Source organism: Pan paniscus, chromosome 5, assembly GCF_029289425.2.
Source record: "Pan paniscus chromosome 5, NHGRI_mPanPan1-v2.0_pri, whole genome shotgun sequence".
NCBI lineage: Eukaryota > Metazoa > Chordata > Mammalia > Primates > Hominidae > Pan > Pan paniscus.
In genome coordinates, this window is record NC_073254.2 from 41,834,954 (window position 1) to 41,947,231 (window position 112,278).

The 112,278-nt window shown below is 43.0% G+C and overlaps 1 protein-coding gene, 13 non-coding genes and 2 pseudogenes across 14 annotated transcripts; 11 read left to right on the plus strand and 5 right to left on the minus strand.

The window, feature by feature from the left end:
• Nucleotides 1-16,566: 16,566 nt before the first annotated feature.
• Nucleotides 16,567-16,639, minus strand: TRNAV-CAC (transfer RNA valine (anticodon CAC)). The gene has a single exon. It is a non-coding gene; the product is annotated as a tRNA-Val (tRNA).
• A 2,008-nt stretch (nt 16,640-18,647) lies between these two features.
• On the plus strand, nt 18,648-22,705 carry LOC100980830 (large ribosomal subunit protein uL16-like; annotated as a pseudogene).
• Nucleotides 20,306-20,387, plus strand: TRNAS-CGA (transfer RNA serine (anticodon CGA)). Its single transcript has one exon. It is a non-coding gene; the product is annotated as a tRNA-Ser (tRNA).
• Nucleotides 22,706-24,304: 1,599 nt separating the features above from the next.
• Nucleotides 24,305-24,377, minus strand: TRNAR-ACG (transfer RNA arginine (anticodon ACG)). The gene has a single exon. It is a non-coding gene; the product is annotated as a tRNA-Arg (tRNA).
• A 1,261-nt stretch (nt 24,378-25,638) lies between these two features.
• On the plus strand, nt 25,639-25,711 carry TRNAR-ACG (transfer RNA arginine (anticodon ACG)). Its single transcript has one exon. It is a non-coding gene; the product is annotated as a tRNA-Arg (tRNA).
• A 15,309-nt stretch (nt 25,712-41,020) lies between these two features.
• On the minus strand, nt 41,021-41,104 carry TRNAL-UAA (transfer RNA leucine (anticodon UAA)). Its single transcript has one exon. It is a non-coding gene; the product is annotated as a tRNA-Leu (tRNA).
• A 4,549-nt stretch (nt 41,105-45,653) lies between these two features.
• On the plus strand, nt 45,654-45,726 carry TRNAV-AAC (transfer RNA valine (anticodon AAC)). Its single transcript has one exon. It is a non-coding gene; the product is annotated as a tRNA-Val (tRNA).
• Nucleotides 45,727-47,706: 1,980 nt separating this feature from the next.
• TRNAI-AAU (transfer RNA isoleucine (anticodon AAU)) lies at nt 47,707-47,780 on the minus strand. The gene has a single exon. It is a non-coding gene; the product is annotated as a tRNA-Ile (tRNA).
• A 10,138-nt stretch (nt 47,781-57,918) lies between these two features.
• On the plus strand, nt 57,919-66,628 carry PRSS16 (serine protease 16). Its single transcript, XM_003810935.4, has 12 exons — nt 57,919-57,988; nt 58,063-58,229; nt 59,028-59,127; nt 59,283-59,412; nt 60,866-60,989; nt 61,225-61,302; nt 61,400-61,447; nt 61,933-62,223; nt 62,991-63,132; nt 64,872-65,051; nt 65,165-65,310; nt 65,426-66,628. The coding sequence occupies exons 1-12, from the start codon at nt 57,919-57,921 to the stop codon at nt 65,492-65,494; spliced, it is 1,545 nt and encodes a 514-aa protein (XP_003810983.1). The 3' UTR covers nt 65,495-66,628.
• Nucleotides 66,629-75,113: 8,485 nt separating this feature from the next.
• LOC100993320 (cell division cycle-associated protein 7-like) lies at nt 75,114-80,423 on the plus strand (annotated as a pseudogene).
• A 3,842-nt stretch (nt 80,424-84,265) lies between these two features.
• TRNAI-AAU (transfer RNA isoleucine (anticodon AAU)) lies at nt 84,266-84,339 on the plus strand. Its single transcript has one exon. It is a non-coding gene; the product is annotated as a tRNA-Ile (tRNA).
• A 1,172-nt stretch (nt 84,340-85,511) lies between these two features.
• On the minus strand, nt 85,512-85,585 carry TRNAI-AAU (transfer RNA isoleucine (anticodon AAU)). Its single transcript has one exon. It is a non-coding gene; the product is annotated as a tRNA-Ile (tRNA).
• A 15,375-nt stretch (nt 85,586-100,960) lies between these two features.
• On the plus strand, nt 100,961-101,033 carry TRNAV-UAC (transfer RNA valine (anticodon UAC)). The gene has a single exon. It is a non-coding gene; the product is annotated as a tRNA-Val (tRNA).
• A 3,208-nt stretch (nt 101,034-104,241) lies between these two features.
• On the plus strand, nt 104,242-104,315 carry TRNAS-ACU (transfer RNA serine (anticodon ACU)). The gene has a single exon. It is a non-coding gene; the product is annotated as a tRNA-Ser (tRNA).
• Nucleotides 104,316-105,857: 1,542 nt separating this feature from the next.
• TRNAQ-CUG (transfer RNA glutamine (anticodon CUG)) lies at nt 105,858-105,929 on the plus strand. Its single transcript has one exon. It is a non-coding gene; the product is annotated as a tRNA-Gln (tRNA).
• Nucleotides 105,930-108,420: 2,491 nt separating this feature from the next.
• Nucleotides 108,421-108,502, plus strand: TRNAS-GCU (transfer RNA serine (anticodon GCU)). The gene has a single exon. It is a non-coding gene; the product is annotated as a tRNA-Ser (tRNA).
• Nucleotides 108,503-112,278: the final 3,776 nt, after the last annotated feature.

Here is a 112,278-nt window from a genome sequence, read left to right on the forward strand (position 1 = left end):
AGCCTCAAAAGGTTCAAATTTAAAAAGATTATTTAAAAACCTTAAATGATTTTCAAAAATTGTTAGGAGATATTAATTGGATTCGGCCCACCTTAGGAATTCCTACTTATGCTATGTCTAATCTCTTCTCAATATTGAGGGGAGATTCCAACTTACACAGTAACAGAGAACTAACACCGAGGCCATAAAAGAGTTAAAAGTAATTGAAGAAAAAAATTCAACAAGCCCAGGTCAGTAAGATTGACTCAGACTTGCCTTTACAATTCATTGTGTTCCCTACTTCACACTCCCCAATGGGGGTTATTGTTCAAAATAATGATTTAGTTTAATGGTCTTTTTTTTTGCCACATAATACCATAAAAACACTCACAGTATATTTAGATCAGATGGCAATTCTAATTGGACAGGCTCGTCACGAATTGTTAAACTTTGTGGCACTGAGCCCAATAAGATTATAATTCCAATAAATAAAAATCAGGTAAAACAGGCATTTATTAACTCAGTTACATGGCAAGTTAATTTAAGAGAATTTGTTGAATGTATTGATAATCATTATCCTAAAAATAAAATTTTCCAGTTCTTAAAATTAACTACATGGGTTCTTCCAAAAATTCCTTGTGATGCTCCCTTGGAAGGAGCTGTGACTGTTTTTACTGGTGGGTCTAGTAAACATAAAAAAGCGACAGTCTGGTGGAGACCACATAATCCAATCACTCGATCTGAATTTACTAACATTCAAAAAGCTAAGTTTATTCTGTTTAATTATTAAAGAACTTTTACAGCCTTAAGTTCGCTCTGGAGCCCAGTCTGTGTGTTCTTTTTCTTCAACTTCAGCAATTGCTAAACCAAGGTACACATCCTATTTTTATTACACACATTCGAGCCCACAGCTCTCTGCCTGGCCCATTGGCTTACGGCAATAATCAAGCAGACCTTCAGGTTATGACATCACTGCTTGACCAAGTCACCCAATCACATCAATTTTCCCACCAAAATTGAAAAACTTATCTAAATAATTTCAACTTACACAGAGGCTGGCTAAGCAAATTATCCTACAATGCCCAGATTACCAGCTCACAAGCACGTCCCCTCCTTCAACAGGTGTTAACCCTAGAGGATTAGAATCTAATCCATTTTGGCAAACAGATGTTAAACACATCCCTAAATTTTGGAAACTAAGATATGTACATATATCCATTGTTACCAACATTCATCTAATTATTACACATTAAAAAAATAAAAGAAAAAAGTAAAGAAAAAAGACTAAAAGAGACAAAAATCAAAACAAGATGCAAAAAAAAAAAAAAAAAAGACTGTGAAAAAAACGAAGTAGAGGCCGGGAGCGGTGGCTCACGCCTGTAATCCCAGCACTCTGGGAGGCCGAGGCGGGTGGATCACGAGGTCAGGAGATCGAGACCACGGTGAAACCCCGTCTCTACTAAAAGTACAAAAAATTAGCCGGGCGCGGTGGCGGGCGCCTGTAGTCCCAGCTACTCAGGAGGCTGAGGCAGGGGAATGGCGTGAACCCGGGAGGCAGAGCTTGCAGTGAGCCGAGATCGCGCCACTGCACTCCAGCCTGGGCAACACAGCGAGACTCCATCTCAAAAAAAAAAAAAAGTAGAAAAAGGGAAAAAAAATTGGCTGGGCGCGGCGGCTCATGCCTGTAATACCAGCACTTTGGGAGCCCAAGGCGGGCAGATCATGAGGTCAGAAGATCGAGATCATCCTGGCTAACATGGTGAAACCCCCGTCTCTACCAAAAATACAAAAAATTAGCCAGGCATGGTGGCAGGCGCCTGTAGTCCCATCTACTTGGGAGGCTGAGCCAGGAGAATGGCGTGAACCCACGACGCAGAGGTTGCAGTGAGCCGAGATCGTGCCACTGCACTCCAGACTGGGCGACAGAGCGAGACTCCATCTCAAAACAAACAAAAAAAAATTAAGAAAGTTATAAAAATGTACCTTTAGTAAAAAAAAAGTTATAAAACAAAAATTTAAGACATGTTAAAAATTGTCTGTGAAAGTCGTGAAAAATGTTATTAAAAAATTTATGCAAAAAAGGTTGTATAATTTTTGTTTCAAAGGTCTAAGCAGGCCGGGCGCAGTGGCTGACGCCTGTAATCCCAGCACTTTGGGAGGCCGAGGCAGGCGGATCACGAGGTCATGAGATCGAGACCATCCCGGCTAACACGGTGAAACCCCGTCTCTATTAAAATACAAAAAAAAATTAGCCAGACGTGGTGGCGGGCGCCTGCAGTCCCAGTTACTAGGGAGGCTGAGGCAGGAGAATGGCGTGAACCCGGGAGGCGGAGCTTGCAGTGAGCCGAGATCGCGCCACTGCACTCCAGCCTGGGCGACAGAGTGAGACTCCATCTCAAAAAAAAAAAAAATTAAAAAATAAAAATAAAGGTCTAAGCAAGTTTTAAAATGATAATTGTAAAAAATTATGTGTGTAAACACATTTGCTAAAGTTAAAAAGGTATCATCCACTTTTTCTATAGACTAAACATTAAAATAAAACACAAGTTTTTCTGTTTTTTTATTTTTATTTTTTTTTGAGACAGAGTAGCTGGGACTACAGGCGCCCGCCACCATGCCCAACTACATTTTTTTGTATTTTTAGTAGAGACGGGTTTCACCGTGTTAGCCAGGATGGTCTCGATCTCCTGACCTCGTGATCTGCCCGCCTCGGCCTCCCAAAGTGCTGGGATTACAGGTGTGAGCCACTGCGCCCAGCCCACGAGTTTTTCTTAAAACACTAACCTGCTCTTTAAAGATTGTAAAAAGTCTCTTAGCGCAGGCACCACCCCTAAAATTTCTAGTATCAGCCTAAAGACTATGTCCTCATCAAAGGATGAAAAGAAGAAAAAAAAATTCAAGCCAGCCTAAAAAAGACTCTACAGAAATTGCAGCCTCAACAATGTGACTTCCACAAACAACACAGGCCCCAGACATTATGCTGAAAAAACAGAAGACTAAGCCAAATAATTTATTCATTTTTAATTATCTCATTTTGCCTACTACCTATACCTGCTACACTCTATTAAGCTCATATCTTAAATCTGCCTTTCTTCTGCCCTGTTACTTTAAAAAACACCCCCTTCTCAGCTTCTAATAACATAACTGCTTGGCTAAAATAAATTAACATACCCCGAGTGGGGTTCCTCATTAATAACATATAGTGAACTAAGATGCCAAGTAACACTACAGGTCACTTTTTGACTGGAAAAAAATGTTGCTAATTATACTCAGGTTTGTCTTCTGTTATTTACTAATGCTAGGATGCAAAGCTGAAATAAGAGCAGTGAACTCCTCACCTGAAAAACCTGTGGCTACAACAGACCGAAATTATACCTATTGGGCAGATGTCCCATTTCCATCTTTAATTAGGCCTGTCACTTGGTTGGAACCCCCGGTTGAGGTTTATGTTAATGATAGTGTTTGGATACCTAAGCCTACAGATACTCATAGGCCCTCTCACACAAAAGAGAAAAAAATGTTAATAAATGTGTCCATAGGTTATTAGTTCCCCGCTCTTTGCCTAGGGCTGGCTGTCAGTTGCCTAAAAGGCTACTGACAACATTGGCTAGTTAAAATTCCAGGTCATAATCAAAGACCAGTATCCTATCATTTATTGTCTGGATAGAGCCTGGATCATTCACAGAGTTTGGTTCAATTGAAACAGTTTAAGCCCCCAAAAAAGAGGTGTCAACAACCTCCACAATGGTCAAAAGATTTAGAAATATTAATTTAAAAGAATTGCAATTATTTAAAATAATTCCTATGCAATCGTCGTTAGTTGGTCCCCTAAGGGGACCTTTACAGTTAATTGTACCAATCAAAATAATAGATGCAAAACAAAACTAAAACAAATTCTATACTGTCAAAGAAACGACACTACTTACACTAAAAATCGTGCTCATTTTCCCATAATTTGGACCAATTTTAGTATGGCTGGCCCACATCCAAAATGATTAATCCAGTAATAGGCCCTAAACATCCCAAATTATAAAAGTTAATAATGGCCCAATCTCATATTCAGGTTTAAAAAGAAAAATATTAACTTGATAGAGAAGGTAAGAGACTTCAATTTGTGTATCAGTTTTCTTCCAACCGAACGGTGCCCATTCAGAGTTGTGTCAAGCCTCCTTTTATGTTGATGATCAAAAATATTAATATTCAACCTACTTCTCAAACTATTATTTCTCAAAACTGTCACCTTTTCACCTGTATTGATTCCACATTTGGTGTGAAGCCATCTGTGTTGCTGATGAGGGCTATAGAAGAAGTTTGGTTACCGGTTTCCCTCAATAGACGTTAGGAAGCCTCTCCTTCCATTCATATTGTCACAAAAATGTTGAGGAGAGTTTACCAAAACAAAAAGATTTATTTTTACCCTTACAGCAGTAATTATGGGCCTTATTGCAGTCACAGCTACTGCTGCGGCTGGTGAAATTGCTTTACACTCCTCTGTTCAAACTACAAAATATATAAATAATTGACAAAAAAATTCCTCAAAATAGTGGAATTCTCAGACCTGGATAGACCAACAATTGACAAATCAAATAAATGATCTTAGACAGACTGTTATTTAGATGGAAGATCATATAATGAGCTTAGAGCATCGATTACAAATACAATGTGATTAAAATACTTCTAATTTCTACATAACTCCCTGTTCGTATAATACTACTAAATATCATTTAAAAAAAGTTAGACGTCATCTAGAAAAAAAGAAATAAAAGTTTAACATTAGATTGTAGGGTCCAGCCCTACAGGGCCTGTGGGTTTTTTCTTCGTGTGCGGAGATGAGAGATCGTAGAAAAATAAAGACACGAGACAAAGAGATAGAAGAAAAGACAGCTGGGCCCAGGGGACCACTACCCCCAACGAGCAGAGTGTGGAAGTGGCCCCAAACACAGCGAGAGAGAAATCCTCATTGGGTGCCAAATGTAGGGTCCAGTCCTACAGGGCCTGTGGGTTTTCTCTTCGTGTGCAGAGATGAGAGATAGTAGAAAAATAAAGACACGAGACAAAGAGATAGAAGAAAAGACAGCTGGGCCCAGGGGACCACTACCACTGATGCGCAGAGTCCATTAGTGGCCCCAAATGCCTGGACGCACTGCTATTTATTGTATACAAGACAAGGGGGCAGGGTAAGGAGTGTGAGTCATCTCAAATGATTGATAAGGTCAAGCAAGTCACGTGTCCATGTGACAGGGGGCCTTTCCCTTTGTGGTAGCCAAAGCAGAGAGGGAGGACAGCATACATCAGCATTTCTTCTATGCACTTATCAGAGATTGATCAAAGACTTTAATACTTTCACTAATTCTGCTACTGCTATCTTCTAAGAACTTAAAAGAAGGAGCCAGGTGTACAGGCAGAACATGAAAGTGGACAAGGAGTGTGACCTTTGAAGCACAGCACCCCAGGGAGACGGCTAAGCCTCCGGATGACTGTGGGCAGGCCTGGCTAATGTCAGGCCTCCAACAAGAGCTGGTGGAGCAGAGTGTTCTCTAACTCCCCCAAGGAAAGAGAGATTCCCTTTCCCAGTCTGCTAAGTAACAGGTGCCTTCCAAGGCACTAACACTACTGCTAGACCAAGGTCTGCTAAGTAACAGGTGCCTTCCCAGGCACTGGCACTACTGCTAGACCAAGGAGCCCTCAAGCGGCCCTTAACTGGGTGTGACAGAGGGCTCACACTCTCGTCTTCTGGTCACTTCTCACAATGTCCCTTCAGCTCCTAACTCTGTACGGCCTGGTTTTTCTTTGGTAATAATAATAATACAAAGATTAATACTAAAAACTAATGATTAATAATATCCATTATAATCACCTCTGTATTCTATTTCTAATACAACTTTTTCTTATCGTAATTATTTTCTTTATTATACTGGAAGAGGTTGTGCCTTCAGTCTCTTGCCTCAGCACCTGGGTGGCTTTCTGCCCACATTAGATATGGCCAAATTAAAAGACCAGGTTTTTAAAGCATCTCAGGCTCATTTAACTCTCCTGCCTGGGACTGACATTCTCACTGAAGCTACTGATGGACTTTCAGACATAAACCCTCTTAAATGGATTAAGACCATTAGAGGATCAACTATTGCAAATTTTGCTTTCATGTGTATCTGTTTATACTGTTTGCTTTTAGTCTACAAATACAGAAGACACCTCTAGAGAGAGACCAGACACCACGAACAAGCCTTAATAACAATGGTGGTTTTTAAAAAAAGTGGGGCATATTGGGAAAAAGGCTTGTGGGGTGCCTGCATAAGCTGGCCATAAAAATATGAGACAATAAGTTGTGGAAAGCCACAAGAGGCCTCTGAAGAGGAAAGCCTTCTTATCGCCATTATGTTCCCATGCTCTGAGTGCAACCTGCTCTCTTATCTATAAACACTGTGTTCAAGAAGAAAGACACTCCTTTGAAGCATTGGAATGTAGACAGACGTGCAGGCTCCTAGTTAAGCCCGCTCCCACTAGCTACACTCCGATAAGTTATAGATACGATGTTTGGGCACAAAGGAGATTCATTTAAACCGCTATTACTATAGATTATGCCTATAACACACTGCCTCCCTTTCACCGTTTCGCCCTAAACGTCTGCTTCTTAGATGTAAGTGATTGTACTCAATAAATAGTGTGGAGACTGGAGCTTGGTGCCTTTTGCAGCCTCCATTTTGCAATTGGCCCCCTGGCCCCCACTCTTTATACACTTTAAACCTGTCTCTTCTCATTCCTTCATCACCACAAAGACTTTAACTACCCTATGGGTGGTGTTGAGGCTGGTCCCCAACAAAGATCTCTCTCCACTTAGAACGCTTTGGAGGGGCTTCTCTCAGCTCTCCAGTCCTGGCACTTGGCAGCAGAAATACAAAGTGCCCTAGATTGATTTCTCTTAGTTTTGTGGCTGTGCTCACCAACTTCAAAAGACTTTGCACCTGAGGATGCCTCAGTGGATATTCCTCTCCACTTTCCAGCCTGCCCATTCACCTTCTTTTGGGATGCTCTCCTCTAGCAGAGACAACTGGCAGTGGTTTTTTGGCTACTTGGAATTCTGTGCTTGGGTCAAGTAGGCCCACAGGCAAATCTTAAAAATCTTTTGGAGTTTTGATGGCTTTTTCCCTCATTTAGTATTCAAGGGTTTCTCTTCCTCTGCTTGTCTGCCCATCTGCCAGGAACAAGGGCAGCTAGAAACCTCTTTTCTCATATGAAGACCTCTTTCTAGGTGGAATTTGATTAGATTCCTTTGTATCAATTCCCTGGTGGGTTCAGAAAATCTACTATTTTGTAGCTTATGCTCTTGCTTTAGTTATTAAATAGAGAGAAACAGACTCTTGCAATTTTCTACAACTTAACCAGAAATGGAATTCAGTGGGGTGTATTTTTAAATACATTTCCTGATTTCTGTGCCAAAATGCCTTTTGTCATGTCTTGAAACTATTTCCTTTAAGATACATAGCAACAGCCTAGCCACTCTCACTTAGAAAACTAACAGTTTGAGGGTCCACTTCATGCCAGGTGCTTTGCATGTTGTTTTAGGTAAACTTTAAATCACACCTCATTGATCCAATGGATATTGAGATAGCCATTATTGTTCTTATATTTAAGTTATGCAAAGTCACAAATAATGTCAACATGATGACACAAAAACATCAAGAAGTGAAATGGCTAACTACCTACAAGTGCATTCCTAAGCTTTACTTACACTTCTAGATGAATCCGCTGGTCACATGAAGAGTGACAGGATGTCACATAAGCGTTTGTTTACATTTCAGAAAGTTACCTTTAATAGTGTCCATTGATTACACAGATGTTTACTGAGAACGTGACATGATCCAGTCTAGTCTGTTTTTTTTTTTCTGGAGAGAGAGTCTCGCTCTGTCGCCCAGGGTGGAATGCAGTGGCACGATCTCAGCTAACTGCAACCTCCGCCTCCCAGGTTCAAGCAATTCTCCTGCCTTGGCCTCTGGAGTAGCTGGGACTACAGGCGCATGCCGCCACACCTACCTAATATTTTGTATTTTAGTAGAGATGGCATTTCACCGTGTTGTCCAGGCTGTTCTCGAACTCCTGAACTCAGGCAATCTGCCGGCCTCAGCCTCCCACAGTGGTAGGATTACAGGCGTGAGCTACCGCGCCCGGCTGATCCAGTCTATTCTTTACTGTGGTCATAATGGCCCCCAAACCACACGTGGTCTCTCCTCCACTCTTCCAGACCTCAAAATCCAGAGCACTCATGACTTCTTAGTAATTGCTTAAGTATCCAGATGGTCTTCTCCACCTAGGGAGTGTCTTTATTTTACCTTACGAAAGATCTTCTTGCCCGGGCGCTGTGGCTCATGACTGTAATCTCAGCACTTTGGGAGGCCACCACGGACAGATCACTTCAGGTCAGGAGTTCAAGACCAACCTGACCAACATGGTGAAACCCCTTCTCTTCTAAAAATACAAAAATTAGCCAGGTGTGATGTGCCACGCCTGTAGTTCCAGCTACTGGAGAGGCTGAGGTGGGAGAATTGCTCGAACCCAGAAGGCAGGTGGAGGCTGCAGTGAGCAGAGATCACACCACTTCACTCCAGCCTGGACAACAGATTGACACTCCGTCAAAAAAAAAAAAAAAAAAAAGACAGGTGCAGTGGCTTATGCCTGTAATCCCAACACTTTGGGAGGCCGAGGTGGGCAGATCACGAGGTCAGGAGATCAGGACCATCCTGGCTAGCATGGTGAAACCCCATCTCTACTAAAAATACAAAAAATTAAATGGGCGTGGTGGCATGCACCTGTAATCCCAGCTACTCAGGAGGCTGAGGTAAGAGAATTGCTTGAACCTGGGAGGTGGAGGTTGCAGTGAGCCAAGATCACACCACTGCACTCCAGCCTGGACGACAGAGCGAGACTCTGTCTCTGAAAAAAAAAGAAAAAAGAAAAGAAAAGTAATGTCTTGGCTGGGCACAGTGGCTCACACCTGTAATACCAGCACTTTGGGAGGCTGAGGCGGGTGGATCACCTGAGGTCAAGGGTTCCTGACCAGCATGTTGAAACCCCCTCTCTACTGAAAATACAAAAATTAGCTGGGCGTGGTGATGTGCACCTGTAATCCCAGATACTTGGGGGGCTGAGGCAGGAGAATCACTTGAACCCAGGAGGCAGAGGTTGCAGTGAGCCGAGATCACACCATTCCACTCCAGCCTGGGCAACAAGAGTGAAACTCCGTCTCAAAAAAAAAAAAAAAAAAAAGAAAAAGAAAAAGAAAAAAGAAACGTCTCATCATATGTTTTCCGCATTCTCTAGTTGGTTCATATGTTTTATTACTGTTGAGCTCTGAGAAGTGCTTTATACAGTATATTCTAGATACTAGTCTTTTACTGAATATGTTGTTTGCAAATATTTTCTCCTATCTGTAGCATGTCTTTTCTTACTATTATTAGACTCTCCAGCAGAGCAAAATGTTTTTTATTTTGATGGAATCTCATTTGTAAGTTTTTCTTTTTATGGGTCATGTTCTTCGTATCAAATCTAAGAACTCTGCCTAGCTCTAGATCCTGAAGATTTTCTCCCATGGTTTCTTCTCCTTTTTTTTTTTTTTTTTGTAAAATTTTTCTTGTATTACATTTTACATTTAAGTATGTGATGCATTTTTATGTATTATTTGTATAAAAAGATTTCAGTCAAGATTTATTTTATACTTATTTATTATTTATTATTTATTTATTTATTTGAGATGGAGTTTCACTCTTGTTGCCCAGGCTGGAGTGCAATGGCGTGATATTGGCTCACCACAACCTCTGCCTCCTGGGTTCAAGTGATTCTCCTGCTTCTGCCTCCTGAGTAACTGGGATTACAGGTGTACACCACCACACGCAGCTAAGTTTTTGTATTTTTAGTAGAGACCAGGTTTCTCCATGTTGGTCAGGCTGGTCTTGAACTCCCGACCTCAGGTGATCCGCCTGCCTCAGCCTCCCAAAGTGTTAGGATTACAGGCGTGAGCCACCACGCCCAGCAAGCTTTATTTTTGTTCCTATGTTTGTCCAATTGATACAATAAGTACAATGTTAGTGTGAACCCCAAAAATCTGAGACAGGTCTCAGTTAATTTAGAAAATTTATTTTGCCAACATTCAGGATGCACACCCATGTCACAGTCTCATGAAGTCCTGATGACATGTGCCCAAGGTAGTCAGAGTACAGTTTGGTTTTATCCATTTTAGGGAGACATGAGACATCAGTCAACATATGTAAGATGAACATTGGTTCGGTCTGGAAAGGTGGGACAACTCCAAGCTGGGGGAGAGGGCTTCCAGGTCATAGGTAGATAAGAGATAAATGGACCGGGCGCAGTGGCTCACGCCTGCAATCCCAGCAGTTTGGGAGGCCGAGGCGGGCAGATTACCTGAGGTCGGGAGTTCGAGACCAGCCTGGCCAACATGGAGAAACCCCGTCTCTACTGAAAATACAAAATTAACCGTGCGTGATGGCGCATGCCTGTAATCCCAACTACTCGGGAGGCTGAGGTAGGAGAATCGCTTGAACCTGGGAGGCAGAGGTTGCGATGAGCCGAGATCGCGCCATTGCACTCCAGCCTGGGCAACAAGAGTGAAATTCCGTCTCAAAAAAAAAAAAAAAAAAAAAAAAGAGATAAATGGTTGCATTTATTTGAGTTTCTAATTAGCCTCTCCAAAGGAAGCAATCAGATATGCATTTATCTCAGTGAGCAGAGGGGTGGCTTTGAATAGAATGGGAGGCAGGTTTTCCCTAAGCAGTTCCCTTTTCCCTTTAGCTTAGTGATTTTGGGAGCCCAAGATATTTTCCTTTCACATTTGCTATAGAGTTTTTATAAAGATGCTGTTTATCAAATTGAGGAAGTTCATGTATTCCTATATTTTTGAGAATTTTTCTTTTAATTAAGAATTGGTATTGAATTTTTCTCCTCCTCAATTAATATAATGATGTGATTTTCTTCCTTTGGTGTGACTATGGTACATTAATTACGTTGACTAATTTTCAAATGTTGAACAACCCTAGCATTCTTTTTTTTTTTTTTTTAGACGGAGTCTCGCTCTGTCATCCAGGCTAGAGTTCAAAGGCGAGATCTTTCCTCACTGCAACCTCAGCTTCCCAGGTTGAAGTGATTCTCGTACCTCAGCCTCCAGAGTAGCTGGAATTACAGGTACATGCCACCATGCCCGGCTAATGTTTTGCATTTTTAGTAGAAACAGGGTTTCCCAGCGTGGGCCAGGCTGGTCATAGAACTCTTGGCCTCAAGTTATACTCCTGCCTTGGCCTCCCAGACCTCTGAAAGTGCTGGGATTACAAGTGTGAGCAACAACGCCTGGCCATGAACCACCCCTGCATTCTACTTGGTGATTATCTTGGTTTGCTAGGGCTACCATAGATGGGTGGACTTAAACAATGGAAATGTATTTTCTCGCAGCTGAGCCTAGAAATCCAAGAGCAAGGTGTCAGCCGGTTTGATTCCTTTTGAGGTAGCTCTCCTTGACTTGCAGAAGGCTGCCTTCTCGTTGTGTCCTCCCATGATTAACCACTCAGTCTGTGTGTTGCCTGTGTCCTAATCTCTTTTTTTTTTTTTTTTTTTGGAGACTGAGTGTCGCTCTGTCGCCCAGGCTGGAGTGCAGTGGCGCAATCTCGGCTCACTGCAACCTCTGCCTCCCGCTCAGCCTCCTACCTCCTGTCTCAGCCTCTGGAGTAGCTGGGATTACAGGCGTGCGCTAATTTTGTCAGGCCTGGCTGAATCTTGTATTTTTTTTTTTAAAGTAGAGACAGGGTTTCGCCATTTTGGCCAGGCTGGTCTCGAACTACTGACCTCAGGTAGTCTGCCCGCCTCGGCCTTCCAAAGCGCTAGGATTACAGGCATGAGCCACTGCGCCCGGCCCCTAATCTCTTCTTATAAAGACACCAGTAATATTGTATTAGAGCTCATCCATATTCCCTCATTTTACTTTAATAACTTCTTTAAAGATCTTATCTCCACATATAGTCACATTCTAAGGAACTGGGAGTTAGGACTTCAGAATATACATTTTGGGAGAACACAATTCAGCCAGTAACAGTCATAGTGTATAATTCTTTTTCTCTATTACTGTATTCTATTTGATAATATTGTGTTAAAAATTGTTGTATCTGTGTTGATGAGATGTATTGGTCTGCAGTTTTCTTTTTTGTGCTGTCTTTGTCAGCCTTTATTTATTTATTTTTTTTTTTGAGACGGAGTCTCTCTCTGTCACTCAGGCTGGAGTGCAGTGGCGCGATCTTGGCTCACTGCAAGCTCCGCCTCCTGCGTTCACACCATTCTCCTACCTCAGCCTCCCAAGTAGCTGGGACTACAGGCGCCCACCACCAAGCCCGGCTGATTTTTTTGTATTTTTATTAGAGAAGGGGTTTCACCATGTTAGCCAGAATGGTCTCCATCTCCTGACCTCGTGACCGGCCGCCTCGGCCTCCCAAAGTGCTCGGATTACAGGCGTGACCCACCGCGCCTGGCCTATTTTTATTTTTTTGAGACAGAGTTTCGCTCGTGTTGCCCAGGCTGGAGTGCAATGGAAAGATCTCGGCTCGCTGCAACCTCCATTTCCTGGGTTCAAGCGATTCTCCTGCTCAGCCTCCCGAGGAGCTGGGATTAAAGGTGTCCGCCACCATGCCCAGCTAATTTTTGTATATTTAGCAGAGACGGGGTTTATCCATGTTGGCCAGGCTGGTCTCGAACTCCTAACCGCAGGTTATCAGCCCGCCTCGCCCTCCCAAAGTGCTGGCATTACAGGCGCGAGCCACCTAGCCTGGCCTTAAACAAGTTCTTATAAAAAGAGAGAGGAAAAGTCTCAGGATTCATACTCTTGGGATGTAAATAAATGTCTCCAGAGTGGAAGATAAGATAAGCATCTCCGTGTTTATAAGCCTTAAAATGTCTCCATGGTTCCAGGAGAGAGAAATTGTATTATCCTTCAAATGAGATAACACTTTTGAAATGTGAGAAGCAAATTGGTCTAGGGAAACCAGAACATTCACTAATGTGTCAATTTCCCTTGCCCAGAAAGCCAAACCATGCAGAACATGAAAATATTCACTTCCTGACAACACCTTTCAAAAAGAGAGATTTAAGGTAGTCTGATGTCTCATTCTATTTTCACTAATTCTTTAAATATGAAGACTTTTTCTTTTCTTCCTTTTTTTTTTTCCAGATAGGGTCTTATTCTGTCACCCAGGCTGGAGTGCAGTGGAGTGATCTTGGCTCACTGCAACCTCCATCTCCCAGGTTTAAGTGCTCTTTCCTCCTCAGCCTCCCAAGTAGCTGGGACTACAGGAGTGCTCCACCACACTCAGCTAATTTTTTGTAGAGATAGGGTTTCACCATGTGGCCCAGGCTGGTGTTAAACTCCTGAGCTCAAACGATCTGCCGGCCTCGACTTCCAAAGCATGCTGGGATTATAGGTGTAAGCCACCATGCTCAGCCTTGAGGACATATTTTCAAATGTATTTTACATTTTACATTTGCCCAGTTTTCCAATTTTTAGGCAAAACATTTATCAAACAAAAGATGGCATCTTAAGCAGTTTTTTCTTTCTTATTTTATTGGTCCTTAAGGCTGATTACTCCTTTTGTGAGCTATTTCTGAAGACAGTTATTTGTCAGAAGACTGTGGGGATTTTTCTCTTATACTTATTCATTTATACAATCCAGAAATTAGCAGGATCAAAACTAGTGGAAACACATAGACACTTACAGCTTTTTATTTTAAGGTCAAAGTACTTACAACATTTTAATTTTAATTTTAATTTTTTGAGATGGAGTCTCACTCTGTTGCCTAGGCTGGAGTGCAGTGTCATAATCTTAGCTCACTGCAACCTCCACCTCCCAGGTTCAAGCAATTCTTTTGCCTCAGCCTCCTGAGTAGCTGGGATTACAGGCATCTACCACCACATCCAGCTAATTTTTGTATTTTAAGTAGAGACGAGGTTTCATCATGCTGGCCAGCCAGGCTGATCTTGAACTCCTGACCTCAGGTGATCCTGACCTCAGCCTCCCAAATTGCTGGGATTACAGGCGTGAGCCACCGTGCCCGGCCTTAAAACATTTTTAATAAGCCCACAGAGTCATTTAGCAAAGGAAGCCCTCTCTTCCTTCACCCTGCAAAGTTAGTATACAGCTGCCAGAAAGAAAGACGGCTAAACTTCATCCTCTGCAAGCTATCTGTTTTTTAAACATTATCCTTATGGCCTAAGCAAGGGAGAAAAACAACATCTTTTCTCACCAAGTTCATGGTTGAGGCCTCTATAACAAAATACAGATTAAACAAGAGAAAAGCATACAAGTGTATTTAACATAAGTTTTGTGTGATATGAGAGATTAGAAATGAAGACCTAAAGAAACAGGGAAACATTTGTAGTTTTATGATAGGTTGACGAAGAGAAGATAGTTATGCAGAAGTATAATTGTACAAAGAGGGTGTGATGTAAGGATAATAAACTGGGGGAATTTAGCAAGGCTTACTTGTTCAGGTTCTTCTGTGTGTCCCTGTGTCTTCAGAGAAAAACATGTTCCTTTCCTCCAGTTATAGGAAGGGCACCTCTGGAATGAAGATCTCCTGACCTGCTTTAGGGGAGAAGGGCTACGGAAAAGTGAGAGTGACCTACTTGCTTCTGTGGTTTTGTCAAATGTCAAGATGTCATATCTCGGGGTAGCATGTTCTGAACCCCATCATCTGAATTATCTTATTTAGTTATTTACTTGGTGGTTGCAAGAAAGCTCCCCAAAACAGGAACTCTGTTTTATTCATAACTATATTTCCAGAGCTTTTTGCCACAAATTCCTATGTAGTGTTTGCATTTCTGATCATTTGCTTGAATTACCTCTACTATTGTTTATTCCAAAACTACTCCTTTGGCTTCTGTGATATCAGTTGTCCTGACTTTCTTTCTATTCCTCTGATACTTGTCATAGTCTTCTTCATAGGACCCTCTTCTCATAAAACTGCAGGATCGAAACTCTTTTTTTTTTTTTTTTGAGACAGCGTCTTGCTCTGTCACCCAGGCTAAAGAGTGTAGTGGTGCGATCTCGGCTCATTGCAACCTCTGCCCCTCAGGTTCATGCGATTCTCCTGCCTCAGCATCCTGAGTAGCTAGGATTACAGGCACGCACCATGACGCTTGGCTGATTTTTTGTATTTTTAGTAGAGACAGGGTTTCACCATGTTGGTCAGGCTGGTCTCCAACTCCTGGCCTCAGGTAATCCACCCACCTGGGCCTCCCAAAGTGCTGGGATTACAGGCGTGAGCCAAGGCACCCGGCTGAAACTCCTTTTAAACCACTTAGATTGGAATGCTGCTGTTGAAATTGAATTGGGTGATCTTTACTATCTCTTGAAGAGCTACTTTTAAAAAATAGTAACAGTTGTATTAATCAGGGTTCTCCAGAGAAACAGAACCAATAGGAGGTGTTTATATACAGAAAGATATTTATTTTAAGGCATAGGTTCACACAACTGTGGAGGTTGACAAAGATTATTTGTTTGGTCAAACTTTAGTCAGGCTCCTGAACTGTCTCCAGGGCCCATCTGTGTTCTTCCTTGTAAAACCAGTTTTAGCAAGAACCCTGATAAATCAGTTTAACAAGAATCCCCTACCCTTGATATCTGCTCCCCATCGATAGCTGATCAGGTTCCTCATCCTCCACCATCCCCCAGGTAAGGTCTGATGGCCCTGGCCTGTCTTCAGCAAGAATCCTGTTAGGTCTGTTCAGCCAGAATCCCCTTACCCCTGATGCATCCTCTTAGTAATTTTTCATCCACTGACCACCCACCTCCCCGATCCTTGGCTATAAATTCCCACTTGTCCATGCAGTATTCAGAGTTGAGCCTAATCTCTTCTCTACTGCAAGACTCCTTTGTAGACCCTATTACCTACCATGGTGGTCCTGAATAAAGTCTCTCTTACCATGATTTAATAAGTGTCCTTAACCGAAGAGCCTCAGATCGCAGCCCGCTGCCACCTGCGTCCTGGGCTAAGAGGCAGCATCAAGGATAAGGGGGATTCCGGCTAAACAGACTTAACAGGATTCTTGTTACCTGCCCGAGGTCCTTGTCAGTTCTTAAGGACAGGGGCTTTGCATTATCCTCCAGCACTCTCCCACCCACTGCAACATTCCCCTCTCACCATGCAGGTGGTAAGTAAATTTTGGTTGAAAATATTTATCCAGCAAGAGATAAATTGCCGGGCTAATGTCACTGCCGGACGCCCGGGTAGTCGCCACTTGGTTTAAAGGCGGAGCTGTTCTTGCATTTCAAAGAAATCCAGATTCCGAAAGTAAGTAACAACCATGCCCGTGGCCCGGTTCCTTTCTCTTACACTCTTCCAAGGACCCCTTTTAGACCTAGAGGAAACCCCGCAGAAGTGATAGGGAGAGGGGGAAAGCTCTTTTACAGTGACGAAACCACGTGGCTGCGAGAGCTTCTCAGGGAGAGCTCCTGTTTTCAAAGTCTGGCAAATTTATCAGTTTGATTTTTCTTAAACATTTATATTTTTATGGAGTAGAAAATCTACCAAACGAGTAAAGAATGTTTCCGCCCGGTTTCAAACCGGGGACCTTTCGCGTGTGAGGCGAACGTGATAACCACTCCACTACGGAAACAACTGTGGGAAAGGGTTACCCACATCCCCCCCGCCCCCATCCCCACCCCGCCGCTTAACTAAGAGGGCTTTGCCTGAAGGGCCTGGACTGCCTTATACGTCTGTTTAGAAAATGATCGTTGTGGTGCAGTTCTCTCCTTTTACTGTTTTCGAAAACAAAAGCAATTCATAACCAAGCTTCCCCAGGGCTCCGATTCCCGCACAAATTTCAAACATGGAAAGCTAGAACGGAATGCTAGAGAATTTTATTTCAAGACCTCCCTATGCTGTCTATGCACGTTTCTTTATCTGCAAAACCCGCCCCGATAGTCATATCTTGGTGACTTTTGGGAAAACCATGAAGGAGCGACCTGAGACCAGGAGATGATTGGAGGCCATCAGCACTTTCTGCCATAGCTGCTCTCATCATTTTGTTTGCAGTCAAATAACTAGAAGTAGTCATGGCTTCTGGGAAATATAGGGAAGCAGATGAAACATGCAAAGAACACCACCAACTCTGCTACAGAAAGCAAATGCAAAAAGATACAGTCTTTGCCCCCAAGGAAATCAGAGTCTAGTAATGTCTTCCTTATAAGATCATGATGATATATTTTTTCTATTGTCTTATTGCCCAAAGGTATAGCCATTGAAGACAAGAATCAAAACAAGATTATAGTTCATCTAACTTTTGAATCTTATGCTCTTTCTAGCACAATTGTACTGGACACATTATATTAAGGCAAAATATTTTAAGTCATCTTGGACTTGTAGCCTCTACAACTGTGAGAAAAGTAATTTTTGTTCAATCCACCCAGTCTGTGGTATCTTATGGCAGCTCAAGTTTACTAATACAGGTGTGTTTACTATAATGAGTACAAGCAGTAATCAGAATAGTCTGACTCAGAGATCTTTGACATTGATGACTATACTATATAACATCCCTAGAATTAAAATAAGTACGCAACTTATTAATATCTTACTTGATCTATATAAGCAGAAAAGTCTAGTAGATGGAAGTCTGACCTGAATCAGCAAAACAGAGAATCATGGCCTCCCAACCAATCCCCAGATATGAGCCAGCTTTGACTGAGGAGAAGGTAAGCTTCTCTTGAGAAAGAATACTCATAGCTTAGTACAAATTTATACTGTTATTCTTCCTCCCTTCTCTAAAGGGGCCTGTGTCCATTTACCAGAGTGACTGTGCTTTGGGAAAGGGGAAATAGGCAGACTTTTCAGGAATTACTAAACAAAGATCCTGAACTGACATTAATTCCTAGAGATACTAAGCATCACTATTGTCCACCTGGCAAATGAGGGACTCAGAGAGGTCAGACAATCAATGAAATTTTGCCTCTGTGCATTTCATAGGCACAGCAGATCCCTTAACCTACTCTATAGTTATTTTCCCAATTCCAAACAGAATATTTATATTGTTTCTTTGAGTGATAGAGTGCAGGCTATTATGGTATAAAAGGCCAAGGGGAAGCCACTGGAAATTCCTCTACCTATGAAAATTATAAACCAAAAGGAATATTGTACTCCTGGAGGGATTGCAGAAAGGATGGCACCATCAAGGACTTGAAAGATGCAGGGCTGGTGGTTCTTACCATATCTCTATTCAACTCATTATTCAACTGCGGAAGACAAACGGATTATGGAGAATGATGGTGAATTATTGAAAATTTGGTCAGGTAAATATTCCAATTGCATCTGCTATTCCAGATGTGGTTTCATTAATGGAAATATTAACACATCTCCTGGTACGTGCTATGCTGTTATTGATATGGTTAGTTCTTTTTTCTCTATACTTAATCATTAAGACCATCAGAAGCAGTGGCCTTTTAGCTGGCAAGGCCAGCAGTACACCTTATCTGCCCTACTGTTGCAGGACTTTTCCTTAGTTCAGCTAAAGATGGGGTTCTTTGTCCCCCAGCCATGAAAATTCAGGCTTGCAGACAATTTGGTGAGTAAGACAGGGTTTTATTGGGTGAAAAGGGAAAAAGGGGGAAACAGGGACTCTCGCAAGGCCAGAGTCCCTCCACTAGAGCGCTTCTACTTCCCGCCCAGCAGTTGGAATCCCAGGTTCCACATAGGAAGAGGAAGGGCCAGGATCCTCCCAGCTGCAAACATCATGAACTTCCTGAGGCTCCACCTCAGTAGGTAGGCTGGTTGGAATCCAGGGACCCCCTCCCACCTGGCTGTCTCACTACCTTGGGGATATATTGAGTCTCTAACCCTGTGTCACCAACTAGTCCACAGGGAGTTTTATCACCTTACCATTCCATAGAACATCATACTGGTCTCTTACATTAATTATATTTTTAGTGACAAGAAGGTAGCAACTACTCTATAACATTGGTAAGACATTTGTATGCCAGACGGTGGGAAATAAACCTCACAAAGAATCAGAGCCTTACTACCTCAGTGAAATTTCTAGGTGTCCAATTGTCTGAAACATTATGAGTTGCTGCATCTGATACCTTTTCTTATTAAGAAAGCGGTGGCCGGGCGCGGTGGTTCACGCCTCTAATCCCAGCACTTTGGGAGGTCGAGGCGGGCGGATCACGAGGTCAGGAGATCGAGACCATCCTGGCTAACACAGTGAAACCCCGTCACTAATAAAAAAAAAAATACAAAAAATTCGCCAGGCGTGGCGGGCCCCTGTAGTCCCAGCTACTCGGGAGGCTGAGCCAGGAGAATGGCGTGAACCCGGGAGGCGGAGCTTGCATTGAGCCGAGATCGTGCCACTGCACTCCAGCCTGGGCGACAGACTCCGTCTCAAAAAAAAGAAAGAAAGAAAGTGGTACAATACTGAGTAGAACATACTGAGTAGAACTCTTTGGATTTGGGAGGCAACATTTGGGCACGCTACACCAAACCATTTATCAAGTAACCTGAAAATATCCCAGTTTTGAGTGGGGGCCTAGAACAGGAAATGGTTCTGCAACAGGACCACGTTGCAGCTCAAGCGACTCTGCCACTGGGACCATAAGAACCAGAAGAGTTGATCTTTCTTCAAGTGTCAGAGAAGAGGGATGTTATCTGGAGGCTTTGGCAAATTTCTACAGGTGAATCACGGCACAGAACTTTAGAATTTCAGAGCAAAGTTATGCCATCCTCTGCGGGTAACTACTCTTCTTTAGACAAATAGCTTTTACCAGCTTTTTTTTTTTTTTAACCAGGTTCTTAGTACAGTCTGAATGCTTGACCACATACCACCACATTACCATATGGCCTCAGATGCAGATCTTGAACTGGATAGTGTGTGTTACCAAGCCATAAATTAAGACATGCACAGCAGCGTTCCATTATCAAATGGAAACGGGATGTATTAAATAAAGCTTGAGCAGCTCCTAAGGGCACAAGTAGGTTGCATGAGGAAGTGGCACAGCTGTTCATGGCATCTACTCTTGCTATATTGCCTTCTTTTTATTTGTGTGTGTGTGTGTGTGTACATCTACATCTATGGCCTCATAAGAGTTCTAAATGACCAGTTGACTGAAGAAGAAAAAACTCAAGAATGGTTTATAGATGTTCTGTACAATATGCAGGCACCACTTGAAAGTAAACAGCTGCAGCCCCACAGCCCCACATACAAATAAACAAGAGAGGCTAGCAGTGAGAATTACAGCATGCAGGGCCCTATGCGTATGTGTTTTTTGATGCATAAATAGCAACCATTTAGAGGGCTGTGATGGCCGAGTGGTTAAGGCGTTGGACTCGAAATCCAATGGGGTCTCCCCGCGCAGGTTCAAATCCTGCTCACAGCGCTTCTCGGTACCTCTCTCTCTCTTTTTTTTCTAAATCACAAATCGCTGTGACTCTCAGTCTTTCATCTTATTTCACATACAAACTGAGAAGAGGGCCGCGTCCTATCTCGAGCTCTGTGTTGGACCGCCCACCTTTACCCTAAGCACCCGGACCTGCCCCTCCCAGCTGAGCCTCAGTGAACCCCTGAGCCCCGGGCGGTGCTTCCATCAAAGATCTACCTACTCCTCAGAGTCCACAGGAAGCCTGGGGCTTCTTGGGCTTTCACAATAGCTGCTCACTTTGTTTTGAGATTGCTAAATGGGAAAGCAGCGACAGATCCTAATGGCAAAGAGGAAATTTTGCTTTAAAAATACAACTCCCCTCAGTCGGGCGCGGTGGCTCACGCCTGTAATCCCAGCACTTTGGGAGGCTGAGGCAGGAGAATTGCTTGAACCCGGGAGGTGAAGGTTGCGGTGAGCCGAGATCAGGCCATGCAGTCCAGCCTGGGCAACAGAGGGAGACTCCGTCTCAAAAAAATAAATAAAAAATAAAAATAAAAATACAACTCCCCAGGCCGGGCGCAGTGGCTCACACCTGTAATCCCAGCGCTTTCGGAGGCCAGGCGTGGTGGCGGGTGCCTGTAGTCCCAGCTACGCGGGAGGCTGAGGCAGAGAATTGCTTGAACCCGGGGGGCGGAGGTTGCAGTGAGCCGAGATCGCGCCACTGCACTCCAGCCTGGGGCTGGGTGACAGAAAGAGAAAAAAAATAAAATAAAAATAAAATAATAATTTTAAAAAACACCAAACAAACAACAACAACAAAAACTCCCTGTACTGATAATAGAAATGTAGATAAGCATCATTAAGTAGTTCTGTGGTATTAAAAACAAACCAGGCTGATGATAATTTAAAAGATCTAAGATCATAAATATCCATTAGTATGTGTGTGCCTGGCACTCTTAAAAAGAGTGAACAGGCTGGGCACGGTGGCTCACGCCTGTAATCCCAGCACTTTGGGAGGCCGAGGAGGGAGGATCACGAGGTCAGGAGATCGAGACCATCCTGGCTACCACGGTGAAACCCCGTCTCGACTAAAAATACAAGAAAAAAAAAAATTAGCTGGGCGTGGTGGCGGGCGCCTGTAGTCCCAGCTATTCGGGAGGCTGAGGCAGGAGAATGGCGTGAACCCGGGAGGCGGAGCTTGCAGTGAGCGGAGAGCGCGCCACTGCACTCCAGCCTGGGTGACAGATCGAGACTCCGTCTCCAAAAAAAAGAAAAAAAAAGTAAATAGAGCTCTTTCCCTTCGGCGTGCCACTGAAGATCCTGGTGTCACCATGGGCCGCCGCCGCGCCCGTTGTTACCGGTATTGTGAAAACAAGCCGTATCCAAAGTCTTGCTTCTGCTGAGGTGTCCCTGATGCCAAGATTCGCATCTTAGACCTGGGAAGCAAGCAAAAGTGGATGAGTTTCCTCTCTGTGGTCACATGGCGTCAGATGAATATGAGCAGCTCTCCTCTGAAGCCCTGGTGGCTGCCCAAATTTGTGCCAATAAGTACATAGTAAAAGGTTGTGGCAAAAATGGCTTTCATATCCGAGTGCGGCTGCACCCCTTCCACGTCATCTGCATCAACAGGATGTTGTCCTGTGCTGGGACCGACAGGCTCCAAACAGGTATGGGAGGTGCCTTTGGAAAGCCCGCAGGGCACTGTGGCCAGGATTCTCATTGGCCAAGTTATCATGTCCATTCGCACCAAGCTGCAGAACAAGGAGCATGTGATTGAGGCCCTTCGCAGGGTCAAGTTCAAGTTCCCTGGCCGCCAGAAAGTCCACATTTCAAAGAAGGGGGGCTTCACCAAGTTCGATGCAGATGAATTTGAAGACATGGTGGCTGAGAAGCAGCTCATCCCAGATGGCTGTGGGATCAAGTACATCCCCAATCGTGGCCCTCTGGACAAGGGAGGGCTTTGCACTCATGAGGGCTTCCACTGTGCTGCCTCCTCTTAATACTCGCCGTAAATCCTACTTGCTGTCCAAAAAAAAGCAAAAACAAAAAAACAAAACCAACAAAAAAAGCAGTGAATAGAAATGAGGAAATTGAGACAAAAGGCGGATACACAACTTAGCCAAGGCTACAAGGAAGGAGTAGGGATAAAGGCGCTGTGCACTGTGGCTGCAATGGGGCCCAAAACTACCGAGCTTCTCACTTTCAGAGGAGAGGACCACCCACCCCCGTTTGTAAATACTTTTGCATTTTCACGTGCCTATTTCGCCTACATTGAGTCCTTAAATAATATTTAGCCAATTTATCTAATGATGACTGTTATAATTTAACTTTATATTTATATTAACTCCAAGTTTCTAGGTTGCTAAATGAATTTTGTTGTTAAAATGTTTGCCATTTTTTTTCTTTTGAGACGGGCAGGGCGGGGGAGGGGGTGGGGAGCAGCGCCGTGTCTCGCTCTGTTGCCCAGGCTGTTCTCTAAATCTTGGGCTTAAGCGATCCTCCCGCCTAGGCCTCCCAAAGTGCTGGGATTACAGGTGTGAGCCACTGTGCCCAGCCAAAATGTTTACCTTTCTTGAATTATTACATCAATTTTACCTAATTTGGGGAAGGAAGATGTTTCTTTCTTTCTTTTTTCTTTTCTTTTCTTTTTTTTTTTTTTTTTGAGACGGAGTATCATTCTTGTTGCCCAGGCTGGAGTGCAATGGCGCGATCTAGGCTCACTGCAACCTCTGCCTCCCGGGGTCAAGCGATTCTCCCGCGTCAGCCTCCCGAGCTGGATTACAGGCATGTGCCACCACGCCCGGCTAATTTTTGTGTGTGTTTTTAGTAGAGATGGGGCTTCACCATGTTGGCCAGGCTGGTGTCGAACTCCTGACCTCAGGTGATCCACCCACCTCGGCCTCCTGGAGTGCTGGGATTACAGGCGTTAGCCATCGCACCCAGCCTGAGAGATGTTTCTTAAAATCTTTTCTGTTGCATAGAGTCTTATAATTACAGAGAAAATTACTTCCTCTGTAATGGTTTTGTGGTTATGGTTCTTTTGTTATGATTCTTTGGAGAATGAGATGGAAAACATATGATGTATACCCCAAGAATGTATTTTATTCCATTTTCTTTTTCATTATCTCAAAATTTTAAAGTATTTTGATCTCTACTGTTCCACACAAAGCATCAGTATCCAACATAAGTATATTAAAAAATGAAATTATTTAATGAATGAACAGATGAACAGACTGCATAAATTAATGAAGCTTTCACAAGTGCAATAGACACAAGGGGGCGGTGGCTCACGCTTCTAATCCCAGCACTTTGGGAGGCTGAGGTGGGCGGATCACCTGAGATCGGGAGTTCGAATCCAGCCTGACCAACATGGAGAAACTCTGTCTCTACTAAAAATACAAAATTAGACGGGCGTGGGTGGCGCATGCCTGTAATCCCAGCTACTCGGGAGGCTGAGTCAGGAGAATCGCTTGACCCCGGGAGACAAAGGTTGCGGTGAGCCGAGATTGCCCCATTGAACTCCAGCCTGGTCATCAAGAGCGAAACTCCATTTCAAAAAAAAAGAAAAAACGGAAAACACACAGGATGATATTTTTCTTTAAAAATTTAAAAAAAAAAAAAAAAAAAAAGGCCGGGAGCGGTGGTTCACGTCTGTAATCCAAGCACTTTGGGAGGCCGAGGCGCTCTGATCACCTTAGGTCAGGAGTTCGAGACCAGCCTGGCCGACATGGTGAAACCCCGTCTCTACTTAAAATACAAAAATTATCCGAGCGTGGTGGCAGGCGCCTGTATTACTAGCTACTCGGGAGGCTGAGGCAAGAGAATTGCTTGAACCCGGGAAGCGGAGGTTGCAGTGAGCCGAAATCGCGCCATTGCCCTCCAGCCTGGGGGACAAGAGCGAGAATTCGTGTGTGGGGGGGATAAAAGTAAGCCTCCGAGCCAGCCAGGAGTCGAACCTAGAATCTTCTGATCCGTAGTCAGACGCGTTATCCATTGCGCCACTGGCCCATCGCCGTGGGTGTCTCGATTATCTATTCTTCATTAGGATCACTAAGAAAATAGATGGTTTGCAATGCAACCAGTCGTACATTGAACAAGACTGTGGATTCTAGCAAAGCACGATTGTCTTTGTGGTCAATTTAAATAAGTTTCACTCACTTCAGATATTTATATTTATAAAGAAATTTTCTGCTTTGGAACATCATGTACATAATAGAGTTACTGTCGTTGACATTTGTTTCCTTGATGTGCCCGCTTCTTTCTTTTTTTCTTTTCTTTTCTTTATGAGACGGAGTCTCCTTCTGTCACCAAGGCTGGAGTGGAGTGGCGCGATCTCGGCTGACTGCAACCTCCGCCTCCCCGGCTCAAGCGATTCTCCTGCCTCAGCCTCTCGATGAGCTGGGATTACAGGCGGGCGCCACCACGCCAGGCTAATTTTTTGTGTTTTTAATAGAGACAGGGTTTCACCATGTTGGCCAGGCTGGTGTCGAACTCCTGACCTCAAGTGATCAACCTGCCTCTCAAAGTGCTGGGATTACAGGCGTAAACCACGGCGCCCGGCCTGGGAGATGTTTCTTAATGTCTTTTCTGTTGCATAAAGTATGAAATTATTTTCTCTGTAAGGATTCTTTGGTTATGTTTCTTTTGTTATGGTTCTTTGGAGAATGAAATGGAAAATATATGATGTATACCTCAAGAAAGTATTTTATTCCATTTTCTTTTTCATTATCTCAAAATTTTTAAAGTATTTGGATCTCTGATCACTGTTCCACACAAAGCATCAGTATCCAACACAAGTATGTTTTAAAAAATGAAATTATTTAATGAATGAGCAGATGCACCGACTGCATAAATTAATGAAGCTTTCACAAGTGCAATAGACACAAGGGGGCGGTGGCTCACGCTTGTAATCCCAGCACTTTGGGAGGCCGAGGCGGGCGGATCACCTGATGTCAGGAGCTGGAGACCAGCCTGGCCGACATGGTGAAACCCCGTCTCTACTAAAAATACAAAAATCAGCCGGGAGTGGTGGCGCGCGCCTGTAATCCCAGATACTCAAGAGGCTGGGGCAGGAGAATCGCTTGAACCCGAGAGGCGGAGGTTGCAGTGAGCCGAGATCGCGCCAGTGCACTCTAGACTGGGCGAGAGAGCAGGACTCTGTCTCATTAAAAAACAAAAACAAAAACAAAAACAAACAAAAAGCGGGTACATCAATGATAGATAATCGACAGACGCAGACTGACTGGCCAGTAGTCAAAAGCACAACCGAGGGCCAGTGGCGCAATGGATAACGCGTCTGACTACGGATCAGAAGATTCTAGGTTCGACTCCTGGCTGGCTCGGGTGTTTATTTTGGCTTTTTTTTTTTTTTTTTAAGAAAAATATCCTGTGTGTTTTCAAACTGATGACAGAAACCGGTTCTTAAAGTCCTTTGAAAGAAAATTCATCTGATCTGGCTCTTCACCTTGCACCGTACTGCTGCACATCACAATCCTGACCTTTAAGTCTGGTTTAAAGTTAAGTATCAAACTGAAATTTGAGACCTTAAGTCTCTTCGGAAATTGCTTTTTTTCTTTTTTTTTTGAGACGGAGTCTCGCTCTGTCGCCCAGGCTGGAGCGCACTGGCTGCATCTCGGCACACTGCAACCTCTGCCTCCCGGGTTCAAGCAATTCTCCTGCCTCAGCCTCCCAAATAGCTGGTACTACAGGCTGACGCCGCCAGGCCTGGCTAATTTTTTGTATTTTAGTAGAGACAGGGGTTTCACCGTGTTGCCCAGGCTGGTCGCAAACTCCAGATCTCAGGCAATTCACCCTCCTTGGCCTCCCCAAAGTGCTGGGATTACAGGCGTGAGCCACCGCGCCCGGCCTGGAAATTGCATTTTTTAAATCTCCCCTTTCTTTTTTTTTCCCAACTGATACTGAGAAATGGGTTGGTTCAAAGAGATCTCTGGAAAGACAACTCAAAAAATTCAAACATTCGACAACAAAAAGAAGTAAAGTTCTAGGCCGGGCATGGTGGCTCACGTCTGTAATCCCAGCACTTTGAGAGGCCGAGGAGGGCGGATCACCTGAGGTCAGGAGTTCGAGACCACCCTGGCCAACACAGCTCTACTAAGCATGGCTCTACTAAAAATACAAAAATTAGCCAGACATGGTAATGCGCGCCTGTAATCCCAGCTACTCGGAAAGTTGAGGCAGGGGAATCTCTTGAACCCGGGAGGTGGAGGTTGTAGTTAGCCGAGATGGCGCCACTGCACTCCAGCCTGGGCTGTAGAGCGAGACACTGTCTCAAAATAAATAAATAAAATAAAATAAAATAAAGTTACAATACGTGCTACAAAGTGAATGAACCTTGAAAATATTATGCTAAGGAAAAGAAGCCAAACACGAAAAGCTACATATTGTATGATTCAATTTATAGAAAATGTCTAGAATAGACAAATCTGTAAAGGTAGAAAGTGTTAATATTTGCCAGGGGCTGGAGAAAGAGGGGAATGAGTACGGAGTTTGTTTGGGATGATGAGAATGGTTTGAAATTAGATAATGGTGATAGTTGCACAAGTCTGTGAATACACTAAAAAGCAGTGAATTGTACACCTTCAAAAGTTGGATTTTATGTTATGTTAATTATATCTTAATTTTTTAAATCCAAATTAAAAAAACAATATTGACCTACCGACTTTTTTTCTTTTCTTTTGAGTCTGGATCTCCCTTTGTCGCCCAGGCTGGAGTGCAGTGGCTCCATCTCGGCTTACTGCAACGGCCGCCTCCAGGTGTAAGCCATTCTCGTGCCTCAGCCTCCGGAACAGCTGTGACTACAGGTGTCCGCCGCCACCCCTGGCTAATTTTTGTATTTTTAGGCGGGGCGTGGTGGCTCACGCCTGTAATGCCAGCACTTTGGGAGGCCGAGGCGGGCGGATCACTTGAGGTCAGGAGTTTGAGACCAGCCTGACCAACGTGGTGAAACCCTGTCTCTGTTAAAAATACAAAAATTAGCCAAGCGTGGTTGTGGGCGCCAGTAATCCCAGCTACCCGGGAGGCTGAGGCAGGAGAATCGCTTGAACCCGGGAGGCAGAGGTTGCAGGGAGCCAAGATCGCGCGACTGCACTCCAGCTCGGCCCACAAGAGCGAAACCCGCCAAAAACAAAACAAAAAAGTAGAAAGGAAGGAAGGAAATTTTGAGTAGAGACGGGGTTTCGCCATGTTGGTCAGGTTGGTCTCGAACTCCTGAACTGAAGTGATCCGCCCGCCTCAGCCTCCCAAAGTACAGGGGTTACAGGCCTGAGCTACCGCGACCGACCGACATTTTTCTTTTTTCTTTTTTTTTACTTTGTTTTTGTTTTTGTTTTTTTGGTTTTTTGTTTTTTTCAGACGGAGTGTTGCCCTGTTGCCCAGGCTGGACTGGAGTGCAGTAGCAGGATGTCAGCTCACTGCAGCCTCTGTCTCCTGAGTTCCAGCGATTCTCCTGCCTCAGCCTCCCGGGTAGCTGGGATTACAGCAGTATGCCACCGCGCTCGGCTTATCTCTTTTTTATTTATTTATTTATTTATTTATTTTTGGTATATTTAGTAGAGATGGGGTTTCGCCATTTTGGCCATGCTGGTCTCGAACTCCTGACCTCAGGTGATCCGTCCGCCTCGGCCTCCCAAAGTGCTGGGATTACAGGCGTGAGCCGCCGCCCGACCACTTTTTTTAGTATTTTAAATCAAGTATCTTTTTGTTTGTTTGTTTCTTCTGTGCCTATGCTTACCCAGACAGTTTCTTCATTTATTTTCCCCCGCCTTGGGCAGGCTTCCACTCTTCAGACCCTTTCCTGCACAACTTTGTCCCTGAGCATAGGTCCTGGACGTAAAAGAAGGGACATCGTCTGGAGAAATATTGAATCAAGAAAGGCGCGGCTGTGAAGAATAGAAATCAGTGTCTCCCTTAGGCTCTCAGTTCGGCGATCTTGGTAATGCCCTGTCCCATGCCTGCTAACGCGATTCAGCCTCGATATCCCCGTCCAGTCCCACGATCGCACCAAGAAGAGCTTGCGAGCCTTCCTGCTACATACTGACATTAAGAAACCAGACTTGAAAGGGATCCCAGACAAACGTTAAACATGCAACAAGAGGGAGAGGGTGTAAGGAAGAGACATCCTTGGGGCGGTGTCTGATAAAACAGATGGCTCTCCTTTCCAGGTGTTTCTGAATTTGATCTCCGACGCCTGGGGCATCGTGGAGGAACTTGCATAGGAAATCAAGGTGTCGCAGGAAAGAGAACACGCACAAGCAAAAGATACCTTAATTTGTAGTATACTCAATATTTATCGTACAGAAGTGTATCGACGATAGACAATGTGCGATGTGATGGGTGCTGGGAACTTAACGAACTCTCCACACGCCTAGACCTCATTGGATCCACTTTCTCTTGGGCTGTGAGCCGGTAAAAAAAAAAAAGGGGGTGGGTGTGGAGGACGGTCCAAAGGATTCGGAGCTCCGTAAAATGCTACTCAAACTTTATTTAGCGCGCTGGAGAATCCCTGAGAAGGAGTATTATACCCAGTTTTCCGGGACTTACCTCCAGTGATTCTATGTCGATTCTTTGATGAGGCCCATTAATTTTTAGCTGGGTGATGCCGACCAGACTGTAAGTAGCACTGTATTCGTGCGTTTTCTTTTATCGCCCACTTTTTGCAACTAACACCAACAGAGAACTTCCACGGTAGAAGGTGAAAAATTGAGCGTCTACCGGGAGTGGGACTCACAATCTTATGTTACTGGGCTTTAACCAACCGAGGTAATTCCCTTCTACTTTCAAGATTTTTATTTTTGCTTTCGTGTTTAATAAACGTGTAGATTTCGTCGCATTGTTTTGTTCTGTTCTGTGGCGGCTTTTTCATAGAAAGACAACACCAACCTGGGCATGGTGGCGTGACTCTGTAACTATACTCAGAAGGCTGAGGCGGGAGAATCGCTTAAGGCCTGCAACTGAAGGCCAACTTGGACAACAGAATGAGACCCTCGTCTCTAATAAAATACATAATTTTTTTGAAAAAGACAACATCTCCCCCTTAAACAAAACATTCTCTTCTGAAAATGCATTCTCTTAATCTCCTTTCTTTTACTGATACTGAGAAAAGGGTTGGCTGAAAGAGATCTCTGGAAAGACAACTCAAAAAAATCAAATAAAGAGTACTATTTGGCGGGGTGCGATGGCTCACGCCTGTAATGCCAGCACTTTGGGAGGCTGAGGCAGGTGGATCACCTGAGGTCAGGAGTTCGAGACCAGCCTGGCCAACATGGTGAAACCCCATCTCTACTAACAATACAATAATTAGCCTTGTGTAGTAGCAGCCACCTGTAATCCCAGCTACTTAGGAGGCTGAGGCAGGAGAATCACTTGAACCTGGGAGGCGGAGGTTGCAGTGAGCTGAGATCACCCCATTGCATTCCAGCCTGGGCCATAAGAGCGAAACTCCATCTCAAAAAAAAAAAAGTATTATTTATCTATAAAAAGAAATGAAATTCTAATACAAGCTATGACATGAATGAACATTGAAAATATTATACTAAGAAAAAGAAGCCTTTGACCTTTGATATGATAAGCACATTGGGACCCCATCCCACTCCACTGAAAAAACTACAGAGATTGTATTTGAAGATAAAATACTTTCTTTTCCCCTGAGTATTCTAGAGCAGCACTGTCCACAACAGCCACTCACACATATTTCAAAAACATAGTACAAAAACAGAAAGAAAGAAAAAAGAATTCTCATATTTTCTTGATAACATGTTTAAATGATAACATTTGGAGTTAAAATATATTAGAAGTAGCTGGGCACAGTGGTATGCTCTTGTAATCCCAGCTATTCCAGAGGCTGTGGAAAGGGGAATTTCCTGAACCTAGGAGTTTGAGACCATCGCGGGCAATACAGCGAGCCCCCTTCTCTTAAAAAAAATAAAATTAAATTAATTTCACTTGTTTAACTCTACTTTCTTAGTATTACTAGAGAACTTAAAATTACCCACTATATGATATTATATGTTAACTTTCACATCTTCTTGTGGTTATTGATGTGGTAACATCAGTAAAGTGCTATCAATTTACCAGGGGCACAGTCCCTTTGAGCAGACTCCAGACTCTATAATGCTGTCATATTGCATTTGTTTTTCATCAATAAATACATATTTTCTTCTCTTAAACCAATTTCTTTTTTTCTGTGTGTGTGTGGGGGAGGGGGGGGTGGGTGAGAGAGAGAGAGACGGAGTCTTGCTGTCGCCCAGGCACTCCATGGCAAAATCTCAGCTCACTGCAACCTCCGCCTCCCGGGTTCAAGAGGTTCTCCTGCCTCAGCCTCCCGAGTAGCTGGTATTACAGGCGCCCACCACCATTCCCAGCTAATGTTTGTGTTTTTTAGTAGAGATGGGGTTTCACCATGTTGATAAGGCTGGTCTCAAACTCCTGGCCTCAGGTGATCCACCCGCCTCAGCTTCCCAAATTGCTGGGATTACAGATGTGAGCCACCGTGCCCAGCCTCTCTTAAACCAATTTCTAGTGTGCAAAAATGGTAAACTCCTCATACTAAATTTCTTTTCCTGATTTTCTTTTTTCATTCAAGAGAGATCTATGGGTTGGCTAAAGAGCTTGCTTAGTAAACTGAAGATCCTGGATTTCAGTTTGGTAGGGCTTTCTATAGGCTTTGTAATTTTTACAAGTGTAGCTCTATCTTTGTTGCATACAGTTTAAGGAATTCGTTCTTGATGACATCTGTGTTATTCATTTGTTATATGCTGTGGAAAACTAAAAAGCCTGAGGACTAGTACATCAATTTAGTTTTTGAGGGTGGCAGGAAGTCTTTAAGGAAGAAAGGAGGAAAGACTGGATGGAATATGCTACATGATGGAAGCCGCATGAACAATCATTCCCTACATGGCATGACTAAAGCACTGTCAATTATTTATTGGGAACAAAAAAATTTTAGAATTTTCAGGTCTGGTGCGGTGGCTCATGCCTGTAATCCCAGCACTTTGGGAGGCCGAGGCTGGTGGATCACTTGAGGTCAGGAGTTCGTGACCAGCCTGGCCAACATGGTGAAACCTGTCTCTACTAAAAATACAAAAATTAGCCAGGCATGGTGGTGGGCACCTGTAATCCCAAGCTACTCAGGAGGCTGAGGCAGGAGAATCACTTGAACCCAGGAGGCAGAGGTTGCAGTGAGCCGAGATGGCAGCCCCTGCACTCCAGCCTGGGAGCAAGACTCTGTCTCAAAAAAAAAAAAAAAAAAAAAATTAGTGTTTTCATCTGATGACAATTTCCTTGTCCTATAGAATAAGATTACCAATGATTTCTTTTGCAATCATTGAATATTTTGTCTTTTATCTATGACTTTACCATTTGAGAACACGCAATAAGAACTCCAGTAGTTACTGGAAATCAATTTTGTATGATTTTCAATTACAAAATTTCAATTTTGTATGATCTCCACAAAAATTGTTTGTTGTTGTTGTTGTTGTTTTTTTTTTTTGAGACGGAGTTTCGCTCTTGTTCCCCAGCCTGGAGTGCAATGGCGCGATCTCAGCTCAACCAACCTCTGCCTCCCGGATTCAAAGTGATTCTCCTGTCTCAGCCTCCCAAGTAGCTGGGATTACAGGTGCCCACGACCATACCCAGTTAATTTTTTTTTTTCTGTTTTTAGTAGAGACGGGGTTTTGCCATGTTGGTCAGGCTAGTCTCGAATTCTTGTCCTCAGGTGATCCACCTGCCTCGGTCTCCCAAAGTGCTCGGATTACAGGTGTGAGCCACTGCACCCGCCTCCACTTTCTTTTCTCCACTTTCACGGAAGTCAATAGAATGGAGCTGGACACTGGAGAAGTTGAGAGGTCTGCAGGAGCTGCTGGAACCAGAAAGCAAAACTCTTTTCCTCCTGCAAAGTCTCTCCAGCACCCACAACTGACAAAATTCAGTGCCAGCAGGCACAAGAAAAAAAAATTAAAGGGCCCAGATCCCATTTCAAAAAGCAGTCTAAAAGGATGAATTGCAGGTTGAAACGTAAAAAAAGCAATCATGGGCACAGATGGCTCCATAATGAGCAAGATCGCAGAGCAGTGCCCCCAAACAGTATCTTCCAACTCATAACACACTGAAAACTGCTAAGTAGGTACCATCAATTATGCACTTTTAAATAGTGAGTGATCCATATATGTGCTGTTGTCTTTTTCTTCTGTTCTTTTTGGGTTTTTTGTTTTTTGTTTTTGAGAGACAGAGTCTTGCTCTGTCACCCAGGCAGGAGTGCAGTGGCAGGATCTCACCTCACTGCAACCTCCGCCTTTCTGATTCAAGCGATTATCCTGCCTCGACTTCCCAAGTAGCTGGAATTACAGGCACCCGCCACCATGGCCAGCTAATTTTTTATTTTTCTTAGCAGAGACGGGGTTTCACTATGTTTTAGCCAGGCTGGTCTTGAACTCCTGAGCTCAGGTGATCGACCTGCTTCGGCCTCCCAAAGTGCTGGGATTACGGGGCTGAACCACTGCACCCCGCTTGTTCTTTTGTGTGGTTTTTGTTTTTGTTGTTGTTGTTTGTTTGTTTGTTTTGAGACAGAGTTTTGCTCTCGCCGTCCAGGCTGGAGTGCAATGGCACAGTCTCGGCTCACTGCAACCGCCACATCCTGGGTTAAAGCAGTTCTCCTGCTTCAGGCTCCCAAGTAGCTGGGATTACAGGTGCCTGCCACCAGGCCTGGTTGATTTTTGTATTTTTAGTAGAGATGGGGTTTCACCGTGTTGGCCAGGCTGGTGTGGAACTCCTGACCTCAAATGATTCGCCTGCCCCGGCCTCCCAAAGTGCTGGGATTACAGGCATGAGCCACTGCGCCCAGCTTCTTCTGTTCTTTTCAACGCACTTTAGATATTTCTGGATGATTGGTTTATCCTTTCCTCCTCTAGTTCTCTTTTTTTCAGGCTAAGCCACATATATGTCCTTTAAAGTTGCCAATCTGACCTGAAACACCACATGTAGTTTTTGTATACTTTATCGTCAAACACATTTACTTCATATTTAAATTATTTCCTATTAACATAATTTTGATTTCCAAAACCTCTTTTTTGGTTTTTCGTTTTGTTTTGTTTTTGTGGGTTTTTTTTTTTTTTTTTTTTTTTTTTTTTTTTTTTTTTTTTTTTTTTTTTTTTGAGACAGAGTTTTGCTCTTGTTGTCCAGGCTGGAGTACAATGGCGCGATCTCGGCTCACCGCAACCTTCGCCTCCCGGATTTAAGTGATTCTCCTGCCTCGGCCTCCTGAGTAGCTGGGATTACAGGCATGTGCCACCGTGCCTGGCTAATTTTGTATTTTTAGTAGAGATGGGGTTTCTCTATGTTGGTCAGTTTGGTCTCAAACTCCTGACCTCAGGTGATCCGCCTACCTCAGCCTCCAAATCTGCTGGGATTACAGGCGTGAGCCACCGCGCCCGTGCTTTTTTTTTTTTTTTTTTTTTTTTGGTTTTATGAAAGCTTTTCTTCATTGGATCCTAGTCCTTGTTATTGGATACAGTATTGTTTCTCTCCCTTCTGAAGATATTAGTGAGATATGATATAATATGATATATGGTATAAAGTTTTTGCTGCAGTCTGTGTCCTTAAATTGTATTTTTAAAATCTCTTTTTATATCCTTCCTCCCTCCCTCCATCTCTCTCTCTCCCCCACCTCTCTCTCTGTACATATTTGGTGATCCTTGCACTATACACATTGTATTAGTTTGTTATCACTGCCATAACAAAGTACCACAGATTGTGTGATTTAAACAACAGACATTTATTTTCTTACATTTCTGGAGGCTAGAGGTCAGAAATTATGGTGTCAACAGGATTTGTTTGTTTGTTTATTTTATGCTTCTCTCCCTGGTTTGCAGATAGCCATCTCCTCCACGTCCTCACATCCTCTTCCTTCTGGGTGTGTCTGTGTCCTAATCTTTTCTTTCAAAGACATGTCATACTGCATTATGGTCAATTCTAAACACCTCATTCAAAGGCCCCATCTCCAAAGATAGTCACATTCTCAATTAGTATGTGTTAGGACTTCAAAATATGAATTTGGTAAAGAGGGGAGGACACATATTAATCTTTGACACATATATTTAAGAATAGGAGACTAAAATGCTGATTGAGGCTGGGCATGGTGGCTCAAGCCTGTAATCCCAACACTTGAGAGGCCAAGGTGGGTATATCACTTGAGGCCAGGAGTTTGAGACCAGCCTGGCCAACATGGAGAAATTCCACCCCTACTAAAAAAAAAAAAAAAAAAAAAAAAAAAAATAGCCGGTTGTGGTGTCACGTGCCTGTAATCCCAGCTACTCAGAAAGCTGAGGCAGGAGAATTGCTTGAACCCCGGGAGGTGGAGGTTGCAGTGAGCTGAGATCCTGCCACTGCACTCCAGCCTGGGCGACAGAGTGAGACTCTGTCTCAAAAAATAAAATAAAATAAAATAAAATGCTGATTGAGAAGACAATGTAGTCATATTGTTCCTATCATTCCCACTAAACACAGTTAAAAACCCTGGACATCATATGTAAAACAAACATAAGAAGACTTCGAAAAATGGAGAGAAGGCAAATTGGTGGGAGAACTTTCGACCTGAGGAAAGACACGTTGGTAAATTTCTTAATTTTTTTTTTTTAATTTCATGTATCCTGGACTGAGTGCTGGAGAAGCCAACAACCCATCAACACAGACAAAAAAGCCACAGGAAAAGCAAGCTTTCTCTAGCCAAATGACAAGAAAAAGAGCAGCGTAGCAAGACAAAACTTACAGACAATAATTCTCTATTCCAACAGCACACTACAGAAAACGCTGAACTCCAATATCCCTACTCCCTCATTCCCCACCTGAAAGGCCCAGTCGGGAGCCCAAACTCTCACCTTTGGCCAGCAGCTGAGGTGGTTTCAGAGAAGGCCAATTGTGGAACTGAGATCTTTAACCTCATTTGGTAATATCACTGCCCACCTTCACACTTGCTAACCCCAGCCTGATTGGAAGCTCAGAGCACTTGAGTGTGGTTCTTAAAGAGAAAAATAACTTTTGATTTATATGGCTGGGACACCATGGTTGGGAGAAACCTCCACTATCAGGAGACAGTAAGTAATCAGTAAGGATCAGTAAGAGGGTTGGGCAGATTTCCAGAAATCAACTTCCAGTCAACCCGGAGATCATAGTCCTAAAAATGAATTGGAGACAAAATAAGGTAAAGTTCCATTGCTTTGTAGGATGTTGTACACCTTTCAAATTTGTTAGTCTCCTCCAGGCTAGTGAACCTCCATATTACTCACTTAATAGAATCGTCTTCTAAATATCCTGCTATAAATTTCCTCCATATTCTGAAACAGAGCAAGGGGCTATATAACTCTAAATTTCCTCAAAATGGCATTAAAACGAGATCTATTTTCACTCTCCTATTCACTACATGTACACAAACCCCACCAATACCTGAAATTTTGGGGGCTGGCTTTCACAAGGTAAGTTATATTCTTTGGCTTTTCCCAATTCTGGCTTAAGGTGAAACTTTCCTTGTGTATCACACTAGTCCTTCTGTTATTTGGTTTTCAGAATTTTGCTACTGCTTTCTATTTTCCCATTATTGTCCTTTTGTACTTATGAATGGCTCTCTCTCCTTTTTTCTTTTTTCTTTCTTTCTTTCTTTTCTTCCTTCCTTCTCTTTCTTCTCTCTCTCTCTCTCTCTGAATTTTTGGCTAGAAAGATATCGGATGCCTGTCTTCAATACGCGATTATTGTAAACAGGTCTATTTCTAACTTACTATGATTTTTCATAATGCTTGATATTCAGAGGATTAACAAAATAATACAGTAGGCAATGAAAAGGATGCTATCCTTTATGCTCAGATTAAAATCCTAAAGGGACTCCAGCCTCCACCTAGAATATAGAAAGTTGGAAAGAATATTGCTCCTAATCTAACAATGAAAAAGTCCGCATAGGCCGGGGGCGGTGGATCACGCCCGTAATCCCAGCATTTTGGGAGGCTGAGGTGGGCGAATCACCTATTACCTGACGTCAAGAGTTTGAGACCAGCTTGACTAACATGGTGAAACCCTGTCTCTACTAAAAATACAACAACAACAAAAAAAACTAGCAGGGCATGGTGGCGCATGCCTGTAATCGCAGCTACTCGGGAGGCTGAGACAGGAGAATTGCTTCAACCCGGCAGGTGGAAGTTTCAGTGAGCCGAGATGGAGCCATTGCACTCCAGCTTGGGCGATAAGAGTGAAACTCCATCTCGAAAAAAAAAAAAAAAGAAAAGAAAAAAGAAAGAAAAAGTCCAGATAGTCTAGAGAAGCATAATTTTCCTTGAACCCACGAAAAAGTTAAGGTCTCAGAGCAACCACGTAGCCTGAAATCTATGGAAAAATAGGTGCTTCCAAGTAGAAATGAGAAATGAATACTGGCTCAACCATAGCAATAGGATGATGATGAGGACTCCATGCGAGAGGGTAAGAAAAATTCAGCAAAAATTCAATATTTTATGACTTGCTGAATTTAGTCTAAGTGTTCATGTCTAAGAAGGAAATTCTAGAACCCCTAGGATCAAGTACTCAAGAAGAGTTTTCACACTTTTGCAGGCTTTTCTTCACAATTCTCATAGTACTGCTGTCCTCCATGTTGCAGGAGAATTGTTTCCAGGACCCGCAAGAATACCAAAATCCACTGATGCTCAAGTCCCTTACATAAAATAACCTATGCACATCTTCCTGTATACTTTAAATCATCTCTAGATTATTTATAATACCGAATATAATGTAAATCCTATGTAAATTGTTGCTATACTGTATTTTTTTATTGTTGCATTGTTTTCATTTTTTTCAAATATTTTTGATCCTTGGTTGGTTGAGTCTACAGATGTAGAACCCGTGCTCATAAGAAATGATGGAGCAGGGCAAGAGATCAGAGAAAGCCCCTTTCAGTGGAACAGGACTGAGAGAATAGCCTGTCCCTAAAGAAAGAAAGCTTAAGCACTTAGGGAGTAGCAGCAAACATGGTTATATCCAGAGAGCAGAAAATTCACAGGAGCTGAAGAAAGTAAAAAAGAATGAAAATTTCTACTTCAAGGGAGTATTAGGTACAGAATATCAGAGAATGTCAACTTCTGGGAGCAGGCAGAATGACCTCAAAGACCCTGATCACAGAGTCTGCCTGTCTTAGTCTATTTTGGGTTGCTATAACAGAATACCTAAGCTTACGTAATTTATAAAGAAAAGAGTCTTATTTGGCTTATGATTCTGGTGGCGGGAAGGTTCAACCACATGATCATCTCAGCAGACATAGAAAAACATTCAATAACATTCAACACCCATTTATGATTTTTAAAAAATTAGTAAACTGGGAATAGAGAGGAGCTTCTTCAACTTGATAAAAAGCATCTGCAAAAAAAATGTAATATCATACTTAATGGTGAAAGACTGAATGACTTCTCAAGATAGGGAATGTCTGACAAGAATATCTGCTCTTACCACTCTTTTTTTTTTTTTTTTTTTTTTTTTTTTGAGACAGAGTCTCACTCTGTTGCCCAGGCTAGAGTGTAGTGGCACGATCTGGGCTTACTGCAAACTCCGCCTCCCGGGTTCACGCCATTCTCCTGCCTCAGCCTCCGGATTAGCTGGGACTACAGGCGCCCGCCACAACGCGCGGCTACCGGCTAATTTTTTTGTATTTTTAGTAGAGACGGGGTTTCTAGTAGAGACGGGGTTTCACTGTACTAGCCAGGATGGTCTAGATCTCCTGACCTCGTGATCCACCCGCCTCGGCCTCCCAAAGTGCTGGGATTACAGGCGTGAGCCACCGCGCCCGGCCTCTTACCACTCTTATTCAACATTGTTTTAGAAGTCCTATTTAATGTAATTACACAAGACAAATAAATAAAAACACACAGATTAGATTGTAAAGGAAGAAATAAAACTCTAGTCATAGGCAACATGATTGTCTATACAGAGAATGCAAAATAATCTAAAATAAAAAATAAATATAACCTAAAATAAATAAAAATAAATAAATATAACCTAAAAATAAAATATCTGAAATAGAATAATAAAAGAATATAGTAAGACTGTGAGATAAAAGGTAAATAAATAAAAATCTATTGTATTTCTATGTACAGAGGTACCTCCACTTACGGTGGGGCTACATTCCAACGAACCTATTTCAAGTTAAGAATATAAATCAAGGCCGGGCGCGGTGGCTCACGCCTGTAATCCCAGCACTGTAGGAGGCCGAGACGGGCGGATCACGAGGTCAGGAGATCGAGACCATCCTGGCTAACACGGTGAGACCCCCATCTCTACTAAAAATACAAAAGAATTAGCCGGGCATTGTGGCGGGCGCCTGTATTCCAGCTACTCCGGAGGCTGAGCCAGGAGAATGGCGTGAACCCGGGAGGCGGAGCTTGCAGTGAGCCGAGATCACACCGCTGCACTCTACCCCAGCCTGGACGACTGAGCGAGTCTCCGTCTCCAAAAAAAAAAAAAAGAATATAAGTCAAAAATGCATTTAGTACCTCCCCCCTAAAAAAACCCATCACAAAGTTTAGAAAATTTAAGGCAAACCATGGTAAGTCAGTTACTGTATTAGAAATGAACAATTAGGGCCCGGTGCCATGGCTCACGCTCACGCCTGTAATCCTGGCTAGATCACCTGAGATCAGGAGTTTGAGACCAGCCTGGCCAACATGGCAAAACCCCGTCTCTACCAAAAATGCAAAAAAATTAGCCAGGCGTGGTGGCAGGCGCCTGTAATCCCACCTACTCGGGAGGCTGAGGCAGGAGAATCGCTTGAACCCGGGAGGCGGAGGCTGCAGTGAGCTGAGATTGCGCCATTGCACTCCAGCCTGGGCAACAGAGCGAGACTCTGTCTCAAAAAAAAAAAAGTCTGATTATTGTAGTTTGCTCAGAAAATATAGGAGCTCTCAGAACTCAATAATAAGAAAACCAAACAATAACGAATATTTAAGCACACACTTTGCCAAAGATTATATATGGCCAACAGATAAACACATATACTTTATGAAAATATACTTTAATCTTTAGGGAAATGCAAATCAAAATCACAGTAAGATACTAATATATTTTTGCTAGAATGGCTAAAAAATTAAAAGATAATTTAAAACAAGCATTGGTGAGAATGAGGGGGAACATAAACTCTAATATATGGTTCCTGGGAATTTAAAACGGTATGAATTGTTGCTGGAAATTTAAGACAGTATGACTGCTTTGGAAAGCAAGTCAGCAGTTTCTCATGAAACTTGTAATACAAAAGTGATAAACACTACATGAAGGTCCAATATCACTGTGAAGAAGGACAGGAGAGAATTCTAAAAATAGCAGGGCTCAAACAACAATTGGTTGCAGTCATCGGATGCAAGGATAGTCTCTCACTAAGTATATACAGCAGTCGGATTACACATATTTTTCTTTTATAAAACTATAACCACACCGAGGATCATTTCCTTTCATTTTCCTGTCAAGATTGATTTAGGTTAGCCAATTATCTCCTGCTTGTTGAAATAAATTTAGAAGCACATTATTTACTTATTGATGCTTTCCTATAATGTCTTAGCTGAACATGTCTAGTCTGAAAGACTATTTGCATTCGACAATCTTGCTCGCATTTGGGATAATTTCTCCTACTTGAGTCTGATTTTTGTAAGGAATATTGAGAGCCTTAATAGTGGAGTTGGGCTTCTCTGAGTCCCGCTTTCTGGCAACAAAAAAAAGCAGTGCTTGTGGGATTCGCTTTTGCCTGCATCAGAGCCAAAGAGAACCTAAACGCAAAATATTTCACAATTTCCCTTCTTTTGGAACTGAATCGCCTGCAGAATTCAGGTCTCTTTAGGTAGAACATCCACTTAGGCTCTCCTCTTCCCACAATTCCTTTTTTTTGAGACAGTCTCACTCTGTCGCCCAGGCTGGAGTGCGGTGGTGCGATCTCAGTTCACTGCAACCTCCGCCTCCCTGGTTCCGGCGATTCTCATGTCTCAGCCTCCGGAGTAGCTGGGCTTACAGGCGTGCACCGCCACACTCCGCTGATTTTTTTTTTTTCTTTTCTTTTTTTGAGACGGAGTCTCGCTCTTGTCGCTCGGGCTGGAGTGCAATGGTGCGATCTCGGCTCACTGCAACCTCCACCTCCCGAGTTCAAGCGATTCTCCTGCCTCAGCCTCCCGAGTAGCTGGGATTACAGGCGCCCGTCACCACCCTTGGCTAATTTTTGTATTATTAGTAGAGACAGGGTTTCGTTATATTGGCCAGACTGGTCTTGAACTCCTGACCTCAAGTGATCCGCTCGCCTCAGCCTCCCAAAGTGCTAGGATTACAGGCTTGTCAATGTACTTGAATACATCCCACAGTGATAGGAATGTATTCAAGACTTGAATACACTGTGCTGTTAGGCCATAGGAATTGTGGGAAGAGGCGTCTCCTACTTAATACTGCTCACCGAAGCAATTTCGTTGAAGATTAAAAAAAAAAAGTAGTGTTGGGCAGAATATTGTTTAATAACCTTCGTTATTATCTGAAGCGTTTACACTCAAAGTGAGAGGGTTGTCATATTAGTTTTTATGTAAGCATACCTGGCTTCCAACTCTGCGGCAGAAATCGCAAACGTCAAAATACACACCAACGCTTACCGGGAGTGGGGCTCAGAACCCACGCGGACACCTGTCCATTGGATCTTAAGTCCAACGTCTTAACCACTCAGCCATCCCGGTGATAACAGCCAATTTTGTTGTCAACGTTTACTAGGCTAGAATTTGTAGTTTCTGGAAGATTATGAGTAATTTTATATCCGCGAAAACTAGGACCATGTTTAAAAGAGTGTACAAAGTTAATAAATCTTTCTAATATTGCTTGGAAATAAACAAATGAAAAGATATATTTCCAAAAGTATGACTTAATCACTAATTTGCGACAGGCATTATGCTAGGTGTTAGGGAAAGACGAACCATCCCTGATTCCTTGGACTTCCATTAAAATGAGGCGTGTTGAGGGAAATCCACGCCTGTCAATGCTGGGATCAGAGCTGAATCCTAAAGATTCAGCAACCTCCGCCTCCCGGGTTCAGGCGATTGCTGGGTGTAGGAAAGAACATGTCAGAGAAAAGAGTCTCCCATACATTGACATACAGAAGAGTTTTTAATTATTCTATTGTTGTGATTTTTTTAAACATGGACTATACAGTATAATCATCTGTGGATTTTGTAAAATATACTTATTTAGATAGTTTAAATTCCTACATATGACGGACAAAAAAATAATAGAAACATGTAGAAAAATAGCTTTATTATCTAGGGGACAGAATAACATTAAACAAACAAACAAAACTAAAAACACAAACAATAGGCCGAGCGTGGTGGCTCACGGCTGTAATGCCAGCACTTTGGGAGCCCGAGGAGGGCGGCTCACCTGAGGTCAGGAGTTCGAGGCCAGTCTGGTCAAGATGGCGAAACCCCGTATCTACTAAAAAATACAAAAATTAGCCGAGGGTGGTGGCATGCGCCTGTAACCCCAGCTACTCGGGAGGCTGAGGCAGGAGAATCGCTTGAACCTGTGAGGCGGAGGTTGCAGTGAGCCGAGATCGTGCCACTGCATTCCAGCCTGAGCAACAGAGCAAGACTCCGTCTCAAAAAAAAAAAAAAAAAAACACACACACACAAACAGTAAAGCAAAACACTGATATAGTCTGCTGCACCCAAATCAAAGAAAGCCACAATGGAACAGTAAATAGACAAATACAACCAAAGTAGAAGATACTTGAAATATTTACAAATGAAAATAACTTAATCTACATAATATAGTAAGAAGCCATTAAAATCAGCAAGATCAAACAGCAAGCTCAATAGAAAATGTGTAAAGAAGGTGGGCGCGGTGTCTCAAGCCTGTAATCCTAGCACTTCGGGAGACCGAAGCTGGCGGATCACCAGGTCAGGAGTTTGAGACCAGCCTGGCCAATACGGTGAAAACCCGTTTCCACTAAAAATACAAAAATTAGCAGGGCGTGGTGGCAGGCGCCTGTAGTCTCAGCTGCTAGGGAGGCTAAGGCAGCAGAATCGCTTGAACCCAGGAGGTAGAGGTTGCAGTGAGCCGAGATTGTGCCACTGCACTCCAGTCTCGGTGACAGAGCAGGACTCTGTCTCAAAAAAAAAAAAAAAGAAAAGAAAATATATAAAGAATAGGGACAGGGTCCTCATCAAACCCATGATAAGAAGAACCTGAAAAGATTAACATTTTAAATATTTAATATTACTATCAATATAAAATGCAAGATAAAATAAGTTATAACTCAACCTATATTGCATTGGAAGAATTAGAAAGCTTGATGTGTCCATTATTGCAGAAATGGGAATATGGAAGCCCTCATATCCTGCTGGTGGAAGTTTACATTAATGTAGCCATTTTGGAAAGCAGTCTAATACTTTTTACTCAAGTTGAGATTGACACACTCAATGACCTAGGTATTCGGCTCCTAGGTGTATATTCCCCCTCATGTCACAAAGATATATATTGTATCATATGTGGATGTTAATTGCCTCACTATTTTTCCTCTTCCAGAATCAGATTCAGCCTTGAAGCCAACATTGAACAGTAGATACGTGAAGTGTGGTAAACACATAATATTAAATATTATGCAACTATGAGATGTACTAGAGTATATGTAAATGTACCAATCTTTTTTTTTTTTTTTTGAGATGGAGTCTCACTCTGTCACCCAGGCTGGAATGCAATGGCATGATCTTGGCTCACTGCAACCTCCACCTCCCTGGTTCAAGGAATTCCCCCGCCTCAGTCTCCCGAGTAGCTGGGATTACAGGCACACGCCACCATGCCTGGCTAATTTTTTTTTGCATTTTTAGTAGAGATGGAGTTTCACCATGTTGGCCAGGCTGGTCTCGAGCTCCTGACCTTGTGATCTGCCTGCCTTGGCCTCCCAAAGTGCTGGGATTACAGGCCTGAGCCATAGCGCCTGGCCGCATGTACCAATCTTAAAAAGAAATTTTTTTTTAAAAGATACTTAACACAATAAGATTTTCCCTTCTATTAGCACTAATCATTCTGCTCTCTGGCATTCAAAATCTTGCTACTTGCTACTGCTCATCATTTTCTTATCTTTTTGTCCCTGTGTATTTATGTCTTTAAACACCCTTAATGCTTTGTGTAAGTGTAGTTTGGAATAAAGAGAAAGCAAAAGCTGTGCTTAATTTGCCATCATTATAATTAGGTCTATCTGTGACTTACTATGATTTTTTATCACCATGGAATCCTAAGGATTGGTAAAATAGTGTGTGGTGATATCCACTTGTGGTGATAGGGAACCATCATTTTATTGGGATCAAATACCAAAGAGTCTAGAAAATAAAATTTTACGTCAAATTTTCTTGTCTCTCATTTCACCACTTCAGTCTATTGAGGTTAAGCTGAAAGAACAAATATCACATCCAGGACAGAACCTCATTTGCAAGCTGCTTGCTATTTTTCTGACCACTTTCCCTAAGTTCTGACAAATGCTGGCTCAGTTACTACTATTCTGCCTTCCTTACCGCTCCAACTTTTCAGAATATAGAGCTAAAAGCCAGATCCACATGAGCTGCCCTAGAAAGACACAAATGCCTTTATATCCTGGGCATTTTCTATTCCTGGGGTTCTGGACTCAAGACCTTCTCAGGCCATCTGAATCCCTGGCCTACTCCTTGTTGGCTGAAGCTGGCAGCTTTCCACATTTTTCACAGCTTCCATGCTAGTCTCAGAAATCAGCTGTTAATTCGGTATTCTGAATGTTTGGCAATTGTAAGCACTTGGGCTTTGTGGAGGGCCCTTTATGGAAGCCAGAAAAAAATGAGGAAATGTTAGCCAGACCCCAGAACCCTGTAGTCTGCTGGAGCAGGCAACCAGATGATAACAATTGTAAAATAATTCAGTGGTCTCTCTATTATGAAATTTAAAAAGCAGCATAAATGGATCAGTCCTTGGTTTATTTTGGATCTCCTGCAGAGCAAAACCATGACCTTCTGCATATAACACACAGTGATAATCACTACACTAACACAAAATGTCATAGCTGAGGACAGGTACAAATGCTAGAAAAAAAATGGCTACAGTAAAATCCAAGGATAGTCTCACTACAAGATAAAGTAAGGAGAGTATTTCAAGTGCTAAACAATTTTATATGCATCTCAATTGGCACAAGTTTGAAAGACCCATCAATTACAATACACTGAAAAAAGGTAAGTTTAGATATCTAAAACTGAACTCTTGATTGTTACTTGTTCTCATTCATTCATTCACTAAAGGAATGTTAATTAATTCTCTACTAAAAGTCCTAAGCCAGAGACTATTAAGTAGCTGGGAATAAAGCAGTGGACACGACAGACAAAATATCCTTTTCCTCATGGAATTTATGTTTTAATTCCTATCAAATAGCTGTTGATGATCAAATATGCTATCTTTTGACGAAAATTTTTACCATAGTTAGCAGAACTCTTTATCACTTCTTTAGGATTTATAAAATCTAGCCTACTAGATGCTTTTCACTATGCTAAGGATGAGATAATTATGGATGAGGAAGCTTATCCTCATGTTCATATATATATATGTATATAAAACAGCAAAAAATAAGTAGTGTGAGAAGCATATATACATATGTGTAAATATACATATGTATTTATTACCAATTACCATGTATGATATATAGATATTTGCTCATTGGTAACTGATCCTAATGAATACGGTTGTTCTGTCTTGATTTTAAACTTCCCCTTACATACCCAAGCTATTTATTTCTTGTTATACGCCTTTGCATGAACACTGCGTCTGCCTTTTGTTTCAAACCTCAAGAAAGAGTCTCATTTAGGAGTAAGCGGGACTTTGAATGAATCTCACTGACAGGCTGCTAGCATGAAGAAAAAAATACTCGAGGTCACCAATATCCTGCTTAATTTTCAGTCATCGAGAAATGAACATTAGAGCGTCTTATGAGAGCAGAGAGCAGAGAACATACCAAAAAAAAAAAAAAAAAAATGAATTGAAATAAAATTTCCCGGGAGACTGCCTGATATTTCCCCGCCCTGTGCTTCTGAAGGAATTGAAGCTTCAGGAGAAGCATTTGCTTGATTTCGAGTTGTCGGGTTTTAAACTATGGATTCTAAGAATTAGAAAGTGTAGGGGAAAATATTATCCCTCTGCCAAAGATATACCCTGACGGAACGGATAAATTTAAAGTTCATTTTAACTAATTCAAAAGTGAAAAATACTCTCACTAAGTAAGTTTCCGTAGTGTAGTGGTTATCACGTTCGCCTAACACGCGAAAGGCCCCCGGTTCGAAACCGGGCGGAAACAGAGCTTAGTTTCGTTTTTTGGTTTTTTTTTTTTTTTTTTTTTTCTTCTCTTGAGAAGGAGTCTCACTCTGTCTCCAGGCTGGAGTGCAGTGGCGCGATCCCGGCTCACTGCAACCTCCCACTCCCTGGTTCAAGCGATTCTTCTGCCTCAACCTCCCTAGTAGCTGGGATTAGAGGTACGCACCACCACGCCCAGCTAATTTTTGTATTTTTAGTAGAGACGGAGTTTCACCATGTTGGCCAGGATAGTCTCGAGCTCCTGACCTCGTGATCCACCCGCCTCGGCCTCCCAAAGTGCCGGGATTACAGGCCTGAGCCAGCGCGCCCGGCCCATAGTTGTTTTGTGAAATTCTGAATCTGTTTATTTATATATATATGTGTGTGTGTGTGTGTGTGTGTGTATACACACACACTATATATATGTTTTATATATATATAAACGTTATATATATAAACATTAGTTATATGTATATAAACATTATATATATATAATTTTTTTTTGAGACGGAGTTTCGCTCTTGTTGCCCAGGCTGGAGAGCAATGGCACGATCTCGGCTCACTACAACCTCCACCTCCCGGGTTCAAGCGATTCTCCTGCCTCAGCCTCCCTAGTAGCTGGGATTACAGGCATGCGCCACCACGCCCGGCTATTTTGTATTTTTAGTAGAGGCGAGGTTTCTCCATGTTGGTCAGGCTGGTCTTGAACTCCGTACCTCGGGTGATCCGCCCACCTCGGCCTTCCAAAGTGCTGGGATTACAGGCGTGAGCCACCGCGTCCGGCCCAGAACTGGTTTTCAATCAGTTCAATCTTTCAGTAACAATCGCTTCTGTGAACACACTTTTGAAAACCAATCAGTGTCTGCTCCTGGCTTCCGAAAGTGAGCTGATCAGGGATGGACTCACTCCAATAAACATACCTATGAGTGCCGACCAAACAATGGCAGTCTCTGACAAGTAACGATGCTCCCATAGATTATATCAACCTAATGAAAAAAAGATCAGCCATCTGTTCTGTTTTCAGGGACTGTGTTTTACAATATAGCTCTCCCTTGAATGAGCTTTGATTTTGTCTTTTTAAAGAATTGAGCGGTGGTTTCGTCATCCTTTGAAAATGACCCTTTGTCAGATCTGAAATGTCTAAGTTTCGTTTCTTGCTGGGATTATTTTTACCATTTATTTTTCACATCTGTAATTCTGTGTATTCTATAAAATGATATAATCTTTACAACCACTTTGTTTTGCTGTAAATGTAGACCTTGGCAGGCTTTTGCTCCTTTATATATGTTTATCAGTCAGACTGGGCAAACAAAATCCCAATGTTTGAAAACACACTCTAATGGCGAGTCTTCAACAGTCACTCCACAAATATTTACCGAATGCCTACTCTGTCTTCAGAGCCATTCTGAGACCTGGTGATCTGGAAGAAAAAAGAAAAAAATTATGTCCTCAAAGACGAAAATTCTGATGAGAACAGACTGAGAATTTAATATGAAAAAAAGGAAAGCAAAATATGTATGCATTGTTTCCCATTGTGATTATCTTAATAAAAAATATCAATTTCAACAGTGTCCAAAGATAGCTCCAGGGGTGAGCAGACCATCAGGTAGAGGAAGCACGTGACAGGCACAAGCAGACTCCATAGGCTGGATCCTGAGAAAGGGACCAAAAAAACATGGAGTTCAGATGGACAGCGGGCATCAGACGCACATCCAACCCCAGTGCTACCCCCCTCTCTAACACCCTCATTTTCTTCACTAAAATTTCTGTCTTAGGGCGTCATGTCACTTGTTCCATAAGATTTTCTTTTTTCTTTCCCAAGCTCCTTTAGAGGAGTGCAAGACTGAAATGGGTAGGTGTGACTGCTGAAGAAGAAATGACATCATTGAATTCCGACTTTAAATTGAAGAGGCTGTTATTTCCGATGTATAGCTGGATGTGAAGTGACTGCGGCAAAATTGGAGACAGAAGGTAAGAACCCTTGTGGCCCGTACGGGGATCGAACCCGCGACCTTGGCGTTATTAGCACCACGCTCTAACCAACTGAGCTAACCGGCCACCTGAAAACAGTTGTTCTTTTAATTTTAAAAAAGCAAAATGTTTGTTGTTTTTGTGTTTCTTTAAAACTAAAGGAAATTCTTTTCCTCTCCTCAAAGGGATGTCTTTTAAAATAATTTTAATTGCGACTACGTAATATTGTTTCTTCAAACTTCTGTTGGTGTTTTGCATTTTCCCTTCCTGCACTCCCGCAGGGAAGAAGGAAAACAAAAACAAAAACAAGGACAAGGCCAGAAACTCTACCTCCAGCAGAAAGGAACTTCTCCTCTCCCGTGGGAAATGAGATTTTCTCAAACTCACTTATTCCGCCCGGAGAAAATACTACAGAGAACCATTCACGAGAGGGGCTTCCTTCCTTCTGACCTTGGGAAGGGTCCAGAGACCCGGGGGACGATCTGGAAGCAGAAGCTGGTCGTTCTGAGTTTTCCATCCAAATGGTTTGCTTATGAAATTGACTCACCACGCGGAATGGCTGGTGGATTTGGATCGCGGCATGAGGAATCCGCTCCATAATGGAAGGAAGAAAATCTCCGGCAGCTATGCCTCGCGGGTTCATAAGGACTGAAGAGTTACTCCTTCTCTCTGGCCCCCTCAAAACGCCTGGTGGTATGTCTGTTGCTCCACTACGCGTTATTATAATTAACTGCTTGTGTTACTCTTTGTGCTGTCTTGCTCTTCATTCCCCTGGTACCTCGGGTGCCCGCACAGCATGGTAGGCTGCTCAATAGTTTAATGAATGGGGAAAAGGTGTGCAGAGGTCATTTCTGCTGATTATCAAGACTTCAATTCTTCGAAGTGGAGCACGAGGATCCTCTAGGCGGCAGGCAAATGTCATCAGGTGTCTCAACGTCTTCCCCCCAAAAAACAATATTTTCAACAGAAATCAATTTACCTCCTCATTGGTGGTGGAATGGGAAGATGGTGGAGAAAGCTGTCCTTTAATAACAGCTCGGAGGTCTCCGTTCTCCAACAAAGGACTTTGTGCATACCTTTTCTCTCCCAGTTCCCGCCGCTATGGCTGTTGGAAGACTAAGGACTTCCACTCAGCCGGGCTTCGGCGCCTCTTCCTGTCCGGGCGCGGCTACGGTTCCTGGTACACATTCGCAGCGCCTCGGGCAGCCTAAGGGTTCTCAAGTTCAACAAGGTCAGCACCCAGTTCTTTTCAGACAGGGAACACACTGGCGATGCAAACAGGGTTGAGGTGGTTCAGGTATGCATGTGTTGAAACAGACAAGTCTGCGTCCTAGAGCCCTAGCAAAGATCCCGAACAGGCAGCCCTTTTTCCTGGACAATTTCCCAGGAATTAAGTCTGGCTCAGCTCTAGTTTGGTGTCCGGCTCTAGTTTGGTGCCCAGCAAATCAATTTCGAGAGGAAAGAGGAATTCAGACCATTTCTGGAGTGACAATGGTATCCACGAGCGAGTGCTCTAAATTTTCGGGCCACTTGGAGGTTTCTCGGATTTCTATTTTGAGGACAAAGATGATAACGCTAGCCTCCATGACCCTGCTGAATATCTAGGAAAACCCAAGAATTCGAGGGAGGCCGTGTTGTAATATCTGGTGTGAGTGGCCCTCTTTGGATTTGGAGGCTGTTTCCAATAGACACAAGATAAAAACTGAAGATTTAACAGAGCTTAGTCGTTAGCCAAGCTGGGCCCTTAGGCTTCAAAATATTGTTATCCACCGTCCTCCCCAATTTTTTAAAACTATGTCCCCCCATACACATTTTTGACAAATTAATATGTATCTTAAGATTAAGCAGATGTTTTTCTTTGTATTATAATTATTGACATTTTTAAAAATTGAAGTGTTGCATCATTCTTGAATACGTTGAAGATTATAAATTTTGAATAATGTAATAGTTTTATGCTTAAAATTATTTTAAGTTTTCCATAGCCTACTTACCTGCAACAACAACAAAAATATATATGTACATTATAATCAATTTGGGGGATGGCACAGGCTTTTTTTTTTTTTTTTTTTTAGACAGAGTCTCGCTCTGTCGTCCAGGCTGGAGTCCAATGACGCGATCTCAGCCCACTGCAACCTCTGCCTCCCGGGTTCAAGCGATTCTCCTGCCTCAGCCTCCTGAGTAGTTGGGATTACAGGTGCGCGCCACCATGCCCGACTAATTTTTGTATTTTTAATACAGACAGGGTTTCACTATGTTGGTCAGGCTGGTCTCGAACTCCTGACCTCGTGATCCACTCGCCTCAGCCTCCCAAAGTGCTGGGATTACAGGCGTGAGCCACTGCGCCTGGCCGGCTTTCATTTTTATGAGTTCCTCTGCATTGAATTATCATTAAAATTATTACTTATATACAATCAAACATAACAATAAGAATATTATGAATTTGGAAACTAATCAGTGAGTATAAAGGTGAAAGTAATTGGATATTTATCGAAATTACACGATTGGGCTTTTATAATTAGTTCGTGTAATTGTTGATAAATGTACACATTGCCATGATAAGTCATTTCAACATTAGTTTTATGCCCAATTTATAACTACTGAGAAAATGCATTTTAGTATACAAATAAATGAAAATAGATCAGATTTTGTTACACAAATGTCTCAGAATTATTTAACAGTAAGTTATTTGCCAAAAATCACATAGTAACCCACAATAAATAATTACATTTTACACTCTATGCTAGTTGAGAACTTGACTAGATTCTCCCTTAATTTGTTTAAACCAAATAATTGGAAACTTCCTGACTTGCTAAAGGATAGTTACTTAGCAATTAGAACAATTCAATTACCCGGGAAAGACTCTTCCCACCCAGGTCTTTCCAATCGTCCCTGTGTTGAAGCCCAGAGTGTTTTGCACTTTGAGCTAAAGAACCTTGGTCATATTGAGAAGAGTGAGAGAAACACGGGGTTTTTTTTGTTTGTTTGTTTGTTTTTGTTGTTGTTTGTTTTGTTTTTGAATATAAGAAAGGCCATTGAGAAAATGCACACCTTGATATCAGGAGTGTTCTCAGACAGATCAATTTTAGAAAAAAATCTATATGGTGCTTGATGATAGCGCAGTGGTGCCATCTCGGCTCACTGCATCTTCCGCCTCTCGGGTTCAAGCAATTCTCCTGCCTCAACCTCCTGAGTAGCTGGGATTACAGGCACGCCCTACCACGCCTGGCTAAATTTTTTTTTGTATTTTTTGTAGAGATGGGGTTTCACCATGTTCGTCAGGCTGATCTCGAACTCCTGGCCTTGTGATCCTCCCGCCTCGGCCTCCCAAAGTGCCGGGATTACAGGCGTGAGCCACCGTGCCCGGCCGGATCTTGCACTTTTTAAAATTAGGTCCTCTTGTGTTCCCAAGGGTAAAATTACCCTAATTTGATAACTGCTGCAGTAGACCACTGGACCTCATTCTCTGAAAAGATACCCACCATCTATCATGTCCCACTACTTTGTGGTACCCATACTCCTTAAGGACAGGTATTATTGAGTGTTTAAGTAATTTCAGCATGGTACTTGGTTAATAAGTAGCCAAGGCATATGAAAGTCACCCCGTTATTGCCTTTGGAAATCAGAATTGAAACATGTTTGAATTTGTGCCTCTGTAATCAGTGGAGAGAACGGGACAGATGTAACTAAACTCCGAGTAACACTAGAAGTGGAGAGAGCGGGACAGATGTAACTAAACTCTGAGTAACACTAGGAAATATATTAAGCATGCGCATTAACAGGGTAAAAGAAACCTGCTATATGAACTACATATATGTAGGATTTCGGTCAGGGTGGTGGGAGAAGTTATAAGAGAAAATTATAGGAAAAACGCAAACCTTCTTGGAACGCCAGGAGGTTTTGTAAAAGCTTTAGGAAAGGCTTATGGCTGAAGGCAGCCTGATCCTCTTACCTTGAGCTAATAGTATAAAGCAAATAACAAGGAGATGTAAAGAAACTGATCTAGATAAGTTAGTTTACTTAGGCCTCCAACCCTGGCCTTTAATCACCCGCAGTACTGCTCTCTCCAGGGAGGGTGACCATATTAATTAGCCACAAGTGTGTTGACTCAAAGCCTTTGCCATTAAATCTGTACTGAATAAATGCCCGCAGGGCCAGCTTGTCAGGGCCGGGCTGCGTAATCTTTAGAACACCCTCCTCTGTGTGTGCAAGCAGGATGCAACAACTCCTTCTGTGAACGCCCGGTCCCCTAGCCTGCTCTTTCTTTGGATATCTGTGTCTGAGTGCATTTTTTCATCCGATGTTCGGTCAGGGTCTGCGGGTCGGACCCGGAACATATACAGTGTTATGTGAAAAGGCTTTTCATGATATCCCAAATCATTTCGAATTTGTGAGAAAAAAACAAAAGTCTTACTTCTGAGCACCTTTGTGAGCGTCTGCCCTGCCATGAAAATAAGTTTCAGTTAGAAGCAAGAAAATGGAGCTCACTTCTAGCTAAACATTTTAAAAGAAAAAGGACAGTAATGCATGTCAGTTGATTTAGGACTATATATATATATATATATATATATATATATATATATATATATATATTTTGAGATGCAGTCTCACTCACTGGCAATCCAGTCGCCAGACTGGAGTGCAGTTGCATGATCTCGGCTCACTGCAACCTCCGCCTCCCGGGTTCAAGTAATTCTCCTGCCTCAGCCTCCCGAGTAGCTGGGACTACAGGCGCACACCACCACGCCCAGCTATTTTTTGTATTTTTAGTAGAGACGGGGTTTCACCATGTTGGCCAAGATGGTCTCGATCTCTTGACCTCGTGATCTACCCACCTCCGCCTTCCAAAGTGCTGGGATTAAAGGCACGAGCCACCACGCCTGGCGAGTCAACTATATTTTTAAAAAACCAGATTAATCAATAATGAAATTTTCACATATACAGCATAGACCTGAAACAAACATATGACTGACTCAGAACAGAAAGGCATTTAAAGACCTATTCTATCCTCACTGGGCATTCACTCCACGGCCCCAGTACGCTACCCGTCATTACCACCTGCACACCTGGACCTATCTCAACCTCACAGTCTCTCCCAGACAGAAGCTAACCTAGCAGAGACGTCATGAGAGTTCCAAGGTTCATTTTGGGGAGCCTTGATTCCTTTTCAGGTCACTTGTAGGCACTAGAAAGATGCAGACCAGAAACAGCGAGATAACCAGGAGTTTCTTGAATTCAAATTCCTTCCACTAGTGCCTGAGGTTCTGGAGAAGAAGGCAACAGCTTCATAGCAAAAGGGAGTGACTAAGAAAGTGGCCCCAAGGAGAGGGCAGGAGATCTCTGAAAAAAGTTAAACTCCCAAAGGAAAAGGCAAGGATGGAGGGAAGATATGGGAAATATCTTTTGGACAGTGTCACTTTAAACAGATGGGTCTCCTTTCTCTGTGTAGCGCCAGGAAGTCCAGACGCTTGAGACAGAGTGAAGGGCTGAGAGGAAATCAAGATCACGTGGAAACTCGCTCACACAAATCAAAAGATGCCCTTAGTTATCAGGTGGATTTCGCAAATTGTTTATAACGGTTGATTGAAGTTCATGAAAGCGCGCTGAATGGGGCGCGGGGGATTGAAATAAGTGAGCGCCCTAGTGTCCTGCCTGCGGATGATCATGAATCTGTTGGGCTGCGAATGGTTTAAAAAGGCAAAACAATCTAGGGGATGGATTTAAAGCTTCCTAGAGCATCATAATTTATCCCTTGTTTTACTGCTCAAATTGAGATGACTTCTGCTAAGAACAGTTCAGAGGAACAAAAACCATAGAGAAGTTACGGGTACTGGAAGCAAACCCACAATTTTTTGGGCGCTAGAACCACACTCAAGCCCAACTAAGCTACCAATCATTCCACTGACTTGTCTTTGCTTCGAAAACATTAACTTCATCAACATTCTTCTCGTAGATAATCTTAGACCGGAAAGAAGTCCCTTCCCACCTTCCACCGCTGCCTCAATAAAAAGAATAATCTATTTTCGATTAAAACAAACAAACTTGGTTTTAAATCTTACTCATGGAGTAGACAAAGGATGCAGACGTTTTCAAACCTGCAGCTTCTGACTGCGGAATCCACGGAAATTTCTGACCCTCCTGAAGGACATCATGTCTATGCTCACCAGGGGTCTGACCCACTGAACTTCAGGCAGCAGGCACCACTGCCCACAATAAAAAGATTCACTTTCATGCCTGAAGGGATAATCTGGCAGCCTCTGGTCCTCTCTATTCAATGATTTTTCCTGGCGTATTTCAGTTCTCACTTTTCCAGCGTGTTCATGTTCGAAATTAGAGACTTTCTACCTGTTTGGTTCAGGTTTCTGGAGTCTAAGAAATTACATGAACAAATGGTATAGCCACTTTGGAAAACAGTTCAGTTCAATTTCTTTAAAAGTTAAATTTGATTTTAATATATGCTCTGGTAATTCCACATCTAGGTATCTACCCAAGAGAAATGAAAATGTATCTCAACAAAAAGACTAGTACACAAATGTTCATAGTGGCATTAGCCATAATAGCAAAAAGAGGAAATAAACCAAATGCACATTAACCAATTAATAGATAGCTCAAACATAGTATATCCATAAAACAGAATATTATTCAGCCATAAAAGGAAATGAAATGCTGATACCTGCTATAACATGGATGAACCTCAAAAACATTATGCTAAGTGGAAGAAGCCAGACATAAAAAAGCATGTATTGTAGAATTCCTTTTATACGGAATGTTCAAAAAAGGAAAATAAATATATAGAGAAAATAGATTAATGGTTGTCTATGGCTAGGGATAGAAATGGGAATTCACTGCAAATAGGCATGAAGAGACTTTTTGGGGGTTACTGAAAATGTTCTAAAACTGGATTCTGCTAATAGTTAAACAAATCTGTAAATCTACTTAAAAAATTAAAATTTACACTTAAAAACAGGTGAGTATTATGGTATGTAAATTATACCTAACAAAAGTGATTTAAAAAAAAAAAAGAGTTCAAGAGTCTTCTACAGTGGCTGTTTCCTTTTACATTTCCAATGCTTGTATTGCCTATCTTTATCAGAGCCATTTTTGTCAGTATGAAGGATTATCTCATAGTTTTAATTTGCATTTTAGTGGCCGGGTGCAGTGGCTCACGCCTGTAATCGCAGCACTTTGGGAGGCCGAGGTGGGTGGATCTCTTGAGGTCAGGAGATCGAGACCAGCCTGGCCAACATGGTGAAACCCCATCTCTACTAAAAATACAAAATAGCCGGGCATGGTGGTGTGCACCTGTAATTCCAGCTGCTTGGGAGGCTGAGGCAGGAGAATCACTTGAACCCAGGAGGCAGAGGTTTTAGTGAGCCAAGATCATGCCACTGCATTCCAGCCTGGGCGACAGAGCAAGACTCTATCTCCAAAAATAAATAAATAAATAAATAATAATTGCATTTTAGTAACGACTAATGATGTTGAGCATCTTGTCATGTGCTTATTGGCCATTGGTGTATTTTCTTTGGAGAAATCCCTGTTCAAACCCTTTTTCCATTTCCAATTGTGCTATTTGTCTTATTATTGAGTTGGGATAAACATCCCTGTCTTTCCAGTCTAGCAATTAAAACAACTAAGTAAATTCGTATTTATCGAAAAATAAATTTAGAAATTTATTAATACATTTTTTAAAATATAGGTTCTTACTGTGTTGCCCAATATGGAGTGCAGTGGCTATTCACAGGCTCGATCACAGTGTACTGCAGCTTTGAACTCCCAGCCCTCTCGTCCCAGCCTCCCAAGTAGCTGAGAATACAGGCATGCACCACCACACCCAACTTTAAATTTACTTATGTATTAAGGTTTTAAAAGACCCTTACGGCAACATATCAGTCTTTTTTTTTTTTTTTTTTTTTTGAGATGGAGTCTAGCTCTGTTGCCCAGGCTAGAGTGCAGTGGCATGATCTCGGCTCACTGCAAGCTCCACCTCCCGGGTTCAAGCGATCCTCCTGCCTCAGCCTCCTGAGTAGCTGGGATTACAGGCGCCTCCCCACCATGCCCAGCTAATTTTTGTAATTGTACTAGAGACAGGGTTTCACCATGTTGGCCAGGCTGGTCTCGAACTCATGACCTTGTGATCCAGCTGCCTCGGCCTCCCAAAGTGCTGGGATTACGAGCGTGAGCAACTGCGCCCGGCCATATATCAATCTTTAAATAAAAGCCAAAGCCCTTTCTATGGCTTGCCAGCAGGGTTGAATCTCTGATTACTTCTCTCTTCTTATCTAATTCAAATGCCTTCATTGACTTTCCAGCCCACTAACTGTTGATGTTCCTTGGTGGTGCCAAGCAGGTTTGTGACTCAGAGTCTTTGCACCTGCTCTTTCTTGGGCCAGAAACCCTCTGACTCCAGATAACCTCATGCTCCCCCCAGCTCCTCATTCTTACCTCAAGTATTTTTTTCCCTGCCTTCCTCCCTCCCCACTCACTCCCTTGCCTCAACTCTTAGGTCACATTCTTAGGGAATTCTTTCCTGAGCAGAAAACTAATTCATTAATTAATCAATTTATCCATATAGCCTTTTGCTCATTGCATATTCATTGAGAACCTATCAAGTGCCTTGAAGTAGTTTGGGTGTTATGGGTACACCAGTGAACAAAACAGACAAAATTGCTTCCCACAATAAGCTTACTTCCTGGGGAATGGTTTGGGAGAGAAATGCAATAAAATGTCATCACTATCAGGGAGTGACAACAGAAGGATCAGGGGACAGGGTCTCAGGTGTTGTGCCATTTATAAGGGTGGTCAGGTAAAACCCATTTGGTAAGATAAAATATATGAATGGGGAACTAACTATAGGAAGTGATAAAATAAGACTTGCAGATATTTGGAGGAAAAGCATCCTAATGAGAGCAAAAATTCTAAGGAAGGAGTGAGTCTTGTGAAATATGAAATAGCCCAATGCAGTTGGAGCAGTGAACCCAGGAGGGGTAGGAGATGAAATCATGACAGTATATACAACAGGGGGCCAGGTCATACAGAGTTTTAAAAACTGTTTTCAAAACTTTAGATTTACTTTGAGTAAGATGGGGCATCAGGGAAGTGTTCTAAACCAGGGAGTGAATGATTGTGAATGATTGGGCTAATATTTAATTCTGTCTCTCTGTCTGCTGAGTGTAGAATAAATTATGAGGCAGAAACAGGGAGACCAGCTAAAAGCCTTCCATGATATCCGAAGTCAGAGATGATGGTGGCTTAGCAGTGGTAGCACTGAAGGTAGTGAGAAGTCATCAGATTCTGGATATATTTTTTAAATTTATGGGAATAATTTTTAAATGTACAATATTTCTCACAGTGATAAGTCCCATGAAAAAGAATTAGGAATAAAGTTTGAAAAGGAATAGAAGAGGGCCATAGGTTTGGCAATTTTTAAAAAGCTGACCATGGAAGACCTTTCTGAATGAATGACCTTTGAATAAAGATCCAATTGAAGTGAGGGAGCAAACCACGTGGGTATATGGGGAAATCACAATCCATAGGGTGGGAAAAACAAGAATAAGAACCCTAAGGCAGAAGCAAGCCTGGCATGTTCAAAGAACTGTAAGGAGTCTATGGACAGTGTGAGATTGTGGGTCAGAGAAGCTCGGGACAGTGAAGCAGAGCAGAAAGTGAGGGGGCTGGAAAATAGACAAGGTGAGATTGGGGGACAAAGAGATGAGTATGGAGAGAAAGACTGAAAAAGAGATGGGGGACTGAGAAAAAAGAGACGGAAAGACTGAGTGTGGGAACAACTGAGGGGTACTGAAGATATGCTGAGGGGCAGAAAGAAAAGACTGAGAATGAGTGGGCAACTGGGGTTCCAGAGGAGGTGCTGAGGTGGGGAGAGACAGAGGTTGAAGGACAATAAGGCATGCAAAGGAGGAATCTGAGATAAAGAGAAGGTAGACCGAAGAGCAGAGAGGAGGAGACTGAGACAGCGAGGGCTACTGAGAGCTGAGGGAAGAACAGACTGAGAGGCCCAGAGAGAAGAAACTGGGAGTTCCGATGCTGCATCAGCAGCCTCTGTGTACAGACTCTGGCGTCCCTGCCCCGCTTTAGCAGTTCCTACAGACGCTTGACCTGCCAGGAAAGGAAAGAAACCTGAGCCTCTGCTGAAAGGTGATGGATTTAAGGCCCGGCTGCTGAGGATAAGATAAAGATCCTCCTGGGGGAGAACAGAGTCCCAAACACCATGGCCGTCTGGCTTGCCCAGTGGCTGGGCCCTCTGCTCTTGGTTTCCCTCTGGGGACTCTCGGCTCCAGGTAAGAGGAGGCTGAGGGTCAAGCAGGGCATCCTAAGGGGGCCAGCCTGACTTCCTTCCCTCCATGTCCCACAGCCTCCCTTCTTAGGCGCCTGGGTGAGCACATTCAGCAGTTTCAGGAGAGCTCTGCCCAGGGCCTGGGCCTGAGCCTGGGGCCAGGTGCTGCAGCCCTCCCAAAAGTGGGGTGGCTGGAGCAACTGCTGGACCCCTTCAACGTGTCCGACAGACGATCCTTCCTACAGGTGAGGCCGGGAGACGGGGAGTCCACTGCCCATCCTGCCCTCTCCTCAGTCTCCCTCATCTCTTCCTCAGTCTGCACTTTTTTCTCTCTCCACACCTCAGTTCTCCCCATCCCTCTGCTTGAATCTCATGTTATGCTTGCTGTCAGTATCCCTTTTCCTGCCCTTTGTAGATTTGGCCTTACTCTCTCCTCTCCTCGGGGTCCCACTCGTTTTGTCCCTCAGATCTTGCCCTTCACCATTTCTTTCTCTCTGTCATTCACATTCACTGCTCCTCCCTACCCCCTTGTCCCTGTCCAGACTGGACACAAAACCTACCACCAGGTCTCAGTAGGTAGCAGAAATTTGAACCAGCTTTGGAATCAGACCTAGCTCACAACAGGCACTCAAAGATATCTATCGAAAGAAGGAACAAATTCGCCATTTTTCAGTGCTTCCTCTGTATTTAGTCTCCAAATATCATCCCACTTGGATCTTATTCCTAAATCCATCTGCATTTATTTCTTATTTTACAATTATTACCTCAAGAAATAGCAAGTTCCTTCAATGTGAGAGCCACTCCCTCAGTTCTGGGGATATAAGAGTGAAAAACCAGGTCAAAAATTTGCTTGTGTATATTTTGCATTCTAGATGAGGAGATGAACAGGGGAAAAGTGAGCAAGTAAATAAACAAGCTCATTTCAGACACTGTTAAGTACATAAGGAAAGATCCACTAGGAAGAGAGACTGGAACAAATGAGGAATTGAGAATAAGTCAGGACTCTCACAGTGCCATTTCTTCTTCCCCATCCCACCTCTCAGCGTTACTGGGTGAATGACCAACATTGGGTTGGCCAGGATGGACCCATATTCCTGCTTCTGGGGGGTGAGGGCAGCCTTGGGCCTGGCTCAGTGATGAGAGGTAAGAGGCAATGTTGGGGGAAAGGAGTTGGGATGCTGGTGGGGACCAGGAAGGGGAGCTGCATATTGCAATGCTGTGAGACCTGAGGAGTGCAAGGGCTTAAACTCAACTTGCATCTCACCCCCCACCACCCCCCACCCATACACTCTTCACAGGCCATCCCGCAGCCTTGGCCCCAGCCTGGGGCGCCCTGGTGATAAGCCTGGAACACAGATTTTATGGCCTGAGTATACCTGCTGGAGGCCTGGAAATGGCCCAGCTCCGCTTCTTGTCCAGCCGCCTTGCGTGAGTGGAGGAAGGGAAAGTGTTTATGATCAAAGGACAGGAATGTCTGTGCTTTGGCATGTCTGCATCTGTGTCTCTCTCCTCCACTGTCTGAAGTCAACCTCTGAGTCTCTGGTTCCCTCTGTTTTCTTCTGTCTTTCATAGGGTCTTGTTTTTTCTCTTTCCATTTCTGGGTCTCTGACTCTCCCTATCTGTCTTTCTCTTATCCTGTGTTCTTTCTATTTCTGTGTCTCTGTCTGAAGTAAGCCACTGTATCACTGTGCAGACCACCAGCATTCCTTACCTGGATTACGGCCACAGCATTCTCACCATTTTCCCTGCTCTGCCCTTGACTTCCGGGTGGAAATCAGAGTAATTCTGTTAGAGCATAAACCAGGTCATGATCCTCCCTGGCTTAAGTCCCTCAGACGTCTTCTGTATTGCTTCAGAAGTAAAGCAATTTTGACTGTATTTGACTTCAGAGTAAAGTCAAAGCTTTTACAGTCGCCATGGAGTCCAATGGGTTTTGGCCTCTAGTTAACTCTGACCTATACTCTCTCACTTTCACTGGGCTCCAGCTACATTGAAGTCCTCACTGTCCTCCAGACTTACACGCACATTCCTGCCTTGAGCCTTTGAACTCATCCCTCTGCATGGCGTGGCCTTCCCCTAGATGTTTTTATGCCTCTCACCCCAGCCTCCTTCAGTGCATCTCACTCCTATTAATGACCCCCACCATTTTTCCAACTTTACTTCACCTGCTTTTTGTTTCTTTCATCTGCTTTATTCTTACAGAACTTAGCTTTTTCTTTCCTCATTGGTATCTCTGTCTGTGTCTGTAACAGTCTGTTTGCCTGTCTCATTTTCTCCGTCTCTGTATCCACATCTGTGCCTCTTTGTCTCCATCTCTGTCTCTCTGCATCTTAATCTTTTCTACAAGCGAAACGGTTTTCTAACTGCAACAGGATGGTACCAACTGCAAGCCATTCAGAAAGGTTAGGGAAGAAAGAAAGCCCTTGGGAGGAGAAAGAGGATGTTAGACATATCCAAACTTCACTCTCCATTTCTCTTTGTGTCTGTTCGCTCTCCCAATACCTTGCAACTCATCAGGTTAGGACCCCTCCTTCTCCTCTTAGTAACCCTCCTTGAGTGCCCTCAACCCTTCCCTACATTTGTCAGGTTTTCATCTAAACTGACTTGGAAATTTTTCCTCTCTTACCTAAAACGAGAAGGGAAAGAGGGTGGTGGCTTTCTAGAAAGTGGACGAGGACAGGGTCTCCCTTGGCCTAGGCACACATGTTCTGGGAAGTGTATGTGGCTTGGAGAACACTTGGAAACACGTCATGAGAAAACGGCCCTGGTTTCTGGCCAGATTCACCCATTCATGTCTCTGGATCCGGGTTTCCCCCAGAATGGGGAAATCTTCAGGGATTCCCAGCGATGAGGACCGACCGAGTCCCCCCTTTGATCCTAGGCTGGCTGATGTGGTCTCTGCCCACCTGGCACTTTCCCGCCTCTTTAACATCTCCTCCTCCAGCCCCTGGATCTGCTTCGGAGGCTCCTATGCCGGCTCCTTGGCCGCCTGGGCCCGGCTGAAGGTCCTGCGACTCCTCCGGGTGGGCTGGGGGGAGGGAACTCGGACTCCAGGGCCCCAGTCTCAGATAATAGGAATACCCTCCCACCACGCCCCTACCTTCCTCCCGCCCCCAAAGAATTTTGCACAAGCTGTCCTCACAAGAGCCCAAGATTACACAGCGAGTAAGTGACACAGAGGCAGAAAGATATGCGATTCTAACCCCTCAGCCCGCAGGCTGACGGCGTCTCCTCCCTTAGTTCCCCCATCTCATTTTCGCGTCGGTCGCCTCCTCCGCCCCGGTGCGGGCCGTGCTGGATTTCTCCGAGTATAATGACGTAAGGATGGCGGGCAGCAGGTGCGGGACGGGGAGGGGTCCCAGCGGGCGGAGTCCCTTGACACTTCCGGATACCTTCCTCTGCGGTCCGCCCACAGGTGGTATCCCGAAGCCTAATGAGCACCGCGATCGGCGGGTCCCTGGAGGTAGGAGGTGGGGCCTAGTCCGAGGGGGACTGGGAGGGAAAAGAGGCCTCGGATGCCAGGGAAGAGGAGGCCAGAGAAGGGCGAAACCTGCAACGTGGCGGGGTCTAAGGAAGGTCGGAGCTCGGGGGAATACGCAGGTTTTGGAAGAAGGCGGGAGCTGACGAAGAGGCGGGGCACCGGGAAAAGAGGCGCTCCCCAGAGAGGGCGGGGTTTGGGCAGGGACAATCCTATCCGGAGGTGAGGCTCAAGGTGGGGCGGGGCCACAATGGAGGACGGGGCCTGCAGGGACGACCCGAGAAGGAGGGCTGCGAGGCAGGGGCTTGGGGGCGGGGGCCTGGGGGCGGGGGCCTGGGCCAAGAGCTAGGTCTGCACCCTCTGAGTCCCGCTAGGGGAAAGTGGGGAACCCAAGGAGGACGCAGGTCCTGGGTAGGGAAAGCCGAGGCCCAGCCTAAGTCTTGGCGGACATCGCCTCTTGCTTCCCACAGTGCCGGGCGGCGGTGTCCGTCGCCTTCGCTGAAGTGGAGCGGCGGCTGCGCTCGGGTGGGGCGGCTCAAGCAGCGTTGCAGACGGAGCTGAGCGCTTGCGGACCCCTGGGCCGCGCTGAAAACCAGGCGGAGCTGTTGGGGGCGCTGCAGGCACTGGTGGGAGGTGTAGTGCAGTATGATGGGCAGACGGGAGCGCCGCTAAGCGTGCGACAGCTCTGCGGACTTCTCCTCGGGGGCGGGGGCAACCGCAGCCACTCCACGCCCTACTGCGGGCTTCGTCGGGCGGTGCAGGTGAGCACTCCCTGGCACAGCTGGGAGGAGTTAGCGGACAAAGATTCCTGCCCCACTTCCGTTGTGTGATCTTGGGCAAGCGAGAACCTTCTCTGAAACTTCGTTTTCTCATCTGTAAAATGGGGATAACACTTCACAGGGCCGATGGGAAGATGAAATGAGGCGGGTCATGTAGAGCAATCAGCTGGGAGCCTGGCACACAGTGTGCGAATGTTAGAGACTGCGATTATTACCTATTTTGCCTATCTTGTCCTGTTCTCTTTTGGGGGGCCTGCAGGAGTGCCTGGCACATGGCAAATTCTCACTTAGTATTTTTAGAATGAATGAAAAAATGTTATCTCTGGGGATAGGGTTCTCCTAGGTACCTGGGACTGCAGCCTCTAAATCCACAACTGCAATCCAGCTGTCGCTTTTCCAGCACTGTCTGGACCAAGTGCTGTATAAAGTGCTTCACATATATTATTTCATTAAGTTCTCAAGAGATAGGCACTATTATTATCGCCACTTACAGAAAAGGAAACTGAAGTCTGAAAGATTATCACTTGCCCAAGCTCTCACAGGTAATAAGGTCTCAGTCTTCTAGTGCCTTGATCTCTAACTCACAAGGACCCAGGCATCCACCCCCTCTGACCACTGACTCCCAGGAGAACTCAGGAACTCACCCTTCTATTTCTGACTTTTGACCTCTGGGGACATAGGCCTCTGCACCCTGGCTTGCTGGGAAGAGAGGAGGAATTTATGTCTTATGTATGTACATTGTTCCCTAGATTGTCTTGCACAGCCTGGGCCAGAAGTGTTTAAGCTTTTCCCGAGCAGAGACAGTGGCACAGCTGAGGAGCACAGAACCTCAACTGTCTGGTGTGGGTGACCGGCAGTGGTTGTATCAGACATGTACCGAGTTCGGCTTCTGTAAGTGACTAGCCTAACCCTAACTTTGTCCCCTCAAACAACCTTTTTACTATGCCCAGAGAAGTCATCTTACAGGTGGTCTGGACTCATTTCGATCCAGCTCTCAGGCACTGTGTAACCTGCAGATGTTGGGCTGGAGAAGGTGGAAGCCATACTAGTGTGCACATGTGCTTGGCCCTCACATGCCTCCTCACGCACACACTGAGGTCTCCACTTGAGTGATCTTCCCTTCAGCCTGTTCTTTCTCTGTGTCCCCATTCCAGGGATGGCCCCCTTTCCCCATCCACCAGACTAGAAACTTGAGCCTTGTTTTAGTTGCTTCCTTCCCATTTTCTAGCTAGCCTGTCAATTACTGAGTCCTCCTCACTCTGCATGGACAACTCTGTAGTCCATCCCTTGTGCTTTCTATGCCTACCTCTGCTGTCCTGCTGGGAACCTCCATTCTTTCTTGCCTGGATCCCTTCCCAGCCGCTTCTCTGGTCTCATGGTTTTCACTTCCTCTGTACAATCCAACTTTTTCATAGCATCCACAGAGATCCTTGTAAATATAACCTTGTCCCTCCTGTACTCAAAACCACAGCTCCTCAAAGACCCCAGGGTAGTGTTGCCAGATACAATACAGGATGCCCAGTTAAATTTGAATTTCAGATATACAACAGATTTTTTTTAGTATAAGCATGTCCCAAATACTACATATGGTAAATTAAATGTTCAAATTCCAGCTCCATTTTCTACTCGTAATCTTGGGCAAACTTGGGCAAGTGACTTACTTCTCTATGCCTGTTTCCACATCTATAAAGTGGGAATACAAGCAGTATTTCTCTCATAGGGTTGTTTCAAGGACTAGAGGTAATATTTGTAGCATTCTAAGAATAATGCAGGTCTACAGTAAGTATTCCATAAACCTCTTGCTATTGTTATTATTATAAGGCTTTACATATTTTAACCCTCTTAATACATTAGTCTTCCTAACATCTTAGGAACTTTGTACATGCTGTTCACTTTGCTTGGATTATTCATCTTCAAGTCTCAATAGGGTGGCCTCCCTCAGGAAGCCATGATCCCTCAAGATAAGTCAGCCTTGCCACCTCCGACTTCGATAGCTCTGTGTTCTCCTTAGCATTTTACACAGCCTGTCATAATACATTTTTTATTGCCTGTCTTCCCCTCTGGACTGAGTCCTGTGACAGCAGAGCCTGGAGCTGTCTTGGTTGCCACCATGTGCCCAACATTGTACAACATTTATCTGAGCACCTGGTAGGTGGTCAACAAATAGGGAGGGAAGGGATGAATTAATCTGATGTTACAGAAGTTATCTTTACCCTGAAAGCACAGTGAGCTATGGGTTTTAAGCAGGGGAGACATAATACAATTTGAGCTCCGAGCATTCCAGACCTTTGCACGTGCTATTTCCTCTATTTACTATGCCTTCCTTCTCTATCTTTGTTTGGCTCAGTTCTACTAATCTCTCAAGGTCTTATCCTTTGCAGGATGCTTTCCGTGAGCCCATCATGTTTCCTCTGGGATCCCTGCCTTGTGGCCTTTTTCCATCACAGCCCTAATCACTGTGGGCTATCACTGTCAGGGGACTGTGTGAGTCTGTCTGCCAGGACTGTAAACTCCTCGAAGGGAGTATTAGAAATGTTCTGGTCATCACTGAGGAAAGCTTTGAAAATGATTATTGAAGGAGAGTGGTGGGCTGCCTGTATACCCACACTTACAGGTATCTCCCTACACAGATGTCACCTGTGAGAATCCCAGATGTCCTTTCTCCCAGCTCCCAGCACTGCCCTCCCAGCTAGACCTATGTGAGCAGGTGTTTGGGCTCTCAGCCTTGTCAGTAGCCCAGGCTGTGGCTCAGACGAACTCCTACTACGGTGGCCAGACCCCTGGGGCTAACAAAGTGCTGTTTGTTAATGGTGAGCATGCTATCAAAACCTGGCTGCTAAGCCTCCACCTAGCCCCAGCTCAACATAGCCTCATCCTCTCCCAGCACCCATCTACCTAGCCCCATCCTATCCTTTCTTTCCAGGGGACACAGACCCCTGGCATGTGCTAAGTGTAACACAGGCTTTAGGATCCTCAGAATCAACTCTTCTTATCCGCACTGGCTCCCACTGCTTGGACATGGCACCTGAGAGGCCCTCAGACTCCCCCAGCCTCCGCCTAGGGCGCCAGGTAAGAGAAAAAAGGCTCTGAATCATTTGCATTCTCATTTGAATAATCACTTGCATGTTCCCTTCTTCTGCTGGTGCTGAAATCTGACTTTCAAATTCTTCCCACCTCCCCACAGAACATCTTCCAGCAGCTACAGACCTGGCTCAAGCTGGCAAAGGAGAGCCAGATTAAGGGTGAAGTCTGAATCTCATACCCTTTCCACTCCCTGCATGGTCACCTCAGTCCTGGACATACTTGTTCACTGAACAAAAGAAAGCAGCTTGTTTTGAAAGAAGAAACTCCCAGGAATTGGAATTCAGCACCTGTTCCGCACGTAATTGGCATGTGTCTGCAAACATCCTTATTCCCAACTTAAAGTGCTTTATTGCAGAGAGTTATGGAAATATAAGTGGATGATTATTCTCATTGTAAATATTGGTATTTTGAATGTTAAATGTCAAACAAATGTGACTTATGCTGGTGCCCTCGCCCTGCTGATCAGATTCTGGTTCAAATTCTGCCACTCCAGCTCCTGGGTTAGGGGCTTTGCTGTAAGTTTCTTTTTCTGGACTTTAGATCCTGAACCTGTCCTTGCTTCTCAGTTTCTCTCACTGTACCCCTTTCCCTCAGTCTCTTCCTCTCTCTTTCCCCTGTCACTATTTGTCTTTCTAATCTCCTTCTGTTTCTCTGAATATCTTCATTTCTATCTCTGTGTTTCTGTCTGTTTCTCTGTTTATCTTTCTGTCCTTCAATCTGTTTTTGTTTCTGGCTCTCCGTCAGTGTCTTTGTCTCTCCTCTCTCTCTTGCTCTGCCCTGGCTATTTCCACTGCTCTATTTCTGACTCTCATTTTTGGTCTCTGTGTCTCCTAGTCACTTTCTTTCTCATTCTGTCTCTGTCTCTATTTCTGTCTCTCCTCTGCTGTGTCCTCAATCTCTCTGTCTCCCTGAGGCTCTATTTCTGTCTCTCCTCTGCTGTGTCCTCAATCTCTCTGTCTCCCTGAGGCTGTATTTCTGTCTCTGATGCTCTTCTTCTGTGTCTCTATTTCTCTTCCTGTCACTTAATCTTTTCCTTCTCTATCTCTCTTATTTAGCCTTCCTTCCACACCCTTCACTCACCATCTTTTCCCACAATCAAATATCACTCCCTGGTACTTCCAGCTTCCAACTCTAGGGATTCATGATTCTGGTGGAGATTCCTTCTTCCAGGGCCTGGGAGGATAGGGCTAATCCCAAGGGTGCCTGCTTAGGCTATGTTAGCTGTGACAAGAACCTGCCATAGATTTGCACTGTTCTTTCCTAAAGATCAATTATTTTCAGCAATAAATACTTCTCAGCTTTTTGTATGTCTTTGTATGCACAGAGATGGTAGTTTTAGAGTTTTATCCAGTTTCATATTTCCTTGTGGGTAAGAGGCAACCTCCTCATGCTGTCATACCAGAGTCAATCTCCACTACACATTAGTTCTGCCTGTTCTTGATCTTTATATAAATGGAAACTTGCAGTATGTATTATATGTTTTTGTGTCTAGAAGTTTGAAATCAAGGTGTCAGCAGAGCCATTCTCTTTCTCACAGCTCTAGGGGAGAATCCTTCCTTTCCTTCTAATCCTTCCTTGACCAAAAATGAGAGTCAAAAATAGAGCAGTGGAAATAGCCAGGGCAGAGCAAGAGAGAGAGGAGAGACAAAGACACTGACGGAGAGCCAGAAACGAAAACACAGATTGAAGGACAGAAAGATAAACAGAGAAACAGACAAAAACACAGAGATAGAAATGAAGATGTTGAGAGAAACAGAAGGAGATTAGAAAGACAAATAGAAAATGCTTCTGTGCTTCTTCTGGCTTCTGGTGTTCGCCAGCATTCCTGTGTTCCTTGGCCTGTAGATGCATTACTCCAGTCACATGGCCATTTTCCCTGTGTGCCTTCACATCACCTTCCTTCTGCATGTGCCTATCCATGTGTCCAAATTTCCGCTTTTATGAGGACACCAGTTATCTTGGGCTAGGCCCAGCCTGTTGATCTGATTTTAAGTTGGTTACCTCTGTGAATACCCTGATTCCAAATATGATCACAGATTGAGGTACTGGGGATAAGGAGTTCAATATATCTTTTTTGGGGAGAAGGTGGGACACAGTTCAACCCATACCACCACCAACAAGATAAGAAGTGAAGGCTATTTATTCAGAACTTGCTATACCAAGAGAATCCACCATCATCACTTGTGTTTGGCAGAGACTCACAACAGGCAGAGGAGTGGGAAAGCACTATAGTGGAAAAAAGAGAAGGTTCTAGGTATGCCTTAACTGGAAGCTGTGGCATGGGGAAGCTGTGGGCAGGCTAACTAGAAGAGGGGCATCATATGTGATTGGTTGGGAGTACATGTATGGCTTTCCCTCATTGGTCCTAAGTTGAAAGCAAGAACAAAAATTAAGGAATTGTGAGTTATTATATTTAGTAAGTGCTGGCCATTTGGAGCCAATCGGTACAGGGGTATTATTGCTTGTCTTCCTCTACTGTTTGCTACAGATAGCAGCTTGACTTCCTGGACTGGTTACTGTAATAGTAGGTTGGCTTTCTGGGCTGGTTACTGCAGGTTGTAGGTCAGAAGTCTACTTTTACTTTTAGTTTGGCCATTATCCATTTGTATATTCAATTCTCAACCTTTGTCTGTTGGATCTCATGTGGCTTGGGGATTGCTCTCTAAGTTCAGGGAGTTTACAAGTCTACTGTGCATTCAGCCAGAGACAGTAACCTTTCTGGTCTTTTCTGAGCAAGCCCACCCTTATGCATGTATTCAGTCTTCCAGACCGCCAGAGATGAGTGGGTGGTCTCGATGACTGTGCACATGCACAAGGGTAGGGTGCCCTTCAGCCATCCCTAGATGTCATTTTTAAATTTCTGGTTGATTTCTAAATTAAATATATTAACTTGCATGCTTCTGTTAGTATCCTTGAGCTGTCAGCTTTCCCTGATTACTCTTCACTGTGACCTCTATTTTCAGCATTGCCCTTAGGCCAGATTTTTCCATGTTCTACTCCAAATAAAGTCAACCCCTTCACGCAGGGGCCCCAAGCAGCCAGTCGTCAAGGTTTGCCATACCTACTAGGGCAGAACCTCTTTAACACAGAGTTGGAGCTTTAGGGAAGTGGGAATAGAAGCCACCAGTCCTTCCTGTCCTCAGGGCCTACTCTGGCCCTCTTGGAGTGGAACTGCCTTGCCAAGGAGTAGGAGTGGGGCTCACAGGAGCAATGAGAGTTACTGGTCCTCACAGACTACCCTTCATGTCTAGAGTGAGACTTCTACAACATGTTGGGAAGGGGAGAGATGGGTGCAACCCCTGGCTTAAGTGCCGCAGACTTCCATGGTCTCTACCAATACTCACTAAGTGATTTTCAATATTTTGTAGAAATTTGGTCAGTTTCCAGAGACTTTAAATGGAAATCTTACCTGTACCTGGGATAAGTGAGTTACCGTACTTGTAGAATGTGGGAAGTTACTTTTAAGAGAGAGTCTGGAGTATTTTTAAGTAAACAGCACAGTTAAAACAAGAAGATCTCGGCCGGGCATGGTAGCTCATGCCTGTAATCCCAGCACTTTGGGAGGCCAAGGTGGGTGGATCACCTGAGGTCAGGAGTTCAAGACCAGCCTGGCCAACATGGTGAAACCCCATCTCTACTACAGGTAGAAAATTAGCCAGGTGTAGTGCCCAGCGCTGTAATACCAGCTACTTGGGAGGCCGAGGCAGGAGAATTGCTTGAACTCGGGAGGTGGAGGTTGCAGTGAGCTGAGACCATGCCACTGCACTCCAGCCTGGGCGACAAGAGCAAAATTCCTTCTCAAAAAAAAAAAAAAATGCAAAACTAGACTCTTATAGCTTGCAGACGAGAACGATGAAATCTCAGATGATTGAGCATCTCACAGAAACAAAGGCAATAAAACTCATATTTAAACCTACTCATCTAAATTTATGTTCAAAGCTTTTATTTCACTACTAGGGCTGTAATGTGGCCTGGAACACATGGCATGTATGTGTGTGCATATGTGTGTGTGTTGGCCAAAGAGGTTGGAGGAAGTTTTTGATACAAGGTCAAGCACTCTCAAAAATTAAAATTCCTAACTAATGCTGTAGTTATGGGTCTTCTGCCAACCAAATTCAAGACTATCATTTTTCCTTAGGAAAACCTGCCTGGTGGTACATGCCTTTGTTAACATCAAATTCGTTAAAATTAAAATTACACACAAACACACACACACACACACACTCGCGTCCCTCCTGAATTAAACATTTTTCTGCAGCCACTGGGAATCAACTCCAACCATCCCCAGGAGCAGTTTTGTTTTTGTTTTTTGAGACGGAGTCTCACTCTATCACCCAGGCTGGAGTGCAGTAGTGGATCTTGGGTCACTGCAACCTCTGCCGCCTGGGTTCAAGCAATTCTGCCTCAGCCTCCCGAGTAACTGGGATTACAGGGGCCTGCCACCATGCCCAGGTAATTTTTGTATTTTTTAGTAGAGACGAGGTTTCACCTTGTTGGCCAGGCTGGTCTTGAACTCCTGGACCTCGTAATCCACCCACCTGGCCTCCCAAAGTGCTAGGATTACAGGCGTGAGCCACCGTGCCCGGCCCGGGGGCAGTTTTAAACATTATCTCCATAGCCAGAGTAAAAGGGCAGGCTGCTCTGCACCTGGCAGGGCCAAGGTGTCTCCTGCCTCCCTCCTCTGAATTTGCCCAACTTGAGCCTCAATGCCTACACCTTTTCCCAAATCTTGATGTTTCTCTTAAGGGAAATGCCCCTGACTCTGGATGCGCCCTGGCCTCGAGTTCCTCCTGGCATTGATTTGGGGGTCTTGGTCGTGCCCGGAGACGGGGAGAACTCAGAGTTCTGGAGACAGGCCGTCTCCACCTGCGGGATTACCTGAGGTCAGGAGTTCAGGACCAGCCTGGCCAACATGGTGAAACCCCGTCTCTACTAAAAAATACAAAAATTAGCTGGGTGTGGTGGCGGGCGCCTGTAATCCCAGCTACTCCGGAGACTGAGACAGGAGAATTGCTTGAACCCAGGAGGCGGAGGTTCAGTGAGCGAGGTCGCGCCATTGCACTCCAGCCTGGGCGACAAGAGCAAAATTCCGTCTCAATAAATAAATAAATAAATAAATACAAAAAACAAAAACAAAAATAAAACCCATCCGCCCAGGACCATTCAGGGTCGCGGTGACCGGAGAACCACCCCGAGTCCAGGCGGCGAGAGGCTGCAAATTCCCTGGTTCCGAGGCCTCAGGGAAGAGCCCACCTGCCGGGCAAGCGTCTCCAAGAGTGAAAAGGAATCCGCACCCCGCGCGAGGGAGCCGGGTCCTGTGAACTCTGCGGTGGCTTCGTGGTTGCTTCCCTGATCCATTCGCTGCAGTCTCAGAGTTGGAGCAGCTTGGCGTTTACTCCCGGGCCTTTCCCGGATGGGAGAAGGAAGCCTGCGCGGGAACTTGAATTTTTTCGAGTCAGAATCAGCAAGTTGTTGTTTGAGACCAAGTGAGCCACCGCACCCAGCCAAGAATCGGCTGTTTAAGAAAGACTAGGTTTCCACGTAAGAAGCAGGGTTCTCTGGGCCAAATGTTGACCTTTTCTCTTTTCTTTTTTCTATCTTCTTGATGAAGAGAATGCAATAGGAAGAATGTGAAGATTTTTAAAAATTGTTTTTGGTTGTTTCACGTTTGGGGATTTTTTTTCCCTGCAAGGAAAAAAAGAGTTAAAGAGAACAGAGAAAAAAATCATTTTGTTATCCTTTGCATATAGCGAAGGGGCCACAATTCTTGTCCCGCCGGCCGGTTAGCTCGGTTGCTTAGAGTGTTGTGTTAATTACTCTAAAGGTCGTGGGTTTGATCCTCTTACCGGCCACATGAGGAGAATTAGTTCTTTACCACTTTTGTTGATCACATCTCCTGTGAATTCTGCTTCCAGTTTCTCCGAAAGTAAGCTCTATATCGCCACTACTGAACTGGAAACACAGTCTTTCAAAAGAAGAAATGTGGGCGAGGGCGGTGGCTCACGCCCGTAATCCCAGCCCTTTGGGAGACCGAGGTGGGCGGATCACTTCAGTTCAGGAGTTCGAGACCAGCCTAGCTAACATGGTAAAATCCCCGTCTCTACTAGAAATACAAAAATTAGCCGGGCGTGGTTGCGAGCGCCTGTAATCCTAGCTACTCGGGAGGCTGAGACAGGAGAATCGCTTGAACCCGCGGTGGGGAGTGGGGGGGGGGGCGGCGCGCAGAGGTTGCAGAAAGCCAACATCGTGCCACTGCACTCCAGCCTAGCTGATAAGAGCGGAAAAAAAAAAAAAAAAAGAAGAGGTAACATGTGAGAGCTAAGATGGAGGCCTTCATTTTTGTTTTTAAGTAAAATTGAGTAAGGTAAGGCGTGTGTGCTAAGGGAAGGGGAACTAGCGTTAAACAATTTCCAGTTTTGTTTTAGACAAAACTTTTTGAAACATTGTTTCACATTAAACTTGTGAAAGACAAAAAAAAGATTCTATTTGCTGTGGCTGGTTAGCTCAACTGGTTAGAATTCGGTCATAGATTCCCGTTTGTCCCTGCCTAGGAACACTTTGTGGTCTCGCAAGTCCTCTCCAAGATTTAACAACGTCCCCAATAAATCTGTAGCATCCGATGGCTGTTCCCTCACAATTTAGGTATTTGCTTTTATTTCCATCTTCATACATAGAAAATTGGCCTATGTGAATTGTCTCCATCTGAGAAGAAATTGTAAAGCCATCTGCACTTCCAATCACTTCCACACTTGGGTTTTCACCGGATCACATGAAATAGGATTTTAAAATGACATATGTGAACAATTTTCATTAACATCAACACACTAGGAAAAAAAAAAAAAAGAAACCAAAAACTTCATTTTAAACTGAGACGACATGTAAAAGACATTATTTTGTAAACGTCTAATTAAAGTTTAATCTTGGGGTAAGAAATACGGTGGGCACAGTGGCTCACGCCTCTAATCCCAGCACTTTGGGAAGCCGAGACAAGTGGATCACTTGAGGTCAGGAGTTCGAGATCAGCCTGGCCAACATGGCGAAACCCCGCCTCTACTAAAGATATAAAAATTAGCTGGGTGTGGTGGCACACACCTGTAGTCCCAGCTACGCGGGAGGCTGGGGCACGAGAATCGCTTGAACCTGGGAGGCGGAGGTTGCAGTGAACCGAGATCACGACACTGCACTTCAGCCTGGGCGACAGAGCGAGATTCTGTCTCAAAAAGTAAAGAAAAGAAATATATTCACATTGCAAAGTTAAAAAGCATAAAAAGATACAGTAAAAAGTCTCTTCTTATATCTCATCCACCCAGAAATCATTTCCAATGTCCATAGGTAAACTCTGTGCATAGTTGCTTATGTATCCTTTCCAATATTTATACAAATTCTTGTTTTCTCTCTTGTTTTCTATTTATTTATTTATTTAGACAGAGTCTGGCTCTGTGGCCCAGACTGGTGTGCAGTGGCACCGTCTCGGCTCACTGCAACCTCTGCCTCCTAGGTTCAAGCGATTCTTGTGCCTCAGCCTCCCGAGTAGCTGGGACTACAGGTATCTGCCACCATGTCTAGCTAATTTTTTGTATTTTTAGTAGAGACAGGGTTTCACCATGTTGGCCAAGCTCGTCTTGAACTCCTGGCCTCAAGTGATCCACACACCTTGGCCTCCCAAAATGCTGGGATTACAGGCGTTGAGTTACTGTGACCGTCTCTTTTTATAAAAGAACACATCGTGTTGCAATTTGCCTTCATCACTTCACAATGTAACTTGGAATCACTATTTTATCAGTATTTAAAAATCTAGCTAATAACACTTTACAGTTGGCAAAATCAGAGCTCATTTTCAAAAGAGTTGGCATATTAAGCAGAAGTTGAACCTGAAATGTTCTGTTTGCATCATTGAAGGAGGGAATGCATACAAGAAGGAGACTTTGAGAAACTTGAAAGTCGGAGAGATGATGACAGCTATAGTTTTCTGCTACAAAGGAGGACAACGCATTTTCTGCCTAACAGCATAAAATAGTACATGAATATGTATTAATTTAGCAAATATTTACTGATTTCTCCACTCTTTAGAATGCAATAATTAGTTGTTATTCTATGTCTGGTAGTTGCTGATGAGATATTGTTATGTGGAAAAAACAGAATCCAAAACAGTTTTGCAAGATTATGATTTTTAGTTTAAAAAAAACTGTATTATGGGATGATTTATATATGATAACGTGTACAATTTGATGTTTTGGCATATTTATACATACATGTAACAACTACCACAATCAAAGTAGAGAACATTTCCATGATCCTAAAAAGTTCCCTTGTGGCCTGTGATAGTGAAACTTGTGAATATGTTATCTTTCACAGCAAAAGGAACTTTGCAGCTGTGATTAAATTAAGGATTATGAAATGAGGTGATTACCCTCAATTACCTGGATTGGGCATTGTAATCACAAGGATCCTTTTAAGAGGGATCATTGTCAGAGAAGGAGATGTGACAGTGGAAGCAAAAGTTGGAATGATGAGGCCAGGCGCGGTGGCTCACGCCTATAATCCCAGCACTTTGGGAGGCCGAGGTGGGCAGATTGCCTGAGCTCAGGAGTTTGAGACCAGCACCACCAACATGGTGAAACCTCATCTCTACTAAAAATACAAAAATTAGCCAGTAATCCTGACTAAATGCTCCTGTAATCCTCGCTACTCAGGAGGCTGAGGCAGGAGAATTGCTTGAACCCGGGAGGCGGAGGTCGCAATGAGCAGAGATCGTGCCACTGCACTCCAGCTTGGGCGACAGAGTGAGACTCCGTCTTAAAAAAAGAAAAAAAGTTGGAGTGCTGCAGGGCGATGAGCCAAGTAATGCCAGCAGCCTCTTCTAGCTGGCGAAGGCAAGGAAACAGATTCTTCTCTAGAGCTTACAGAAGGAAGATAGCCCTGCTGACTCACTCTAGACCCCTGACATCCAGAGCTGTGAGATAATAAATTTGTGTTGTTTTAAGCTATTAAGTTTGTGGTAATTTTTCACAGCAGTAATAGGAAACTAATGCATGCCCTTTCCCAGTCAGTCACACTCCGACCACACAATTTCCAGTCAACTATAGGCCCTTTCCATCATGATGGTTTTGCCTTTTCTGGAATTTAATCTAAATGGAATTATATGCTATGTACTCTAGTTCATGGTTTTTGCTCAGAACATTTTTGAGATTCATTCATGTTGTTGCACATATCAGTAATTTATTCCATTTATTAGCACTTTATTGGTAAAATGTATTCTATTTGTACAGACATGCCACAATTTGTTTTTCCATTCATGTGTGGGTGAACATTTTTATTATTTTCACATTCTAGCTATTATAAATAGGGCTGCTGTGCAAATTTGTGTAACAAGTCTTTGTGTAGACATATATAAGCCAGAGTTCTTCAGAAACAGAAAACCAATAGTGTGTGTGTGTGTGTGTGTGTGTGTGCATGTGTGTGTGTAGACAGTGATTTTAAGGAATGGACTTACATGATTGTAGAGTCTGGCCAGTTCAGATTCTGCACGGTATGCCAGCAGGCTGGAGACCCAGGAAAAAGTTAATGTGGCAGCTAAAACTCAAAGGCTGTCTGCTGGCAAAAGTCCCTCTTCCTAGGGAGAGAAGTTAGTCTTTTTTCTCTTAAGTATTTTTCAACTGGTAGGAAGCAATCTGCTTTACTCAAAGTGTACTGAATTAAATGTTAATCTCATCCAGAAGTACCTTCACATCAACGTCTAAACTAGTGTTCGATCAAATATCTGAATACTATGAGCTAGCCATGTTGACACGAAAAATTAACCATTGCATATGTTTTCACTTCTTTTCCAGGAAATACCTAGGAATGGAATTGCTGGTCATTTAGTAAGTGGGTGTTTAATTTTATAAGAAGCTACCAGTGTTTTCCAAAGTGGTGGTGCACTTTACATTCCAAAAAGCATTATATGAGAGTTCCAGTTGTACAACCTCCTCAGCATTTGTTGTTGTCAGACTTAATGTTTATGCAAAGATATCCTATGACATCTTTGCCTATTTCATAATCATGATTTTCTCCTATATTTCCTTCTCAGAGATTTATAAATTAGCACTTTTGTTTAGGCCTATGATCTATTTTCAGTTAATTTTTTTATGTATTCTAAAATAAGGATCAAAGTTAATTTTTTTCCATATGGGTATCTCCTTGTTTCTGCACCATTTTTGAAAAGACTATCCTTTCCTCATAAAGTACATAGGCACTTATGTTGAAAGTAAATTTATTATACATGTACATCTATTTTTGGAGTCCCTATTTTATTCCATTAATCTATATGACTTTCCTAATTATACTTTAATTTGCAGGCCAGTTAGGATGGCTATTATCAAAAAACAGAAAATAAATTGGTAAGGATTTATTGGTAAGGAACTTTGTGTATTGCTGGTGGAAATGAAAAGCAGAGCAGCCACTGTGGAAAACAGTAAGATTCCTCAAAATTTTCTTTTCTTTTTTTTTTTTTTTTTTTTTTTTTTTGACAGAGTCTTGCTCTGTCCCCCAGGCTGGAGTGCAAGGCGCGATCTCAGCTCACCGCAACCTCCGCCTCCTGAGTTGAAGCAATTCTCCTGCCTCAGCCTCCTGAGTAGCTGGGACTACAGGCGCACGCCGCCATACCTGGCTAATTTTTTTTGTATTTTAGTAGAGACCAGGTTTCACTGTGTTGCCCAGGCTGGTCGCAAACTCCTGAGCCCAGGCAATCTGTCCACCTTGGCCTCCCAAAGTGCTGGGATTACAGGCATGAGCCACTGCACCCTGCCAATCCTCAAACTATTAAATGTAGAATTACCATATATGATCCAGCAATTCAATTTTTGCATATATATCCAAAAGAAATTAAAACACGGGCTCAGATTCATAGCAGTGTTATTCACAATAGCCAAATATCCATCAACAGATTAATGGATAAACAAAATGTGGTATACACACAATGGAACATTATTCAGCCTTGAAAGGAAATTCTGGCTGGGCACAGTGGCTCATGCCTATAATCCCAGCATTGTGGGAGGCCCAGGTGGGTGGATCACCTGAGGTCAGGAGTTCAAGACCAGCCTCACCAACATGGTGAAACCCCGTCTCTACTAAAAATACAAAATTAGCGGGGTGTGGTGGCTCATGCCTGTAATCCCAGCCGGAGGCTGAAGCAGGAGAATCACTTGGACCCGGGAGGCGGAGGTTGCAGTGAGCCAAGATAACACCATTGCATTGCATTGCACTCCAGCCTGGGCAACAAGAGCAAAACTCAGTCTCAAGAAAAAAAAAAAAAGGAAATTCTGACACATGCTAAAACATGGATGAACCTTGAAGACATTATGCTAAGTGAAATAAACCAATCACAAAAAGATGAATATTTTATATTCTATTTATATAACGTACCAAAGTAGTACAATTTGTAGAGAGATAAAGTGGAATGGTGGTTTCCAGGGGACTAGAAAGAGGCAAGGATGTGGAGTTAGTGTTTAATAAGTACAGTTTCACTTGGAAAAGATGGAAAAGTTCTGGAGACAAATGGTGATAATGGTTGCACAACAATGTAAATGTACTTAATGCCACAGAACTGAGCACTTAAAAATGGCTAAGACGGTAAATTTTATGTTATGGTTGCTTACATAATAAAATAATTACACACCAGAGACCTATGACATATGTATTAGCCACATTTTTAAAAATGATAAAACTGTAACACCTTATTAGAGACTGACTCAGGTACCTACAGCAAGTAATAGGTGGAGTTGTCAGTAGCCTCTCAAACTCAGGTGTTTGATGGTTCCTGGCTAACACCCAAGGGTTACCTCTGCATTTATAACACATCATCACTTTAGTTATGGATAGAAAAATGCTTAAAGCTGTCTCCATATGTCTCTCATTTTCTACCCTCTCTTTTTGCACTGCACTTGGCCTGTGGTCTGGGTGTGAGGTCCACATTCCTTCTGAGAACTCATAGACCAGCACTCTGAGCTCTTCCAACCCCCTTCTCCTATATTTCAGCCTCCAGGCTCAAATCCTCATTTACTGATATTTATTTATTTATTTATTTATTTATTTATTTATTTATTTATTTTTGGAGACAGAGTCTTGCTCTATTCCCCAGGCTGGAGTGCAGTGGCCCAATCTCGGCTCACCGCAACCTCTGCCTCCTGGGTTCAAGCGATTCTCATACCTCAGCCCCCTGAGTAGCTGGGATTACAGGCGCCCACCACCACACCCGGCTATCTTTTGTATTTTTAGTAGGGACGGGGTTTCTCCATGTTGGCCAGTCTGGTCTCGAACTCCTGACCTCAAGGTGATCCGCCCGCATCGGCCTCCCAAAGTGCTGGGATTACAGGCATCAGCCACCGCACCCGGCCGCTGATCTTTCTTTAATCATTCTTTTAAAAATGATGGATATCTTAATGGTTTCCTTCTTTTCTTTTCTTTCCTCCTTTCTTTGGTTTTATTTTATTTTATTTTATTATTTTATATTTTGAGACAGGATCTCTGTCACCCAGGCTGAAATGGTTTCTTATAGGAAATAATCTTTGGAGCCTCTCTGAACCCACTCCACTACCATACAGAGATAATTTTATTAAGTTTGGATTATATCCTTTCAACCCTTATCTACATCTATGTGAAATTATCTACATATTTGTAATTATATTTTTGCATAAATAAAGCCCAATAGACATGATGTTATGTGTTCCTTAAACTTAATATGTCTTGGACACATTTCAAACACACTTATACCTAAAGGTCTGCCTTATCTTAGCTATTTGATTCTATAGCGTAGCATAATTTATTTAACTAGACCTCATTTGTTGGGCATTCAGGTGGTTCCTACTTTCTCTCTCTCATAAAGAAGTTTCACATCGCCTCCCGCTCCTCCTGTTGTGTGACCGCTACGCGCGCCGCTGCCGTGCTCTCCCGGCTCCAAGCGCAGACCAAGAGGTCCGCTGCCAGCAAGGCTGCTCTCCGCGTGCCGCAAAAGGATCTCAGAGTAAAGACGATCTTAAATTCGATATGTGAAGTTGATTTCCATGGAAACCTCGTCATCCTCTCCTGACAATTGTGACAGCTTTGCTTCTGATAATTTTGCAAACACGAGGCTTCAGTCAGTCCAGGAAGGCTGCGGGACCAGCAGCCAGTGCAGACCTCTGGACCTCTCAGGCAGGCGATGAAGTTTCCAGGGCGAAACACCAGGGGAGCAGCCAATAAAAAAGCAGAGTACCCCAAACCCTCAAGGAATTCTATGACTGGTTCCAATTCCGATTCAGAAGATGAAAGTGCCATGAATTTGTTTTGTTTTGTTTTGTTTTGTTTGAGGAAAGGGCTTGAAATATAAAGCAAAACAAAGCAATGCTTGTAAAACGCATGTCAGTATTAGAAGCTTCTCTGGTTTGTTCCCTGGAAGACATTCCCCGCCAGGCCCCAACTCACAATCAAGGAGACCCCAAGGTAAACATTCCTGGATGTTGCTTCAAGGAGACATTCTGAATGGAGAGAGCTCGGCCTCTTAGAAGTCAAGGTCAGGATCCTCGGGTCCCTTGGCGCTCTACCTACGGAAGAGAAGGAAGAAAAGACAGAGGCTAAGTACATGTTGGTGAGAAAGAGTAAGATTGTGGACGGCTACATGAACGAAGTTGAGATGCTCAGAAATCGTCCCTCTAGATCACCCATGATCCTTCCGCATGTAATTCGCCCACCGGAAGAAATTACAGAGGAAGGTTTGGAGAACATCTGCAGCAACTCTCAAGAGAAGATATATAACCGTTCGCTGGGTTCTATTTGTCATCAATGCCGCCAGAAAACTATTGTTATCAAACAAACTGCAGAAACCCAGACTGTTGGGGCTTTCAAGGCCTGTTTTGCGGCCCCGACCTTAGAAACCCTTGTGGTGAAGAGGTCAGGAATGCTCTGCTGGATGCGAACTGACATTGTCCGCCTTGTCGACGCCGTGCAACTGCAGTTTCCGCTCGCAGCGAGATAGACTGTGGGGAACTGGGGTCCTTGAATATTTAGCCAAATACAATGGCTTTGGGAATGTGCATGCTTACTTGAAAAGTCTGAAACAGGAATTTGAAATGCAAGCATAATATTGGAAAATTCACTGCCTGTCTTCCACTTCTCAAATCTCTCTTGCTGAAGTTTTCAATTTTGTCATTGCTTGAAACCTGAATTAAAAATCTTGGTGATCAGTCTGTTTTATAAGAAACTTCCATCAAGAAGCAAAACAAGAACAAAAACAAAAACAAAAAAAAACCTTCCATCAAGAATCTTGAAAATCAGCCTGTTTATAAGAAGCTCCAATCAAGATAAATCTCAGTAGAGACATGTGTTTCTGGAGCATCACTAAACGAATATTGCTGGCTATACTTTCCCCTCCTACAGTTTTCTCCTCTGCTCCCCACAACCTCCAATTCATAGTACCCCTTTCTGTTTCCAATGGTCCTCTCCCCCTGCTTAGTTTCTGAAGTCTTTTTAAATGACAATTTTATGAAAGCATATTTGATTTAGTTGCAGTTGAAATAGCCCTGCAGTCCACTCATGAAACCTAAGCACTTAAAAACACAGTAGTAGTATTAATTAACTATGTCTATTGAATTTCAGAGAACAGCCCTCTAACTTGTTTATGCAAAAACAATGGGTATGTGGGTTGGGAGCCATGGCTCATGCCTGTAATCCGGGCACTTGGGAGGCAGAGGCAGGCAGATCACCTCAGGTCAGGAGTTCAAGACCAGCCTGGCCAACATGGTGAAACCCAGGCTCTAATAAAAACATAAAAATTAGCTGGGCCTGGTGGTGGGTGACTGTAATCCCAGCTACTCAGGAGGCTGATGCAGGAGAAACGCTTGAAACTAGGAGGTGGTGTTTGCAGTGAGCAGAGATGGTGCCATTGCACTTCAGCCTGGGTGACAAGAGGGAAACTCCATCTCAAAAAGAAAGAAAAAACAAAAAACCAATGGATATGATTTAGTGTTTATACTAGTTGATATTTTTAACAGAATCGAGGCACAAAAGTCTTAAAACCATGTGGGAAACTTAGGTAATTGTTGCAGAGTGTAGCATATTACTTCAGATGCCTCTCATGAATATATTCCATGTATTGTGCTTATGATACAAGTTGTCACATATGAGTCCTAGTTGCTGCTAATTTCTTCTGCCTTAAAGTTAAGTGTAGCATCTCCCTTACAGAATCATGATCCAAAGGTTTGTGGGTAGTGTTATGCTTACAATATAGATATATATAGATATATATGTCTATCATATTTATAGCCTATGTATGACTATATATAAGACATATATCATATATGAGATATATATGATATATGATATATATCATATATGAGATATATATGATATATGATATATATCATATATGAGATATATATGATATATATCATATATGAGATATATATGATATATATCATATATGAGATATATATGATATATATCATATATGAGATATATATGATATATATCATATATGAGATATATATGATATATATCATATATGAGATATATATGATATATATCATATATGAGATATATATGATATATATCATATATGAGATATATATGATATATATCATATATGAGATATATATGATATATATCATATATGAGATATATATGATATATATCATATATAGCCTATGTAGACTATCATATATATAGTCTATATATGATAGACATATATGTCTATCATATATGTCATATAAAGTACTACCATTGTAATTTCCCAGGATATCTTTCGATGTCTTTCCTATACCATATAGGAAAGACATCCTGGGAAATTACAATGGTGAAACCTTAGGCGTAGGCTCATTGAATTCTTGGTATAAAACTTCATCATGGCCGGGCGCGGTGGCTCACGCCTTGTAATCCTAGCACTTTGGGAGGCCGAGGCGGGCGGATCACAAGGTCAGGAGATTGAGACCATCCTGGCTAACACGGTGAAACCCTGTCTCTACTAAAAAATAGAAAAAAATTAGCCGGGCTTGGTGGTGGGCACCCGTAGTCCCAGCTACTCGGGAGGCTGAGGCAGGAGAATGGCGTGAACCCGGGAGGCGGAGATTGCAGTGAGCAGAGATCGCGCCACTGCACTCCAGCCTGGGCGGCAGAGCGAGACTCTGTCTCAAAAAAAAAAAAAAAAAAAAAAAAAAAAAAAAAAAAAAAATTCATCATAATTGTAGTTTGCCAAGTTTATTTCAGTTCACATGTTAAGTATTTCAAACAAATTCTTGGGCCATTTTGGGTGGAAACTTGATATTAATAACTAGTGTAGGGTTCTTTGCAGTTTCTTGAAAAAATTGTAGGCTAGGCACAGGGTTTATGTTTAGATTTTAAGCACCTTTATAACAATGAGAAGTTCTTTTTTAGAGGTGGGTAACTGTCAACAGTTTGTTAACCTGACGTCTCTGCTGATTTAGTTTCTGGGTAGAGTTCCTGTGTTGGCATTCTCCTTTTCTTTTGCATTAATCAAGTTGTTTGGTAGAGGTGGAATCTAAGTGTTTTTGTCTCAACCACCTGGGAAAATAGTTGTAAGTTGACCACTGTCTGATTTACAGAATATAATTTCTCTAAATCCACTCACATATTTTTCTTTCTTTCTTTCTCTCTCTCTCTCTTTCTTTCTTTCTTTCTTTTTTTTTTTTTTTTTTTTTTTTTTTTTTTTTTTGAGACGGAGTCTTGCTCTGTCGCCCAGGCTGGAGTGGCGGAGTGGAAAGTGGAGTGGCCTATCTCACTGCAACCTCCGCCTCCCGGGTTCAAGCAATTCTCCTGCCTCAGCCTTCCGAGTAGCTGGGACTACAGCCGCACGCCACCACGGCCCGCTAATTTTTGTATTTTTGGTAGAGACGGGGTTTCACCATGTTGGTCAGGCTGGTCTCAACCTCTGACCTCGTGATCCGCCCGCCTCGGCCTCTCAACGTGCTGGGATTACAGGCGTGAGCCACCGCTCCCGGCCCACAGATTTCTTATATAGATTTATTTCTGTTCTCTCTTTTTAAAATTTTCACTGAAAAAAATGCGAGTGTGCTTGGAATATGGATTTATACCTAAAAGGAAACTTTATATTACTTCCAATAAATAAGACGTGTTAGCTAGTTCATAGAGAAAATAACGAAAAAGACAAATACAGTGAAAAATTGTTATTTTTTTAAAGGGTAACTGATTTACAAAATCAGATACATGAAATGATTCTCAGTGAAACTAAAGAAGTTCTCAGAGAATATAATAAAAATGCTAAATTCAATTTCTCGAAATACACTTTAAAATTAGAATGTTAACTATTTGAAATGGTGAACAAAAGCCTTCTTATCTCGATACAATTGTAGGGTTACTAGGATTTTATAATTTTAGTATAAATAACATAAGATATAATTGAATTAGTGGCTAAATATTTATGCCATAATGAAAGCAACTAGGATACTCAATCTCCTGAGAATTTCAAACAAAACAGCTTTTAAAGATGTACACAAGCAACTCTTTCTAACACCACCACCGATAGAGGTAGAATGTAACTTTTACAAGAAAGGTAATTTAAAGGTAATCAGCGAACAACTTATCAAAAATCATCTAGTCCACAAGCGAGTTCACACAGATCACTGGTCTCCGTACCCTCTGTTGTGGGGAAGGACAGGGATGGCTTAAGACAGGGACTGAGCGGACTCGCTGTGGGGAATTCAGGTTCTGGGCGTGTCCCATTCATCCACTCGCAATCCCCTAGGCTGTGCCAGATGGCAATCACCCTTGGGACTCCTAGGTACAGACGCTGGTAGGACCGCCCAGATTCGCTTACTAGAAGATGCCCATAGGGTCCCGAGGCGAAGGTTTTCCAATTTCCTCAGGTGAAGGATATCTACTGGTGGCTACAGGGCACAAATAAAGAAAAAGTGCGTGGATGCCACTTACCAGTTCATGTCCAGCAGAGATCCGAATGCCCATTTTAGTTACATTTGACCCTCCAGACCCTTAGTCCCAGAACCTGCCCTCCCCCAAGCTCTCTCTCTACCTCTGTGCCCACTCCAATCAGTCAAACAGAGCATTCCAGGGCAAACCCAAAAGAAGAGCAGGCAATTTAGCCACCCTGGGGCTTGTAGCCTGAACTCTTCAGACATGTTGTCCCAGTCGGAGCCTGGAGACGCAGCTCAATATCTGCTTGCCCCAAGAACCCTGAGGCTCCAAGATCTCCGGACAGCCCTGGAAGACAGGCCGCTGCACTTATATAACAACAGGGTCCTCTCTGGTGCCAAAAGCCTGCAACCCATAGCAGAAAATAGCTCCTCCAAATAGCTCTTCATCCTCCAAATAACTGGGAGATGATTCCAGTCAAGCTGGAATAACAGGGATCAGATTTACATTCCTGCTGTAAAGAACCAAAACCTAACAAAAAAGATGAAATGACACTTTTCAAGACATACAGTATTTGGTAAGGAAGAATAGTAACCCCTGAATCACAGGGAAAAAAATGAATGATTGGAGAGAGGGGGAGGTGAGCACTAGGATTAGCTCCTAACTAAGGCCTTGAATTTCCAGGCCCCAATGCAGAGAGGCAGAACCCAAGCAGAGCCTGGTGAACTCCCAGAGTTGATAAGGAGTTGATAGACTGGGAGACTGGGGCAGCTAGAGTTAATATGATAGCATACCAGAAAGAAGAGAGCTGTAATAAGAGATAACTCCAGAAAGAACTTCTGCAGTATTCAGCTTAATATTCATGAGTATGTGCAGGTATGGAAACTATACAGGACAGAAAAGACTACCCAGAATGATCAGAGGTAATATGATATTGAATTGTCTAAAGTAACTAAGAAATTGTTTCTCCTTGTGAGACAAACAGGAATTATATTGCTGAATTTAATGCTTTCATCACAAAAAAGGATAAGGGTCTAGATTAATGGGGAGGGGGAGTGGTGTGGGGGAAGAGACCCAAAATGTTGGCCGGTTAGTTCAGTTGGTTAGAGCGTGGTGCTAATAACGCCAAGGTCGTGGGTTTGATCCCCATATCGACCACATATTTTCCTCAGTACTTTTTCTCGGTAGTTCTAGAGGAACTCGTCGGTTTTCAGCCACCAAAGAGCTAAGGATAATTAACAATGCAACTCATCAGTTTTTAGCCAGCGAAGAGCTGAGGGTGATTAACAGTGCTCTCAGATGGTACAAATTCCCTGCCATCATTTCTTAATCTATCTGAAACCTAACTCCATCCCCAAATCACCCAAATTTCTACATCTCCTCAGGTAAAGTTCTTATTCTTTTCTTCCAGGTGTAAGGGCTGGGGACAGAAAGCTGTTCAGGGCAGAGGGCCCAAGATCGGGAGTCCTGCCGAAGGAAAAAAAAAATGAGAAATTAGAAGATTATTGGCGTCTTAAAAATTATTTAAATAAAGCTTACTTGATTTCAAATTGTCCTTCCAAATTACTATTGAAACCAACCTTGTTTCTCAAATTGACAAGAGATACAAGATAAAGAGAAGAAATACTGAATTGCCCTTTCAAGTTGGAAGCAGTATGCAAGGTGCATGTTTATTAATCACAAGAGGCCAGATTCGACTCCTTTCTAGCTCATCCTTTCCTAAAAACAAAACAAGAAACCAAACCAAAACAAAACACACCAAGTCTGTGTTCCATGTTCAAAGCGATAGCTTCCTCTCAGGGCAATCTTTTCTGTCAGTTAAATCTAAAAAAGTCTTCAGAGACATATAATAACAATCTCCTAAGAATTTGTTCTCTTTATCTTGTATCTCTTGACAATTTGAGAAAGAAGGTTGGTTTCAGGAGCAATTTGGGAGGACAATTTGAAATCAAGTAAGCTTCATTTAAATAATTTTTAAAAAGCCAATAATCTTCTAATTTTTTTTTTCTTTCATTAGGCAGGGCTCCCAATCTTGGGTCCTCTGCCCTGAACAGCTTTCTGTCCCTAGCCCTAACACCTAGTGGAAAAGAATAAGAACTTTACCTGAGAAGATGTAGAAATTTGGGTGATTCGGGAATGGAGTTAGAATTCAGATGGATTAAGAAACGATGGCAGCGAATTTGGACCTTCTGAGAGCATTGTTTATTAGCCTCAGCTCTTCGCTGGCTGAAAACCGACAATTTGCATCGTTAATTATCCGTAGCCCTTCGCTGGCTGAAAACCGACGAGTTTCTGCAGAACTGCCATAAAAAACTACTGGGGAAAATACGTGGCCAGTACGGGGATCGAACCCGCGACCTTGGCGTTATTAGCACCACGCTCTAACCAACTGAGCTAACCAGCCGACGCTGGGGCATCTCTTTTTTTTTTCCCTCCCCCCTCTTAATCTCGACCCTCATCCTTTTTTGGGAAAGCATTAAATTCAGCAATATAATTCTTGTTTGTCTCACAAGAAGAAACAATTTCTTAGTTGCTTTAGATTCTTAATAAAAAGAATGAGAAACTTTCTCTTAAAACAAAAACAAAACAAGGAAATAACATTTTTTATTTATTTATTTTTATTATTTTATTTTTTAAGCCGTGTTCCTAGAGTTGAAAGAGGACGCTTAAAAATTTCAAACTGCGGCGAATAGTCCAGGAATCCATGGAAACATTTGTTGCTTTCTAAATGTCTGGTAATCAGTACGTGCAGACAATGAATCGGACTCGGTGAAATATTAGCGAGTCCTTGTTTTGTAAGAGCCCTTCACTAACACAACCTAGAAATTGGCACCTGAAGGATATTCCCGACGAGTCTGTTTTCGATGGTCCCACCGTCGAGATCGTCCCAGGCAGGTTTCTCATGCCCGGAGCCTCCATTTGGAAGTTTCCCTACCTGTTGCCTCAGATTTCCAGAGTGACCTCAAATCAAAGCCCACTTTGAAGACCTTGGTATTGGAGAATTCTAGAAATGTGGCTCCACTCACCCTTCAGGGACGGTTAAACCGATCTTTCTACCCAGCCATTGTCTCCTAAAAATATTACCATTGTTTTTAATATCTTCTTTATCGTTCCAGAGATTTTTAACGCATAGCCAAAGTTAAACAAATGTTTTCTTTTTTCTCTTCACAAATAGTGGCATTTTATCTACTTTTTAAATCCTTTGCTTTTTTTAACTCAGAATATATTTTTGCAATTCTTTCATATCACAACAGAAAAGTGTTCATTCTCTTTTAAATATGCATAGTATTCAGTTATATGAGTATATACCATAGTTTAATAGGCATAGCTTAGACTTCCATCCTCCTATTGCAAATTTTTCGTATCTATGAGCATACACCGTATCTGATGTATGCCATGATACTTTGCACATGTGGAAAGGCTGCACCAAAGAACATGTACATTGGCAATTTTGATGGCCATTGTCACACTGTGCTTTAGAGAGTTGATCCCAATACTCTTTTTGCTTGCTTGTTTGTTTTAACTATACTGAGCACAAATACGATCCTGAACACATTTCTTTTCTTTTGCTTTTTTTTTTCCGGTGAGACGGAGATTTACTTTTGTTGCTCAGGCTGGAGTGCAATGGCGCGATCTCGGCTCACTGCTTCCCAGGTTCAAGCGATTCTCCTGCCTCAGGCTCCTGAGTAGCTGGGATTACAGGCATGTGTCACCACTCCCGGCTAATTTTGTATTTTTAGTACAGACGGGGTTTCACCGTGTTGCCCAGGCTGTTCTCGAACTCCTGACCTCAGGTTATCCGCCCCCTTTGCCTCCCAAAGTGCTGGGATTACAGGCGTGAGCCACTGCGCCCGGCCAATCCTGGACACATTTCTACACCTTCTTCCTGAATTCCCTGCTACAAATTCGAAGCGAAACTAGGCAATCAGTATGTAGATTGTCTAGTTGGGGCATACTAGATTCTGGAACATTGTTTTGGGGGTACAAGTAATGATGTAAAGGGAATGTGATAGAATCAGGCGGGAGAAGGAAGGGGCTGAGGGGACAGCACGGAGAAGGAGCCAACAGTGGCCTTATTTTGTGCACCTAGGAGAGTACAACACGGGCAGAAACACCTGAGGGACAGGAACTAAGACACGTCAGTCTGTCTGGAGATTAAGACTGAGCTGCAGAGTGGTACAGGGCGAGTAGTAGGAGATGAAGTCTGAGGAAGAAGGAACATTTATGAATACATGATGCAAAACCCTCTAGTAGATTACTATAAATGAATCAGAATACTTGATGGTAAGTGGATGGGGCACTAAAAATAAATTGGCCAGGCGCGGTGGCTCACGCCTGTAATCCCAGCACTTTGGGAGGCCGAGGTGGGCGGATCACCTGAGGTCAGGAGTTAGAGGCCACCCTGGCTAACATGGTGAAACGCCATCTCTACTAAAAATGCAAAAATTAGCTGGGCTTGGTGGCGGGCGCCTGTAGTACCAGCTACTCGGGAGGCTGAGGCAGGAGAATGGCGTGAACCTGGGAGGCGGAGCTTGCAGTGAGCCAAGATAGCGCCACTGCACTCTAGCCTGGGCGACAGAGCAGGACTCCGTCTAAAATAAATAAATAAAAATAAAAAAGAAATTATCAGGTATTAATTGATCTACATTAAGTCTAAACTAAGAACTATGATCACTATAGGCCAAGTTAAGGATTTTCGAATTGGTCCTAACAACAATGGGAAACTATGCAAGGATTTTAGGCAGAAAAGTCACATGGACGGATTCACATTTTTAAAATTTGTTTATTATTTAGTTTTGAGACGGAGTCTGACTCCGTCTCCCAGGCTGGAGTACAGTGGCGCGATCTCAGCTCACTGCAACCTCCACCTCCCGGGTTCAAGCGATTCTCCTGCCTCAGGCTCCTCAGTAGCTGGGATTACAGGCATGCGCCACCACACTCAGCCATTTTTTTTTTTTTTTCGTATTTTTAGTAGAGACGGAATTTCGCCATGTTGGCCAGACTGGTCTGGAACTCCTGACCTCAAATGTTCCACCCGCCTCGGCCTCCCAAAGTGCCGGGATTACAGGTGTGAGCCACCGCGCCCAGCCAGATTCACGTTTTAAAAAGATCTCTTTAACTTTGTGTAACAACCGCACAGGTCCAGTTCTAGACACTTGACAGGCATCAGGGAACTATAGCAACACATCACTAGTACCGGGCCAATGAAATATCTGCCCTCATAGAGGATGGAAACAGATATAAATAACAAACATAATAAAAATGTGAATTATAAAATGTGTAAGAAGGTGTTAAATGTGATTGGTAAATAGAGGCAGGTAGGAAGAACTGGAGTGATGAGAGTAGGTTGGAAAGCTAGAGTTGTTAGTGTAGCCTTAATAAGATTGTGACTGGAAGAAAAGGAGCAATCAAGCCACCTGACATGTGAGGTGTCACAAGCAGAGTACAACCACTATAAAAGTCTAAAGGTGGGTACTTGCATGGAATGTTTGAGGAACAGTAAAAGGGTTCATGTGGCCAGAATACAAGAGAGGGAGACAGTAATAGAGATGAGATCAGAGAGAAATGAAGGATCGGAGTATATAGGATCTTGTAGGAGATCTTAGGAATTTGGCTTTAATTCAAGTAGAACGGGAAGCTATTGTATAATTCTGATTTTAGGAGAGGCAAATCTGATACATGCTTTAAAATACTGCTTTTAGTAGGTCTTTCGTAAATAGACTATAGGGGACTATATTCGGTTTTATATTCAGATTGCATTAGCCGGGCGCGGTGGCTCACGCCTGTAATCCCAGCACTTTGGTAGGCCGAGGCGGGCGGATCACGAGGTCAGGAGATTGAGACCATCCTGGCTAACATGGTGAAACCCCGTCTCTACTAAAAATACAAAAATTAGGTGGGCCTGGTGGCAGGCGCCTGTAGTCCCAGCTACTCGGGAGGCTGAGGCAGGAGACTGGCGTGAACCCGGGAGGCAGAGCTTGCAGTGAGCCGAGATCGAGCCACTGCACTCCAGCCTGGGCGACAGAGCGAGACTTCGTCTCAAAAAAAAAAAAAAAAAAAAAAAAAAAAAAAAAAAAAAAAAAAAAGATTGAGATTGCATTAGGTTATTGTATTCTATGAGAAACAGACTCCAGGATATAGTTTTCATGAAGGAAGTCTATTGTGTATCCAGGAATGATACACAAAAGAGGACTCAACCATTCCCATGGGGAGCTCTGGAGCTACAATGATCCTTTAGAAATGTCCTGAATTGGGGAAAAGGAGCTGGGTCTTTGTACCCACTCATAGACGTGGCTTTAGATGTAGGCTGATCCCAGAGAAAAGATATAACCTTAAACAGGGTAGCTTTTTTAGCTTAGAACAATTCCTGGGAAGAGCTGAGCTTTGAGTTAGCAGCAAACAGCACTCCAGGATGTTGGGTGTCTGAGTACCTTGCTCCACAAAACATTGGGCAATGTAGAAAACCATTGGGTTCTAGGTAGAACACCATCATATCCATTACAGTCTACCACTTGCTCTACTCAGAGCCGCTTCCTTCATATAATGAATTCATCCCACCTGGGAATAACTTTTCTAGGATTCTGGTTGATCTCTTCGTGACTAAATCGTAAAAGAGGCAAGTGGCTGTTTGGCTCCTTCTATACCTCAAAAAAAAAAAAAAAAAAAAAAAAAGTCCGCAAACGGTTCCATATATCTAGAGCCGGCAGGCTCCATTTACCCACAGGGACTGGCCTTGGCCTGAGTGCAGTAATCTCCGAGCTGGACTCTGAGTCCCGGTAGGGAGGAAAGCTCAGCAAGAACATCTGCCAGCCCAGGTTCCTTTCGAGGACCTCAGTACATGCACACACAGGAAAACACCCTAATCCCACTCCAAATCTTCCTGTAGCGTCCTGAGTCTCAGTGGAACCTTGTGATGATCCCATGGAGCGAGGCTTACGAGCAGCGAGTGAGCGACTGGAGCCCTGCCTGCACCTGGAGGGGCGGTTCTGGCCCAGTGCTCCCGGAAACGGTGGCTTTCGGCAAAGTCTCGGCCTCGCCTTGACCCTCCAGGAAAAATGTTCCTGAGCGGAAAGATCGTTCAAGTTGCCTGCGAACCAAGTCCTTGAGGTCTTTGTGGGGATCAGACGATGAGAGCATCAATTATAATAATAATAATTTGTTCGGCAAAAAATTGCTCGGGTCTGTTCATGTCCACCCGAGTAGCCACGGACACTTGGCTTTGAAGAGGGCTTTTTCCTTGTCGAAAACAGGAAGGGCTCTGGTGGGAGAAAGGCGGCAGGTGTACTTCGGTTTATATGCACACCACAGGTGACAAGGAGAACCTTCTCTCCTAAACGGCTAAATATGGTGCGGGGGTGCAATTCTAAAAACGTGCACTGAGAAATTCAGCTAAGGATTCCTCAAAAGTACAGGTTGCTTCTGCCCGGTTTCGAACCGGCGACCTTTCGCGTGTGAGGCGAACGTGATAACCCCTACACTGCAGAAACCCTGACGTTTGATAATTTTTCTCCTAGGAGGAGAAGAAAATTTTTCTGGATATCCAGATTTGGTAACATCGAATTGATCTTTTCTTTCAGGAAATTATCAAGGTTGATAAGCTTTCCTATTTATTAAAATCAGTAATATCGGAGTTCACGAGTCATACAAAGAAAATACTACGACTTGGGGAAAATTTTCTTTTCAAACACAGCACAGAAATTTTACATAGCCCCCCAGTAGAGGACTTTTTAAAGTACTCCCTCTGTTAGGCTTTCTCCAACAGCAGAAGGCTCTGTGATCTCCATCTCTTGGGAGGCAGAAAATTACCACAAGAAAATAGCCGGGAGGCAGCGGATTGAACCCTGGAAACGGCCCGCTCTTTGTGCTGGGCGGTGCTCGAAGGGAAGAAACTGAGGGCCCGGGAGTCGAGTGTGTCCAATTGTCTGCCAGGCAGGATAAGGACTGGGAAAAATGAAAAAAAAAAAATCCTAGACATACACAACCTACCAAGCCTGAATCATGAAGACACAGAAAATCTGAACATACCAATAGTAGATAAGGAAATTGAATCAGCAATAAAAACATCTCCCATCAAAGAAAAGCCCAGGACCTGTAGCGTCTCTAGTGAATTCTACCAACTATTTAAAGAACTAATACCATTTATTATGGAAAACAGTATTGTGGTTCCTCAAAAAATTAAAAATAGAGATACCATATGATCCAGCAAACTCTCTAGTGGGTATATAGCTAAAGGAAGTGAAATCAGTATGTCCAAGAGATTATCTGCATACCACCAAGATATGGAATTCTTCTTTTTTTTTTTTTTTTGGTGGCACAGAGTCTCTCTCTGTCACCCAGGGTGCGATTTTGACTCACTGCAACCTCTGTCTCCCGGGCTCAAACGATTCTTGTGCCTCAGTCTCCCGAGTAGCTGGGATTACAAGCCTATGCCAATATACCCCGCTGATTTTTTTTTTTTTTTGTATTTTTAGTAGGGGCGCGTTTTCACCATGTTGCCCAGGCTGGTCTTGAACTTCTGGGCTCTCCTCGGCCTCCCAAAGTGCTGGGATTGCAGGCGTGAGCAACTGCGCCCAGCCAAGATATGGAATTCTTGTGTTCACCAATGGATGAATGGATAGAGAAATGCGTTTAGCTTCCCTGTGCCTTGGAAGTATCATTTCCAATTTATCATGGGTGTGTACATTTTTATTGGTGTACTTGTGAGCTCATCACTGATTTTTGCAGTCTGTTAATCTACCATAGTTTCAGTTTCATTGTATTTTCTTATATATTTATATTGTGTACTGATGTGTGCATGAATTAGTAATGAGTACTCTATTATTTTAATGTCATAATTATTTATTATTTATTAAAAATAATATTTAATATCAAATGTTATTTATTACTTATATTATTTATTATTATTATAATTTATAATATGTCACATTATAAAATATTATTTAATTAAAATTTAATGTCACTATTATTTTAATGTCATAAAATACATGAAAATACATTTTTCTGTAGAATCACGTTTTCCTCCTACTGTGAATAAAGACATAACTCACTAAGGGGAAGAATCTTGGCCAAAATGTGTGATAAATCATGCAGCAGTTAAAAGTGTGCAAAAACAAACAGTAAATGTGAAAGGAGGCACAAATTTAATAAAGTTACTCCATAAATCATAATTGACATTAAATGTTGGAATGTAGGAACTGATTTATTAACCATATAAATTTAAAACACACGTTATCTTTTGACAAATTGTTTACCTATTTTAGTTTTCAAAGTGGGCAAAATTAACACCTCAAAACATAAAAGTGTTTTCAGAGAAGGATCACAGAGTGTGTGTGTGTGTGTGTGTGTGTGTGTGTGTGTGTATAATGGTAATATGTAGACTTAACTGCACCTTTTGCCTAAATGACAAAATGGCCTAGACCCAATCTGGCAGAGTCCTTTTTCCAGAAGAACTGGGAAAACTTTTCATATTTAAGTTTGGAACAACAGAGAGAACGGGAAGACTTTGGCATTTAGAGAATGTGAATATTTGTATTTCTCGATAAAGTGAGAAATCTTTTTGGAAAAGCTATGGCTTTAATCAGTTTCAAATCTGAGACCCCTTTCTTGTAGCCAGATGTGCTAACCAGTACACCCCAAAAAACTTTCTCTTCTGTGCAGCAATCCATAGCAGAATGAAAGGAGGATTCTTTGGATATACTCAAACCTAATAACTTTTAATATGTTTTTCTTTTTAGTATATTTTTATCCACAGTGTGTTTCTTCCTTCATACTTTCAATTCGTTAAAATTAACATTTAGGTTGGTGCAAAAGTAGTTGCAGTCTCGGACCATGAATTTTTAAATCATTATAACTAGGCTCAAACACATCTTTATTAATCAAAATAGGAACCTTTACAATCAACACATTTCTGCCAACAAGAAATAAGTTTGTTTATTCCTGGAGGGTAAAAATCTGTGCTTCGGGATTGGACAGAAAATGCTTGCATCCCCTCGTTGTGGAAGCGTTTTACCTGCAAAAAGTTGTGGAGATGTTTGAAGAAGTTGTAGTCGATTGGTGAGAGGTCAGATGAATATGATGGATTAGGAAAATCTTCGTAGCCCAACTCGCTCAACTTCAGAAGCGTTATTTGTGCGACGTGCAGTCGAGTCAACGTTGTTGTGAAGAATTGGGCCCTTCCTGTTAACCAATGCTGGCTGCAGGCATTGCAGTTTTCGATGTATCTCATTGATTTGCTGAGCATACTTCTCAGATGTAATGGTTTCACGGGTATTCAGAAAGCTACAGTGAATCAGACAAGCAGCAGACCACCAAACAGCGAATATGACCTTTTTTTGGTACAAGTTTGGCTTTGGGAAGTGCTTTGGAGCTTCTTCTCGGTCCAACCACTGAACTAGTCGTCGCCGGTTGTCGTATAAAATCCACTTTTCATCGCACGTCACAATCCGATGGAGAAATGGTTCTTTGTTGCGTAGGATAAAGGAAGAAGACACTTCAGAACGGCCCTTTTTTTTTTTTTTTCGCTCAGCTCATGAGGTACCCATTCACCAAGGTTTTTCATCTTTCCAATTTGCTTCAAATGCCGCACGGTAAAATGGTCGACGTTGAATTATTTGGCAACTTCTCTTGTAGTTGTAAGAGAATCAGCTTCGCTGATTGCTCTCAATTAGTCTTGTCAACTTCCCATGGCCCGCCACTACAACTCTTCATCTTCAAGGCTCTTCTCACCTTTGCAAAACTTCTGGAACCACCACTGCACTGTACGTTCATTAGCAGTTACTGGGCCAAAGTGCGTTGTCCATATTGCGAGTTGTCTTCGCTGCTTTATGACCCATTTTGCACTCGAATGAGAAAATTGCTTGAGGCCGGGCGCGATGGCTCACGCCTATAATCCCAGCAATTTGGAAGGCCAAGGCGGGCGGATCACCCGAGGTTGGGAGTTCGTAGACTATCCTGACCAACAAGAAGAAACCGTCTCTACTAAAAATACAAAATTAGCCGGGTATAGTGGCGCATGCCTGTAATTTCAACTACTCGGGAGGCTGAGGCAGGAGAATCGGTTGAACCCGGGAGGCGGAGGTTGCGGTGAGCCGAGATCGCGCCATTGCACTCCAGCCTGGGCAACAAGAGCGAAATTCCGTCTCAAAAAAAAAAAGTTGAAGAGGGGAAAAATCGTTTATTTTTTTATATCTTGTTAAGAGGGAAGTGAACTTCGCGTCGTGGCCGGTTAACTTAATTGGTTAGAGCGTGGTGCTAATAATGTCAAGGTTGCGGTTTGGATCCCCGAACGGGCCACAGTGGGTGTTAGCTTTTCATCATTTATATCGATCATCTGTGAACGCTGTGAACGCAACAATTATGTCTGAATACAAACTGTAGATCGTCACCGCTGAACCCAAGCAGTCATCAAGATAATTCCACCTGCTAGAGGGGGTATTAAGTAACACTTAATACCTTAATTTGAAAAAAGGATATTGTTTAGTTGTCGTCCTTTTTTTTTTTTTTTTTTTTTTTGAGACAGAGTCTCTCTCTTGATGCCAGGCTGGAGTGCAATCGCACAACTGGGCTCACGGCAACTTCCGCCTCCTGAGTTCAACCGATTCTCCTGCCTCAGCCTCCCTAGTTATTTTCCATAATCTTGATTCTTGAAGATTAGCTTGGCTTGTTATGTAATTCTTGGTTCACACTTTATTTTTATTTTTTAATGCTGATCTAATTTTTTATTTTACTGCTCAGAAGTCTGATACTAGGCTTCTGTTTATGGAAACTTTCCTTGGTTAATTGTTTCAATGATTACATCTACTCTATTGACTCTTTTCTTTCTTTGAGGTAATCCAATTAAAGTATTAGGTTTTCTGAGGCCTTACCTTAACCGTAAGCAGAAAAACCTTCCTTGCTCCTTTGTCTCCATATTTGTTTCCCTAAATTTCTTATTTGCATAGCAGCCATTGAGACTTTAGCTTGAAATGGAAAATATAATTTTTCTTCTTCAAACTTTCCCAACTCTCCACAGCACATCACACCAAAGTGTTAAGTGAAAGATCGTCCTCTTTATTCCTGGTCTAACCCTTATTTTCTCATTTTGTCTTATTTTCTCCTACTCCCTGCCTCAAATTTAGAATTCCTTGGAGTTTCCCCAAACACTGACTTATTTCTCCATGCTGCCTCTAATTCCAGATTCCCCTATCCCCCCCATCTCTCATCAGCCGATTTCTTACTTTTCATCTATTAAGTCTTGGATTGAGGGAAGAGAGAGACCCTCTCATATTGTTTTATATTGTTTTATACTCAGTACCTGTTTTAAGAAAAAAAGAAGGAAGAGAAATCAAAGACAGGTAGCCCGGCGCCAGGCCCAAAACCAGACCTGGGCTTGCCTGGCCTAAACCTAGTAGTTAAAAATCAACTCATGACTTAGAAACCGATGTTTTTCATAGAGTCCAGACATTGTAGAGAAAAACATTGTGAAACTCCCTGCCCTGTTCTCTTTCTCTGTGACCACCAGTGCTTGCAGCCCCTGTCAAGTACCCCTTGCTTGCTCAAATCAATCACGACCCTGTCATGTGAAATCTTCAGTGTTGTGAGCCCTTAAAAGGGACACAAATTGTGCACTTGAGGAGTTCGGATTTTAAGGCAATAGCTTGCCGATGCTCCCAGCTGAGTAAAGCCCTTCTTTCTACAACTCAGTGTCTGAGAGGTTTTGTCTGCGGCTCATACTGCTACAGGATCAGTTATCACTTCTTCTGAAAGCTTTTCCTCATTATTTGGAGTGACAGTTGCTCCTTTTCTATGTTTCCGTGATAGTGCATGAGTATTTATCTCTGTGGTTTCATTTGTCAATTTAAAATATAACCACCCTGTTTTGGGTAATTTTATTATGAAAAATCAGTGTTGAGCCCTTTGTTACCTCAGGCATGTCCATTTTTTCAAGATATCTGTTACCGCTAGAGCCTAGCTCAGGATGGGGCACATTGTAGGCTACTCATTAATTTCTTTGAAATAAATGTCTAATCAAATTGTTGAAAATAATAAACTCATGCCATTTATGCTGCAGATTTAATGTCAGAAAAAAATCATAAGACTCAAGATCTTGCTAACTGGGAAATACTGTCTTTCTTCTCTGTTTCCTGAAATATTGTGATCAATCCAAGTTTTAGCTGCCAAGAGCAGGAATTTTCCACTTTGCTATTTGTCAGAGATTCATAAGTGGCACTGTCCTGTCATGTCAACAGATTTGGAGGAAGAGCACCATCTCACTGTTGAGCACCTTCCAGATACCCGGGAAATGCTGGAAAAGGAAAAAAGACAGTGACAATTGTCAGTTGACATAGGAAGAGAAATAAAAAATAGACAAATGTTGTACATCATCTGTCCATTAAACAGATTGACATAATCACTGAGCATGTGCTTTCCAGACTAGTAAGAGTGACACAAACAATAGAATGACCGATGACTCCTAGATACACTCACCACACATGAATTCCCAGTCACATGAATTCCCAGATACCACCTCTTTTGTCATCACCTTCTGACAGTCTACTGGGCACAGCTCACCCCTCCCCCATCACATCCCCTGCTCAACACTGTCCTCCAGACAAGCATTGACTTTGCAGAAGCTTGAGTGGTCTCCAGATCTCAGTGTGTTGGATCCTCCTGGCTCCTCAAGGTCAAGAAGAGAGTTGGAAATCAAAGCCATAGGAAAACATCAAAGAGTTCCTTGAAATCACATCCCTGTGTTTACTCTGCCTAGCTTTGGGGGAGAAATTTAGACTCTAGTTATGAGCTGTATTTGGTTATGAATCATGGAGTTTCTACAGCATTAATTTTAACAAATAGAAAGTGTGAAGGAAAGGGCCGGGTGGGGTGCGGTGGCTCACGCCTGTAATCCTAGCACTCTGGGAGGCCGAGGCCGGTGGATCACGAGGTCAGAAGTACGAGACCAACCTGGCCAACATGGTGAAACCTTGTCTCTACTAAAAATACAAAAATTAGCCAGGCATGGTGGCGCACGCCTGTAATCCCAGTACTCAGGAGGCTGAGGCAGAAGAATTGCTTGAACCTGGGAGGCGGATGTTGCAGTGAGCCGAGATCGTGCCACTGCATTACAGCCAGGGAGAGAGTGAGACTCCATCTTGGGGGGGTGGGGGCAGGGGGAAGAAAAAGGGGGGGAAAAAAAGAAAGTATGAAGGAAAGAAACACACTGTGGATAAAAATATAAAGAAAAACATGACTGGGGGCAGTGGCTCATGCCTGTAATCCCAACACTTTTTGAGGCCAAGGCGGGTGGATCACCTGAGGTCAGGTATTCTAGACCAGCCTTACCAACATGGTGAAACCCTGTCTCTATTAGAAATACAAAATTAACCAGGCGTGTCAGCACCTGCCTATAATCCCAGCTGCTTGGGAGACTGAGGCAGGATACTTGCTTGAATCAGGACCGGGAGGTTGCAGTGAGCTGAGATCGCAGCACTGCGCTCCAGCCTGGGCAACAAGAGCGAAACTCCGTCTCAAAAAAAAAAAAAAAAAAAAAAAAAAAAGAGAGAGAGAGAGAGAGAAAGAAAAAAGAAAAACATTGAAAGTTATTAGGTTTGAGTATATCCAAAGAATCACCATCTCATTCTGTTGTGAAAGGCCTGATTGTAGCAGGGAGTTTCTGTAATGTAATAATTAGCATGTCCGCCTAGCATGTGAAAGGATTCTGGTTTTTAAATCCAGTGGAAACAACAGCTTTTCCAAAAAATTTGTCTCATGGATACCTTCTTCCAGTCTGAGGCTGGCGTTTTCTCTCTCAATAGCCTTTTGATGAAGATAATGTTTAGTTTGGATGAAGTCCATAGTTTCAATCTTTTTAAAAATGCTTACTTGTTTTGTCAAATCTACAAAACATTTGACTATCGCAAAGGCAAAAAGGATTTTTCTAAATTTTCTTTAATAGGCTTTGTTTTCATTTTCACTTTAAGGTGTATGGGTGAAAAATTTGAGCAGGCGCTTCACAAAGACGGCCAAATGGCAACTGAACAATTTGCAATCAGGAAAAAAAAAAAAAAAAAAAGAAAGAAAGAAAGAGGGAAGAGGGTCTAAACAAGCAAATAAACGAAAAACGAGAGGCGAGGCTACCAGGTTTCTTCCATTTCTGGCAAACATTTATTGTTGTTGTTTTTTCCTTCACAGAATTATTTTCAGAAACCTTCCACAGGAGATTCGTGCGTGGAGGGGGTGGGGTGGAAAGTAGTAGGGAATGGAGAAGATTACTAAGAAAAGTTTCCTGTCTGGAACCGCGGCAGATCTCTTTGGATAGAGATGACTACTTAACCTCACTCTGCTTTCCTTCGCCGCGGTTGCGGCCGCGACCCTGTTCTTACCACCAGCAATTCCTCCAGGGACTTGGTCAGCAGCCCAACTTGATCTGCGTCTCTCTGCTAAGGTGTTTCCGCAACAGGGTCAACTCCAAGCCTCACCTTTCTAGGAATCCCGGGCGCCGCGCGGGGGTCGGGACTCCGACCTGCATTTCCAGGCGGAGGTTTCCCTGGGTCAGGCGGCCACTCTCTGCCAGAGATTGTCAGTTATCCAACTGTCAATAGAGCCGCCGCTCCAGCGAGTTTAATTTAGGCACAGAAAAGTCCTGCCAGGGTTGAGGTGGGCTTAGGAAGAGTTTACTTGAGTGTGTGATTTAGAAATAGATCTATGGGACAGACAGACACGAAATCGGGCATTGGGACCCTCGCAGGCAGGGTATCTAGACTGGCAGCTGCCGGTGCAGGATATTGCCAAGGACTCGGCATCCGGCTCAGCTCAAGGTGGGGACGAAGACGTCCCGGTTGCAAGGAGGAGCCCTACTCCCCCCGGAATCAGAACTGTGCATAGCGGGCTCTGGATTTGCCGGGATGTTTGAGGAATTTGAAATGAGAAAGGAGAGGAGGAAATGGTTTAATGGTATATTGAGTTACTGGAGTGTATTTTAGTCACAGATTTTGGTTTTAAAAAATGAGAAATATGGAGTGCAGGATTTCTGCCTGATTGAGTACAAGGCGAGAAAATAAGTGCTACAACCTCCCTAGTCCACCTACACTTCAATGTCTTAAATCCTAGTGCATCTGCAGAGCCCAGCACCGGATGGGGGAGGGGAGTGGCGGCGGAGAGAGAACAGAACTGGAATTCTAGGTAGGGGAGTCAAATTTGCTAGGCTCTCAACTGAGACCATCGCATTTGTTCTTAGTTGGCTAAGGGTATACACATGATCTGAATCTCTCTGAGTATTCCCAAATTGTTTGGGGGAAAATTTAGCTGGTTTTAACTTAGAGATTAGGTCACACTAGGTCTCACATCCTGTGTACTTTGAGAGGACAAAAGGATAAAGGGTAGAAACTGGCATTTTAAAAGAACCGATTATCACATATTTTATAGCTATTTAATAAGGTAATCCTTAATATTATGACCTGAAATCCTCTCCATGGCTGACTCTCATGTGTTCAGCTTTATTTCATACCCCACCGCCCCTTTCTCTCCAACCACACTGTCCTACTTGCAAATCGGTCCCTCTTATTTACCATGGGTTTGGGTACATATGATTTCTTTTGCCTTTAACACTCTTTTAAACCTAGTTAACATCTCCCCAACCTTTAAACTTGAGCATCATTATTTTCTCAGAGAACTCTTCCCCTAAACTTTCTAAATTAATCTTCATATATATTAAAGGAGAGCACTATATGTCTCTCTTTTCTTGGAAATGCTGCATTAATTTGGATGATAACTTGATTACTGTCTGTCTCTCACAAGAAAATAATTTCCAAGAAGACAGGTGCAGTGCCTGGTTTCATTTACTAATAAAACCCTACAGTCCATTGCAACGCCCATATATGCAATGGACACACAATAAATATTAGTTGACTAATATGTGAACCCATACCATTCTACAAAGTAAATGTTAAACTTATTTTGAGACAAGGAACTGAGGTTAATAGTTAATTGTCCAAATTGCAGAATTAGTAAAATAGTTATTTCCTATTTTTCTCGGATTTGAGACTCAATTGCAGAAACTGTGTAACCAGTAGGGAAAGAGGAATTGAATTCTTGCCTTTAAAAATAACAGAAAATAACAATGGCCTTCATGGTCAACATCTTTAAGGAAAAATGCAGACTGGTGTCTTTGAACAGGATTTTCACAATCATCACAGTGAGACACTAATTAACCACACAAATTGAATGCTGTATAGAGAGGTATTTGATAGACAATAGAACCTTTCCACTTTCCTGATAGTCCTCTGCCCTTCCCAAATTCTGTAAACATGCTTACCCTCGTGATATATCAAGAACAATATGAAGATCTCCAGACAGGAAACGCAGACATCTGGTCATCAAGATAGGAGATACATTCACTTTGAGCCTCAACTTAATTTCGCAATATTCTGGCCACCGCAACCCTTCCTTTTACATTATGTAGACTCTTGTCTACTACATTACGTCTCTTTACATTTTTATCCATAAACATCGACAACAACGAAATCACACTCTTCTGAATTCCTGCCTCTGCCCCGTGAAAAGAAAAAAAAAAGAAAAAAAAAATGTCAACGTCCACAGTAACGAGCCTCGCATCTGAGGGGAAATTTTCTTAAATTCTCCAGTCACGCCTGAAAAAAAAAAGTTTTAATGGAGGACTTTGTAGTAAAGAAAAGCATGGTAACCTTGATAATTTACTGAAAGGAAAGGCCAATCAACTCGATGTTACCAAAGCTGAAACAGAAAAATTTAATTCTCCCTTAACGAAGGAAGCCAACACAGCACACGGGTTTCCGTGGTGTAGTGGTTATCACATTCGCCTTACACGCGAAAGGTCCTCGGGTCGAAACCGAGCGGAAACAACTTGCAATTTTTCGGGGTGTTTCTGTTTTCCAAGATTCCCTTAGCTGACCTTGACAGTGGACGTCTTTACAATGGCACAATGGCACCATCGCACGATCTCTCGAACACTCTCAGCTTTCAAAAGCAGAATACTGTTCTATTAGGTGTTTTTCTCTGCATGTTGTCGGCAGTGTTCTGAATAGGAGGAGATCCCTGCCTTTAAAGGGGGCGAGATTGGGGTGGAGGGGTCTCTGCTCTCTTCCTAATGCGAACTGTCGCCTGCTGGCTTTATTCAAGGAGAGGCTCTTGGGGATTTCCGTAAGTAAAGTCTCCGCTTCTAGACCAAGAGTCCCTGACCACTTGAGTGAACATTACCAGTCTCCAGCAATTCATTTATTGTCAGACAATATTTTCAAACATCACATGACTTTTAGAGAAGACAAGAAGAGAAAATGGGGAGGGAATATGTGTAAGACAAGATACTGCAGGGAGAGCTCAATTAGGGCAGACGTTACTGCGTCGCCTGTTTCTCCACGATCATTTCCCTTGATGGTCCTATCTCCCGATCGCCACAAAGACCTCAGGGATTAGGGTCGCAGGCGCCTTGTTTAATGACCTTTTGGCTTGGAGCATTTCCAATGCGGGTCAATGCGTAGTAGCACTTTTGCGGGAAGCTAGCGTTGCATGGAACATTGGGCCGCACCCGCCTCTCCAGGTCCCGGCTGGGCTCTGGTTGCTCACTCACTGCTGTGAACCTGGCTCCCTCCGAAGCATGGCAAAGTTCCACTTAAGGACGCTCCAGGTGAATATGGGGTAAAGCTAGGGTGTTTCCCGGCATGTACATACACTGGGGTCCTCGAAAGGAACCTAGACGGGGAGATGTGTGGGCACAAAGTGTGAAGATGTTTGTGTCACATGTTAAGTTAACCAGAGTGCGTCCACCACAGAAGAACTAAACAACTAACTAACTGGAATGATTCTACCGGTTTTTGTCAGCTAGCTTTAATAATTTAGCCACTACAGTGCTGGCAGATTGATTACATGAATTGAATAGCCTAATGTCAGCGATGGAAGCTAAGCATGGGCCCAGTAACAATGGGCTTGTCTGTTACAGGAACTTAAAAAGATCTTTTCAAAATGCAAATCTGTTCATGAGACTTCTCCGCCTAAAATCCTTCCATGGATTCCCATTGTTGGTAGGGCCAATTCAAAAATCTTTAACTTGGCCTATACATAGTAATCATAGTTCTTAGTTTAGACTCAATATAGATCAATTCATGCCTGTTAATTTTAGTGCGCCATCCTCTTTACCATCAAGTAAAGTATCCTGATTTATTTATAACAATCTACTAGAGGGTCCTGCACCATGCACATGTTCTCTCCTCCTCAGGCCTCATCTCCTACTACTTGCACATCACTCTGCAGCTCAGTCTTAATCACCAGACACACTGACGCTGTCTCAGCTCTTCTCCCCTCAGGTGTTTTGGCCATGTTGTTCTCTCTGAGGTGCAGAAAAGAAGGCCTCTGCTGGCCCTTCTCCTTGCTCTCCATTCAGCCCCTTCCTTTTCCCACCTGATTCTATCACATTCCCAAAGTCTCGCCTAACTGAGAGAAGGTGATATTCCAGAAACAAACATTCCCCAGTATGATTTCTCTACATTTTCACTGATTGTAATTCAGGAAGAAGGAGGGGTAGAAATGTGCCCAGGGTCCTATTTATGCTCAATACAGTTAAAACAAACAAGCAAGGAAAAAGAATATTGGGATCAACCCTCTAAAGCACAGGTGGACAATGGCCGTCAAAATTGCCAATGCACTACTCTTTGATGCAGCTTTTCCACATGAATGCAAGGTATCATGGCAGATATCAGAGATGGTGTATGTTCATAGATATAAAGAGTTTGCAATAGCCGATGGAAAACTAAACTAACTGCTCATTAAACTATGATATATAATAACATAATTGAATACTATACTTGTTTATTTATTTATCTATTTTTTTGAGATGAAGTCTCATTGTGTCGCCCAGGCTGGAGTGCAGTGGCACAATCTCCACTCACTGCAACCTCCACCTCCCAAGTTCAAGACATTCTCCTGTCTCAGCCTCCTGAGTAGCTGGGATTACAGGCATGCACAACCATGCCTGGAAAATTTTTGTATTTTTAGTAGAGATGGGGTTTCACCATGTTGGCCAGGCTGGTCTCCAACTACTGACCCAGATGATCCGCCCACCTCGGCCTCCCAAAGTGCGGTGATTACAGGCGTGAGCCACTGCTCCTGGCCAACTACTACACATACATTTTTAAAATTATTATACTTTAAATTCTGGGGTACATACACAGAACATGCAGGTTTGTTACATAGGTATATACGTGTATAGTATATGTAATACTATACATATTTTTAAAAGAATGAAGAAAATTTGTCTATTCTGATATGGAAAGTTTGCAAAAGTACATTGTAAGTAAAAATTTAAAAAGGCAAGGGACTTAAAAAGTGTATAAAATGCCACTATTCATGAAGAGAAAAAAGAAAACACTTGTGTATCTTTGTCTATGTATTCAAAATCTCTGGAACGATAAACAAATATTAAAAACAATGGTAAAGCTTTTGGGAAACAATGCCTGAGTAGACAACGATTGGGTCTAACGGCCCCTGGAATGGTGACTAGAACCACATTTCTAGCATTTTTCAATACCAAGGTCTTCGAAGCGACCTTTGATTTGAGGTCACTTTAGGAATCTGAAGGAACACATAGGAAGACTCCCAAATTGAGGATCTGGACATAAGAAACCTGGGACGATCTCGATCATGGGACCATCGAGAATCAGACTCGTAGGGAATATCCTTCAGGTACCAATTTGTATGTTGTATTAGTGAGCGGCTTTTACGAAGCAAAGACTCATTAATATTTCACCGAATCTGATTCATTGTCTGCATGTATTGACTAGACATTCAGAAGGCGGCAAATATTTCCATAAATTGCTGGGCCATTAGCCACAGTTTGAAATGTTTAAGCGTCCTCTTTCAAGTCTACGAATACAGCCATTTTGCTTTGTTTTTGCGTTAAGAGGAAATTTCTCGTTATTTCTATTAAGACTCTAAAGCAACTAAGAAATTGTTCCTCCCTGTAAGACAAGCAGGAATTACGTTGAAGAATTTAATACTTTCGCGGAGAAGGGGCGGGGATGCGGGTGAGATGAATAACAAAAGCACGGATTTGTAGTCGGCCGGTTAGCTCAGTTGGTTAGAGCGTGGTGCTACTAACGCCAAGGTCGCGGTTTCGATCCCCGTACGGGCCATTGACTTTTCCCCCCTCGAGAAATTTGGTTTTCATGCTCTAAGATGATTCAAATTAACCGTCCCCATTTCTTAACGAACCTAGAACCTAAGTTCGTTTCCGAATCATCTGGAATGCTACATCTCCCCAGGTAATAATCTTCCTCCTCCTCTTCTTCTTCTTCTTCTTCTTCTTCTTCTTCTTCTTCTTCTTCTTCTTCTTCTTCTTCTTCTTCTTCTTCTTCTTCTTCTTCTTCTTCTAAATGTTCTTTCTGTTTCCTCCAGGAATAAGGGTTGGGGACAGAAAGCTGTTCAGAGCAGAGACCTCCAAGACTGGGAGCCTGCTTAATGAAAGGGGGGGGCGGGGAAGAGTTCAAGGAGTGGAAAAATAACTGGCATTTTTTTTTTAAAAAATAAAGCTTATTTGATTTCAGATTTTCCTTCCAAATTAGTCCTGAAACCTACCTTCTTTCTCAAATTGTAGAGACACAAGATAAAGAGAATAAATCCTTAGAAGGTTGTGGATATGTGTCTCTGAAAACCCTTTCAAATTTAACTGACAGATGACATTGTCCTGTGAGGAAGCTATCACTTTAAACAAGGAACACAGACTTTTTGTTTTGTTTTGTTCACAGAAACCGATTCTGTGTGTGTGTGTGTGTGTGTGTCTGTGTTTGTGTTTTCACATGGGCTCCTGTGTGTGTCACAAAGGGATATGCGAGGGAGAAGCAGGGAGTTTTCTTTGTGTCCGTTTGGAAGTTTACCCTGCACATATTTCTCATTGGTGAAGGGCAGTGGAAGGACCAGGGGAGCTATGCACTGTCCTGGAAAACTCCAGAGGGACCTTTGTCTACCCTTCCCCTTCTTTCCCTGAGTTGCTATCCTAGGGTTGCTGGGATCTTCCTCTAACCCAGTAGTTCTAGTGCATTTATTTCAGCTTTCTGTAAACAGCAAAGTGGCTCCCCTGTGACTTCGGTAAAATCTTTCCATAACGTGTCCTTAAAAACGCTGCATGTTACCCTGGTAAAAACGATTTTTGAGAAAATAATTAGATCTATAACGAAAAGGAGTAAAGCATCTCAGGTATCTGACTCAAATTTCTCACCTGTAAAATAGAGATTATGGGTCCCATCTCACAGCGTGGTTGTGAGCCTCACAGGTAAGGTAACAATAGAAAACACTTGTCACAAAAACTGGCACACGGTAACCTGGCATACTGTGTGCCTGGCTCCTGGCACACAGTCTTGTTTAACAATCTCATTAATCTCATTTGTCTACCATTGATGAAATAGAGGCCGAGGCCCGGGGCGCCAAGCTCCTAAACCACTTGAAAGGAGTGGTTTAGGATGAGAGGACTCCTGACATTTGGAAGTCAATATTTTCCATTAAGACTGTGGTGTAAAAGGTGTTGAATGTAGGCATGTGGCAGGTAAGCGTCTTCTTGACTTAATCCTCCAAGAGGAAAAGCAGAATGCACCCATCACCCAAACTATGGGGCGGAGGGAAGGAACCTAAAGTGGAGAAATAGGTCACCTATGACTTTAGGAAATGCTAGTTCAGCTTCAGGTTCCATGGTGTAATGGTTAGCACTCTGGACTCTGAATCCAGTAATCCGAGTTCAAATCTCGGTGGAACCTTGGTTTTAGTCCTCTGCAGTCAAATCCCCATCGTCTCTCCACAATCTATACTGTTGCTCAGACAAATCACTCGACCAAATTTTATTCCTGGTATTTCCACGTCACATCTCTTGAGCGGAGTATCTTTAGCTGCCAACCAAATAATAACTTTCTTTTTGCTGCGCACAATTTGTTCTTTGGAGAAAAAAGAGAGAAACCTCAAAAGGAAATGCACGAGGCAGTCGCTCGAGTCCTGCTGGAACTGCAAATCAAAGTCTCCAGAAAAGATCTGCAAACAAGTGAGGAGACAATAGATAGGAGGCTAGTGAGAAGAGAGAAAGGAAATTTGGTGATAGTCACGAACAGAGAAAAGCTGGGATGGAAACTGAGGAAAGGACTTACCCACTAAATGGGTCTGGGAGAGGTGACAGTCGCCGAAGCCGAGAGAAAACTGTCCTCAGACAAGACCACAAGGGGATAGAAGCTCAACTTGTGAGGGCTGGGCAGATAGAACAGGTGACGGGAAAGATACAACTGGCGATAGTCAATAGTCAATAGAGATAGATGCTGCTTCGAGTTTGCACAAGCAAGTTTTACTTGGACAGAGAAGAGGGGGAAATGAGCTGAAAATACTCCCTTTCCCAGGATAACAGAGTTTACTCTACGCCCTCTCCCCGCCAATCTCCCCAGCCACCAACATCCCGCAGCGTTTCCTAGTGAGGGTTCCCTGAGCTCATTGCTGGGCGCTCAGCAACTCGGCTTTCTTGGCATTTCCGTCTGGGCATGGACAAGCTCCTGAAGGAGGGGTTTCAGAGCTCGGACCCTCTTAGACAGATTGTAGAAGTTCAGTCACCCGGAAATTGCTGGGGCGGTTTGGTTTTGGAGAGAGGCGGGGACGAAAGAAGAAAGCTGTGAGCGAGGAGAGAAGGCAGGGAATGTGAACAGGAAAAAGCTCTTGCGCTAAGGAATGTCAGAGAAGCCAGCGCCCGGTGCAGCCGAGAAGCTTAGCGACAGGGTTGCTGGGCCGGAGACCACGAGATCCTAGAGGCTACAAAGAAACATTTCCCCATATGTGTCTCCCCTACCGCGCACTAGCTCCCTATGGGATGTGAATGCTCCCTACTTCCATCTTCCCCTGCAAATCATTCTCGCCTTTTAGATAATATCTTACCGTGACAGAACAACTGGAAATGCTGGTGTGTCCAAAGTTTTCTGTAAACAAGACACAGAGATGTGTGTCTCAATTGCGTATTTTACACGATTTTATGAAGGAACTGACAAATTCCTCTTTTACTTCCGACTAATAACATTCCATTTTTAATAAAACGGAACGTACATATTGGGCCATGGAAAGTTAGTGTTTTCATTTTTTTTACAATTATTGAGACTCGTAGGAAAATTCTTGGACTTTTATCAAATATGAATACAAATACAAATATGGATATCCGTAAAGTTATATATTTTACGTCCTCCCAAATCTCCTGCTCGCCATCACTTTTATTTATTGCTAACATTTATTTATTAAATTTAGATAAACGTAATGAGAATGTGTTGAAGATTCCAGTTTAAATAATGCACCTTAAATAATCATAAAAACACCTTTTGGAAGCCTCGGACTTATTCAAAACCACAATCTACTGATCTTTTTGTTGTTAATTCCACTGAACCTTTCTTATTCCGGCTATAAGAAGTATTTATCCGCGGACAACGAATTGATGGAGAAAAAAATATTAACAGCCATTTCACTAAAAGATGCATTTCCAATGCAACTCTACTTTTCGTGTATACTAAATTACTTACCAAAATTGTTGATTTGTGTTTGTTATTGTGTGCCACCATTGAATGTAAAGGTAATTCAAACCAGAAGAAAAACGGTGAAACTCTTGGGGATTTATGGTCAATGGAAATTAAAAAAAAAATTAGAGGTTTCATTTTATATAAGTATTTTCCGTTGCTGTCAGTTATGATAGCGTCTTTAAGCATAAAAATACATAATATTGGGATAAAATTCTGTGGCAGAAACAGAAAAGAAATACATTGGCAGCAGAAAAAGGATTCCCCCCACCCCACCCCGCCGCCTCAATTTTCAGCTGCTTAGCCTTCAGTAAGAAGGACTGTAAGGCCTAACATGAGATCTGAGGAATGAGTAATGAACTAAGGCAGGTGAAGTGAGGGCAAAGAGAAGAGTTAAAAGAGTGCTGCGGGTGGAAAATGAGAAGGAGAGCATGGAGCTTGGGGAGAAAAAAAATTCACTGTAGTTGGAAAGCTAGAATGGATACGGAGGAACGATGACACTCAAGACGGGACACACGGGCGCTGGGCACGATCATTAAACTGTAAAAGGTTCTCCATATGAAGGTGGAAAGAACTTGTTTTGCGTAAGAATTCTTTAAGGAGACCACAGTTTGAAGGACATTACAATACATATCAACATATCACCATAATTAAACTGCAAGTCTTCGTCAAAAGCAAGCCTTAAAGGAGTATCCCAAAAACAGGTTGTCACCAGAAGGACGAGGTGGCCGAGTGGTTAAGGCGATGGACTGCTAATCCATTGTGCTCTGCACGCGTGGGTTCGAATCCCACCTTCGTCGACCGTTTTCTTTAAGAGGGTAACCAGGTTTTTGTCGCAGGTCTTGAGTTGCTCTCAGAAAAGTTATATGGATTATCTACAGCTTTCCTCCTTTTGCTTCCTCTCATTTCTCTCGACCATCTATCAGTTTTATTTCCTCCTGAGGTTCAAAGGAATTCTTGAGGATCTGAGTGGAATTACTCTCCATTCTTAGATTACAATTTACTACATCCGGCACGTGGGCTGCGGGCATTGCCTGCACCTGAAGGGCTCTTAGCCAAGATGTCCGCATGGTGCAGTGGATCCCTTGCTCCACTCACATAGTGCCTCATGTTGCAAAGCGAAAGAACCAAAGGCGTTGGTCAGACACTGAAAACCTCTCCTTCTCCGAACAATTAACAGAAGTTTGTGTGTCACCTTCCTTTCTATTTACATATGAACGAGTAATTTGTACCTTTGCTTATTGTCCAAGTAAAGTGCTTTGGAATCTCCTGTCTTGGATTTGCTTCAAAATACTAGTTGGTGTTGGAGAGCAACAGAGAAAACAACATTACAAAATGTTGTTAATTGTTTAAGCTGGTTGATGGGAAGTTGAATGTTCGTTATACTAAATCTTTTTACTTCCTCAAATTTTTACTAAAATGTTTTTTATATATATATTTTTTTGGACAGAATCTTACTCTGCCGACCAGGCTGGAGTGCAGTGGCGCCATCTCGGCTCACTGCAACTTCTGCCTCCCTGGTTCAAGCGATTCTTCTGCCTCAGCCTCCCGAGTAGCTGGGACTACAGGCGCCCACCACCACGCCCAGCTAATTTTTGCATTTTTAGTAGAGGCGAGGGTCTCGCCTTTTTGGCCAGACTGGTCTCGAACTCCTGACCTCAGGTGATCCACCCACCTCGGCCTCCCACAGTGCTGGGATTAGAGGCGTGAGCCATTGCGCTCAGCCTTTTTAAACTTTTCACCCGGAAATAATTTCAAACTTAAGGGAAAAAATTAAGAATAAGAATAGTATAAAGACCACCCATATACCTTTTATCAGGATTCACCTATTAACGTTCATTCTCTCTCTCTGTATGTGTTTATATCTGTGTATGTTTGTGTGTGTGTCTTCCAGAACATTTACGAGTAAATTATATATATTATGTTCCTTTGCCCTTAAATATTTAAATGAGTATTTCCTAAAGGAATATTTTCTTGTGCTATAGCCATAATATAGTTACCAATTCAGTATATTTAACATTAATATAATTTTTAATGAATTTTCTAACCTGTATTCCATTTTTTTCAATTGGCCAGTAATATCCTTTATAGTATTTACCCCCTCCAGTTCAGGAATCTGTCTAGAATTGGGTGTTTTCCATATCCCTTTAGTCTCCTTTAACCTGGAACATTTTCACAATCTTTCTTTGTATTTTACGACATTGACTTTTTGAAGAACCTGGTAACTGCTCACATTTTTAAAACATAGAACATTTCTTATTTGGGCTTTGCGTGATTTTCTACCCTCATAACTGGGTTCACATTATGCATCTCAGAGAATAGAATGTACATGGCATGTCGTTTTCAGGACTATTAAATCTGGAGACATGCAATGTTCATTGCCCCTCATTGCTGAGGTTAATTCCAATCACACAGTCAAGTTGATATATGTGTATAGTTTCCCCCTTGCAACTAATAAGCAATCTGCGGGAGATGCTTAAAGATCATACAAATAACTTGCTCCCCATCAAAATTTTCCTCTAGAGTTAGCATCTATTGATAATTCCTACTTGAACCATATTTACTATGATGGTTGCAAAATGGTGTTTTTTTTCAACTCCAGAATTTTCTTCACATTTACCAGTTTTTACTTTGGTGTTCTATTGTAATCAAGAATCCCCCTTGGCCGGGGGCTGTGGCTCACGCCTGTAATCTCAACACTTTGAGAGGTCGAGGCGGGCAGATCTCAAGGTCAGGAGTTCAAGACAAGCCTGGCCAATATGGTGAAACCCCATCTCTACTAAAAATACAAGAAAAAAAAAAATTAGCCGGGTATTGTGGTGGGAGCCTGTTGTCCCAGCTACTCGGGAGGCTGATGTAGGAGAATCGCTTGAACCTGGGAGGTGGAGGTTGCAGTGAGCCGAGATTGCGCCACTGCACTCCAGCCTGGGTGACAGAGTGAGACTCTGTCTCAAAAAAAAAAAATAAAATAAAATAAAATAAAGAGTCCCCCTTTAACATCTATTTATGTATTTATTATCAGTATGGACTTATAAAATCTTATTTTTCAGTGGTTTACAATTCCATTATTGCCTTTAATAACTTTGGTAGTCCATATAACCCAGATTTTGTCAGAGGCAGACCCTTCAAGCTGAGTACTCTGTCCTTGTGACATTCTTCCACCATATTTCTTAAACTTTCTTAATTTCTGGCATAACAAATTGTTCTAGGCTCTACTGCATTTACCCTGTCCCAGTCCTGAAGTCTCCTATTTCTTAGTGGTGCTCTTTTAATGAGGAATGTATTAGAGACCAATATCCAGGGTCTAGGTGTATTTACTGTTTCTAAGGCACCTTTGCTTCTAGAACATTTTATCGACAATATCTAGGAAACACGTGTATACTCACACATACATAATATGTAAATACACACACACATATATGTACATGTGCACATATACATGCCTATGCACATACATATGCGTATTTTAATAATTATGAGTACCCAAAGATATTTACTTTTTTTTTTTTTGAGCCGGAGTTTTTCTCTTGTTGCCCAGGCTGGAGTGCAATGGTGCGACCTCGGCTCACCGCAACCTCCACCTTCTGGGTTCAAGCGATTCTCCTGACTCAGCCTCCCGAGTAGCTGGGATTACAGGCATGTGCCACTACCCCTAGCTAATTTTGTATTTTTAGTAGAGATGGGGTTTCTCAATGTTGGTGAGGCTGGTCTTGAACTCTCGACCTCAGGTGATCCGCCCGCCACATCCTCCCAAAGTGCTGGGATTACTGGCACCGGCGTGAGCCGCCGCGCCGGGCCGGATATTTACAATTCTAATGTATCCCCTGAGGAGCTTTTTTTTTTTTTTTTTTTTTTTTTTTTTTTTTCCTTCCCACCATCACCTATTTGTATAATCCTCTTCTGCAATTAGAATAGTGGCTGAAATGATTTACTCAAACGAGTAAATCAACACATTTAGTCATGTGCCCTATCCTATAATACACCTAAAATTGCTTCAAAATTGCTTTGTCCACATTACAACAGAAAACAAAATCGATTAAAAAGAGTCCAAGATTTGTTTGTAATTCTCGTCCTGCCCCAAGTTAAAAGTAACATGGTCTGATTCTTTCTTTTTGTATACTATGGTTTGGTATTCACTTGAGTATGAGCCCAGGCTAGAATGTAGTGGCGTGATCTCAGTTCACGGCAATCTCCACCTCTCTGAGGCTCAAGTCACCCTCCCACCTCTCCAGAATAGCTCATTTTTTGTATTTTTTTGTAGAGACAGGATTTTGCCCTTTCTCTCAGGCTGGTCTCAAACGCCTGATCTCAAGGATCCGCCTCGGCCTCCCAAAGGGCTGGGATTAAAAGTGTGAGCCACTGCGTCCGGCAACCACTACACTTCTAGGTAACTGACTTCATTGCTTCCTGATTTATCCTCCTTCTACATGTCTGCCTTCTTATTTTCCCTTTTTTCTTGCACTTCAGAAAGTAATATAGTACTATAAATACTCCTTTGCATTTTGCTTTTTCTTCATTTAATGTCTTCTAGAAATTGCTCCATATAAGTTAATAGATACCGTCCCTATTCACTCTG

What these genes read in the sequence shown, in the direction of transcription:
- PRSS16 (XM_003810935.4), top strand. Translation starts at nt 57,919, where the DNA reads ATGGCCGTCTGGCTTGCCCAGTGGCTGGGCCCTCTGCTCTTGGTTTCC. An exon ending in CTGGGGACTCTCGGCTCCAG is followed by an intron (nt 57,989 to 58,062) that starts GTAAGAGGAGGC and finishes CATGTCCCACAG; the next exon opens with CCTCCCTTCTTAGGCGCCTG. An exon ending in ATTTCTCCGAGTATAATGAC is followed by an intron (nt 61,303 to 61,399) that starts GTAAGGATGGCG and finishes GTCCGCCCACAG; the next exon opens with GTGGTATCCCGAAGCCTAAT.